Source organism: Acomys minous, assembly GCF_964271855.1.
Source record: "Acomys minous genome assembly, chromosome: 8".
Classification (NCBI taxonomy): Eukaryota; Metazoa; Chordata; class Mammalia; order Rodentia; family Muridae; genus Acomys; species Acomys minous.
In genome coordinates, this window is record NC_140489.1 from 88,877,703 (window position 1) to 88,990,447 (window position 112,745).

The window sequence follows — 112,745 nt, forward strand, 5'->3', positions numbered from 1 at the left end:
TGCACTCCCCTAAGGCACCCCTTTAGAAGATACTGGGTCCTGGGACTCAGGTCATCAGGTTTGATGGCAAACTTTTTTACTGCTCAGCTATCTCATGACTCCACTTTTTTTTTTCCAGAGAGAATATCTATCTATCTATCTATCTATCTATCTATCTATCTATCTATCTGGGAACCAAAATGAACATTGGGTTTGGCTAGTAAGAGCTCATTCATTAGTCACATTGAAATCCTATGCAACTTTTTTTTTCCATGTTATTTTTTCTCTCCTAGGGATGAAACCCAGGGCCGTGCACCTGCTAGACAAGCAGTCCACCTGAGTTACATCCCTCATTGCAACTTCCGCAGCTTTAAATCTCTTCTGTGGTTGGGGAGAGATGGGTGTTTCCTGGGTAACCAGGGGCAAGTTGGCGCCCACGCGGACTGTAGAAGAGTCTCTCCTCCCTGCAGGTGTGAGTGTGTATTTGTGTGTTGGAAAACATCTGTGAACCTGTTGCGCTGCTTTCCGTGGGTCAGCCCGGTCCCCCAGCACTGACCTCGGAAACACCCTGGAGACTCGGCGGCGAGCCGCAGTGGAGTGGGAACGGGAAGCCGAGGCTGCAGCTTTAGGACCCCCTGGGATTCCCTTCCAGTCTCTGAGATGGCTCTATTAGTGCCCGGCTTTTCCGTCTGTGAATGGAGATTGGATCAGGCTCCCAGCTACCCTGGACTCCAGGCTGAGCCCACATGCGGAAGGGACCCGGGACTCCAGTGTCAAAATGTCCCCTCTGTACCCTGCCTGCATAGTGTCTGCCCAGAGCTTGCTCTGCCAGTCTCGGGTCCCCAGCAGCGCCACACCAACACGAACACCAAGGGAAGGCGGGCAGCCTGTATGCAAATATCCAAGGGGCCCAAGGCTGCCCCTCCCGCTGGGATAAAGGGCGGGGCGGGGCTCGCACAGGACCTTAGAAGCCGCTGCCTCCCTGGAGCCTACCGTGCGCTCCGGCGGAGCCTCCCGCCCGGTGTCCTCGCGTGTCGTCCACAGCCCAGACAGCCTCCCGCCATTCCTGGTAAGGACTCGTGGCAGAGCGGCGACACGAGGCCAGGGGTTGGGAGCGAGCTGCCGAGGTAGCGACCAGAGAGGGGCGACATGCGTATCCTTAGTCGGGTCCCTACTTCCTTGGGTCCTCGCTGCCCGAGTGTGCACTTTCTCAATGGGAACGTAGGAAGACGGCGCCCACAACGCACTCCCCTCTGGCTTGGCAGGTGGCATCTCCCCAGAACCTGCGCACTGGCCAGTTTGTCCCCAGGCGATATTCAGTCAGGTCGGAAAGAACTAACTGCTTTTGGTTTGCAAGGTTAGCAGGGACAGACAGGGTCTCAGATCTGTGTGAAATGGTAAGATGGGAGAAGAGAGAAAAGAACACTGTAGGGGCTCACACCATTCCACAGTGATTCTCCAATTTTCTGCAGATGTCCCAGGACAGGATGCATTCGGGGAGGTGACAGGCGGCACAGAGAATCCACCAAGGGGGAAGGTGTGGGTGTGCACACATTTGAATGAGCAGAACAAATCGAGGTCCTTACACCCCCATGCAAACGTTACAACTGCTGGTTGTGCCGGCCAAGCAAGCTACCTGGCCCCACCGAGAGCCATCTCCCTCACCAGAAAAGAAGACTCTAGTATCCCTGTGAAAAGCTCCTTTGAAGTTTGTTTCTAAAGCTAATTCCAGTCTAAAGATTGGCCAGCTGAGATCTGGAGCTTTACCTGATGTTACGCTGCGAAAAAATACCTTGTACCCACCCTTCCTGGATCCCACAAAATACAGCATGCAAAGATGAAAAATATTCTCCCATGCCTAGCTTACTGTCTGCCCATCTTAGAGGGGCTGTGCATTGGAGCTCCAGGTGCACAAGGAAGCAGTGTGGATCCAGTCAGAGCCGCCAAGGGAGGGTGGGCTGTGAGGCTTCCCTGTGACCTGGAATTGGTGGTGGGGTACAGACATATTGCTTAGGGGCAAATGGGTGTCCTTAAAGCTGTTGACCATGGTTACAAGGTCAAAGAAGGCAGGCATGACAGCAGAAAGAGTGACAGGGCCCACAGAGGATTAATTCTGAGGTGAGGAAAGGTGAAGCAGACACCAGACACATCTCTGCTCCTGTTTCTGTTTGTGTGCATTTGTCTTGGTGCCTGCCAGTAACTGGACAACCAGAAGACTTACAAACATGTCTGAGTTTTGGCTTATTTCGGCCCCTGGCGACAAGGAAAATTTACAAGCTCTGGAGAGGATGAACAATGTAACCTCAAAGTCTAACCTGTCCCACAACACCAAGTTCACTATCCCTGACTTCAAGGTAAGGTCCCCTTGAGAGGAGGGAGGGAGGTTATGGATTGGAGGGCAGGACTTTCTGAGCAGGAGGGGGCTTCTCAGAAGCTAGGGGAAAGGACTTAGGCAGATGTAGGAACGGTGAGGATAAATGAGTCTGAGCTAGGCGATGGGCAGGAGTGTCATAGTCCCAGATTAATTGTGGCCCTTCTGGACCTGAAGTCACAGGTAAGCATGAGCAGGGCTGGCCATGGTGGACAGGGTGTAGATGGAAAGTGGAAAGGCACAGTGTACACTTTGACCCTCCCAAGAGTGGTCCCCAGAGTCTCCCTGTTTAGTCTGCTGCATCTAAACAGCCCCACTTCTTAGCTGAATGTGTGGCTTAGGAGCTTTGATGGTTTTCTTGACCAAAGGCAGTCCAGAGAGTCTGGGGTTTTTCTGATTCTGTTGGGGGACCGGAAGAGGGGGACATTTCAAGGTCTGAGAGAGTTCTTGTAGTAGACAGAGAAGTTAAGAGGAAATAAATGTTAAAGATGAGCAAGATAGAAGCCATCTTTTTAAAAAGTTACTTTATTATTTTGTTTTTATGAGTGCTTTGTTTGCATGTATGTTTGTGCATATGTGTGCCTGGTGCCTATGGAGAACAGAAGTGGTCATCAAAGACTTTGGAACTGGAGGTACAGTTATGAGTTGCCATGTGGGTGCTGGGAGTGGGACCTGGGTCCTCTGGAAGAGCAGCCTGCTCTCTTAACTACTGAGCCATCTCTCCAGTCCCCAGAGACAAGTCTCTTTAAAAAAGATTAGGCCAAGTTAGCCATGATGGCTCACATCCACAGACCCTGCACTCTGGAGGCAGACTAGAAGGTTGCTATAAATTCTAGGCCAGCCTGTTCTACAAAAGTAGTTCTGGGGCTAAAGTCTGAGGCCCTGTCTCAGAGAGATGGGCTGAGGGGAGAGGAAGGGAGGAGTGTTGGGCTATAGTCAGTTGAGGACCTGAATTCAAGCATAAGCACCCAGGTGGAAAGCTGGGTGTGCCCCACCTGCAATCCTTCTCTGAGGAGGCAGATTCCTCCTGTCTCTTTGAAAAGACCCTTCAGTAGGTCGACACTGCATTCAGTTTTATACTAAGAAATAGACCCTAAATAACCCTAGAGGACCTCTTTAATTTGAATTGAGATCAGGCCACCAACATTATAGAGATACATCAGCTTATTCTGGTGCCATCTGTCTCAGAAAATGCAATTTAAAAAACAGGGGGCTGAGAAGATGTTTTATGTAGTGAAGTGCTCTATGTACAACTGTGAGGAACCAAGTTTGGATCCCTAGCATCCATATTAGCTTCACCAGTGTGCACTTATAATTCCAGCCCTGAGCAAGCAGAGACAGGGGTCCATGATCAGCTAGTCTACGTGAACTGGTGAGCTCCATGCTTCAGTATTAAAATAATAACAAAAAACAAGAAAGAAAGAAGTTGAAGAAGATACCCTATGTTGACCTCTGACCTGTGCATGTATAAAATATCTGCACACATGTGCATGTACACTCACTGACATGTACGTGCCACACATAGATGATAATAATAAAATTAAAAAGAGAAGTCCTCAAATCCATGTTTTTCCACTTTTTAGTCTGGCTGTTGGCTAAAAAACGGCCCACTCAGTGTGAAGTGAGAGTCCCCTGTACAGTTGTTGAAAGGATACTTACACTCCTTGGCCAGAAAGCACATAAACTTAACTCCTTTATGGTCTTTTCTAGGTGGGGACTTTGGATTCCCTTGTTGGTCTCTCTGATGAGTTGGGGAAACTTGATACCTTTGCTGAAAGGTAAACTATTTCTTATTTACTACATACAAGTAAGAATTTGACATTGTTGTCAGAGGACACAGTGTTCTTGCTTTGGTCAGATGAAAGTATGACTTGTCTAAACCTGGTCTGGGAAGCCAGAAGAAAGAAGCAGTGGGCTCACCTGGGCATGTTGTGGCAATAGTGCTGGGCCCTTTTGGTCCCTTATTGCTTTTTTTTTCATTTTCTTTTCTTGTTTCTTTCTTTCTTTCTTTCTTTCTTTCTTTCTTTCTTTCTTTCTTTCTAGAGACAGCTTCTTTTCTTTCCACCTTTTCTCCCTCCTTCTTTCCTTCCTCTTCTTCCCTCCTTTTGTTCTGAGTCACAGTAATGCTGTAGTCAGCAGGATTTCTTCTGCTGGAACCTCGAGCAACCAGAACCTAGAACCTCAGCAGGAGCCTGAGCCGTGGGTTCTGGTTGCTCCAGGTTCCAGCACAGTAATTTGCCCAGGTTGGCCTTGAACTAATTGTAGCAGCCCTGGCTGCCTTTAAGCTTCTTCAGCACGTGAAGGCCTAGCCAAGGCACCATGTCTGCCTTCAGTCTGTTTTTTAGTAATGTGTACACATAAGAAAAAAAATCAAAACAAAAATAAGACAACAGAGTGAAAAGTAAGTTTTCTTTGAACCTGTTTGCCTCTTCCCTCTTCATCTCCTTATTTCCTCTCTTTTGAAGCTTTGTTATCTTAACTTACTAGGTGAGGCTTCCAGACGCAGCCTATGAACGTACAAGACAATATGTATCCAGTCTTTCTGGGTATAGCGACACATGCCTGACAGCCAGCACTCAGGAGTCTGAGGTCAGAGGATTACTTGAGTTCATGAGTTCAAAACCAGCTGTCCCAACATAGCAATATTTCTTTTCTTTGTTCCTCTGTTTTTCTTTAGTTCTTTCTTCTTTTCATTCTTTCATTTTGTTGTTGTTGTTTTTATTTTTGAGACAAGATTTTTCTGTGTAACATCCCTGATCGTCCTGGAACTTGCTTTGTAGGCCAAGTTGGCCTTGAACTCACAGATATTGGCCTGCCTGTATCTAGTGATTAAAGGCTCAACATAGCAAGATTTCAATAACAACATAAGCTAGCTGTGATGGCACTCACCTATAATCTCAACACATGGGAGGCAGAGGCAAGAGGGTCCAGAGCTCTAGGCCATCCTCCTTTGCCTTGCAAGGTCAGCCTGGGCTACTTGAGACCATCGCAAGGAACTATACAAATAAAGCTGCATAGCCTAAGAATAACTTTATGTAAATGATAGCACATATTGTGTATTCTGATTTTGCTCTTTTGTCTAAAAATATACCTCAGTGAAAGCTTCATGTTAGCGCACGGCTGCCTGTTTGTTTGTTTGATTGTTTGTGGGTGTGTTCCCTTGGGCAGGCGGACTCTGATTTGCTGTCTCTGGCCATTGCCAACAGCGCACTGACGCCTGTCTCCTTGGGTATGTAAAGTGGTAACAATGTAGGTGTGGGTTCAAAGAGCCTGTGCACATGCAGCTATGTTACAGTTATGCCCCTGCTGCCCCAAGAGAAACTCTTGATCGTATTCATACTTCACACCAAAATGTGTGAAGAGCGTGGCCTAAGAATTGGGTTTCAAAGCTGGGCGTGGTGGCGCACGCCTTTAATCCCAGCACTCGGGAGGCAGAGGCAGGCGGATCTCTGAGTTCGAGGCCAGCCTGGTCTACAAAGTGAGTCCAGGACATCCAGGGCTGCTACACAGAGAAACCCTGTTTTGAAAAACAAAAACAAAAACAAACAAATGAAAAAGAATTGGGTTTTCTCCCAGGCAGAAGGGTCTCTGTGAGTTTGAGGCTCTCCTGGTCTACCGAGTGAGTGAGTTCCAGCACAGCCTGGGCTACACAGGCAAACCCTGTCTTGAAAAACAAAAAAAGGAAGAGTAAGAATAAGAAGAATTGGGTTTCCTGACTCTTGGTGCTCAGTCTATTTGCTCTGTGTGGGAGGTCGGCTTAATCTAGGTGGAGGCAACCCTCACTGCTGCAATTTGCGAAGCCACGAGAAAAAAATGAACCACGAGATAACAACAGTGGCCGCTGCTCTGCTCTCGTGGGTGGGTGAAGGGAGAGATGTGATGCCAGTCATGAGCTTTTGAAAGAATGTCACCCAGGAGAAAGGAGTCGAGTCTCCTTGTGGCAACTTCCTTTTGAGGCTGCCCTGCAGCACACATAGGCCTGTCTGGCCTTGGATAACTCACATCTAGCTGGGAGGCTAGGTTTTTAATCAGTCAAATAAGGCGACTGACACAGAGGCAAAGATCCCAAGAACAGCCCCTGCTTTCAGTTTTCTCTCTGGGCAGGCTGCAGTGTGAGGTTGCGCTGCCACGTACAGCTGTGTTAGGAGGCCTGGGCTGTTCTGCGACTGGCTGCAGAAATGATAGCTCTGTACAAGTTCGAATCCTTTTTCTAGACCATGACGCTGCTCCTCTGCACACACCTTCTCCTTCCTTACTCGCCGAAGCCCAGACAGTGCTGAAAACTCTACTGCAGGACGCTTCTGACTTCCTGGTTATTTGTGTGTTTGCATACTACGTCCCCATGATAGGCATTGGGATTCCGCTGTGTGCATTTTGATCGTGCCAGTCTCCCCTGATGCCAATGCAGCATGCACGTCAGAAAAACCGAGAAATACACGTGCAGGCAGGTTGAGGACTGTCACTGGGAAACGCAGATGCCATAAAACTATTTTTAAAAGCAGAGACTAGGCTTGGTAAGAGTGGAAGCGTGTTCGTACCATGTGTTGTTTCCCGTTTCCTCTTATGCATGTATTCCCAGGCACTTTCCTGCAGGGGAGTGAGGACAGTTGTATGCCGTGAGCACCCCCCAAATACAGTCTCATTCAAGGCAGGTGTCTTGCCTTAGGAATCTGCACTGGAGCTTAGGGTGAAAAGAAAGGACTCTAGTCACAGATCCTTCAGGCCTTTGGAATGGCCTCTCCATTCTTTGAATAGTACTCTGGTGTTACTAGATAAATAAATGCTTGCTGGGCCTGTAAGTTGTACAGCAGGAACCTGTCAGTGCTGCCTCTGCCCAGGGGAACAGAGAAGGGACAGTTTTCAAGGTGTATTGTTTCCATATCCTTTTATTATTTATTTACTTGGGCACAAGAGTGTTTTTCCATGTAGCTGCAAGGCTTATGTTTATGAGAGCACTCGGTCTTTAGAAAATTTTATTTCTTCATGATGCCCGTGTCAGTTTACTCTGAAACCATTTAATTTTTTTAAAAAAGAAATCCAGTGATTTTGCCTTTAAAAGGCCTCCCTCCTCTTCTAAGCAGTTGAGTCCTTCACAGAACTGTAGTCTGTTCTGTGGTGCCAGTGGATACATGCATTGCACAGCTGTACCTCCTGGTGGATACATGCATTGCACAGCTGTACCTCCTGGTGGATACATGCATTGCACAGCTGTACCTCCTGGTGGATACATGCATTGCACAGCTGTACCTCCTGGTGGATACATGCATTGCACAGCTGTACCTCCTGGTGGATACATGCATTGCACAACTGTACCTCCTGGTGGATACATGCATTGCACAGCTGTACCTCCTGGTGGATACATGCATTGCACAGCTGTACCTCGTGGGCTCCTCTGATACTATTGACTGGCACTTGCCCTTGGGTATTTGTCACCTGTCATGTGGAATAACTGGTGGTTTTTCCTTTCCTGTGTGGTTCCATGAAGTTGTCTGAGTTGCTGGATGAAAGGTTACATACGTGAGGGTGGATGTCTCCACAGCAGTGCCAGAGTTCTCTTGAGGACATCGCAGCAATGCACGATGGACTCCGAAAGAGGTCTCTAGGCTTCCTTTCTCTGGTTGTGTGACCTGTGACCTCTAAATTTTTAAAGTTTTGCATATAGCCTTGTTCCCTTCTTCCTTTTTCCAAAAAAGCATATGGAATTATTTGCTTGGTTTAGAAGGTTGTTTTTATTATTATATTTATTTGTTGTGTGTGTACACATAGGTCAAAGGACAACTTATGGGAGCCATTTTTTTTTTTTTACCACTATGTGGGCCCCAGGGATAGGACTTAGTTCATCTGGTTTAACTACTGACCCATCACACAAGCCTTTGTTTGTTTTTCATGTCAGGGTTTCTCTGTATAACCTTGGCTGTCCTGAACTCCCTCTGTAGACCAGGCTGGCCTCCAACTCAGAGTGATCCGCCTGCCTCTCCCTCCCTGAGTGCTGAGATCAATCTCTTGTGCCACCATACCCAGTCTATTTTGTTGTTTTTAAATGCCAAAAGCAATCATTTTTTCTTCTGTATATTATATGCTTTCAATGTTAATGTGTTGTGTTTTGTTTTTGTTTTCAGTTTGGGTTCTTGATTTTTCTACTTTTGTTTTTTCAGGACAGGATTTTTCTGTGTAGCCTTGGCTGTCCTGGAACTTGCTCTTTAGACCAGGCTGGCCTTCCTCTGCCTCCTGAGTGCTGGGATTAAAGGTGTGTGCCTGGCAGCTGTCTTACTTTTAATTCAGGTATTCTGCAGTTTTTAATTCTTATATGTTTGGAAGGTTGATTTTTTAAAAATGTTAATTCTGATTTTTAAAAATTTTTTAAAGTTTATTTACCTTGATTTTATGTGCATTGGTGTTTTGCCTGCATATATGTCTATGTAAGAGTGTCAGATCTTGTGGTTACAGACAGTTGTGAGCTGCCATGTGGGTACTGAAATTTGAACCCAGGTCCTCTGGAAGAGCAGTCAGTGCCCTAAACTGCTGAGCCATCTCTCCAGCCCCCTTTTTAAAACTGTCTAAATTCTACTGCTCTGTTGATAAAGAATGAATCAGTAACTATTTCTACCTTTGAGATTTTGAAATTTTCTTTGTAACTTCTGACCTATTGCTGATTCTTAAAGAATTATTTTATTAGTGTGTGTGTGTGTGTGTGTGTGTGTTACACACGTGCATGCAATGCCTGTGAATGCCAGATTCCTAGGAGCTGAAGTTATAAGCAGTTCACCTGACGAGGGTTCTGAGAAACAAACTTGAGCCTTCTGTAAGAAAAGTAAGTCCTCTTAACTTCTGAGCCATCTCTCCAAGCCCCATTTTTGTTTTATGACTCAGGGCCTCCCTATGTAGCCTAGGCTGGCTTTGAGCTCTCCTAACCTCACTGCCTTAGCCTTTCTGAATGCTAGGATTATATAGGTTTATACCACAAAGCATATCCCTTCTTTCTTTCTTTCTTTCTTTCTTTCTTTCTTTCTTTCTTCCTTCCTTCCTTCCTTCCTTTCTTTTTTTATGCTGATAAAATACACATTTCATTCTATTATAATTAACATATTAAATAAGTTAACCGTCTTTGTTCTTTTAGGCATTGCTTTCATCATTAATGTAACTCTATGTTTTTAATTATCCTAAAATTATACCCCCAGATTTCAATTATAGGTTCTCCTTGGGTTTGATTCCCAGTAAAACACACACACACACACACACACACACACACACACACACACACATACAGAATTGCAGAGTATTTTAAGCTGTTTGTACACATTGCTAAACTGTTCCTGTAGGGTGGCAAGAGGCCCTTTCCTCATCCCCACCAGCTAAGTGCCCTTGAGAGACTGCCCATTTACCTGGCAGAAGGAGGAGGCTGTGTGATTATTTTTGTGCTAAATTCTTGGATTCCCAGCCAGACTAAACATCTTCAAGTGCCTATTAGCCACCTGTAGTTCCTCTTTGGTGCTTTACCTGGTCCCTGTGTTTGTTTATCCAGCCCCTGGCCACCTCCCCAGGGTGCCCTTCACTTTGTGTGTTCTGGAGCCCAGCTCTAGGGGAACAGAACCTGCACCAGGACACAGCAGCCATGCTGCTTGGTGTTCAGAAGGTAAATACCTGTGCACTGACTCTTTCCCCTCATGATATGAGGGGTTGCCAAACTCTTCTCCAAAGACCCTTGTTGGCTCTGTTTCTTAACAATTCAACTTTATTATACAACCCAACTAGCTTACACAAGAGGGAAAAAAGAGTGAACCTTTTGGTATCTGTTTTATGGGACGAGTCCCTAGGTGCCTCTGGCATGTGTGCTGGTCTGGCCTGTTCACTGATCCTCTTTCCGATCATGTGTTTAAGCCCGGTTTGAACCTGTTGTTTTTCTCTTCTGTCCGTTTGTCTGTCTGTCACGTGTAAGGGGCGGTCTCCCTCTCCCATTGAGGGTCCATTAGAAACACAATAGTCCAGGTGGATTCCCCAGGTCTGATTCCTGAATTTCAGGCCCAGGAGGGCTCCACCCAGGTTAATCTCAGGGAATATCCATGGTGTGTCCAAGGGCAAAGCCCTCCAAGATTGCTTTCACCCGTGACAAAGCTTACAGTCCTTCCCACAGGCCCTGGGACCTCAGAGCTTTTCACGACAATCCTCTGAGTGTTGAGTTCAGACCTAGCAGCTTTCCTTACCTGTGTCTCCTCTGGAGGCAAGCAAACAATGGCTAAGGGTCCTTTGGCCTTCTGTGGTTTTTATTTTTTGAGGCAGGGTTTCTGTAGCCCAAGTTGGCATCAAAATCATTATGTAGCCAAAGATGACCTTAAACTCCTGATCCTCCTGCCTCCACCTCCTCAGATCTTACTCTGCTGGGCCATGGTGTTCAAGTTCTAGAATGCCAGCTTACCAAAAAGAAATCAGTTTTGCACAGCAAAGGTCTTTTTGTTGAGTGGCCTATAGTATAGGGGAGGGGGTTGGAGTCTCTTAAAGATTTATTTATTTTTTGTGGAATTGAACTTACGGCTTCATGCTTAGAAGGCAAACACTGAAGTCTGTCCCCAGACTTTTTACTTCTTTATTTCTTTTTTGGTTTTTGAGACAGGGTTTCTCTACATAGCCCTGGCTGGCCTGGAACTTACTCTGTAGACCTGGCTAGCCTCAAACTCAAAAAGATTCATCCACCTGCCTTTGCCTCCCAAGGGCTGGAATTAAAGGTATGCATCACCATGGCCTGGCCCTTTTAAAAAATTTCTTAAACAAGAGCCAGGCTTGGTGGCGCACGCCTTTAATCCCAGCCCTTGGGAGGCAGAGGCAGGTGGATCACTGTGAGTTTGAGGCCAGCCTGGTCTACAAAGTGAGTCCAGGACAGCCAAGGCTAGACAGAGAGACCCTGTCTTGAAAACCAAAAAAAAAAAAAAAAAAAAAAAAAAAAAAAAATTTCTTAAACAAAATCTCACAAAGTTGAGACTGCCAGACTGCCCTTCAACTCACTGTACCATCCAGGCAGGCCTTGGATTTTTCCATACCCATTCCCCCTTTCCCCGAGCCTCTTGAAGAGTCAGGATTGAGGCATGCCCCTCCAGAGCCAGCTCCCTGAAACTTCCTATGTCTTGAGAAGTTCCAGTGTCTGTAGAAGTCCGCTGGCATTAAAACAAGGTGTGTCCAGGCCCAGAGCTGCTGGGAGCATAGACCCTCGAGAAGCTTCCTCCGACCTTTACTTTTATAGTAAGGAAGTCTCTGCCCCCTGTTCCTCGAGACTGTGCTATAGAGCACATGCCATTGTCCCTGGCCAGAGGTGGAAGCTTCTAGGCTCACTGCTTAGGCCAGGCATTTCCCATCTGGCACATGGGGGACAGTGGGACTCAGGGCAAGTCTGGGGCTTTTGGTTGTCCTTGGGAACACTTCAGCGCCTGTCGCAGATGGAGGAGACCTGCCTCTGATAGAGACACAGAGTTTAGGACAGCTGTGTGATTTGAGGGGTCAGTCTTCCTGGCTCTCTGCCTCACTTCTTCAGCCCTCAGGCTTTGTCTTGTTTGGGAAAGGGTCAGGTGATGCTCTGCAGAGTCCCTTTGGAGGGCCAAGGAAGGCTCCCAAGGTGAAGCTTGTTCTTGGTGCTTCCAACCCTGAGACATTCCCTGTGCCCAGCCCTATAACTTGTTTTCTCTCCTCCAGGCATCTGGGCAGTTTCAGACCAACTCTATTGTGCTTTCCTAAAATTCTCCAGTGAGTCAGGGAAGAGAGGGAAGTCCCTGTCCCTGTCCCTGTCCCTGTCCCTGACCCTGTTCTTCTCCCTCTTCCCCTCCCACCCCTTCTCTCTGACTCTCTCTGTGTCTTTCTGTCTCTCGGTGTGTGTGTATGTATGTATGTTTGTATGTATCTGTGCATGTATGTATGTGAGTGAGAAGGACAAAGCACATCCTCAGGTGTTGTTCCTCAGGGGCCAGAATACATATTATTTTCTTTTGAGATGGGCCTCTTACTAGGACCTGCGTCTCACCAATAGCTTAGGCTGGCTGGCCAAGAAGTCTCAGGGACCCATCCTGTCTGCCTCTGCCTCCCCAGCACTGACTACAAACATGCACTATCACACTAGTTTATTTTATGTTTAACATGGATTCTGGGGATCGCTAAGGCAAGCACTTGACCGACCGAGCCATGGCCGTAGCCCCAAAGCCTGGCTTTTGCAATACTGATTTCCCCTCAGGAGCTTGGAACCTTGTATCTGCCATCCTGAGAGAGGGTGTAGACTAACACTTCCTACCAGAAGGCTGGAAGATTGGGCTGTGGGGCCCCAGATGATGACGGCTCAGACATGGGACCCTGCTGTGCAATATGCAGGGAGAGCCCCCTGTGTCTTGAGGCCACCTAGAAAGAATCTGCTCTGTGCTTGAGCCCTGGGGGCTGTGATTCCAGGATTAAGGAGTGTTCCCTTCCAAATTCTTCCAGCCGCTGTCCTCCTACCACAGACAGGGCCTGCCTGGGAGGCCGCAGGGTCCCTGTACAGCAGGAATTTCCTGGCTTGTGGTTACAGAAACCAGAGATCTGAAATCTCTCCCACCTGTTGTTTATCTGCACTCCTGGGAAGGGGAGCTGCAGTTCTGTGCTTGGACCCTGGGGGAGCTACTTTGGTGCCAAGTTCTAGTTTTTACATCCTTTTTTCTTTTTCTTTCTTTCTTTCTTTTTTTTTTTTAAAGGTTTCCAACTCATTAGTAGAATTCTCATTCAGTAATTTAAAAAAATTCTGTTACAAATAAGTAGATGTGTAAGATACAGTGTAAATGAGATTATTAATAATAAACCAGGGTCAACATTTCTTTAATCCCAGCACTGGGAGGCAGAGGCAGGCGGATCTCTGAGTTCAAGGCCAGCCTGGTCTACAGAGTGAGTTCAAGGACAGCTAGGGCTACACAGAGAAATCCTGTCTCAAAAAACAAAACAAAACAAATAAAATAAGCCAGAGTCTGGAGAAATGGCTCAATGACTAAGAGTACTTGCTGCTCTTCCGGAGGACTTGAGTTCAGTTCCCAGCACCCACGCAGGGCAGCTTACAACCATGGCTGCCTGCAGTTTCAGCCTCAGGGATTCCCACCTCCTCTTTTGGGTTTTTGGGTACTTACAGGTGCACCCCCACGCAGACACACACACTTGAGTAAAGATAAAATAAACATTGACATAAAATTGTAAGCTGGGTGGTGGCGCGCGCCTTTAATCCCAGCACTCGGGAGGCAGAGGCGGGCGGATCTCTGTGAGTTCGAGGCCAGCCTGGTCTACACAGTGAGTCCAGGACAGCTAGGACTGTTTGATCCTCCCATTCTAATCTCCCTTCCGTAAATATATATTCATTTCCCCTTTCACATGTGTCATTTTGGGTCTGTGTTACCTACCTCAGGACGATTCTTTCTGTAGCTGTGTCCATTTATCTACAAATTTCATTATTTTTTAAACACTTGAGAGTAGTATTTCATTGTGTAAGTGTACCGCATTTTCTACCCATTCATTCATTTATAGACTTCTAGTTTGTTTCCAATTTCTGTCTGTTATAGATAAAGCAGAGATGAACATGGTTGACCAAGTGTCTTCAGAAACAAAACAAAACACCAAGATGTAGAGTGATTAAGGAAGATACCCAATGCTGGTCTACATATGGTTAGATTTGAACTATGTTCTGCATCTTAGACACCATCTATGTATTTCCTTGTTTATCAATAGAGACTTTCAGCTCCATTCATGCATTCTTTCTCCCAGCTTATTACAATGTTCTCTCCTATTTTGTCCTATGGTTATAACCTTTTAACAAATAAATACATAATGTTTTAAAAAAAAGGAAGATACTCAAACTTGACCTTTGTTCTTGAACATATATGCCCAGATGTTCACATGTGCCTGTGACATTTCTACATGCACTTGCGCACACATACACACACACACACACACACACATACACGCTATATACAGCGAAATGTATACACCTTCAGTAAACAGATTGGTAAGTTTTGACAAATATGTATATTCATATGACCAAGTGAGATCATCACATATTTTTGCAATGAATTTTCATTAAAAATATGATCTGGGCCAAGCATGATGGTACACACCTGTAATCCCAGCACTCAGAAGGCAGGGCAGAGGCAGGCACATTTTTGTGAGTTTGAGGCCAGCCTGGTCTACAAAGTGAGTCCAGGACAGTCAAGACTGCATAGAGAAACCCTGTCTCAAAAAACAAAAACAAGAACAAACAAACAAACAAAAAGATCTGTATATCTTCCCATGTAGGCTAACACTCATTACATTTTAATAAAATTAATGACACTTTAACAGTGTGTACGTGTGCATGTGTGTGAGTAGATGACACAGTTCATGTGTGGAGGTCAGAGAACAAGTTGAGGGTGTCATTTCCCTCCACCATGTGGGTCTCACAGGGATTAAACTCAAGTCTTTAAGCTTAGTGGATGGTGATTTTGGTCACTGAGCCATGTCTCCCCCCACTCTTTAATATTTATGTTGGTTAGATATTTTAGAAAAATGTGCCAGAGTTTTGCCATCAGAATCAGTTTCCAAAACATGGAAACTCATACAAATATATGAAGGAAGCAACAGAGGAAAACAAAAGAGAGGCGGATTTGAACTTGTGATTCACAGAAGGCAGCAGCCGTTTGTAGTAGTCAGCAGACCTGAGGAGGGATGTGCAGCCTCCCTGGTGAACCCAGATATACAAGTCGGGGTGACAGTGAGATGTAGCTCTCAGGTTGGCAGAGACTAAAAAGACTCATAAGGCTGGTGTTGGTGAGGGTTTAGGAAAACAAGCAGGCTTCTGCATTGCTGGGGTAGTGCACAGTCGGTGGACACTGTTGGTACCACCCCAGTCTAAAGCCCAGAACACAGCTAGGTTCGTGGCCAGGGCTCTCTGCAGTGAGGCTGGTAACTGCTATTCAAAGAGGTGCCAGCACACTGTGGGCTTTAAACACAGGGCAGGTTACAGTGTCTGCAGAGCAGCATGACCTAGTGGCCAAGAGCCTTGTCTTTGAAGCCCACTCGCAGACACTGGTGGTGGAGCAGATTGGTTCGCTTTCCTCATCTAAGAGGTGGGATAATACTCAGCTTCCCAGAATCATTGTGAGGCTAATCCGATAATCACAGGAAGATTGACACCTGCAGATTCCTACAGTGCTTGGTGTATTTGGAGGAGACCTTGGCCTTACTTGCCATTATAAATAGCCATCCATTTTATTCCAGTAGTTTCTCTCTTCTAGAACCCCATCACACACACGCACACACACACACACACACACACACACACACACACACACACACACACACACCTGTACAAGAGACTAAAGCATGTGGATCATTCGCAACATCAATTCAAATGGGAAGCAACTTAGCATGATGGAGTGCTTTGTGGCTGGGCTGCGTGATGGGATGCTACACTGTATGCAGTTGAGGAAGCTGCTCGCTTCTGACACAAAAGGGATATACACACGTGGTGTAAAGGGAGAAAGGGAAATTTGAAAATGGCATGAGACTCCTAAGTTCCTTTCGGTGAGGAAAAAAAAATGTTCTAGCTCGGTGACATGGTAATTCTCTGGTGACTGCAGCTACTGATCACAGCAAGTTGCTTTTGTTCTGTGGAACAAGTGAAATTTTTAGCCATTGAGCTTCATCGGAGCATGCTATTCTGAGACGTTCTGGAAGCCAAGTACGTGCCAAGGGGCCACATTTGCTGTAGTGAGACGCTTTAAAAGGGGCTCAGATGGAGAACAGTAGAAAACCACAGAAGGTTGAGGTGCTGTGATGTGCTGCTTTTTGTTTACTCATTCAACAGACGTTGCTGAGTGACTGCTGAGCCAGGTGATGTGGTAGAGGCCAGAGTCTCACCACCTTCATGTAAATACATAATTATTGGATGCGCTGCAGTGGCCACAGTAATAGGACCAACTTGCAGGGTGTTACTATGGCTATTTGAAAAAAAGAAAAGGAACTTTTTTGTTTGTTTGTCTTTTTGTTTTTTGAGACAGGGTTTCTCTGTGTAGCCCCTCACTTTGTAGACCAGGCTGGCCTTGAACTCACAGAAATCTGTCTGCTTCTGCTGCCCTGAGTGCTGGGATTAAAGGCATGTACCACAGAGCATGGCAAGAAAAGGAACTTTCAATAGCACTGAGACTGAAGTTCTGTAGCAACAGGGACTTTGCTTAGTCTGCAGCACCTACATAGTGTTTGGTGCACAGTAGATGCTTACTGAATTAGTGTCCCAGCAGATGACAGGAGGCACACTCATTTTAGGGTGACAAAGAGGCCCAGAGTTGTGTGAGACTGTAGCAGACTCTTAAGGAACAGTGAAGAGATCTGGGCTGAGACACAACCCTGAGGCTGCAGGAGCTGAGAGCTCTGCCAGAGGGAACCAGACTGGACATTTGGTCTCCCTTTGATCTGCTGAACCCACCTGGGAGCCAGAGGTCAGAGAAGCCAGAGCAGTCAGCCAGGTGCCCAGAGGGTGTCTCTAGGTTTCTCATGGCAATGCCTGGGGACAGCATCCTTTACTCCACAAAGAACCACCCCAGTCTAAGGCCCAAAGCACAGCTAGGTTCATGACCAGGGCTCTCTGCAGTGAGGCTGGTAAGTGCAGGAAGACTGTGGGCTTTAAACCCAGGGCAGGCCACAGTGTCTGCAGTGCAGTGTGACCTAGTGGCCAAGAATTTTGTCTTTGAAGTCCCCTCACATATGCTTGACAGGAGCAGATTGCTTTAGTTTCCTCATCTAAGAAGTGGGATAATACTCGGCTTCCCAGAATCCTCGTGAAGCTAAACTGATGATCACAGGAAAATTGACACCTATAGGCTCCTACAGATTAGAGTCCGTGTCAAGAGGAGCCCTAAACACACTTGACCCAAGTAGGAGGCAAACTCTGGAAGAATGCATAACTGGTGTGTTTCCTGTGCTTGGAGGACAATAATTATTCTAGAAAAAAAATTGTATACTTTTTTTTTTGAGGCAAGTTCTCATGTTGTAGCCCTGTCAGGCCTGGCACTTGTTGTGTAGGCTAGACAGGCCTTGAACTGAAAATCCACATGCCTCTGCCTCCCAAATGCTGAGATTAAAGGCACACACCATCATATCTGACCTTACTTATTTTTGAGACAGGGTCTTATGTATCTCAGGCTGGCCTCAAACTTGCTAAGTAGCCAGGGATGACTTTGAACTTCTGATCCTCCTGCTTTGCTTCTTGGCGTTGTACACTCTCCGTGGTGCTGGGGATGGGACAAGAGCTTTGTAGCAGCTGGGCAAGTATTTGAGCTGTATTTCCAGCCCGGTTCACTTGTTTGTTTGTATATATATTTACAAACACTACTGGGGATAAAACCTAGGGCCTCACATGCCAAGCAAGTGCTATGTTTGCTTATTTGAAACAGCTCCACACCTGTGTCTTTCATTTTCTGGCTATCGGCCCTGATCACACTGATGGTCAAGAAAACACACTTGCTTCTTTCCCTTTCTTGCTCTCAACAACAGGGTCTTTCTAGGTGTTCCTCTGCCTCAGTTTCTATGGCAGGCCGAAGGTTCTATGCTATGAGTGGTCAGTGAGTCTTGTGCCTGCAATAATGCAGGGCTTGGAGATGGGACATAGCTCAATTGGTAGAGAGTTTGTATAGCATACACAAGGCCCTGAGTTCGAGTCCCAGCAGGACAAAAACTGGGCATAAGGATACATGACTGCATACCCACACTGGGGAGGCAAAGACAAGACGATCCAAATATCCTTAGCTTCACAGTGAGTTTGGGGGCATCCTGGGGGGTACAGGAGACCTTATGTCAGTTGGAGGGCAGGTAGGAGAGAGAAAGGGACAGGGAGAAAGACTGTCCCATCCTCCATCTGTGATCTGATGGATGACTTGAGTTATTTTGATATGTTTACTGGAGGCCCAAATTTTGGCTTTCTATAAAGTTAATACCAGATTATAATAGAAAAGTATCAAGTAGAAATATTTGCCCATAGCACAGCCAGCGAGTGTCTTACTGTCTAAGTTTCTGTCTTGTTTTTTTCCACCTAACATTATAATACGCTCCTTGTTCCACGGTATTTGGAATTCTCTGTAAACCTTATTTTCAGCGGCTGCCTAATAATCCCTCAACTGGATAGACCATCCCTCAGACAATTCTCTATTGTTGAACCTCCAAGTTGCTTCCAATTTCTTATTGTCAGCAACTGTGCTGCAAAGAACATCTTTTTATTCAGAACGCTTTTTTTTTCCTGTTTCCTCAAGATGGTTTCCTAGAAGTGGAAGGACTGGTTCAGAGATTCTTAATGTTTTAAGTCTCTCCTTACAGATTGCTACATTGTTGCCCCCAGCGTCTGTGAGGGCTCCTCTCTCTGGCAGTAGGATGGGCAGAGTGGTCCTGCAGGCAGCTCCTCACCCTCACTGGCTCTTTCTTCTCTTCCTAAAGCCTCATAAAGAGGATGGCGCAGAGTGTGGTGGAGGTCATGGAAGACTCCAAGGGCAAGGTACAGGAGAACCTCCTGGCTAATGGAGGTAGGTCTACAAAGGTTTCTGCTTTCTCGGGAGCTGTTTCCTCCCCACGGCCACAATGGGGACTCTGCTTATCCAGTTCTGTTAATCCTTACTCTCCCATTTATGGAAAACCTCACACACCTCCTCCACCCACGTGCCATTTTTTCCAAAGAGGTATGGGAAATGGCCGCATGCACTGGGCACTGCCTCTGAACAGAGACAGCAGGGCTGCATCGAAAGCACTTCATGCTGAGGGGTCCCATTCCAAAATTCTGCTGATTGACACATGTTCAGATACCACCCAACGTTGCTTTGGCTGTCGAATGTGCGCGTGCCATCTGAGCTGTGTTTTAAATGTGTAGCAATAACTCAGAGACTTTGAAGTCCAGACATGGAGGCGCACACATGTAATCCTACTACAGGGAAGTGGAGGCAGGAAGACCGGGTGGTCAAGGTTATCCTGAGATACTTAGTGAGTCCGAGACCAGCCTGGGCTATGAAAGACTCTGTCTCAAAATATGTATAGAAGCAAAACACACGCATAAAAGCTGGACAATTTGAAAACTCTAGAATTAAATATTTCCATATCTGTAGAGAAAACTAACCTTGACTGTCTACATATTGAAAATGAGCGCATATGTATTTACAAAATATCATTTGGGATAAGTAGCACACACACACACACACACACACACACACACACACACACATACACACGCACGCACGCACCCTGGGTACATCAAAAGGCTTTTAAATTTACTGGCTTAAATTGGCAAATGGAAATATTCACTCTTCCCCATTCTGAGCCTGAATTTGCATGTCTTTGTGTTCTAATAACCCCATCTTATGTTTCAGGTCTGAAGGAAAAGATGAAATGTTTAAAGAGTAGGTTGTGTGTGTCTTGTTTGTTGTGCACATGCTCGGTGTGCCCCTGCATGTCCCTGGGAGGGTAGGACTTCCGGCTGGTTGTTGGGGAACAGTGATCAGGCCTCAACAGTTTCTCAAGCAACAGCTTTAGAGCTTGGTCATCATACTCAGATGATACAGTTCGCAGTTGTTCCATTTCTGTCTCCTTCTCCCTCTTGTCCTCCTCCGCCTCCCCTGAGCAACCTGCGTGTTACCTGGAAATTGGATTGCATCAGCTCTGTGGGTGTCAGCATCCTTTTGCATGTTATGTGCCTGGTCTTAAAGCCTGTCTCTGGTGTCCCACCTGCTCTGTAAGGATGTCAGCTTAGGTGGCAGGCCTTGCTTCATGTCACCTCAGTGAGGTTTGTGTGCGCCATGAATCCCCTAGAATAGGCCACTCCTGGTGTAGGAGAGGGAACTGCTGGCTTTGCATTTTCTCTCATCTGCTGTAAGAAGCAGAATGAAAGAGCAAGTGGTAGTATTTCATTTTACTTTCTGAGACAGTGTCATGTGGCCAAGGCTGGCCTCAAGCCCACATGTAGCTCAGGGTGGTCTTTGTGATACTCCTGGGATGTCAGGTGTGCACCACCCTGCCAGGTTGATGGTTCATGCGGTGCTGGAGATGAAACCCCAGGCTTTGTGCATGCCAGGCTATGCAGAGCAACATCCCCAGCCCAAGCAAGTCGTTTTAGAGTGAATAAAAACTCCTAAGAATAAAAGACTCTACCAAGTTCCAACTGATCTTGTTCCCTAGCAGATGACTTGAAGGGACTGACAGGTAGGGGAGTTTCTTTTCTGCATTAAGATTTGAAAGGTCAGGCTGGAGAGATTGCTTAGTGGTTAAGAGCACTGACTGCTTTTCCAGAGGACCTGAGTTCAATTCCCAGCAACCACATGGTGGCTCACAACTGTTTGTAACTCCAAGATCTGACACTGTCACACAGACACACATATAGGCAAAACACCAATGTGTATAAAATAAAAATAAATTAAAAAAAAAAGATTTGAAAGGTCTTCAGGATGAAGGAAGAATTGGGATTTAAGTATACACTCAAATGCTGATCAAATGCCCATGCATTCCAGGGCTGGGACTGGGCTCATCACCGGTGTTTGCCTAGCAAAGCGCCAGACCCTGAGTTCCGCCCCAACTAACACCGCACCAAACGAAACAAACCACAGAAAGCAAACAACCCATATACTTAGCTTTCACCTCAAAGTTGATGCCACTTAACTATTGGCATTGTTCTGTGTGGGATCCACCCCGGCTGGGGCACATAGTTTCTAAGAGACAGCAAACTAAGAGACAGAGGAAACTTGGCCTTCGTTGCTTGGTTAGCATGTGTCGTTATCTCCAGGCTTCTGAGGGCTAGTCCCAGTCACTTCCAAGGCTATTTCTCAGCATGGTCTGTGTACCAGCTCTGCCAAAGGCCCACCAGCACAGTGAGGCAGTGCCTATAGTAGCAGCCAAACCCTAACCATACACCTGAGCTTGAACGCCTGCCACAAAGTCCAGCTAGGGTCAAGAGACCTTTTAAACGTAATTCAACTCAGACTCTCCCAGGAGCCTTTTCTTCTACAGGGCACTCTCAGATTGGGATAGAATTTCCTAGAGTTCTTTGTTGTTCTGCACATGGGATTTTAATCCTGTCTCCTGTGGGAGAGATTTAGGGCATTATATCATGAAAGCCTAAAGTGGTCAGACCTGCTCAGGCCATGCACTATCCAAGCTTGGCTGGTCGACTCTCTGGGCCTTGCTATTCTCACTTGTAAATGGACTTGACAGCAGTCACATTCTAGGTCTGTAGCTTTTGCTTTGTTTGGCTTTGCCACCAGCTGCGTGTGGAGCATGGCTAAGACCTGGACCCAAGTGAATCAGGCGGAGCAGACACGCATGTGTCTGGCTTGGGCTGTGGAAGACCTGTCCGGCTAGCCAGGCACTGGGCTGCCGCCCATGCAGTCACAGTCCTGTATGCTGGCAAGGCCTTGGCTCGGTTTTTCGGATGAAGTCATTGTTGCTCAAGAGGCAGCTGCCTGTGGGGAGTGTGTTGAAAGGTCATGAGTGCTGGGGTGGCAGAGGCCACTCTGGAACAATATTCCTGCCCGTGGGATAGACAGGGAAGGACTTTCAGGTTGTGATCTGGAGGAAAGGTTAGTATCCAAAGTTAGCACTGAAGTGGGAGGCATGGGAGAGGACCGAGGAAGAAGAGGGTACAGCCCCAGCCCAGGGGCCCACTGGGTGCCCCTGAGGGCTTATAGGCTAGGGGGAGAGAGATCTAGCGTGCCTTGTACCCTGCAGTGGAAGGTGTCCTCCTAAGAGTGAAAGCCAAGGAGGCCTTGGGCGTGGTGGCAAGGCATAAAGAGCAGAGCTTGCTTTGAACTGTCTCTGCCAATCAGCCTCCCGAGTGTAAATCACCATGGCCGTCTTGGCTATGATGAGCATGGCTGTCCGTATCTTGAGCATTCTATGGACTGTGTGGTTCTGTAGGGTCCTGTGATGGGCTCTGAAGACATGGAGGGAGGGGGTCAATTAGAGTAGATCCAACCTTAGCATGGACTGGTCAGAGTAGCTGAGAGAAGGGGTGAGGTGTTGGGCACTACTTGGCCTGGGTAGGAGGGCTCCAGAATGCTGGAGGTGACAGGGAGGGTAGGGAGGTAGTGCCCCTGAAGACACCTCACTGTGACATCTGTCCTGGATGCTGGTCCCTCGCCTTCAGGAAAGGCTTGAAATCACTAGTGAGGAGTTCTTTCACTTGCCCAGTGCTCTCCCACAGTTAGCATTGCTGGCTCTAGGGAGGTCTTACGTGACATTGTTTAGTTTTTGGGTCACAGCAAGGACAAAACTTGTCCTAATGCCAAACTCTATATTAATATCTGTCAGTCGAGTTGGACCACCATCCCCAAATCTCACACACTTGGGAGGCTTTCACAGCACAGTCTCACTCTATGGCCTAGAACTCACAGTGAAGTTCAGCCTAGGCTCAAATTCAAAGCGAGCCTCCTGCCTTAACCTTCTGAGAGTTGAGGTTATGGTTGTGCCCCACCACACCTGGCTAGGGCATTCACACCACACCTGGCCAGGGGATTCACACCACACCTGGCCAGGGGATTCACCACCACACCTGGCCAGGGGATTCACCACCACACCTGGCCATGGGATTGACCACCACACCTGGCCAGGGGATTCACCACCACACCTGGCCAAGGGATTCACCACCACACCTGGCCAGGGGATTCACCACCACACCTGGCCAAGGGATTCACCACCACACTTGGCCAGGGGATTCACACCACACCCGGCCAGGGGATTCAGGCTCTAATGAGGACTCTGCTTGGCTATGGGCAGCCATGGGCAGCCACTGTCCATGTTCTCGGTTGCATGTGGGGAAACAGCGAGCATGACAGAGCTCTCTGTTGTCCCTTTTTTTCGCCTTTTCTTTTTTAAATAATTTATTTATTTTCATGTTATGTGCATTGGTGTTTTGATTGCATGTGTGTCTATATGAAGGTGTCAGGTCCCCTGGAAGAGGAGTTACAGACAGTTGTGAGCTGCCATATGGGTGCTGGGAATTGAACCCAGGTCTTCTGGAAGAACAGTAAGTGCTCTTAACTGCTGAGCCATCTCTCCAGCCCTCTGATGTCCTCTTTTTAAGACCACGAATCCCATCAGGTGCTCCACCCCCGCCCCAGCACCTTAGAGATTCTCTTGTCACAGGTCAAAATGTTCTGTAAATTCTAACATCAGTGTGCTGGCTGTACGGTTATAATGTGGCCACACATAGGTTCTCTCCACAGCCTCTGCCAAGTCTAACCACCCTAGAAAACAAATCAAGAGTGTGGATTTTGTGAAGGGCCTGGCAGAAGAGAGAACCTCCTTCCTCCTGCACGTAGCTGGACCCTTAGTTGGATATGATGGAAAGAGGGACCAAGGACCTTCCTTCATGATGGGCAGGGTTCTAGGTGCTCTGTTTCATTTCTTCCTTCTGCAATGGAGCTTACATAACTTACTCTGTGATGGAGTTTGCTCATGAGACAATGACATCCCTTACTAGGGCTGAAGAGTAAATCAGATGAGATGATTCATGTATCCCAGCCCAAGGTAAGCCGCAAGTCCACATCTCCTTTCGGCTGGCACCATCATCACTGTTGTTTTAAGGCATTCCTGCTGTTAAGTCCTAGGGACACTTCCCTCTTGAATCTCCTTTGGTTTCCATCTTCTTCTTGGGGATTTGTACATCTACTCATCAAAGCTGGGCTTGCCCCAAACTGAATTCACCCTCTCTGCCCCATCCCTTCCATTGCTCCATGGTTCCCAGGCTAATGACTGTCCCTCCCTCTACATAGCCACCCAGCTTAGGAATCTGGGTGTCGCTTTACTTCATGTCCGGTGTGTCACTGGCCCTACATCCTGCTGAGTGAGCGGGTCTGTTCCTTCCTTTCGACTCTCAGAGCTTCTCTTGGCCCTCTCAGCTTTCTCCTCTCCCACGTCCCAGCTGGCTTCTGTCCACTCCCAACATGGAGTCTCCCACGGTGAATTCCTGTCCTACTTCTCCATGACAGTTCCAGGCATGAAGTTACAGATGCGACCTCACACCTGGCCTGCCTGCCTGCCTGCCTCCTGCTTACCTCCCTGCTCCAGGAGTTTCATCTACACTCCCTTCCCTAACACTCCCCTCCCATGTGATAACCAGTCCTTCGGATCCTTCATATTCTCAAAACCACATAGAGCAGCCTCTGTCTGTCAGCTTCTTCAGGGTGCCTGTCCAAGTGTAGCCGTGGTGGCTTCCCTAGGAACCTGAGGAAATCCCCTCATTACTGCTTACCTAACTATCCCCAGCACACTTATCCCTGGCACTTGAGGGTGGGAGGAAGGGTGTCTGCCCTGGATTCCCAACAGCAGGGAGCAGACTATGGGGAAAGATGACTGCTTACAGGATGATGACAGGTTTGTTCCGTGTGCATAAGGACAAGCATCCACAGGGGAGGGCTGGCATGTACAGATCCTGTGGTGGGAAATTCCACCTAGGAAAGGGTGATGTGGCACACCTGTCATTCCAGTTACTTGAGAGACTGGGGCAGGAGGACAGCTTGAACCCAGGAGTTCAAGGCCAGCCTGGCCCACACAAAGAGATCACCACATCAAAGAACTAAATAAATAAAGGGAAATAAAGGAACAAAGAAGGAAGGAAAACAGGAAGGGGGCAGAAGTAACATGCCGCCCTAGCACTCTCTGGATGGGTAGAGTATAAGAGTAATTAATCCCTTAGGCCAAATATGGTGGCACATGCCTTTAATCTCACCATTTGGAAGGCAGAGGCAGGTGGATCTCTGTGAGTCCGAGTGCAGCCTGGTCTACATAGTGAGTCCCAGACTAGCTAGTCCTATATAGCAAGACCCTGTCTCAAAATCAACCAAGCATGCCCTTAAGACGTGAGTGGTCTGACCACTTTCTCAGGTAGGAACACTGACTCATTTTCTTTCTTGCTTGGGGTCTGGGGCTTAAACCAGTGTCCTAGTTTCATTTATGATAATAAAAATATTGACAAAAGCACCCTTAAGAGAGAAAGGGTTTATTGTCTTGACAATTAAAGGTCACAGTGCATTGCTGAAGGAAAGTCCAGGCATATGCACAGTCAAGAGCAGAGAGAAAAGCATTCATGCATATTGCTTATGTTCAATTCCCTCTCCATGCTTATGCAGTGCAGGAGCCTATCCAAGGGAATGGTACTGCCCACAGTGGACTGGGTCTTCCCACATCAATTACTTAACCAAGATGATCTCCTACAGACATGCCCACAGGCCAGGCTGATCCAGACAGTCCCCCACGGAAGCTCTTCCCAGGTGATTCTAGATGGTTGTCAGTTAACAGTTAAAATTAAGTATCACAGCTGAGCATGGTGGCTCAGTGGGAAGCAGAGACAAGCAAATGTCTGTGTTCAAGTCCAGCCTGGTCCACATAGTGGATTCCAGGCCAGCTAGAGGTACACAGTGAGAGTCTGTCTCAACACACACAAAACAAAACAAAACATCCCTAAATATCTCAATCAACCAGGCTCCTTGGACAAAAATATGTCAGTTCAATTGAGCCACCAACAGTTCCTCCCATTCCTCCACTGCACAGCTGGCTAGGGTAGGCAGGAACATCCTTCTTTGCAGTGGAATTTATTGAGGAAAATGCAACAGGCATGCACTAAATCATGCCCTTGGCTCCAGGTGGGAAAGCCAGTCACAAGCAGGTTCCAGTGTGTGGCTGAGCTGTGGGAGGTCTTCTTTAAAGTGGATGGTGTGGGTTAACATTGCCTTGCTCTTGTTGGGGCTCAAGAAGCAGGGAGACTATCCCACAAGCAGGTGGCACCTGTGACAGGCCATGGCTGTGTGGTTTGGGGGGCTGGTTTGATGCTTTCTGGTGTGCCTTTGGGGTGCCTCAAAACAGAGTGGTGACCTAGCTGGGGAGGGTAGGCCAAGCAACCATGGACGGTGGAGAAATTACTGATGGAAGCTGCAGAGGCGGGACTTGGGGGTCATAGTTCACCTGCTACATTGCTTTGGAGTGTTTTGATGGCAAGCTGATGCCTCCCAAGGGCTCTGAACTGTTCCTTCGTGAAGCGCCTGTTCTTCAGAGCCTGTTCTTCAACTTCTCCCTAACTGCTTTGGTGTGAGCAGCAAGCTCAGTTTGTCTCAGCTTGGCATGGTTCTAGATTCAAGTCTTAGTCTTGGAGGCAGGTGGGCTGTGTTCACTGCTGTCTTTGTTCTTCCAGTTGACTTGACATCCTTTGTGACGCACTTCGAGTGGGACATGGCCAAATATCCTGCCAAGCAGCCACTGGTGAATGTGGTGGACACACTGGCCAAGGTGAGGAGAGTCTGCTTGGAGACAGCCGACCATCTGAGATGATATGTGTGGAGCTGGGATTCTGACAAGGTGCAAGGCAAAGGCTTGGGATGTTAGCCCCTTGAGTTACCCTGGGCAGGTCTCTTGTTACCACGCTCCTTCTGCTGCAGCCTTCTTAGTAGCTGGAATTACAGGCCTTGGGCACCAGGCCCGGCTCCCTCGGGGAAAGTGCACCACCTTAGAACACAGTTTGGCTGAGTAGCCCCACCTCTTGGTCACATTGTGCCAACTCATCCCCTAAGTGTCTTGTGACAACAACAAATCAATCCCATGACAGGGGGCTGTCTGCCAAGCCATGGTTTCCAGCTTGTTCACGCTGTGTACAAGCCCCATAGCAGAGGGGTCTGCAGGGACATTGTGGGCATCCCATAGCTAAGGTGGCGTCTATGTGCCTTCACCATGGGTGAGAGCTGACTGCCCTGCAACCCTCCCTTCCTACAGAAGCCCTTTCAAGTCATGTCTCTGGCTGGCCCCATGGCCGGGGAGATCCCAGCTCTACTCTGAACAGAGCTGCCCTGTTCTCTGAGTGAATAGCCGAGCTTCCCTGAGGGCAGTCAATAGGCAGGGCAGGGCAGTAAGGGGGGCTTTGAATCCTTCACTCCTTCGAGTCTCTTGGGAATCTGGGTGTGGCTGCTTGGGCTTATATCCCCTTCCGAATCAATCAGGCAGGGGTTTTCAAAGGTGCTTCTAGCAGGGGCAGCCCAGAGCTTTGTGCCAAGTGTGGCTTCCAGGAGAGCCCCACTGAGGCAAAGGACACAGATTTTTGTGAGGGTGGGCATGCCAACTTGGGATTTTGAGTCCCAGGGACACTAGGCCTGGCTTCCGGGAGTCAGAGAGTAGGTGTCATGGAGGAGAACTGGCTCCCCTCTGGACCGGGGTTCCAGAATGCACAGCTGTTGAAGGATCAGACTGGGAAGGGATATGGGTCAGAGATCACATCCCACATGTTGTACTGTGTGCATGGCTCTGCTCTCCTGCACGGGGAACGAGCTAGGTAAGACAGAGGCTGTGGGAGATTAGTTCTTCAGTCCACGTTGCCCCAGGAGCAGGGGTCTCACCCCCAGCCTCTCCTTGTTCTCCTGAGGTGGCGGTTTAGGGCTTTGTTCGGTTTGTATAGCACATTGTCCTGTAGTCACATGGTGTGGCCACCCCATAAGTGTGGCGTGTGGTGTGATCCAAGTGTGCAGTGTAGCTGTGCAGCCTGTGTAGCCTAGTGTGCATCTGCAGTAGGATGTCCCAGTGAAGAAAGCCCCACAAGGTATGTGGATCTCTGTGGAGCATTCTTACAATGAGCTGGAAATCTATAATTGCTTCAAAGGAAAATGTTTTTAAAATGTAAGGAAAACATAAATCTTATCGGCATAATCAATGTAAAGTCAGGGACACTGAAGATCTGCTACTGTTTCACCGCCTGTTCTCTTTTCCTCTGTAACGGTGAGCAGTGCCTGAGGTTCAGAGAGGACCCTCCTCTTTGGATATCTATTCTGAGTATTGAAACTCAGAACTTCCGCAGTGTTGTGGGCTCCATCTCATGACTCTCAACATCTCCTCAGTCAGAACTGCGCCCTGCCCAATAGCGTAGACACATACTGTTGGGCACCAACACTGCCAAACTGACACAAGGGGATGCCCAGATGGCTTGTGTGTTAAGGCTTCAGCAGCGTTTCTCAAACTTTCTAACGCAGCAACACTTTAATATAACTCCTCATGTTTTGGCGACCCGCTCCCCACAGCCATAAAGTTATCTTCATTGCTACTTTATAACTGTAATTGTGCTGCTGTTATGAATTGTGATGTAAATGTCTGATGTATGCGATGTCTGACATGCAACCCCTGTGAGAGGGTCATTCAGCCCCCAAAGGGGTTGTGACCCCCTAGGTTGAGAATCACTGTGCTACATACTCTGTTCTGAAGTACCCGCCACTGCCAAGTGCACCCACACACTATGAAATATCCACACCCAACTGTTTGCAGTTTTGCCTACTGGGTGTTGTTCACTGCCTTGTGGTGTCTTTGCAGGGCCAGCTCTGCTGTGAGCCCTAGGAGGGCAGAACAGAGTGCAGCCTGTGGGAGGGGCTCCCTGTGGCTCTGAATCACTCGCTGCCTTCCAGCCTCAGAGCTTATTTACCTCCTAGGACTGACTGCTCTATGCTGTGGCCAACTGTTCTTGGGGCTCTTTTAAAGACCCATTCCTCTCCTGTTAGGTAGCTGGGGAACCTGAGGCAGGGAACAGAGGCGCACAGGTTTTGTGCCCCTGCAGGTAGGAGGAGGCCTGGGTCAGGCCTGGAGAGGTGGATGCCTGGGACGATGAAGGTGGAAAGTTACCATGGAAATCAGGATAGGTCTTTGGCTGCCCTCCAGCAGAACCAAGGAAAGTGGACACGGGGCCTGGCAGTTCAGCATTGCTTGCTGGAAAGGAGCCCCACGCTAGTGTATGGCACTGGGCATGCTGTGTGGCTGGTACCTCAGCACCTGCAAAGTGAGGCTTTGTCCCCATTCAGCTTCCCATGTGGAGACTGACTGTGAGGGCTGGGTGCTGGCCGGGTTGGGAGAGTCAGGAAGGAGGCAGATAGGACCAGCCTGGTGAGCAGGCAGGTTGCTTTTTTTTTTTCTTTTCTTTTTTGTTTTTCTTTCTTTGTTTCTTTCTTTATCCTGAGACAGGATTTCATGTAGCCTAGGCCTCAAATTAGCTCTGTAGCTAGGAATGGTTGTGAGCTGATCTTCCTGCCTCCCAAGTGTTGGAATTACAGGAATGAGCTCATCTTGTGGCTGGCTTGATCACTGTTGTTAAGTGTCCCAAGGATGCTTTGTGAGATTTTGAAGGGTTTCACTAACTCCTCAAGGTCACTAGAAGCATTTCTCCTGCCTCTCCCTCCCAGCAACTGGCACAAATCGAGACGGACCTGAAGTCCCGCACAGCCGCCTACAGTGTTCTGAAGGCCAACCTGGAGAACTTGGAAAAGAAATGCACGTGCGTACTGTGCCCACTGCCCTCTCTGTGTGTGTATCTGAGGGTCGGGGGCGTGGGGAGAATCCCGTTGCCTGTGGCTCTCCAACCAGAGGGACAGATGGAGCTTATGCACTAGGAACCTGGAGCGGATGAACAGAGCCCAACCAGGTAGGGAGGCTGCCCCTACCTGTGAATGCAGAGGAGCATGAGGTTTCTGCAGCTGGTACCTTCCTTCTTTCCCCACTCCTTACTCAGTTTATGTTGCTCTGGGGGGCCTGCCCAGGCCTTTCACTGAACCTCCTCCTCAAGGAGGCAGACAGAGCCCAGACCTCTTCAAGGGGCAGATAGGATCCTGGGCAGCAGCCCAGGGTGGACAGCTACAGGGACTCAGGTCACAGGACCTGTCTGCTGGCCTTAGGGTGAGAATGGTAGTGGAATCAGGAGAAAAGCAAGCTCAGGGCCACCATGGCAGGGACTATCTTGGGGCTGCGAGGAGCGGGGGGTGGGGGGGCAGTGGTGAGCGCCCTGGGAGAAGCCATGTAAGCTCCTATGTGAGAGGGACGGATGAGCAGGACAAGTTAGCATGAGGAGCTCAGTTTTTGTCTCCAGATCCTGAGTCTGAGTCCAGGAAAGCAGAGGGACCCAGAAGCTCAGAGCCAGATGTTCTCCCTCTGTTTGGTACCTCCAATTAAGCTTCTCTCCTAAGGGGTTCCCTAGGCCAGATTTGGTAGTTGCAAAAGAAAACGAAAACAAAAGTTGACCATTTCAGTTTAAAAATTTTAAATGAAAAATGCTCCAAAATATGGAAGTTTAAAAAAAGATGTATTTATTATGTACAGTGTTCTGCCTGTATGTATACCTGCAGGCCAGAGGAGGTCACCAGATCTCGCTCTGTGTCTCTCTCTCTGTTTCTCTGTCTGTCTGTCTGTCTGTCTGTCTGTCTGTCTCTCTCTCTCTCTGTCTGTCTCTCATTTCCAAGATAGGGTTTCTCTGTGTAGCCCTGGCTGTTCTGGACTTGCTTGGTAGACCAGGTTGGCCTCGAACTCACAGAGCTCCACTTGCCTCTTCCTCCCGAGTGCTGGGATTAAAGGCGTGTGCCACCATGCCCGGCATCAGCAGATCTCTTAATAGATGGTTATGAACTACCATGTGGTTGCTGGGAATTGAGCTCAGAGCATCTGGAAGAGCAACCAGTGCTCTTAACCTCTGAGCCATCTCTCCAGGCCCTCAGAAAAGTTTTAAGCATCAGCATGATCCCTTAAATGGAAAGTCCCATACCTGACATCATGGCTTCAGCCACAGCCACACCACAAAGCAAATAAATAAAAAGTGTACTTAGAGAATTGTGAAGCCAGGCATGGTGGCGCACACCTTTAATCCCAGCACCACTAAGGAGGCAAAGGCAGGCAGATCTCTGTTAGTTCAAGGCCAGCCTGGTCTACAAAGCCCAAGACAGCCAGGCCATTACACAGAGAAACTCTGTCAAAAAGGGAGAAAAAAAAAAAAAAAAGAAAGAAAGAAAGAAAAAGAGGGGTGGGGGTGGGGATACTGGGCCAACCTCTTCTTCTATATAGTCTCTGATTTCTCCTCACCAAACATGTCGGCTGCCTTCTGTTTATTCGTTTACATTTTAAACCACCCACAATGTTCTCAGGCCTTCTAGATATAAAGCAAAATGAAACAGTTTTTACTCTTGAAAAGTCACAGTTACTCATTCAGCAAACCTGTGGGTTTGTTGTTTTGGCCTGGGCGTACTATAAACTAGAGATAAGTCTCCTGGCAGGCTAGTGTGCATGCTGTGGTGACAGAGCAGCCCTGCCCAGCGTGCCTCTGAGGGGATCCATTAGCATGGTCCATGACCACATGGTGGTCTTACGGGCAAGGGAGGAGAAGCACTTGTGGGATGGGGTCTCTCACCTGCTATTGAGGCTTTGCCTTTGGCTCTGTGCCTAGCACTGTGGCCCCATGCTCTCTGGGTTCTCTGGCTAGGACTCTGCAGTCTGGAGATCCACCCTGTCTTGGTATCCACATCTGCCCATGTGGCTGTATAGTGATAATGCCATGTTCTTCATCCCAGCCAGGGCTAGTAGCATAGACAAAGCTATTTCAGGTGAGTGTCCCCAGCTGCTGGACCAAACAGTGTAAAGTGACACGGAGTTAGCTCTATCTAGGCCTATCTGTGCCTTGCAACTTGGAGACCTGGCTGCTGTCTTGATACTTGAATAACTTCAGCTGCCTGCCACCTGAGGACTCCTCCCAGCACGGGGGTTGGTTTTTGGGGGAAGTGCAGGTCACTGAGGTGTTGGATTCAGCAGCCCCTTGAGTGACAGGTGATAGCTGCAGAGGCTTTGCCAGCCACCCTTCCCCCTCACCCTGTCCCCAGGGAAGAGGCAATAGCTCTGAAAGACTGGGCTCCAAGACTGCCCCAAGCCTGCTCCATATCTTGCTGTTTGTCTCGACACAATAGGACATGTGGGTGGGTGATCCTCTCTCTGCTGGTCTTACCCGTTGTCCCTCTGCCTTCCAGGGGGAACCTCTTCACGCGGACACTGAGCGATATTGTCAGCAAGGAAGACTTTGTCCTTGATTCTGAATACCTAATAACCCTACTGGTCATCGTCCCCAAGTATGTGGATAGGAAGGTGGTGGGGCAGTGGGGTGCCCTGCTCAGGAGAGAGTGAGGTGGGCCTCTGGTGTCCTGCTTGCCCCAGATCAGCAGACATTCCTGCATAGGACCTATGGAGGGCCAGTGTCTCCATGGACACAGAAGCAGGGAGATGGCAGCAGTGACAGAATGTTTATTCAGCATCTCTGTTTTTTTTTATTTTTTTTAATTTTCTTTGTGTGTGTGTGTGTGTGTTTTTTAACATTTATTTATTTATTATTATGTATACAGTGCTCTGCCTGCATGTACACCTGCAGGCTAGACGAGGGCATCAGATCACGGATGGTTGTGAGCCACCATGTGGTTGCTGGGAATTGAACTCAGGACCTCTAGAAGAGCAGTCGGTGTTCTTAACCTCTGAGCCATCTCTCCAGCCCCCAGCATCTCTGTTATGCTCACAAAAAGCTTGCAAGCTCTCCTTTGACCTGAGGCTAGGAAGGCCTTTCGCCTGGTCACCTGGGCCATGATCAGAAAATTACTAGTGAGCCTCAAACACACTGATACCTGAGGACCTTCTGGGAAGTCCTGGGACCCTTGCATGCCGACTGGGCTCAGCACGGCACTGGGCTATAGCAAGACTTTTGGGGATGCTGGGGACACTTCCTGGTTCTATCTCTTGACTTTCAGTCTTCAGGAGACAGTGCACTCAACAGTTCTGTGTCCTCACAGGTCAAGCTATGCACAATGGCAGAAGACATATGAGTCCCTATCAGACATGGTGGTCCCTCGGTCAACCAAGTAAGTGAGACCTCAGCTTAGTCTATGTCCCCAGAGGGGAATGTGCACCAGACATGTGCCAAGGGCAGAGCTTCTCACAGCCTCATACCTGAGTCCCTGTGGCCTAGAATTCCTTCTTGGCACCTTGGGGTATTCCTGTTTTCCACTGTGTTTCAAAGCTCCAGTTCCCTGCCCTTCCTCTGGGAAGGTTGTTCTGGCTGCATTCAGCAGAGCCCCGCTCCCCCACCCCTGTGTTCTCTGTGTGCTCTACTTAACATCCATTCTGCTTCACCTAAGAGGGTGGGTGCAGAGGTTGTTCCACAAATGTCTGGATAGAGTCCAGGGGCTGGCAACAGAGTCCGAGCAGGGAGGACAGTCTCAGTGTGTGGCCAGTTGGGATCAGAACAGGAACATCAAATGGGCACTGCAAAAATGATGGGTAGGACTGGCTTGAACCTGTGTCTGCTATGAAAACTAGCAACTTACCACACACACAAGAGCTCACTTTGAGAATGAGCAATACATTAGCTGTGTGCAGGTGTCTTAGTCACTGTTCTATTGCTGTGAAGAGGCACCATGACTAGGATAACTCTTATAAAAGAAAGCACATAACTGGGGCCTTGCTTATGGTTTCAGAGGCTTAGCCCATTTTCATCATGGCAGGGAATGTGGTGATACACACAATGCTGGGGCTACATGTAGCTCAGAGGTACATCCTGATCCATAGGCAGGCAAACAGGCAGGTACACACACACACACACACACACACACACACACACACAGAGAGAGAGAGAGAGAGAGAGAGAGAGAGAGAGAGAGAGAGAGAGACAGACAGACAGACAGACAGACAGACAGACAGACAGTCAGAGACAGAGACAGAGACAGAGACAGAGAGAGGACACCTGCATACTTGGGCCTGATAAAAGATTTTGAAACTCCAAAGCCCACCCCCAGTGACACACGTTTTTCAACAGGTCACATCTACTCCAACAAGGCCATACCTCCTAACCCTTTTCAAATAGTGCCACTCCCTGGTGACTGAACATTCAAATAATATAAGCCTATGGGGGCCATTCTTATTAGGACAGCGGGTACACACAGAACTATGCCATTTATCTAGAATTAAAAAAAAATGGGACAGGAATGTCTCAGTAGAGTGATGGGGACCATGGAAATGAGAAAAACCACCCACCTGTAGGGTCATCAAGATGAGTTATTTGGGCAGAACCTAGGGTCCTCTTAACTGCGTGGACCTTATCTGTGATTCCAAGTCCTGCACCTTTATGTAATCCATAAAGGACATTTTAGAATGAGCCACAAGAAATACGAGCTCCACTATCTGCCCTACCACACTGCACCCAGAGCTGCTCACCCCACCCCACCCCACCTCATCCCACCTGCCCCATCTCATTTCATCCAACCCGACTCCACCAACCCAATCCCACTCTCTTTACCTCCTCACCTCATATCACCCTGTCCATCCCACTCATCCTACCCATTTATCCCACTCTCCTCGCACCCCACTCTACCCGAGCCCACCCCACCCCATCCCACCCCACCTACTATCCCACCCCATCCCATCCCACCCCACCCCACCCCACCCCATCCCACCCCACCCCATCCCACCCCACCCCACCCCACCCCATCCCACCCCACCTACTATCCCACCCCATCCCATCCCACCCCACCCCATCCCACCCCACCCCATCCCACCCCACCCCATCCCACCCCACCTACTATCCCACCCCACCCCATCCCACCCCACCCCATCCCACCCCACCCCACCCCACCCCACCCCACCCCATCCCACCTCACCTACTATCCCACCCCATCCCATCCCACCCCACCCCATCCCACCCCACCCCACCCCATCCCACCCCATCCCACCCCACCCCACCCCATTCCACCCCATCCCACCCCACCCCATCCCACCCCACCCCATCCCACCCCACCCCATCCCACCCCACCCCATCCCACCCCATCCCACCCCACCCCACCCCATCCCACCCCATTCCACCCCATCCCACCCCACCCCATCCCACCCCACCCCACCCCACCCCATCCCACCCCATCCCACCCCACCCCATCCCACCCCACCCCATCCCACCCCATCCCACCCCACCCCATCCCACCCCATCCCACCCCACCCCACCCCACCCCATCCCACCCCACCCCATCCCACCCCATCCCACCCCATCCCACCCCACCCCACCCCACCCCATCCCAACCCACCCCATCCCACCCCACCCCACCCCATCCCACCCCATCCCACCCCACCCCATCCCACCCCATCCCACCCCATCCCACCCCACCCCATCCCACCCCATCCCACCCCACCCCACCCCACCCCATCCCACCCCACCCCATCCCACCCCATCCCACCCCATCCCACCCCACCCCACCCCACCCCATCCCAACCCACCCCATCCCACCCCACCCCACCCCATCCCACCCCATCCCACCCCACCCCACCCCATCCCACCCCATTCCACCCCACCCCACCCCACCCCATCCCACCCCATCCCACCCCACCCCACCCCACCCCATCCCACCCCACCCCACCCCACCCCACCCCATCCCACCCCACCCCACCCCATCCCACCCCATCCCACCCCACCCCACCCCACCCCATCCCACCCCACCCCACCCCACCCCACCCCATCCCACCCCACCCCATCCCACCCCACCCCATCCCACCCCATCCCACCCCATTCCACCCCATCCCACCCCACCCCATCCCACCCCATCCCACCCCACCCCACCCCACCCCATCCCACCCCACCCCACCCCACCCCACCCCATCCCACCCCACCCCACCCCATCCCACCCCATCCCACCCCACCCCACCCCACCCCATCCCACCCCACCCCACCCCACCCCACCCCATCCCACCCCACCCCATCCCACCCCATCCCACCCCATTCCACCCCATCCCACCCCACCCCATCCCACCCCATCCCACCCCACCCCACCCCACCCCATCCCACCCCACCCCATCCCACCCCATCCCACCCCACCCCACCCCATTCCACCCCATCCCACCCCACCCCATCCCACCCCATCCCACCCCATCCCACCCCACCCCATCCCACCCCACCCCATCCCATCCCACCCCACCCCATCCCACCCCACCCCATCCCACCCCATCCCACCCCATCCCACCCCACCCCACCTACTATCCCACCCCACCCCACCCCACCCCATCCCATCCCACTCCCCCATTCTGGCTTCCCCAGTAGCCCTAACCTCATCCCTCCCTAGCTCCCTCCCTCTCTTAACCCCCTCATCCCTGAGGTCTTGGCCTTGAGGGGCATTGCCACTAACTCCCAGGAGATAGCCACCAGGAGCTAAATTTTGGGTTTGCAAGGAACAGGTTGGCCACAACCTAAGGTCTTGGGGGAGGCAGATCTTGAAGAGAAGGTACATCTTTTGTGGGCAGGTAGCACCAGGCAGGAGCTGCCTGGTAAGGAGGGGTGTCTTCTGTTCTTGAGGCTTTTCTCTGGAGCCTCCTCAGCAGCGGTCAGCTTGGCAGGGTGCTGGGTCACAGAGCAGAGACATCAGCCCCTTCATGATTAAGAGAGTACTTGAGCCTGCACCAACAGTTCTGGAAAGGTTTGAAGCCTAGGGGCAGTTCCTATAAGTGTGGGCTCTGGGACACAGGAGAGGTATCCTGCCAACCAGGCATGTCTAGGCCCCCAAGACTTCTTGCTTAGACCGCTGTCCCCAGGTTACTGAGGACGATGACCCAGAAGCCTGTGCTACATGCTAGCCACGGCATGTCCAGTTAGGGCTTCGTGATATCGGTAGTGGAGTGGCTCTTGTGGAATGGCTTCTGCTACTTGCTTCACTGGCATCCACATAGCCAGCAGCAGTGTTTGGAGCCCTGTGGGGAGCTGGATCACTCAGCCATTTGAGGAACCAAACAGACATTGTGGTCTCTGCCACACCCAACCAGAGGGTGGGTGGTGGGGGCTGGATTTAGGAAGTTATCAGGGCACCCTTGGTTCCCAGCCCCTGGTGACCACCAAGGACCTGAGCCCAGGCCACCAGGCCCAGGGAACCTGACTCTGCCAGTGGGTTGAAGAGGAGCTTCAGCTCACAGCCTGGGGTGGAGTGACCCGAGATCATCCAGCTCAAAGCACGTCTCCCCATTAGATTGATCACCGAGGACAATGAAGGTGGCCTCTTCACAGTGACTCTCTTCCGCAAAGTGATCGAAGATTTCAAAGTCAAAGCCAAAGAAAACAAGTAAGGGTGTGGGCTCTGGCTTCCCCGGGTTTGCTGGAGCTCCTGGGGAGTACCTGCCTTGCCAAGATTATCTCAGTGACAGCTGTAGTTGCTTTTTTAAAGGTTCACTGTCCGGGAATTTTACTATGATGAAAAAGAAATTAAAAGAGAGAGGGAAGAGATGAACCGGCTGCAGTCTGATAAGAAACAACAGTATGTGAGTACCGGGGTGCGGGAGGGGTTTTCTAGACAGCTCAGATGCATCCCACAATGTTCTTCAGGCCAGAGTCCACTCCTCAGTCTCACTGTCCCCATGTCCTGGGCTCACGCTGAGCACACGTGGGCTCAAATGGCATATGTACTGAGCCTCACTTGCTGATGCAGCTTGCAACCTCCTGGACCACTGTCCTGGAAGGGCTTGTCCACTCCACAGTAGTTGACATGCTGACGTGCACCCTGGCCAGGGGCTCACCCGAGGCTTTGAGCAGGTCAACCGGAGCAGAGGGCACCAGGATGAAGCATCTATCTGCAGAGTGGATAGTGCCGCTGCTGCCTCAGAGACTACACAGCCACCTGTCCCTTACCACTCCTGACTATAGATTTCAGACCATCACCAGCGCCCTGTGCTCTCAGCAGACGGGGTGCTTATCTGAGCTGCTCTGGCCACAGACACTTAGAAACTTTGTGGAGATCAGCCTCCACCACCAGAGCAAAACTGAGAGCTCAGTGTGGAACTGAGAATCTGTAGTTCTGAAAACATCATCCCAGTGCTCTGCCAAAGGGTGTTCCAGACTCTGCTGTCCCGTGCTGGCTCAGCCCCACACTCTCAAGGCACTTGTCTGGATGGATGTTTTCTGGTTCCTTTTCTCCCCCCCCCCCCCCCCCTTCAGAGGGAGGTTTCATCAGAGCACCTTCTAGTGTCACTTGAGTGATAGGTGGGAGAAGTAAGTGGAGTGTCCTTGAGTCCTCAGGAAAGCCTGTGTGTGCCCACAGCTCTAAGTATGTGCCTAAGGAGAGGCAGGGCTGCTGGGCAGGCACAGAGCTTCACAGTCAGCCCCAATATTTGCCCCAGGCCTCCTCCCACATCGGGCAGACAGCCTGTGCATATCCAAGCTGACCTTGCTCTGAGAGGCTTTTCTCATCCACCCTTTTGGGAAAAAGCACAAGCCACCGAGTCCCCCAAAATAGTTCTCGGAGCGCCACCTGCCTGCTGTTTCCTCCTTAGAAGGAACCCCCATCTGATGGTGGTTCATGGCCTTGGGGTTTTTATGTTGCTGTTGTTTTTGTTTGTTTTTGAGAGAGGATCTCCTGTGTCACGGGTTGGCCTCTAACTTGATACGCAACTGAGGGTGACTTTGAACTTCAGATTTTCTTGCTTCTACCCACAGAGTGCTGAGATTAGAGGTGTGTGTGCCTGTGCTCAGTGCATGTTCTGGGGACAGAACTGAAGGTGTTGTACATGGTAGTCTAGCACTCTGCTAAGCGAGTGACACCTTCACCTTCAGCCCCATGTTGGAGAGTTTTAACCCTTCTCCCTGGAGTATAGAAACATAGATGCACACGCACTCATGTGTGACAAGTGTGTGCACTGAGCCATCACCCACAGTGCCTAGATCCAAAATCAACTGGGGCCTACCCAAGGCTCCTGAAGATGAAAGGCCTGGCTGGAGGCCTGGGCCCTGAGCCTTTGAGGGTGCTCAGTTCCTTGGAGCAATGGCATAGACATGGCACACTCTGGCAGGAGTGGCTGTCACCAACAAGAACAGAAACCAGTGGTGCTCTTGCCTGAGCTCAGCTTCCTGGGACCCTGTCCATCACAACTGCCTAGCCTGGCCCTTAATGGAGCTTTTCTTGGACTGTTGCTCTTCCAACTGAGTCCCTGCAGTATCTCTGGATGAGGCCAGATCATGAAAGCCCTTCCTATAGGTGAAGTAGGACATTTGGCACCTACCCTGTGTATTAGAGTGACACAAGCAAGCCTGCCACCTGCTCCTTGGGGCTCAGATTGACAACTGGTGGTATCCTAACATGGCATAGCCCAACTGCCCCAGAGAATCTTCTAGTCTCCATGTGTATGTGAGATCAGAGCTCCTGGAAGACACTCAGAAGCTGTGTGGGTGAGAGGCTCAGTGAGGACCTCAATCAATCCACCCCAGCACCCTGAGAATCTCTCCTGTTTGGTCTGGGAGTGGATACAGCCAAGTGTCCCATATCCTTTCAGTACCAGCCCATGGGGGCTAGGGGCTGGGTTGCTTTGGGAACACAGGGTTGAGTTACCCTGTGTTTTTACCCTTTTGCAGACAGGGGGATAAAGGATAAAATGGCCTGGCAGTATGCCTGTGTAGTGTCCTGCATGTGATTTGCCAAAGTGTTCTATGAATGGCAAGGAGGAAGCTATTCCTAAGTGTCAGGGCCCAGATAGATGAGCTCTCTAGGTCAGGATAGTTCAGTCATACTTCCGGGAGCTGTCTTGGCTGCTGCTGGGGTCCTGACCTGGTCAGGCATGTAGGTTTGGTTCTGTCCCTAGTGTCTGAAACCACAGGCCCTGGACCCCTGCCACACCCTTCCATGAACCCAGATTCTAGAGCTCACTTGTACATGCTCTCCAGGCCATGAGAATTCTTTGTGATCCTGATGCATATTTGCTGAAAGATTAATAAATAATTTCTGTACCTTTAGCAAACTTCCTGTGTTGCTCTTAAAAAGGGATCAGCCACCTACCGGGACCACAAGGTTAAGGTAACCCCGCTAGGTAACCCTGCTAGGCCCGCTGCGGGGCAGACCGACAGAGACAGAGAGAGTGAGGGCGAGGGTGAGGTAAGCATCCCAGGGAACCCTGGGGGGTCCCTGGCTCAATTCTCTCCCCAGCGGAGGCTCCTCTAAGGATCAAATCTTTGCATTTGCTGTTGTTTCCTCTGGCTTGTGAGGGCTGGAATTGGAGCCCAGAATCCCGTTGTCCTAACCTTCATGGGCTTTCTGGAGCTGACTCTCCAGGCAGGGAATGGGGCTTGTTGGCTGGAGGAATGCCTGTGCCCTGGCTGAAGGTGGCTGGAGCTGGTGACTGGTGATGGGCAGGGCTCTGGCTGGAGGGTGGGTGGTTTGGTCACTCAGCTTACCTCCCTGACAGCTCTGGCTGGGCCACCTCTAGCTTTACTCAGCAGCTAGAAGTGTCAGATTGGAGCTGCCCCAAAGCACATCAGGCTCCGCAGCAGCAGCTATGGCCTACATGGGGCTGTAAGAGCCCTGGCGTGGGTGTCTGGATGGACTGGACTCTTCGGGCAGTGCCTTCCTATGAGGTGGGCTTCTTGGCTGTTCAGTGTCAGACAAGAGCCTTCAGATGCCAGTGACAGTCTTGGGATCAAGAGCTGTCTAGCTTCCCACCCACCCCTGGTCTGAGGTGGCTGCTCGCATGTGCTGGTGGCTGTCCTCAGAACTTCCCCAGTGCCAGGCGCCTGCATGCAGAGGTCCTGAGCCTCCCAGGCTCTTCCAACCATCTATGCTTCTGCTGGCTCCGTCCTTTCTTCTGGTCTCAGGGCTTGCTCTGTATACAGTGAGCCTTTTCTTGACTTTTATCAGGCAAGTGTCCAGAGGCTAATGTAATTCTCCTGTCTCTGCAGGGACCTCTGCTTCGATGGCTCAAAGTGAACTTCAGCGAGGCCTTTATTGCCTGGATTCACATAAAGGCCCTGAGAGTATTTGTGGAGTCTGTGCTCAGGTGCGTGGTGGGAATGCTGGGATGGCTAGCATTGAGTGACAGGCCCTGGAGGGAAAGCTCGGGTGCTCTGTCCCCACCTCTCTCCTTACCCTCCTGCCCTTTGCTCTCTGTGGCTGTGTCTTAGCAATTGTCTCCATTCTGTCAAAGGAATCGCAGCTGGCCATCTGTTCTCTAGGACTCACTCATTTCCTGCCACACCTGTGTGGTCTGCCTGCCCCACTCACCTGTGTACCCAATACAGCGCCCCTGTGTTATTGCAGGGCCCCAGTGGTTCCTGGGAGACATCCTCAGACTGTCTTATTTCTCTACTCCCCAAGGGCAGTCCTCAAGGTAGCTCCCCCACTAACATAGGAAAGCTACACCTACAAAAATTATTGTCTCATTTTCTATCATTTTAAAATGAAAGTAACCACAGATAAGCACAAATGTGAATCCAAGTCACCTGTCAGGGATGGGGTGTAGCTCAGTGATTGATAGAGCACTGGCCTTACGCGCAGGAAGCCCAGAGTTCAGTCCCCAGTATCACAGAGCAAACCATAGCACGTGTGGTTTTTCGAGACAAGGTTTCTGTGTGTTATCTTGGCTGACTTGGTACACCAGGCTGGCCTCGAACTCACAGTGACCCGCCTGCCTCTGCCTCCTGAGTGCTGGGATTAAAGGCGTGCGCCACCACCGCCCGGCTAGAATATGTGATTTTAAAAGCAAACACATCCTGGTGTGTGCTTATTTATTTATGTTTTTTTTCTTTTTTCTTTTTTAATGGTTCTGTTCCCCCCACCCCACCACCCAGCCCAAGCATCTAATGTTCAGATATGTGTCATTCTCAATGTTTTCATAGGAAGAGAATCAAACAGCAAGTGTTTTTCAGAGGAGAGCAGTGGGTGTGCAGATTTGGCTCTCAAGGGGCAGTGAACCAGCTCATTCATGTTAAATCTCAACGATAGTGGGATGGGGCAGTAGTGGGAAGCCTGCACCCAGAAGTAGCAAGACACCATCCAGTGGCTGACCTCACCACAGAGGAGGCAGCTTCTTTTACTAAGTCTGGGGGGTGTTCTGGGGTGTCACCTTGACGACCAGCCATGGGAGAATGGCTGCAGGCCAGCCCTGCAGGATGATGTTCATCTAAACTGTCACAGGAGGGTTAGCAGGTTGGATGTCATCAATAAAAAAGCCAAGAAATCTGTAGGACTTAGGAGGATAAGGTGGCCCTGAAGCCAAATGTGGTGGCTTATGTCTGTAATCAGCCAAGGCAGGAAGATCACTTAAGAGTTTCTGGCCAGCTTGGGCTAGGTGAGCAAACACCTGCCTCCCAGTTGATTAACTGGGCCATCAGCTCACCTGCAGTATGGCTCTTGCCTTGGGGAAGGACAGGCAGTAAGTACAAGGGGCCTCTCTGGCCAACAAAAGCAGAGGCACCTGAGGCCTCTGCAGACATAACAGGTAAGGCACCACCATATTCCAGGGATACTTTGGCCACAGAGAAGGCTGGGAAGGTTAGGGAGCCAGGAGGTGATTCACAGTCACGTTGGTGGCATCCACGGATCCCGCCTGACTGGTCTCCACAGCAGACTCTAGTTAGGAAATTCAGGTGTTAGGTGAGAGGACACCTGAGGACACTCACCTGGGGCCCAGAGTAGCACAGACACACGGGCCAGGCAGACATCACACCTGGGCTCACTGACACACTTTAAGGCTGTTCTGGAACAATGGGCATTCCAGGCACAGTGATTCTTGAGGAAATGACTGGGCAGACTTAAAATCTTTTCTACACATCCAAAAGATTGAGCAAGAGCAACATGCCTTGACAGGACTTTTGGGGTTGTCCTTTAGTGTACAGTTGAATGGGGACCTGTAAAGTTCAGATCCGTTGGTGGCAGGGGGCCATGAGCTCTTGTCATAAGCTGTTACCTTCAGAAATGGTCAGCACAGTTCAGAGACCTTACCTGGCCCTATAGTTTTGTTTTCCTAAGTTGTGTCAGTTATAGCCATTCATTCTTTTTTTTTTTTTTCTCTCCCCGAGACAGGGTTTCTCTGTGTAGTCTTGGCTATTCTGGAACTCACTCTGTTAGACCAGGCTGGCCTCGAACTCAGAGATCCACCGGCCTCTGCCTCCCTGGGTGCTGGGATTAAAGGTGTGTGCCATAGCACCTGGCTCATTCATTGTTTTTAGTTTATTTCTGTGTGTGCATGTGTGTGTGTGATGTGCACAGAGGTGCCCACAGAGGCCAGAAGGCTGTAGGATTCCCTGGAGCTGGAGTTCTAGGCAGCTGTGAGCCATGTGACAAGGGTCCTGGGAACTGAGCTGGAGCCCTCTGGAAGAGCAAGTGCTCTTAACCACTGAGCCATCTCCATCCCAAAATCACTTGTTTGAGTTGCTCCTATACTTTGGCCAGGCCCTCATGGCTGTTTATACTGGCCTGCCTTGTCTGAGCAGGTACGGACTTCCAGTGAACTTCCAGGCTGTGCTCCTGCAGCCCCATAAAAAGTCAGCCACCAAGCGCCTGAGAGAGGTGCTTAATTCTGTCTTCCGGCACCTGGATGAAGTTGCTGCAGCAAGCATACTGGATGTAGGTATCGGGGGGATTCACGATGCATAGTGTCTTGTCTTTACACGCAGGAGGGTGGGGGGACATTGTCTTTTCCTGTAGACAGGGTTTCTGTGTAGCCTTGGCTGTCCTGGATCCCTTAAAAAACAAGACCCATCTTTGCTGTTGCTCCGCAGGCATCTGTGGAGATCCCTGGACTGCAGCTCAGCAACCAGGACTATTTCCCCTACGTGTACTTCCACATCGACCTCAGCCTTCTTGACTAGGTGGCCAGCCTGTTTCACTGCAGCCTCAGACCTTGCTCTAAGCCAGACAGCCAAGTCTTGCAGGATTCTGACTCAGAAGATACTCCCAGATGTTAGTTAGAATGTATTTATTTTTTTAAGTTACAATAAAGTGCTCAGTCCTCTGAGTCTTTTCTTGTGTCCTAATGTTAACTTCAGACTTTTTCCCAAGCATTCTCCATAAAGTGAAATGCCTATAACTTGGTGACCCACCAGGCTCATGTCTTTGTGGGGTTTTTAACATAGAAAACTTGGTATAGTCGAAGGCAGACTCTGGGGCCTAGAATGAGGTTCTCACTTCGTACCAAGTTTTCCACACGTTCCTGCCAAAAAGTCTGGTTTTCCATTTAAAAACATTTCTACAGGGAGGCTATGATGTGGGTCAATAGTTCATAGGGCTAATTTTCAGGCTACACATCAGACTCTGGTTTTATGATGTGTTACTAATTTCATACATTTATCAGCATTGTCCAAAATATCATTTTATTCTTTAATGGAAAAAGCCATTAATATTCAAACAAAGGAATCACATTTTAAAAACCCTATACATAAGAAACAGCCTCCAAGAACATCCAAGCAGCAGTTAGGAGGGAAAAATGTTTCAACAGCCCAGTTTTGGTCAAAATATGCCACAGAATACAATCCAATTCACTGCTACAATTCATAGAATTCTTCAGTGTTTTCTTGAGACGCTGAGGTTCACTGTTGCAATGTTTCCAGTGGCTGGCAAGTGCTGCTCACAAGGCCAGTGGCAGACAGCTGACAGGAAAAAAACCTCACTACTGGAAAACTGCTCGCTTCCAAGGGAAGAAATTTGAAGGCTGGACTGCGGCCCTCACAACTCATCCTTTTCCAGGTCGTCGAGCTCCACATCACTGAGGTCAATGTCATCCTCCACAGGAAGCTGGGACAGGAAGTGATAGTTAGAGCCTCAGATGACCAAAGGTTTCAAAAGAAATGCAAATTCTAGAGGGATTCTAGATTACAGCCTGGCTTTTGGACCAGCTATAACTCTGGTGGAAAACCAGAGACCTTGGACAAAATGAGGTCTCACAGATGTAACCTAGGCTGGCCTCCCAGTCCTCCCACCTGACTGCAGACAGGTACCACACCTGGGCTTCTGTTTGAGTTTTTGAAAAAGAGCTTCAGAGCTTCATTCTTTAGCTCAGTCTAGTGTGGTCTCAAACTCATGGCAATCCTGCTGCCTCAGCCTTTTCAGTAGCACTTTATGGAATTACAGACACGAAACCAAGATCACCTGACCTTTAAATTGTAATTTAAAAAACTACTTATGTGTATGAGTGTTTTGTCTGCTTGTATGTCTGTTTACTATGAGCATGCAATGCCCAGGGAGGCCAGAAGAGGGCCCAGGTCTGAAGTTACACATGATTGTAAGCCATCTTGAGCCACCCCTCCAGCTCTAAATTGTGATTTTAGCAGAACATTCTTTCTCTAAAACTGAAAGTGAGGTGCATGCTGGTAGGACAGCAGGAGCACTGCCCTTGAAGGGGCTTGGTTTCCAGGTATGCACAAGCTGGGAGAGCCCTCCAGTGCCACTCACCTCACCATCCCTACCATCCCAGGGCTCCCTGGCAGTGATGGTAGGAAAGGAACCACCCCCAACGGGTGCTGTGGAGCCACGCCCAAAAGACAGTTCCCTTGGGAAAAAAACACCAAACACACATTTAGATATGAGTAATAAATAAACAGGAACGAATAAACTGTCAAGATGAAATGCATCTATAAGGAACAGAGGAATGCTAGCTACTACACAGACACAGAGAGGTGGAGGCACCACCCCTTGCTGTAGTATGCCTCCTGAAGAGCCTCAAGCCTTGAAACACCAGTCAGGAGTGAGACTTATTAGACCACTCATTAAAGCCAGGCACTACTAAGTTCAAAAGCAAAAACAAAGTGTTTTAAAATAAGATAGGGATATATTATCCAAACAAAGGTGTCCATGCCTTGTCTGCTAAGCCCATGAGCCTGAAAGCACTAGTGAGGTAAACCATTCCTCACTGGGGCTGACACAATGTTGATACATAATGCAGCTTAGCAGTGAGACCTGAACATCTATCCAAGAAAAATACTTATAGCTGGGCTACTGGAAAACCAAACCACAAAAAAGTATAGGATGGCAGCAAGAGAGGAAGCCATGAATTGACGTGACATCAACTGTCCTGGACAAAAACAAAACAACTTCAAGTGAGATGATTCTGTATTCAGAAACTCCTGATCATCAGAGTCCTCAAGTATGACTCAGTATGACTGAAGGGAGAAACTCATTTTGTCTTCTAATGGTACCGTGGCTGTTTTTGATACAGGGTCTCAGAAAGCTCAGACAGGTCTTGAATTCCTGGTCCTCTGGCCTCTACTAACTGCTGGATTACAGGCACCACCATTTCCATTCGTGTTTTAAAAACTGTCTTGTGGGGTATTTTTGTTGGTGGTGGTGTTTTGAGACTGTTATAACCCAAGCTGATCCTGCTGCCTTCGCCTCCCGCATGTCCAGACAACAGGCACACACCACTGGGATAGGTGAAAAGCTGTCTCTTACAATGGGCTTGGTTTTATACTATTAATTTTTTGTGGATTAAAATTTTTTTTTTATTTTTAATTGCTGGGTGGTGGCGGCAGCAGCGTACACCTTTAACCCCACACTTGGGAGGCAGAGGCAGGCAGATCTCTGAGTTTGAAGCCAGACTCATCTACAGAGCAAGTCCCAGGACAGCCAGAGCCACATGGAGAGACCGTGTCCCAAAAAACCAATCATTACTTTGTGTTCCATTTATTACCATGCTTGAGGAAAATGTACACTCTCACTTCTTATTTACTGATGTTAAGAGAACGTACAGGAACGGTCTTAATGCCACCTCCCTTCAGTGTAGCCCCTGCTCCAGGCACACTTATAAGACAGTGTGTCTCTGCACAGTGCCAGTCCTACACTTTTTTACCAAGCAGGAAGCTCAGAGCCCTCACGTATCCTTTGTGTCAGGTATCTTTCCCATGGTGGCTGAGAAATGAACAAGGAAGAAAGCAGGGACAGGGAAACTCAATCTCCTTAAGTCAATGCCTTATATTTGCCCAAGAAGTGATAAAGTGAATTTTATGAAGAGGTGAACAGAAGGGCAGAATGGAGAGCTCTGCAAACTAGTTTTTGATGTAAGAACCCATCATGTTTGCCAACAGCAGGAGGACCTTAGGTAGGCACTCTCATTTTCACATACAAATACCAAGTCCAGGCTAAGGGTGGGAATGGACAAGGCACAGCTGCTTCACGCATGTGTAAGACCTCATGAGAATCAGTACAAGGCAGGATAACGTGCAAGATGACAGGGAAGGAAGGGAAAGCAGGAGACAGCCTCACCATGCACATGGAGTCACTGCCACAGAGAGAGTAACAATTATAAACAGCTCATTACTCTAATGTTTTACTTACTGTCTGGCTTACATATAACAATATAAAAATCTAAAGCAACAAAGCCCAACAGAAAAAACAATAAGCAACTAAGAAAAAAAATTACCTGAGAAACTCATTAATGCCTTGTTCACTGAAAGACCCTTTGAGAAGAGCAAATTTCATCTTGCGCGCATTGATGGCTGCCATGGCAGGGTACCCAAACCCTCCGATCCCTAGTGCGTTCTCCAGTTCATACTGGGCTCCAGCTTCGGTCCACAGCCACCTGGGAAAGCAGAACTTAGATTATCGTGTACACCCTGGGTCTCAGGGCTGACAAGCAACAAGGAACACAGGCACACACTACAGAACACCCACAGCAGAGCCAGGGAGGTCTGCACCCCATTCTCAGAGGTAAGACGCTAAGCTCTGGAACTCACCCCCACATTTTCTTCTTATATTTGTCAGCCAGTTTCAGAAGAACTTCCAAGTAAGAGTTTCTGCCTGCAGCTCCTGATTTAAAGATAAAATATTTTGAAGGTGAAATAAAATCAGTTCACTTAGGAAACGCTTTAAGCAGTGACAGTGATGAGAAGCGGCATGTGCTCACCAGTGTCCAGGATGTGGGGCAGCACGGCCACCACACACAGCTGGTGCTCCTCACAGGTCTTCTTGGCGATGTCTTCGTTGATTATCTGCACACAAGACAAGAGCAGTTGGAAAGATGTGAGGCTCCTAGGACAGATCTGTCATCTAGAACCCCCTAGAACAAAGTGCCACCTAAGCAGTCTCTGAAACTGAAATGCCTGGCACAGCCTGGCCTCCCACAGTGTACAAACTGGCCACACATCTGTGCACTGGAAATAGTTCTTACAGGCACAAACACCAGAGCAGAGCCTCTGCCACGCCAGGTGCTCCAGCTGCCCAAGTGTGACTGAACCCACTCTATAAGCTTAGGTGAGCTTTTGCAGAGAGGTATGCAGAGAGTTATGAAAAGCAGTAAGTAAAAAGGAAAGGAGTCAGTCACTGGAGGCACATGCCAATAATCTCAGCCCTTATGGGGCAAAAGCAGAAGACTGTTGTGAATTCAAGGCTAGCCTGGGCTACACAGTCAAACTGTCTAAAAAGCAAAGAGTCAGGGCTAGAGAGATGGCTCAGAAGTTAAGAGCACCATCTGCCCTTTCAAAGGTCCTAAGTTCAATTCCCAGCACCTGCATGGTGGCTCACAAACATCTATACTGAGATCTGGTGCCCTCATCTGGCACACAGGTGTACATGCAGGCAGAACACGGTATAAATAATAAATCATAAATCTTTAAAAAATAAAATAAAATAGAATAAAAGCAAGGAGTCCATTTGAACCAAGGATTCACTGCTACAGTAACTCCATCAGCTGACCGGAAGCTTCCTCTCCACCAGAAGAAGTACTTTACCTCAAGCAGCTCTGGAGGTGGGGCATTGTCAGAGAACAAATCAAGGGCCCTTGACACTATGTCAGATTTTGTCCGTCCACCATCATAGTCCACAGGAGACTCGCCTTTCTGAAATATCTTGATTGTAGGGAATCCTCTTATCTATCAAAGTGCAAGCAGAATATTTAAAATGAAAACTTGAATTCAAACAAACAAACAAACCCCCACAATCTTTATGGTTTCTAAAACCACTTCACTATCACAAATGAATACTCCAGGCCAGCATGGTGGCATATCTGTTAATTCCAGTTATTTGGGAGGCTGAAGGCCCACAAGTTGGAGGCCACCGTGGGCAACTTAATGAAACACTATCTCAAAATAAATCCGTAAGCACAGGGAACATAGCTCAGTGGTAGAGCACTTGTTTAGCATGCCAGCCATGGCTTACATCACCAGAACAGGGGGGCAATTCCCAGCTGGAAGCACAGTCCGAAGTTCATTAATTGTGGAGTTCGGTTAAACCTTGTTCAGGCCCTCGGTATTTAATAATACAATGTGTGTACTCCAGAGCAAGAGGATCAACTTTCAAAAGCCAGATGAGTAGACCTGTAAAACCTAGGGCATCCAAAGCCAAGTGGACTGATAGTGAACTAATGCACAAGTCCTGAGTTCCATACTGGACAGTGAGGACACTATCTCTTCTTCTACAGATGGGTAAACATGCCCCTGCCTACTGTGAAGGGAGTCAAGTATTTGTTAAGTACTTCTCAAAGTAAATGAGCTGTAAACACACTCACCCCATATCGGGTGGCCAGACCCTGATTCATGGTGGCGTCCACGGCTGCCAGTTTCACTTTTCCTTTCGTTTGCTCCTTTACCTCTGTGGCTGCAGCAGCCCATTCTGGCTCCAGGCTATAGAAACAGTGAACGCACAGCACAGGTCCTTACACTAATCCGTTTTATGTCACATCGCAAACATATCTCGGTAGCCTTTGCTTCTATCACTACCCCAAATCTGGACACTAGCCAACTCCCCTGTTGTATCTGCAAACAGTACTACACAAGCTGGGTGACTCCACTGGAAGCGCATGACTGACTACACTACTTGGTAGAAGGCACTTACTTTTTGCAGTGTCCACACCATGGGGCATAAAACTCAACCATCCAAACATCGTCACTGTCAAGGACATTCTTATCAAAGGTGTCATCCGTCAGCTCTATCACGTCCTTCTTACTTGAACTATCACCTCTGCCCTGTCACAGCAACATGACAATAGTGAGCACCACTCCTACTGCAAGCACAAATTGATCATTTTCAAGGTGATCAAGTTTTCGATTTGTTTATTAGCAAATAAATGAAAAGCATTATTGAATGGTTGATTTGGAAGCATTTCTTAATATAACTTGTGCCTGGTAACAGTCTTTCTTGTAAACAATTCCTGTTACATTTGTACTACATATGATTTGCACCTGCTGTTTTTATGAAGAGCTCAAGTACCCTACAGCAAGGCTGAGTGCAGACCCTGACAGCACTCTGCGAATACAGCTGCTTCTCACTCTCATGTCTGAAGTCCAGATCATTTGCGACAGCTCACACTAACTAGCATTTCTCCTTCCCCAGCTGTGCACATGACAGGCAAGGACTCTGCCATGAGCCTACACCCTTTGACCTGAAATTTTTTCAGCCAAACCAACAGTTTAGTCTGTTGTGCTGCTGTCACCTGGCTAACCACCTTGGCAGAGACAAGGCAACAGGGTCACCGTGGATAGCGCTAAGACTATCAAAAACTAGCTTTACTAGCCTCTTGACAGGGTGGAGAGCCATCTTATAAAGAGCTTCAATGCCGGGTGTGGTGGTGCATGCCTTTAATCCCAGCACTCGGGAGGCAGAGGCAGGCGGATCGCTGTGAGTTCGAGACCAGCCTGGTCTACAAAGTGAGTCCAGGACAGGCAAGGCTACACAGAGAAACCCTGTCTTGAAAAACCAAAATAAATAAATAAATAAAGAAAGAAAGAAAGAAAGAGCTTCAGCACTTCATTTCTAAGGCTGCCTGGGCATCACAGTCAAGCTTCACATTTTATACAAAAGTATGAAAACAGCACTCCTAGGACAGAAGCTTCTGTCTCTTCCTCTGCCCTGCTTCTCCTGCTGAACTTCCCATGAGCAGACTCACTGCTCCAGGTACAGGCCAAGTGCTCATGTAAGGCCATCTGGGAAGTGAGTCCATGACACTCCTCTTGGAACTGTGAGGGTCATGGGACGCCAGAGCCTGATGCCTTGGTTGGCACAGAGTTCCTTCACTCTCTGTAGTTCAGTTCTCCATTCCAGCCTAGGGCCCAAGACACCTGCCTGGGAACCTCACTCTCAGACTGTGGCAAGATGATCTAGGATTGACTAGGTGTGCCCTGTAACTGTTAAGGATGGCAATGAACAGGCTGGGTGGCTCACCCAATCCCTAACCCCCCGCCAATCAGTTGAACCACTCTTATTTATATTTTAATAGAAAGTTTACCAATTTATAGTACCAGGGGGCTATGGACAGGGATGGTATACTCCTGTAATCCCAGATCTTGGGAGGTAAAGGTAGAAGGATTAGAAGTTTCAGGTCATCCTTGGCTACAGAGAGAATCCAAGGCTAGCCTAGGTCACATGATAACCTCTGTAAGGAACACATACACATTCAGGTAGAAAGCCAGACACACTAAAATTGGCATCATATAGCCTTACCTGTTTTCCAGAACTGTATCCACCACTTCGCCCACTAAGGCGATCCTTCACGAGCTGACGCAAAGCACTGAGGGCAGCATCTACAATGGCTTCCCCAGTTCTGCCACCTGCAGGACAGCAAAGAATAGTCAGGTGAAGGCAAGCAACCTCTCAGGCTGGCCTTCTACACAAGTGCCCGCCCCCCTGACACCCACGTTTGAAGATCTATCAGAGGCAGCTGGTGGTATTGGGCTCTCACATACACTCACTGCGGCACTTTCTAGTTCCTTAGTTTACTATTACTAATGTGAATGAGATCTTTCTGTTCACTGTCTTGAAACCAACATCTTCTAATAAGAAAACGCCATATTTACTGAACATCCAAGATTGACACAGAAGAAGCTTAATATCTCGTCAGGAAAACAGGGAGTAGGGGAAATCCCCAAATCTGGGAGGTGAGGGGAGAGACAACAATCCTTTTTCTAAGACATGGAGAGTAGACAGAAATGCGTGGAAAGAGTACAAGTAATGAGAAAACATTCAAGGCCCCCCCCCCCTTTTTTTTGCTTCCAGTTCAGCTGTTAAGATCAACTCAATCCTAAGTAACAACCTCATTAAACTCAGTGAGCAGCCTGGGCTGCAGGAGACCCTAGCTCAACAACAAAACAAACCTCCACCAGACAACAGTAGAGAAGTGTGAGAGTCTACCCAAAACTACACACCCCAGGGCTACTAACCGGCCCAGAAGAGCAGGGAAAACACATGTCTTGTTCAAGGCCAAGTTCAAATAGACTCTCCAACATCACATTGGAAGGGAAACACTACAGGAGCCACCCTCACTGTGGTTCCCACTGTCTATGGTTTACTTAGCCACAGTCCAAGAATATGGTTTGTCTTAACTCTTGAAAGTGAGAGCACAGCCACCAACTGTTACTGTTCTATTTTACTACTGGTTACTGCTGTTAATCTCTGACTGCCTAATTTATGAAAAGTCTACACAGACTTTTTATGGTCAGGCATCTACCTGGAGTCTTAGACCAAGTGTACAGAGGGAGCACTCAGTAAGTACTCAGGTAACTGGATGGCCAGACTCAATAGGAAAGCAGCCCTCCACTTAACTGCAGACAGCTCTACGTCCGAGCCAGTGTCCCTGCCCCTCCCTTTGTGCAGAAAACACCAAAGCAGAACTCATCTAGGGAAAGAGGGTGCACCTGATCTTTCTACAGTGGACCATATGCATGCAAGTACTATTCAGCTTTGAAGCCACGCTGCCTTCTGCTGCCACTCAGTTCTGCTGTTCTGGTACAAAAGCAGCCTTGCTCGTCCGTAAAGCCACAGGGCTGGCTATATCCCAAATACCTTAGTTAGGCCAGGTTGAGATGGCTCAGGAGATAACGGTGCTTAGCACCAAGTCAGAAAATAAGACATCCTGAATTCAATTTCTGAGATCCACATGGTGGAAGGTGAAAACTCCTGAAAGTGGTCCTAAATTTGCCTCACAATGTAAAAATTATGCACAACACTTTCATGAGGACTATGATCTGTCCCAACACAACAATTCTGATTAAGTATCATTCATGTTTTGCCAGACCCTAGTCTTACAGTATGGGGAGGAAAATAGATCTTTATTAAATATTAAACTGCTATAATGAAAAAGGCATGGAGATAAAAAGGTGTCAGTCTCCAACTACCCTAAATAATTCAAATGCGTACGCACAGGCACAGGCACAGGCACAGGCACAGGCACACACACTCCTTATCTACAAGTTAGTGCTGTATGCCATTATAGAAAGCATGGTTAAGACACTGCAGAAGGCAGGCTAACTCAGTACATAAAGTACTGCTTATAGGGGAAGGAAATAGGAAGAGTCCTTACCCTGATAGTCTTCTGGTTTGTTTTTGTTAGCTCCAAATATCTTGATGGTAGGAAATCCCTGGACACCATACTGACCTCCCAGGGACTGATGCTTATCTGCATCTACTGCACCAACTTTGACAACATCCTGAGGAAATACAGATGATTACCTCCTTCCCCTACCACTACAGCCCCACCAGACTCAAGCACACACAGTAAAGGAATGAGTGAAGCTATAAGGACCACCGAGGAGTTTAGGCCTTGAAAACCAGGAGAAACTGAAGTGGTACATGGGTGAAGGGCAAGTCCAGACAGGAAGGAGAGCGTGGAGGAGGACTGGACACAGAAGGCTCATAACCAGCATCGCTAAGATAACTATATAATTTATGTTGGAAACAGACCAAATAAAAGCAGACAACAGAAGAGGTAAAATCTGTCCCATACCCTTCCCCAACATCGTATCTCACAACACCACCAGCACTCAGGACTTCACTACGCAAATTAACTTCCCAGGGTAAACCAAACCCATCTGCACATTTAAACACACACAGGTGAATGAGAAATTTCAGAGACTCACTTTCAATGCAGTTGCTGCCTTCTTCCATTCTGGCGTTAACCTCTGGCAATGACCACACCTTCCAAAACAGAAACAAGGCAAAAATAAGATGACAGTTAAACCCTTGGAACCTTCAGCTTTTTTTGTTTGTTTGTTTTTGTTTTTCGAGACAGGGTTTCTCTGTGTAGCCTTGGCTGTCCTAGACTTGCTTTGTAGACCCGGTTGGCCTCGAACTCACAGTGATCCACCTGCCTCTGCCTCCCGAGTGCTGGGATTAAAGGCGTGCGCCACCACGCCCGGCTCAGCTTTTAATATTTTAAGACCACTAGTGGTCTACCCAGCAGGATGCCCTGGGGCTGGGAGCTTGCAGGAAGCCAAGGACCACAGGCCCAGTGACTGTACTTAGGACACTGGCTTTTCATCATCCTAATAAAAACTTCAGTAAACCATAATCATTAAATAAACTCCATCACTTGCTCACTACCAGGAACAGGCCTGTTAGACACAAAGGAAAAGCCTTTGTATTACAGGCACTAATACTATAAAACAACATTTATAAAGAACCCACTGTAGGGCTGGAGAGATGGCTCAGTGGTAAGAACAGTTTGCTCTTCCAGAGGTCTGGAGTTTAATTCCCAGCAACCACATGGTGGCTCACAAGCATCTATAATATGATCTGATGCCCACTTCTGGCATGCAGGCATACATGCAGATAGAACACTCATATACATTAACAAACGAACAAACAAATAAACAAAAACAAATCCACTGTAAGTCAGGCAGGGCAGAGCACACCTGCCATGCCAGTATTTGAGTAGCAGAAGCAGGAAGACCACTTTAAGGCCAGCCTGGTCTACAGAACGAGTTTCAGTACAGCTAAGACAGCATGGTGAGATCCTCTCTCAAATTGCCAAATCCCAAACAAAACCTGCTGTGAAATATAACAAAGCATACTATATATAAACAAGACAGAAACTTATTTCTATTAATCAATAAGGTCAAGAGTAACTGAACTATTCATTTTCACTGCTGTATAAAGGCCACTGTATGCAGACAGTGTAGTTTACCTACAGGCAATATAGTACATAGTTTAAAAAGGTACACATTTTAAAAAGATTATCTTCTACCCGGGTCTCTAAAGACCCAATCTTCACAGTCACTAAGGATGTCATTGGATTTGTGTAAAGCTGAGGACAGGCCCTAGCTATCTATAAGTGATAAAATAGAGATTACAAATGACTTGACTCAAATGCTGGCCTGCCTGTGGCCACTGCTCCATCATGTTGCCACAGATACCACATGATTAATACTCTAGAGGGACCTGAAAGTCCCAATATTTTAATCAAGGTTATTTTGGGGCAATGCCTTTAATTGGTTCATTGACATACTTATATATATGCTTTGTTACTTAGGCAAGACACAATCCTGAAGTCAAATTTTCACAAGGCTTAGGTTTCAGTTTATCTAAGGACTCAAACTGTTTAAATACATACCACAGCACCACATAAAAATGAATCTACTTTGTTACGCTGTGATAGAAATTTAAGAGTTCTTTTTAGTATAAATGTAACATCCCACAGTTGATGAGATTACAACATAATGGCTGCCATGAATAAACACCACAGCTATTCTCACGGTCATTACAGCTGCTGCAAACACTCTAACATCCTTATGCATACAACAACTTTAGAGTTACAAAGTTGTTAAACTTGCAGGTGCCTCTTGATATTACTCTGGAAAAGTGCAAGTTGAGTATCCATAATCCTGAAATTTTAAATCCAGGGGTGGGGATGTAGCCAGTGCCCAGTGTAAGCAAAACCCTGGTTCAACTCCTGGCACTGTGAAAGTAAAAACAAGCAAACCATTCAAGCATGAAGCCTTTGAGCACTATGTGACAGCTAGTTCTGGGTTTTTGAATTTTAGATTAGAGTTGTTCAACACGTAAAATTTGTGTGAATATTTCAAAATCTGAAAAACGTCAAACACCTCTGACCCCAAGCCTTCTGGATAGGAGATACTCAATTTGTACTTTAAGATGCATGCTCTGCCCCTCCACTCTTTTATTCTTTTTTGAGTCTCATGTGGTCCAGAGGTTGATGTTGAATTTCTGATCCCCTTGCCTAAATCTCCCAATTGTTTTAATTCTTCTTTTAAAGAAAAGGTTTTGCTACGTAGCCCGGAACTACTCAATCCTCCTGCCTCAGCTTCTGGAGAGCTAGTGCTAATGGCACATGCCATAACACCCAACTCTATACACTCTACTCAACATCTACTGCGTTTATTCCATGAAGGAATCTGAGGTTGTCCCTGGGCTGTTAGAATCCAAGCATAAAAAGGCTAAAAGTGACTGTTCTAATTAGGCATTCCTTACTCAGAACACTATGCATAAAACTGCGAGCAGAAATTGTTACCTACCACATCCAGAACTTGCCTTCAAAATCACACCATCTGGTAAAGTTTCACAGGGAAAACTGTTTTCTTGCGCTGCAGCTCCCAGAAACAAAGCAACTACCCATGACACAAGTGATAAGCAGCAGCAGCATGTGCAAAACCATCTCACAGAGCCATTTAATAACTCAACAAACTGTACAAGTACTATTTGCCTGTACTAATGCAGATGGGCTAACCACAGAAACCAACAACTGGACTGAAAAATCTAAGTACCTTTATAAGATACTCAAAGCATTAAAAAGAGCCAGACTTGCAATGTGTTGGCATGAAGGCTGAACACCGCATCTCCACTTGCTACATTCACCCTTAAATAATCTGCTGAGAAGCAACGCTAAGTTTCTAGAACTATTTCAGATTCCTCCAAAGAACCTTCACCGGTCACATCCTAAACGGCTTCAGAATTCAATGTGATCCCAGCTATTTGGGAGGCTGAGGCAAAGGAACAAGTTCAAGGCTTTCCTAAGATTTGGAAGTGAGTTGAAGGCCAGCCAGGGCAACCCAATAAAATCCAGCATTAAAATTAACAAAATTCGTGTTATACGTTTACTGTGGTGGTTCAAATGAGAACCACCCTCCCCGACCCCCGCAAGTTTCAGGCATTTTAATACTCAGTCCCCAGTAGGTGGCACTGTTTGGACAGGCTTAGGCGACACAGCCTGGCTTGAGGACGTGTATCACTGGGGCATGCTTTGAGAGTTTAGACTCCTCCCATTTCTAGTTGCAGCTGCTCCAGCACCATGCCTTTTGTCTGCTTCCTCTACTCCACCACTACGGCCTCTAACCCTCTGGAACTCTAAGCCCACATAGACTCTTTCTTCTAAAAATTGCTTGGTCATGGTGTTTTACCACAGTAAAAGTAACTAAGAATATCCCTTCCCAAAGCTTAAAAGTTGCTGTTCACTTTTGAGAGTCCATCCTGATTGTCAGCTCATTTTCAGAGGCATAAGTTTGTAGAGCTAGCTTGTCTCACAGGTCTTACAGTCTGCTTGACAGCCACAATCCTGTACACATGTTACTTAATTTCCACTTATGTATCCCTGCTTTCTTTTTCATCAAATGCTTCAACTAAAAAGAATGCAACACTGCATTCTGTGTATGTATGAAAGCCCCAGGTCTCCTTCCACCATGTGGGTCACAAGGATTGATCTCAGGCCACCAAGCATGGCAGCAAGCACCTTTACCCACTCGGGACCTCTTGCCAGAACACCCCACAGCTGACTCAGTCTCCATGGCTCAAGAGACCTGACATGCGCAGTCCATCTTCCAGGCTCTGCTTCTATGACTGTTTGGATCTAGTGGTCCAGCTTTGTAACCTCAGTTCTCAGGAGCCCCAGGCAAGAGCATATAAATTCTAAGCTAGTCTGGACCCAAATGGTAGAGTTCCAGACCAACCCAGACCACATAGGACACCTACACTCACCCACATACTCACACACATTTAAAAATTGTCAGGCCTGGTATGCTCACCTTTAATCCCAGCACTCGGGAGACAGAGGCAGGCAGGTCTCAGCAAGTTCAAGACCAGCCTGGTCTACATAAAGTTCCAGGTCAGCCAGAGCTAGTGACCCTGTCTCAAATAAAACAAAATAAATCTTTAAAAAGCACAACTGTTTATAATACGTACCATGGAGCATAAAATTCTACAAGCCACAGACTATTACTCTGAATAACTTCTCTGTTGAAATTTGACGGTGTTAACTCAATAACATCATCACTAGAGGAATACAGACCGCTGACTGCCAGAAAGAAGGTACAGCTCACCAGACCTGGACAAATGACAAAAACACAGCAGTGACAACACATTCCACAGCATGAGGACCTTCCCCAACCCAAAGCCCTTACAGAAGAGGATGGCCAGGGTCTGCCCCCTGCTCTTGTGTTGTAGTGCTGACCGTGAAGGGCATGGATCTCTCAAAACATTGGAAGCTGTTGCTTCCAATTCCAAGTAAGACCACTTCTTCATAGCTAGCTAGAGTCTAGGAATCATCCTTATTTTCTAAGTAAGCAAACACAGGAAGAAAAGGCTCACATTGAGTCAATGCAAATATATGAAGTGGCTGAGTAGCTAACTCCCGTTTACAAGTTGTTAATTCTGCATGCCTTGGCATGAATAAACAGATACATTATTTAAGAACACTGCATCTGATGGGATCCATGTTGTTGTTTTTAAAGATGTTTAAGTGGGGGAAATAGTTCAGTGAATAAGAACACTTCCTTTGCACGCATGAGGATCCATGTAAAGAGCTGAGCATGGCTTTACATGCCCTGTAACACCACTGCGGAGAAGGGGAGGGGCAGAGGTAGGGCATCTGGAAAGCTTGCTGGCCAGCCACGAATAAGGTGGTGTAGGAAGACACTCAACAGGTCCCTTTGGCCTCTGCAGGTGCAGGCACAGGGGCACACACCTCTACACTCAAGAGAATGTGCCACATATGCCCACATCACACACAAGTACAAAGACATAACAGAAGGGAACTACTGAGGAGGAATGAGACCAGAGGAAGTGGGAACTAGAAAAGGCAATGAATGGCCTGTGTGCACGTGCTGTGACCACGGTCAAAGTACATTACGTACATGTATGAAAATGTCACAAAGAAACCCACTCTTCTGTATAGTTAATATATGCTAATATAAATGTCTAAGAAGTACATTGCATTTGAATTATAGATATGGCCAGTATTGTGGAGAATGTATGAAATAAACATGGTCTTTACTAAGAGTGATGCCACATAACAAGTGTGGAGTGAACAACAGCTAACATACGACCGGGAGGCAGAGCAGGGAAGCTGAAGCTGCTACCGCATTTAATGACCAAGTCATCTCTGAGCACCTGGGCTACTACTGTGACAGTGAAAATAACCAAGAGCTGGTGGGCAGAGGATGGGAGGAGCTGAGGGAGTAAGTCTAGAGAACACAGACAACTATTTCGGTGAGTTTCATTATGAAGAACTGGGAAGAGCAGGAGGCGTGCGGGCTGGAGGGGTGCTTCTCCCTAGAGATGGGAGTGAGCTATGCGGGTATGTGTGCGCAGTGGGAGAGGCTAAGGACACTGAAGATCTGAACAGAAGGCCCTAAGTCAGGACGGGAATCCAGAGTCAATGACGGGAGCCCTGGAGGTCCTCCATCTATTTCACAAAGATGCCAGTTCAGCCAGTGGGGCTGTGACCTCAAACCCACACCCACTACGGAAGCCATCAGCCACATGCAGTTACTACAAATTGAGGTTCCCCAAGGGTAAAAAAAAGCATACTGGTTCCAAAGAGTTGGAGAAAAATGTAAACAAATTTTATTAATATTTTTTTCATACTGGTCCTCATGTGTTAAAAATCACGACAGGTTAAGTACAGATAAGTGTGGCTTAATGACAGGATGTAAGCTGAGAAACATCCGTGTAGACTATCTCACCACTGCAACAAAGCCACAAATAGAGACGGTAGCACATCATTAGGGGATATACCCAATGGGGGTGTAATCATAAATATAGTCATTAACGTAAAATCAATTCAAAGCATCGCTACCTGTTCTGCTTTGTCTTTTTATTTGTAGCTCCTAGAACGAACAGTTAGAGTCATATGATACTTAGATTTTGCATTTTATCTGTTGGATGGGGTTGCTCAGTAAAGGGAATAACAGAGCTTGCCTCCAGAATGCTGGGATTAAAGACATGTGCTACCATGCCCAGTGAGCTCTATCACTTTATAAGAAGTTTATCATGTTTATGAAACTTTTTAATTCATACTTGCTGAATACACTGAGTCTTGTAAAAATTTCAAAGCTGGAAAAAAAAAAAATCAAAAGTTACAGACACTTTCTACAAAAAGTCATTATGGACTATTACCTCCAAGACAACACTAGAACCTTATTGCAATCTACTTCTGACTGACGGTCATCCTAACTTTTAAGGTGTTTAGGTCTTAGACCCTCGATAGGATTTTTTATTGGGTAGCTATCTATTAAGGGAAGTCTTAACACAATGTCTAGGAAAACAAATCACCCATGGAAGAGGTGCCATGGAGTGACCACCTATCCCTGTGCGTGTTTGCAGAAAACATGCATGCTCCCCTGCTGCCCCGAAGGCCAAAGAGAAGCAGTGCCAGCCAATTCTGCCTCAGTCTACCTGTCTCAGCCTACCCACCGATGGCTCCAAGATGATCCAAACAGGGTTAGGAACACACTGCCCCTTGCACCTGCTCTCCAAGCCAACAACACCCCCAGCTCCCAGGCGGGGTTTTTGCACCCATCAATACTGTAGGTCAATGCTGACCCATCAAGTTCTGCTTCTAAAATTCACAAGGCCACTCTAGCCCGTGATGATGCGCCCCACGGAGAAACAGAGCCCCGCCCCTCACTCCCACCCGGGGTCCACGATCTATGCGTGCAGATGGTTTTGCCATCTGTAGCTTCCTATTCAATCTCTGTAGCAGTTAAGGGTGTTATAAATTCACACCAGTAACATTTCTGCCTGGCACCCGCCAGCAGCAGGGTGTCCAAAAAAGGCTGACTACCTGATTAAAATAATGAGTTAATTGACAGAATCACTCTTGGGAAAACTAGAGATTAAATCTTTCCCTCTCATCTGCCCTCTACCCAGTAAGTAGTAGTTTTCTTTCTTCTTCTTTTTTCTTCCTTACTCTCTTTAAACATGTACTAACGCTCATAGGGTGAACACGGTTGAAAGGAAAAAAACAAAAAACAAACAAACAAACAAAAAAACAAAGCAAAACACTGGCAGAGAGGTGAGAAAATATGTTCCCGGTCTCAGGTCTCAGTTAGTAAATAGAGGGGTAGGGAGTGCGGGGATCCACCTTCCTCCCCTACTTTCCAGTCAGGATCTAGGCTGCGTTAACTAATGTCAGAGACTGTAAGGCCATGTATAAGGCCACACCAAATTCACCCACTGAGTCGCTAAACATCATTCCTGGGCACCAGGGTGGACGTTCAATAGCACTGAAGTGCTCAGGAGCTGTGAGGCCTCCCTCGGAGGGCACTGTCCACTCCTGAAGCACCTTCGGGACCGGCCTCTGCTACCTGCCTCTAAAAGCGAAGACTGAGCTGGACTGGGGATGGACCGCACTCGAGGGGAGCCGAGACTGAGAGTTCCCGACTGCCCCGGGCCTCCTGCAGAAGGCCCCGCCTGGGCTCTCCCGCCTTGCTCGCCGCGAAGTCCCCAGACTAGCCTGGCACCCCACTCCTCCACTCCAGACTGTTCCGCGGCCCGGGGACCTCAGGTTGCCTCAGCCCAGCTTCCCACCGCAGGACCACGCTTACCGAGCCCCAGGCGAGCCATGCCGAGCACCCGCATTCCGTCCGCGCCGCCGCCGCCTCGGCTCTGCCGCGCCCACGTCCCGCCCTCGGTTTCTAGCGGGCGGTGCGCCGGCGCGCGGGGCGGGCCGGAAGGGCTCGCCGCGCCGTGGCCGTCGGTCATTGGTCACTGTGGACGTCGCTCACGTGTATGGCCAATGGAAAGCGGCCGGGTAGAGGTTACCGGTTTGGGTTGGTTTTTTTTTTTCCCCGTGGGGGCGGGGAAGAGCGGTGGAGCGGACCTGAGCGGGGCGGGGATGGGCGGGGATAGGCGGGGAATGAAGGGGCAGGACCGGAGAAAGTGTGGCCTTAGCCCTGCGAGTCCCCCTGGTTACCCCAATTTTTACTGGGCTGATTGAAGAACCCAGGCCTGAGATCTTTATTTTTCTCAGTCCCTCATATTCTTACCTCTTTGCCTTTCCTATGGCCCCTTCCAGTCCTCACTCCTTGGGAGAATAGCGCCTGGTTCGCAGTGTTTTCGCTACCTTATTAAATGACTTGTATATTCCTTTGTACGCGGAGTCAGTATTCAATGAAAACCATTTGCCAAACTTATTTTGTATATAGCATCACTCCACACTTCATTTTGTTAAATTGACTGCAAAGCCCTGTTCGTTCATGTTACCCTGAGACCTTCAGAGTTTTAACTGCAGGGTTCATGTTCTTGGCTTTGGGGGTGAGGATATTGCTTCGCAATATTTACAAAGGTGTTTTAAGGCTAACAGAGTAAGACACACTTAAAAAATAATGCCTGGGGATGCCTCTCTGTTGGTACAGTGCTTGCCTAGCACGCATGAAGCCCTAATTTGGATCCCAGGAACACAGCATGGTGAATGTGCCGGCTAGTTTTATGGCAACTTGACTTAAGCTAGAGTTATCTGAAAGGAAGGAATCTCAACTGAGGGAAAAAAAATGTCTAAGATCCAGCAGTAGGGCGTTTTCTCTTTCTTCCTTTTTTTTCCTTTTCTTTTCTTTTTTCTTCTTTTTCTCCCCTGAGACAGGGTTTCTTTGTGTACTCTTGGCTGTCTTGGACTTACTTTGTAGACCAGACTGGCCTTAAACGCACCGTGATCTGCCTGCCTTTGCCTCCCGAGTGCTGGGATTAAAGGCCTACGCCACCACGCCGGGTTCTTTCTTTCTTTGTGTAGACCAGGCTGGCCCTGAACTCACTCATGTCCTGGAATTTTCTCAATTAGTGATTGATGGGGGAGGGCCCAGCCCATTGTGGGTGGGGCCACCCCTGAGCAGGTGGTCCTGAGTGCTACAAGAAAGCAGGCTGAGCAAGCCACGAGGATCAAGGCAGTAAGCAGCATCCTTCCATGGCCTCCACATCAGTCCTTGCTTCCAGATTTGTGCCTTGAGTTCCTGACCTGACTTCCTTGAGTAATGAACATGGAAGCCTAAGGCAAATACCCTTTCCTCCCCAAGTTGCTTTGCAAGGATAACTCTAAGACCCTGATACACTTGTAATCCCAGCACTAACGAAAAGGAAGCAGGAGAATCAGGAGTTCAAGGCTAACTTTGACTAAATAGTGAGTTTATGGCCAGCCTGCACTACATGAAATCCTGTCTAAATTTTTTTTCTGTTTTTTTCAAGACAAGCTTTCTCTATGTAGCCTTGGCTGTCCTGGACTCACAGAGATCCAGCTGCTTCTGCCTCCCACAGTGCTGGGATTACAGATGCGAACCACGGTGCCTGGCTCTGTCTAAACCTTTATAATGATAATAAAAAAATCTTAGTATTAGTAATAAAACCCACTAGATTTCCCTCTGACTCCTCCTCAGATGTTTGGAGAGGCTGTGAACACTCTTGTTGTTCTGGGGTTTTGTTGTTGTTTGTAGCTTCTTTGTAGTACTGAGTACCCAAAACAAAGCTCCCCCTGGCCCCTGGCCAGAGCTTTCATGGGCAAAGGGCTTCAGGAGAGGTGGTAGCCGGTTGGGGTGGGGGTGGGGGTAGCCATAGAAGTGCCTTTGGAGAAATTGACAGGCAAACCAGACTCCAAGGAACACCCAATCCTCAGAAGCCATGAGTTTGACTCTTCTAAGCCACAGGCAAGCTTTTCCGGCTGCAGCAGGGACACTGCTCCTTCTGGGACAGGAAGTTCTCTGGGACCTTAGGTAGGCCCATATTCGCAGGAAGACACTTGGAGAATGCACCAGTGACCACAGAGCTATGCGTGGAGCCAGAGCAGAGGAGTGAGGTCTCTGGAGAGACACAGTCGGGCCAGTGTGTCCCCCTGGAAGGCCCTGAAGTGAAATAAATGCTGCTTGTTTTTCCCAGGTCTGCCTCAGCTTGCCATGTTTCCCCCTGAAATATGTGAGGAACTGAATTACAGAGAGATCCTTTTCCTTGAGGTCCAATGAGTGAAATTAATTTTCCTTCCAGATGTAGGAATTTAATTCTGACCATCTGCAGGAGTCCCCTCATTTCTCATGCTTTAACGCTGCCGCCGCCGCCACCTTCCCCTCCTCATATGGACACCCACCTTCATGGCTTCCACACGGCACACAAAGGGGTGTGTATTCTGAAGCTGGTAGCTGACCCTACCTGTTCAGGCCTGCTGTGTGAACACCAGAGTACTACTCAAAGGCAGTCCTGTTAGTGGTAAGACTTCTGGTGTGTTTCGTGACCCATGAGATCCCTCATACACTGTAGCTCAGAGTGGACTGTGGAACTCCCATGAAGCATACTGCACACCGAGACAGGGTGGCAGATGTGTCCTGGGATAAGTATCACCCACTTCCTTTCATTAAAAGCAAAGCATATATTAACGGTCTGTGCTGGCTAGCCTTTGTCAACTAGACACAGAGTCACCTGGAAAGAAGGAACTGCAACTGAGAAAGTGCCTCCATCAGTGTGGCTAGTGGGTATGTCTGTGTAGGCACTTATTATTATTATTATTATTATTATTATTATTATTATTATTATTATTGCTAGTACTTGGAGGAGGGCTCACACTTCCTTGTGCAGGTGCTCCTAGGTTGTATAAGAAAGGTAACAGGACATGAGCTAGGAAGCAAGCCAGGAGGCAGAGTCCCTCTGTGGTCTCTGTTTCGGGTCCTGCTTCCAGGTCTTGGTGGGGGACTGCACCCTGTAACCCACATTAACCTTTTCCTCTTCAAGATGCTTTTGGTCAGTGTTTTATCATAACAACAAAACCAACCAATAAACAAACAAACAAACAAAAATAAGCCAAAACTAAAGCACAGCCTAACTGTGCCGGGTACTGTTGGAGGCACAGTCACTGGCCAGAGAGCACACAGCCTACACAGAGGCCAAGGAGACAAAGGCACATTATATGACTGCGCTCCTTGGGTTCTGATTCACTGAAGACCCTGGTACCATAGAACCCAGAATTAATCTCTTTTTTGTTTACATCCTAGCTGTGGTAAAGCATACATATAATCTGCTGCTTTGGGTTTTTTTTCACAGTGCTGAGGGTCAGACCAAGGCCTCACACATGCTAGCAAGCGCTCTACCCTGGAGCTGCACCCTAGGCCCCACTCACAGTGTGGGCAGTCATCCTCAGTAGCCATGTCCAGATTTTTCATTGTTTCTAATCAAAATTCTGCCTCCGACAACTTCACATTCCTCCTTCCCCCTCATCCCTGGTCATTACACTTTTCATTTCTAAAATTTGCTTAATGTATAAGCTGGATCGATGCTGTCCTTTAATAGTCTAGCCTATTTACTACATATAATGTGGCACACGCAAGCTGCCATACATGTTTTCAGACTCTCTCCATATTTCAGCGTGTGTTAGAATTTCCTTCCTTCTAAGGCTGAATGATTTGCCATTGCAGAGATGGGCCATGTTTTCTTTACCCATTCCTCTGTTTGATAGACATTGGGGGGCTTTTCATCCTTCAGTGTTAATACTGCTGTAACTACTGAAGGTCAAGTATCCTCAGTTCTTTAGAATATAACCGCGAGTGCAATTGCTCTCTCCTGTGGTCATTCTGTGATTTATATCAGAGACATTGTTACAATGTTTTTCATTGATATTCCAGCCAGCAGTGTATAATTTGTATCCTGCACGGTTATATCAATGTGAGCAAGTCAGGTGTGTGGCCTCTAAGCACACTGAGAGCCAGTGTGTGTCTGGGCTGTGGGTGTCCTTCTCTACTGCTATGACATCAGCCGTGCTTTGTTGCTATGACATCAGCCATGCTCTGCTGCTGTGACATCAGCAGTGATCTGCTGCTATGACATCAGCAGTGCTCTGATGGGGATACTCCATCCCCAGGCCCCATGAAGCCCTGCGGAGCAGAGTGGAAGCTGGAATCTGAGAGACACACTGCATGGGAGAGAAACAGCCTGTCGTTGGAATAAGCCACCAAAGTTCATCTCTGTACTCACGGCAGCAAACTCCAGTCCATCCTGACTATTGCTGCATCTGAGCTCTGAGGATCTGAAATACCAAATGCATCTTCTTCCCATTCTTGTTTTCTTAAATATAGAGGATATTATCATTTCTTCCCACTAGAATTGATTATTTACTTGGCACAGATTTCCTGAGTGCCTATTGTGCACCACAACTGTGCCTCGTAAGATGTGCGTGGCCTTATGGATCTCAAAAATAACACAAATGGAGCTGGATGTGGTGGCACACACCTTTAATCCCAGCACACGGGAACCAGAGGCAGGCGATCCCTGTGAGTTCGAGGCCAGCTTGGTCTACAAAGTGAGTCTAAGACATGCAGGATGATTACACAGAGAAACCCTGTCTCGAAAAACCAAAACCAAGCAACCAACCAAACTAACTAACAAAACCCAAATAAGACAAATGGAGTGTAGCTTAGTTGGTGGAGGGCGTTCTTCAAATGCTAGGAGGTCCTGGATTTGATTTCCAGCACCATATAAATAGGTATGAAACACTTGAAAGCCATTTTCTAAAATATTCATTTATTGATATTGGTTGATAATGATATTGGTTATAGTACTGTTAGTTGCCTGGGTCTGTTGGAGTCAGAGACATAATCCTTTGTAAACACCGTTAAAGATTTCTGTAAGCGTCTTATTCCTTCCTCATGTGATGCCTTCTGTACTGCTCAATAAAGACAGAGAGGGAATGCATTCATGCCTACACTCCACTTACTTTCTCTACTTATAAACTGTTCAGGATTCCCTGTATAGGGAATGACGCCACCCAAAGTGGCATATTTTCCTACCTCAAAGAACACAAGATAATTCCATCAGACATGTCCACAGACCACCACAGACAATACTTCACTAAGCCTCTCTTCCCAGGTGATTTTAGACTGTGTCAGTTTGGTAGTTTTCCCGTCCCAGAGGGAGACATGAAGGAATTCGTGGGCAAAGGGCTTCTTTTGTACCTGCAGTCAAAGGTTCTTTTATATTTCAACTTTCAGATTCAAAGACTTTGTTTAAGAAGATCATTCTAGATTATAGCCAAGTGTCAGCAGAAACTTTTGATTTCTTTTGTGTTACCATTAGCAGGGAGACCCATAGCTATTGGGGAACAGCCAATGTGTCTCATTCTGTGACCCAGCCACTTCTGTCATAATGTAATGCAAGCCCTTTTCTCTGATAGTCGCTTATCAGTGGCTCCAGGCTGGGTATTTGCATGTGTTTTCCTACATTGTGTGTGGTTGTGAGATGTTGCCAGAGCTGGGGCTCTTAAGCTGGAATGCAGTCTGTCATGCATGATGCATCTCCTTGCCAATGGCCTGTGAATGGGCAGGAAGATGGTGTGTCTGGGCCTTTCGCCACTGTTCTGTGCCAGACTGCTGATGGGTTAGGGAAGCCACCCAAGTGCCCATCAACAGAAAACACACAGAGCGTGAGCCTTTGACCTGCTGAGCTTGCTGACCAATCGTGATAGGTTGAATGAGAATGGCTCCTTATAGGCTCATATATTTGAATACTTGGTCATCAGGAAGTGGCACTATTTGAGGGGATTAGGAGGTGTGGCCATTTTGGAGGAAGTGTGTCACAAGGGGTGCACTTGGAGGGTTCGAAAGCCCAAGCCAGGTCCGGTGTCATTCTCCCTTCCTGCAGCCTGTGGATCCAGATGTGGAACTCTCAGCTCCCTCTCCAGCACCCTGTCTGCCTGCGTGCCGCCATGCTTCCCACCATGACAATAATGATCTAAACCTCTGAAATGTAAGCCAACCCATGGTGTCTTTAGAACACTGACTAGGACATCAAGCTAGGGTCTTACACCATGAAGAATCCTTGAAGGGGAGCGAGTGAGGCAGTGGGACAGACCTTACCTCAAACTTCTACTCTTTTCCTGTGTCCAGAGCCTCCATTTATTTCGGCCATACAGAAAGCACAGGGCTCATGGGCCTTGGATTTCTTGTTTCTCCTGAGATGTTGTGGACTCTGAAGCCAATGGGAAGAGTGGCTCCTGTGGTGAATGGGGAAGCAGGAGACGGGTGAGGCAGCCTTCCTCTCCTAGGGGCCTGATAGAAAAAGAGCTCAGCTAGGTCCTGATGTTAGACCACCTGGTCCCAGTGCTGACTTTGTCCCTCATCAGCAGTGTCCCCGTGGACTCCAGACCTTCTAGGCCTCAGTTTCCACAGATGCCAGACACGTGTTGTGATAATTATACCCTATCTCGGAGGCTGTTAAAAAGCTTGGCATGGTTCATGGACCACACTTCTTTGTAGTACCCTCTGGACCAATAGCAGAGTCTGAGCCAGAAGAAAAAACACCTCTGTAATACTCGAGTTTTGTTAAAGTTGTGTGGGTGTGTGTATATATGTCACTATGCACCCGTGCCCACAGGAGCACAGACTGTCATGTGTCTTCCTCTATTGTGCTCCATATTATTTCCTTGAGATAACAGCTCTTACTAACGGGGTCCATGGTTTCTCCAGCTATGCTGGCTGGCCAGAAAGTGTGTCCTCCTGTCTCTGACCACTTCCCTTCCTCATCACTGGGGCCACAAGGACACCAGCCATACTCAGCTTTTTACCAGAGCACTGGGGAGCGGGTGCTCACGGTTTTACAGCAAATGCTCTTACCTAGTGGCCATTCCCCCAGCCTTTGCTTTTTATGAATAAAGATTTTGTTTCTAATGGAATTTTTGCACTGGCTTCCCTCCTTCCCTTCCTCCTTCCCTCTTTCCCATCCTCCTTCCTTTTCTTTCATCCTTTCAGTATTTTGAGACAGCGTCTTGCTAAGAAGACTAAAGTAGCCTCAAAACTGGTGCTTCAACAGCCTCACCCTCTCTAGTGCTAGGATTACAAGTGTGAGCCACCAGGTCTGACTTGGTTTTGTTGGTTTGTTTGTTATTAAGTTGCATTTATGTATTTTTTTAAAAAAGAACTCTCTCTTTTTATGGTGTGTGTGTGTGTGTGTGTGTGTGTGTGTGTGTGTGTGTGTATACTAATATTGTCAGTTGACAGGATCTGAAATCACCATGGAGACCTGGTGACATGGAGACACATGGAGTCACGTGAGGGGGCAGGGGGGATGATCCACCCTGGATGTAGGCAGCACCACTCCCTAGGCTTGAGATAATCTCCAGAAATCTAGCTGAGCATCTGCATCCATCCTCACTGCTCCCGACTGCAGATGCAGTACAACCCGTTGCTGTACACTCCTGCTGCTATGCCTTCTGTGCCCATGGACTGTGCGCTCAAACTGTGAGCCAAAAGGAACCCTCCTATACCCAGTTGCTTTTGTAACAGCACCAAGTAAAATAACCATCGCATCCTCTTCTGGAGGACACCAAGGACAGTGGTTCTACAGAGCCTCCCAGCCAGTCCCCCTTGGCCATGCAGTGGGCACCATTCAGTTCCCTGAGCTCACGCACACTCCGGCTTTCTCCGCCCTGGCCTGGATCTTTGCCCAAACCCACAAGAACAAGGATGTTGACTTTGGGCTTTTCAAACAAAAGATCCTGCTCTATCAGGATCTGCTCTTGTCAGAGACACAGGCACATTACAAATCATTTTCTTCCCTATCCACAGATCTGAAGTGTTAGTGGATTGTTTCTCCTTCCTGTGCATACAAACCCTGCTTCAGTGGCCAGAGTGCTTGTCTAGCATGCAGAAAGGCCTGGGTTGGACCTCCAAAGCCACGTATGGTGACACATGCCTGTAATCTTAGCATTCAGGTGGCGAGAAGAGGACCAGTAATCCACGGTCAACCTTGGCTACATAGCATGCTGGAGGCCAGCCTGGCTACACGAGATCTTGTCAAAACAAAACAAAACACAAAAGCCGAGCCAGGTGAACCGGTGCACACCCTTAATTCCAGCACTTAGTAGGTAGAGGCAGAGGCCAGCCTGGCCTATATATCCAGTTCTTCCTGGACAGCCAGGACTACATAGGTAGACATTGTCTCAAAAAACAAAATAACAAAGAAACAAAAGCAATAAGGGCTACCATGACTTCTCAATGTGGAAAAGCATTTCCTGAAAGGCTGGTGACCCGAGTTCAGTTCCTGGGGCTTTCAGGAAGGAAGGAAGGAAGGAAGGAAGGAAGGAGAGAACCAATTCCTGAAAGTTAGCTTCAGGCCTCCACAGGCATGCTGTGACACACACACACATACACATGCCACATACACATACACATACACACAGATACATACACATATATACAAACACACACAGACACGCATGTAATTAAAAAGAACATCTAAACAGCAACAAGGAAACCCAAATCACAACAAACCTTGAAATCCTGCATCTGGCGTCGGCGTTTTTGGCCTTGGTAGTACAACAGCTCCCTTCTCCTCCGTTTCTGTCTCTTTCCATTTCTACCTTCCCCAGAGATCTGGAAAATGAGAGAAGCCCTGTTCTGCCCTTGCTCTATTTTTTTTTTTTTAAAAAAAACATAGTAATAAATAAAACCATGCCACAGAGTGGTAAAGGTTATGACTGCTTTATTTTGTGGTCTGGGGATTAAACCTGGGGCCTTATACATTTGGGGCAAGAACTGTGACTGAGCTCCACCCAGCTCTATGATAGGTGCTATGCTTATTTTTTTAATAATTTATTTACTTTTAAAAATTGTATTTGCACTGATGTTTTGCCTGCACATATTTCTCTGTGAGAGTGTCAGATCTTGGAGTTACAGACAGTTGTAAACTGCCATGTAGGTGCTGGGAGTTGAACCCGGGTCCTCTGGAAGAACAGTCAGGGCTCTTAACCGCCGAGTCATCTCTCCAGCCCGGTGCTGTGTTTATTTTAAGAAAGGGATGGTTTTTGTCTGGATGTCTAGACAGTTGCAGAATGCAAACCAGGAGACCCGCGACCAGGTACCAGTGCAAAGGAGCCTAGCCATTTGGCATCCTTTCCACTTCACCAGTTTGTCATTGTGTCTTCATGATGCCTCTCATTTGGAACAGACCAACCCTGGAGCCTTTTGAGGATGAGAAACCTGACTAAATGGGCCTTCTGGTCACTTGGAAGGGCATACACTTTCTGTGCCTTGGTGGCTTCACTCTGGGAAGGCTGCCAGCCTCAGCCAAGGGTCCTTGTGGTGGTTTGACTAGGTTTGACCCCTATAGGTTCATGTGTTTGAATGCTTGGCCATAGGGAGTGACACTATTAGGAGGTGTGGCCTGATTGGAGGAAGTGCATCGCTTTGTAGGCAGGCTTTAAGAGTTGTCTTGGAAGAAACAAAACAAAACAAAACAAACAAACAAACAGAACACAGGCAAATCTCTGTGAGTTCGAGGCCAGCCTGGTCTACAAAGTGAGTCCAGGACAGCTAGGGCTACACAGAGAAACCTTGTCTTGAAAAAGCAAAACCAAACCAAACCAAACCAAAACAGAGTTGCCTTGGTCGTGGTGTCTCTTGGCAGCAATAAAACCCTAACTAAGTCAGTCCTTCTGGGGTCTTGTAGGAAGCCCTCCCTCTCTGTTGCCCAAGTCACACTGCCTGGGCCCTCCTTATCCTTGCTTGACTCTCACTAATCTTTGAAGTCTAAGCCCAGATGTTAATCTGCTACCCCTTCTAGCAAGCGTCCCTGCTCCATCCCATCCTCCTCCACCTTCCCAATGACTTCTTACACTTAGTCTAGAAAGGTCCTGTGTCTACCTCCTGCTGTGCTCAATACATTATGTGAAGACAATAGCCCCCTAGTAGAGGTCGGCCTTGTGGAGATGTGATGCACCTGGCATCTAATAGAGAAACGAATGGATGGCTGAAGAATAAACGGACAAATGATAGACATCTGCGCTCCTTTTTACTTGTTTTGGCTGGATTATTTGTGCCAGTGAACTTACAAGACAGCGACTATTGAGTTCCCACCCAAGGGACAAAGCTTCTCTGTTGACTTCCCTTAGGGGGTGGGGGATCGGGGGTGGGGGCTGAGGGGTGGGGTTGTACTTATTGCACTAGTGGTGCAATAATCATGAAGACCACCAGGTGGCGCCAAGTGTCCTTTGCTGGAAAGTTTGATTCCATCTCTGCAGAGCCCTGGGAGCATCGTCCAGAAGAGAAGCAGTTGACTTTCCTTTCCTTTAAAAAGATTCTACCTACCTACCTACCTACCTACCTACCTACCTACCTACCTACCTACCTACCTACCTATCTATCTGTATATGTGTGTGTGGGTACACATGGGCCAGAGAACATGTATGGAGCTTGAAGCACAACTTTTGGAATTTTGGGAATTGATTCTCGTCAACCATGTGGGCCTTGGGGCGTGAGCTCAGGTCAGCAAGCACCTTTATGCACGGAGCCATCTCTGTGCCTCACCCTTTTCTTCTAAATGCAGGCGCACGTGTATTTGTGTGTGTAGATGTGAACTCCGGAGACCAACCTCCAGCAGCCTGCTCTATGTCCTTTTGAGGCAAGCCTCCTGTGGGCCTGGAGCTCACCAGTTAGTTAATGCTGGCTGTCAAGCGAGCCCCCGTGAGCCACCTGTCCAGGTTTCCCCAGAGCTGGGCACAACTGCGTGTAACACCATGGCCTACATTTTTGTGTGGGCTCTGGGGAGGAAACCCAGGCCCTCTTGCTTGCAAAGCAAGTGTTGTCCTGATTGAACCATCTCATCAATGATTTCCCAAATGATTTTTTTCTAGCTTGTTTTCTGGAGCTTTCCCTAAAACCCCAAGTCCCAAATCCAGCCTGTGGAAGCACAGTGGTTTTGCTAAGAGTCATCTTGGTTTACCGAGGAGGAGAAACTAACTTGGGTGACCTCAGGGAGAGACGCTGTTGCCCTTCTTGCTCTTACAAGGCTCTAGCCATCCCTACTGTAGCCGATACCTGAGCGAGCATGCCTGCGCACCTGGCCACATACACACAGTTGTCCCGAATAGGCTAGAAGGATGCCTCTACCGTGTGTCTCCTTGACTGGAGGGTTGTGCAAGGGCAGATGGAAAAAATTTGGTCTCCTCTGGCTATGGAGCCACTCACAGCTTTTAATAATGGAGCATATTTTACCGTCCCTACATAGCCTCGTTCTTCCTTCCGTCCATCAGAGAGGGCTTTCTTCCCACACAGGCACCTTCTCCGGGAGATTTGGGTATGGGGGGGGGGTGTTTCTGTTCAAACCCAAGAACGATCTACAATAGCCCTACTTCTGGTTTTGAACGAGTGAGTTTATTAAGTATATAAAAAGCCCACGCTAAATGAATAACTAGCAGGTGGCAGATAGACAGACAGCGATTATAGTAAAATCGAGTGCTGAAAAAAAACATCTGGCAGAAATGGACTGGGAAGCTGCTGAAGCCGATTCCTTGGTGGAAGTAGTGACAGGGAGCGACCACCAGGGGGCACTTACGCTCGCGCCATTACTCATACCATTCGGCTTGTGGAAATCCAGCTGTCTGGCTATGATTTGTGCACATTTCTCTTTGTGTTCCAGGATTCAATAAAATGTTTACGTCATAGAAATAGATGCTGTGGTAAAGATTTCAAATCTTCTACGCTACACAGAGTGGCCCCAACTTCAGGGTCCTGGCTTGGCTGAATCCCATTGTTAGCATCTTCCTGGGTAGAGGAAGGGTCTGGAAGCTGAGTCTAGGGGAGATCAGGCGTTCCATGAGGAGGAGAGGGTGGCTGGAAAGGTCAGGTTGTGCCTCGAGACAGGAATAGAGAAAGGAGCTAGGAGGAGAAACTGAGAGCCATCTTGGAGACCCAGGAAATACAAGGTTAATCTGAGCCCCTTTAGCTACAAAAACCCAGAGACACAAGAGTCGGAATCCTGGGGGCTCCCAGAACATCAGCTCTCTGGATCACTTCTCATATAGGACTATGGGGGTGAGGAGAGGGCATATGACAGGAGGGAGAGGGCAGGGGAGGTTTCAGGGTATGGAAAGAAGCCAGGAGTCCTCACTCTCCTGGGGCAGAGCAACCTTAAACATCCCCCTCACACTCTTGGGGCAAGGTTGGATGCAGGTCCTTGGCTGTATGTTGGGGACGGCTGAGGCTCCTGCCCTATGCACGCAGCCCGTGGCCAGGCCAGCCTCATAGAGGGCCAAACATCAACCTGGCTGTCCAGCCCTCTGGTCCAGAGCTGGGTCTCAGAAGCAGTTTTCTCCTTCCACACCCTCTCCCCCTGCTTATCTCAGCCACTTCTCCCTGGAATGAAGCCAGACTCATCTTTCGCTGTTGCTGCTGCTGCTGCTGCTGCTGGTGGTGGTGGTGGTGTGTGTGTGTGTGTGAGAGAGCTTGCCCCATGCACACTGGGACTTCTAGTCGGTCACTGCAGGAACTTCAAGGGCCCCCAGAGGCCTTTCCCTTCTAATTCTGCCAGGTAGAGAGAACAAGATCACCACCATCTCAGCTATGTCTGAGTCTCTTCTAAAAATTTCTAGCATGCCAGAAGCACCCACACCCACGAGTGTTGACACAGTCCTTTCACATGAGTGGCTGGATCAGAGCTCAGGAGGGCAGACTGAACACTCAGGCCCGTGTGTACCCCTAGGCAGAGTGCCTGGCACACAACATAGTCCAGGAGGCATATGAAATCAATGGTTCCGGGGATCAAGGCTGGAAAGGTTAGGTGATATACCTAAGGCTCGATGCCACTCAGTGTCTGAAAGTGGAACTCTGGCTGCCAGGACCTTGTGAGCACGTCTGGGTCTCCATACTTGTAGAAACACCTGCTCTCTCAAGTCCTCCCGAGGGCTTCCTTCTATTTCATTATCCTTTGCTGCTGCTGTTGCAGGGAAACAGATTCTAAAATAAATTCCTCCCTCCTCTTCCACCTCCGCAAACTTCTGAAAGAGAATTAAACTGGGCATTAGGATTTTTCTACCCACTGTCACAAAATCCCAACAGCTTATAGAGAGAACACAACACAGATCTGGGAAGGAAGGTTTCTGGTGAAATCATTGTTTTGGCAGCCTCAGGCAGCAAGATTTCAAAGCAAGGTAACTACTTCCTCTGGTTCTTTTAGAGCTCCACTCGTGCGCTGTGATTTAAAAGGTAAAAGTCTGTCGTGCTGGATCAAGTGCTTTATGTGGGCCAGGGACACCACCCTCAACACTGTGCTTCAGAGAGAAAAATACTCGTAGTGGACAGAGACTATTCTGGAACCTTCTAGATCTGTGTACCCCCCACCTCCTCTGAGAGGCTTCCATTCCTTCCCTGGGGCTAGGTCCTCCACTGTGCACCCCCCTCCCCCAATAGACCACTGGTAGCATCGGCCCTATGGCCTCATTTCTTATTCTTTCAGACTGGGGCTCTGGGAGGCTGAGTCTTTCTCAGTTCCCAAATGCTGGCCATGGATCCAGGGCATCTCTACAAATACTTGCTCACTTGATGGAGGACAATGCTCCCAAGACCTAAGGTGATCTTTTTAAAACATGCACATGGGAGATGGGCTTTTTTCCTGCCTTACTTTGAACATAACCTGCACAGAGGACTCTAGAAAAGATAAGGGAGTTAAATTGACACTGCTTGGTTACAGCGTGAATGTGGCCCGCGGGAGGGCAGCAAGGAGCATCGCCAATTCTAACATGCTTGTGTCTGTCCTGCTGCGCCACACGGGTCTTCCTTGGCTAGCCTCCCGGCCCCGGTGGAGAGTGGTTAGCGTTATGAGGCTTGGATGGAGAGTTCCCTCAGCATTGGGCTTACAGAAAGCGGGTGGGAAGAGTCAGTTCCGCCGGTCAGGTGAACTCTATAGCCTGCATTCAAGACCAGGGTGCCTTGAATTCTGTCACTCAATATCAAGAAGCCCCTGGCAGCGTTTGTAACCATCCTGTGCCTAGACCTCTGTCCTATGAGGACGGAGTCATTTATCAGGTTTGCTAGTGCCTCAGCATCATCCCGCTAGCAGCTGAGCCAGGAGACAAACTGGGTCTCCCTACTAGGCACCAGGAACAGCAGCAGCCCATCTCTGCTCCAAGACTCTCTTCACTGCCCTCTCCTGACAAAACCTAGCATTGCACCAGCCGTCAAAGGACTATTCACTGGGCCGAACTCCAGCATCCTACCGCAGGTGAAGAAGAAGGGTGGGGTTCGAAGCTGAGAGTCAGTAAGTAGGGGTGGCAACAAGAAAGGTGAGGCGCACATGTAAGAGGGCAAGAGCTGTGCCTTTCTCATAGATACACACACTCAAAAATATGCTAAGCTGAACTGCGTACTACTTAGTCCCACTATGTGTCTCCTGGCCGTCTGTTTCCCTGTGCGATCGCTGTTATCCATGCCACTGGGCAAGTGAAGAGAGGCACAGAGATGTTAAGTAGTGTGCTTAAAGTCATGTCATCCTAAGTAGCTTCTCTCTGCCTTGAAGACTTTATCTATTGCAGCCTGCTGTCACTGTCGTGGAGGATAACCAGGCCTGGTACTTTGTCTTGAGAACTTAGCCAGCACTTGGTCCTTTTTGATGGCACGGCCCCCTCTGCTGCCCTTGTGGGTCCTAACTACTGGGGACACTGACTTCTCACCCTCAGGCTCAAGGGATTCAATAGCTGAGCAAGCTTCCAGGGGCTCCAGTGGCTGCTCCCTAAGTCCCAGCACTCCTACCCCCCAGTGCTAGAGCCTCCAGCCTGCCACAGATGTGAGAGCTCAGGCTTGGGCACACAGGGCATGGGCAAGCTGGGAGCCACAGCTCACCTCTAGGTGGGTCCAATTCAGCTCTCATGATTAGTAACAAAGGTGTTCACCTCTTAATAATGGAGGGGTGCCTCCTCAGAAGGGAGTTGGAGGCACCACGGTATCCTGTCCCAGAAGACACAATCCCTTTGGCTCCTCGTCAGCAGCTTGGAAAAGGCCTGAAAGGTCCAGGGATGGTCTTGCCCCAGGATCCTGAGTTCAGTGGGGCTGGTTCTACCAGTGAGACCTTTAAGAGGCCTCCCAGCTCTCCAGCCCTCACTGTGTTTGCTAATATCCATGGCACCTGTTGGGGGGCTGGGTTTCATGAGCTATTTAATCACAATTGTTCTTTGGTACAGACATGGCTGGCCCTGGATTTCAACATGAGGAAGCCTAATAATCACTAAGCAGTCAGGCATAGCTGTGTGTACCTGGGGGATGTGAGGGCCTGAGGCAGGAGGATTGTTGCAGCCCAGCCTGGGCAACAGTGAGACTTTTAAAAATTAAAATAAAGCAAAACACCAAAGATTGAAAAAAGACAATCTTCCATCTCTGCCCCCCCTTTCTCTCTCTCTTCTCTCCTCTCCTCTCCTCTCTCTCCTCTTTCTCTTCTCTCACCTCTCTCTTCTCTTTCTCTGTCTCTCTCTCTGTTTCTGTCTCTCTCTCCTTTCCCTCCTCTCTCTTCTCTCTCTCTCTCTCTCTCTCTCTCTCTCTCTCTCTCTCTCTCTCATTTCCTTTGATGCTGTCTCCTCACCACCACCCCTTTCTCTGCTCCACCATCACAGAGGTCTCACCTGGCGTTTGCTGGTGTTCATTTGCTTTACATTAGCCCTGCCTTGCCCCAAAGCATTTGAGATAACCCTGAGAGAAGAAAGAGAAAATCAGACAGATGCAAAAGTCAGGGAGAAGAAAGAAACACACCCAAGTCAGACGAGGATGCCTGCAGGAAGGGTGAGATGGGACAGGCAGTGACCGAGTCAGGATGGGGCTACCTGACAGGGAACACAGCCAGGATCCTGGTAAGTCCTGTTGTTACTTCTCACTAAGTAAAGCAGACCAGCTGTTCTTGTGTGCACGCACATTCATAGACCAAAACAATAACAACTACAGCAATAGCTATATAAAACTAGAGGGTTGTGGTGTGACGACATGTATTGATTGTCAATTTGACAGGATCTAGAATCACATAGAAACAAGTGCCCATAAGGGATTTTTCCAGATTCGGTTAATCAAGATGGGACAACCCATCCTAACTGTAGCTGATAACACTGTATGGTTTTGGGGTCCTAGGCTACATGAGAGAAAGCAAGCTGAGCCTCAGCATTCATCTTTCTCTGGTTCCGAGAGAGCAGCAGGTGCCGTGGGACCAGCCGCCCCTCGCTCCTGTTGCTGTGACTTCCCGGCTCCGGTGGACTGTACCTTCCAACTATGAGCCAAAATAAACCTGTCTTCCTTAAGTTACTTACGTCAGGGTGTTTTTATCACAGTGATAGAACAGCAACTGATAGAAGCAGATAGGACAGTTCAAGGAGATTAAGGAGCTGCCTTGGTTTGCAAGGAGAGTAAGTGGCAGATGCAGGATCTAAAGTCCAGTGCCAGGACCTCCAGGCTAGCCCTAACTCAGTGCATCGTTGCATTTTTCCATTTCAAGAAAGGCACAGTCGTGGCTTGAACAGCAGGAGAGGAAATGGGTGTGTGACACCTCTGTGGGGTGCTAGGGCTGTGTGGGGCCTTCTGAGCAGAGTAGGTATAGGTATTAGGGTCATGCTTGTGTTCTGAAGGGCTTGTGGCAGGCTGTTTCCTGTGCTGGGGCTGAGTGGGTGTTCCTGGCATTCCTAGAGGAGGGTACAGAGTGAGCAAAGGCCGAAGGGTCAAAAATAGACCATGTGCAGGCGAGCTCCTAGGTTACCGTGCCTGGGGTTGTTGGAGGGGGGGGGCGGGGCCTGGATAGGGTGATTCTGAGAGTGGGCAGGACACGCTCCGTCCATGGTGAGGTGGGTGGATTTCATCCCCAGGGTCACTAGAGAGTGGAAATAGAATTCACTGTCCTCACCAGGATACTTTTGAAGGTAAAAAGGTGCTAAAAATAATTACCAGGTATTAATTGATCTGGCAGCTATATAAACTGTGACTCTCCTGAGACATCCTGATGTAGAGTCCCTGGAGAGTGACAGCAGGGGATTTGCTGCTTATATCTGCAAGACAGTGGAACGTACATTACCTCTATGCATGTTTATTTCTCTCTCTCCATCTCTCTTTTGTGTATGGGCACAAGCCACATGCAGCACATGCATGGAGATCAAAGTCAGTTTATTCCTTCTCCCATATGCTGGGGACTGAACTCAGGCTGTAAGATGTGGAGTGAAGTGTCTTTCTCCCCCTCCCCCCTTTTTTTCTTAACCAGCCCTGTGCTGGATAGATTTACGTCAACTTGACACCAGCCAAAGTCATCTGAGGATGGAACTTTCATTAAGAAGATGTCTCCATAAAACTGGCCTATGGGAAGGCCTGTAAGGCATTTTCTTAATTAGTGATTGATGGAGAGGGTCCAGCCCACTGTGGGTGGTGCCATCCCTAGGCTGGTGGTCCTGGGTCCTATAAGGAAGCAAGTTGAGCAGGCCATGAGGAAGAAGCCTGAAAGCAGCATCCCTCTGTGACCTCTACGTCAGCTCCTGCCTCCAGGTTCCTGCCCCGTTTGAACTCCTGATCTAACTTCCTTCGGTGATGGAGGACAGTGTGGAAATGTAAGCCAAGTAGACTCTTTCCTTTTGGTCTTGGCCTTTTATCCCAGAGATGGAAGCTGTCTAAGTCAAGTTGGTACCAGAAGAGAGGGGTACTGCTGTGACAGACCTGACCATGTCGTTGTGGGGAGGATTGTGGAAGGACTTTGAAATTTTGTGCAAGAAAACTAAAGCTTGGCGAGCTTTTCTGGAGGAGCTTGGAAGATGCAGATGCTGGAGGACTGGCTTGAAAAGTTTCAGAGGGGAGTTTAAAAACTCTATGGGGCCATTTACTATTTTGAATTAAGATACTGTGGTTCTGGTTGGCTGGGGCTGAAGAATCAGCTGTGATTAACTAAAGCGAACCCTTTGCTTAGCTAGGATACTTGATGCCTGTCAGCTGCAGCTGAGAAATCAGCTTGATTAAGAAGAGTCCAGTGTGGATGAGGCGAAGCCTTCTGGGGGAGCGCTTCCTCAGAGTCAGCTCACAGAAGCTGTGTGGAGGTAGCCAAGGTGGTGCCTTGCGCTGGCAGCTGCATTTGGTAGTATAAGGTAGCACTGGTTTTGAAGGCGTGAAGGTGCCATGGACAGCAGGTGATGCTTGGCACTGAGAGGCCAGGAGATGCTGTTGATGGAAGTGCAGCCTAGTCGCAGCAGAAGAGGCCAGCGTTTTGAAGATATCTGTATCACGGGGCTGACCGCTAAGAACAGCAGCAGCTGTGGAGTGGAGTTTGCCAGAACCTAGAAGGCCAGCTGTGTGTGCTGCAGAGGGTGGAGCCGGAGAAGGGACCCTTGGAGGAACACAGAAGATGGTGAGTGAATCCCAGACACTGCGCACTGGGTTAGTTACACTGTTGGAGATTGGGTTTGCTTTGCTTTAATTGTGATGGTACTTCCCCTCTTGAAGTAAGAAAGGAAGGGAAAATTATTATTATTATTATTATTATTATTATTATTATTATTATTATTATTATTATTTTAGAAGAGCTCACAGTTGAGAGATTTTGCATTTTAACAGATCTTGGATTTTAAAAAAGACTGTCTATTTTAAAGGGACTGAATGTTAAAAAAAAGTGTTTGAGTTTGTAAAGACTGCGATCTTTAAAGTTGTCATCATTTTTAATATGATATCTTGGGAGATGAGTGAGAAAAGAAAGGCCGTGGCTTAACAGTGATGTGTTTGTGTGTCAAGTTGACAAGGGATCAATTGTGCTAAGTGGGTTTATGTCAACTTGACACAAGCTAAAGTCATCAGAGAGGAGGGAACTTCAATTGAGAAAATGCCATAAGATTGGGCTGTAGACAAGCCTGTAGGGCATTTTCTTAATTAGTGATTGATGGGGGAGAGTCCAGCCCATTGTGGGTGGGGCCATCCCTGGACTGGTTGTCCTGGGTTCCATAAGAAAGCAGGTTGAGCAAGCCATGGCAAGCAAGCCAGTAAGCAGCATCCCTCCGTGGCCTCTGCATCGGCTCCTGTCTCCAGGTTCCTGCTTTGTTTGAGTCCCTGTCCTGACTTACTTCAGTGATGAATGGTGGTGTAGAAGTGTAAGCCTTTCCTCCTAGTTTGTTTTTTGGTCACGGTGTTTCATCTCAGCAATAGAAACCCTAACTAAGACAGACTCTTCAAATGCATGTTTGTTTGTTTTTAAGACAGGGTTTCTCTATGTAGCTTGGCTGTCTTGAACTCACTTTGTAGACCAGGCTGGCCTTGAACTGACAGAGATCAGCCTGCCTCTGCCTCCCAGAGTGCTGGTATTATAGGCCTTTGCTACCTTGCCCAGATCAAATGCATTTTTTCTTTCTTCTTTTTTCTTTTTCCTTTCTCCCCCCCCCCCCCCCCCCCGTTTCTCTGTCTGGCTTTGGCTGTGCTAGACTCACTTTGTAGACCAAGCTGGCCTCAAATTCACAGCGATCATCCTGCCTCCTCCTCCCTGAGTGCTGGGATCACAGGTGTGCACCACGATGCTCAGCTCAAATGCATTTTTATTTGGAAAGATAGTATGTGCTCCACACAGAGTACTGAGTTGGTACAAAAGCACACAGAGGCCAGCCAGGTCCCCTTTCTCCTGATGGAGGAAGCCAAGGTCCCCTTCTTAGAAGCAATCACTAGTCTTGGATCAAAATTGATGATACCCTGAACACAAAAGCTCAAATATATCTGATGTGTCTTTCCCGTTCTCTGTACCTTGCCTTTTATTTGTGGGTCCCACAAGTCATCTTTACTGATAAATTCTAGAGCTGCTTCAATCTTTTTTTTCTTTTTGTTTTTTGTTTTTGTTTTTTGTTTTTTTTTTTTTGAGACAGGGTCTCTCTGTGTAGCCTTGGCTGTCCTAGAATCACTTTATAGACCAGGCCGACCTTGAACTCAAAGTGATCTGCTTGCTTCTGCCTCCTAAGTGCTGGGATTAAAGGCGTGTGCCACCACTGCCTGGCAATATTGCCAATTTGCTTTGACAGTGAGGGAGTTCATTCTGTTCACGTTGCCCTGTTTGAGGGGTATCCGGCTGGTGGCGAAGAAGCCAATAGAGATTATGGGGACTTGGGCCAAGTGTTGAGTGATACTTCAGGAGTGAGTGGTGTTTGGGAGAGTGAAGCAGGAGGTGGGTAGGGTTGAGGGGGTGACGAGGTGCCACCCGGGAGGTAAACCAGGAGGAGACATCCAAACATCGGAGTGTATGGATCTGGCAGTGTGGAGCAGCTGCGGGCTGGAGACACAAGCTAGTGAAACCCTGTAGAGGTGTAGGTGTGTGTGTGTGTGTGTGTGTGTGTGTGTGTGTGTGTGTGTACGCGCACGCGCAGCCTTGAGCACTGTGGAGTAACCTAGGACAGTTAGTTAGGAAGGGGGCAGGGCTAGGACCAGGCTGGGACAAGCCAGGCGCCTTGGAATGTGTGGCATAAGGAAGCCTCATATTCATATGCTGCCCCGGCATTTAGTCTTAGGCCTCATATGTGCTTGAGTGAGGCTTTTCCTTGATGATGCTGGATCTGCTTTACCTCACCCCATGCCAGCTTCAGTGGTGGTGGGTGCTGGGGTTCAGCCCTAAATGTGGGAAACAGGCTGAGAGGAGTATCTCAGAGAGAAGAAAGAACTAGGTAAAGGAGTCCCTGGGAGGGTGAGCCTGTGATCAGGGTAAGCCAAGAACTTTCTAGTTGGACTAGTGACCATTAGTTGGCCCCTGGGGGTGGGGGAGGCTCTGGTGTAATAAAACCACCGGCACTCAGATGGTCGAGGAGTTGCTGAAACAATAATAGAAAGTCGGGGTGTTTGCTCATATGCTGTCTCCTAGCAGCAGTGTGTTCACAACAGGGTAACTGTTCTAGACGTGGCACCAAATTATAAAGGAACACTGTGTTCTAGAATGCCTGTGTGAGTCGGCTGGCCAGCTCTTTCTTACTCAGGAGATTAAGTGAAATTACCCTCTCTCCTCTTACATTTCCAGGTAGCCAGCGGCAGGCACACATTGTGGTTATAGATTTTAAGGGCTTTGCTGTAGTCCCCTCCCATTATCAAAGCCAAGGCAGGTGGACAGGCTGAGACAAAATGAGCCTAGCGGAGGAGCCTTTCATACGGTGTCACCTGCTGTTCCTCTGAATCCTAGAGGGGTTCCTCTGGAGAATGTTGACAATACATGCCTTTCTCTTCTTCTGGAGTCCTCCCCACCTGTGGTAGACTTAACTCAAGTTTATTTTCTGATGTACAAAACCCCAGAGGGGCTCTACTTTGACCTCTTTCTCCCGTGCTGTTCTGTTTCCCAAGCCTCTCAGCACACCTCACTTCCTGGTCTCTTGGGTGTCACAGAGAGTACTTGGCATACACCAGTGCACCAGTTCAGTCCCATGGGATCGCTCAGGCCCCTTTGGCCCATGCCCAGGTGCTGTCACTGGGACTCAAGGCCTCTAGGCTGGTGGTTCTCAACCTGTGGTGTGTAATCCCATAGAGGTCCCATATGAGAGATTTACATTACGATCCATAACAGTAGCAAATTATAGTTATGAAGTAGCAACGAAATAATTTTATGGTTGGGGGGGTGGTCACCACAACACGAGGAATTGTATTAAAGGGACGCAGCATTACTAAGGGTGAGAACTGTTGTTTAGGCAGTACTGGCTGACCCCTGAATGTCAGGGTGTCCTCATAGCTAGCTCCTTGGTTCCACCCAAAGTAGTTCCCATGTTTCTTCTGTCTGCAGGCTGTCCCGACGTCTTCTCCCCTTCTGCTCTCCTTGTTGGACACCCCCACTTTTCTCTAGGATGGTTTCTACCTAGTCCCCATAGCACTAAGCCCTCAGAGTAGTCCTTGAATCCTGAACACGTCCGCATCTCTGTCTGCTTGTCTAGGTGGGCGGTCCAGTCGCCGCATAGCCAGGCAAACTGCTGGAACCCTAGGTCTTCACTAGCTCCCAGGCAGAGGGCACTCTCTAGTGCAAGGGCTAGATTGCCAGTGTGTATGTGTTAGTGTGTGTGTGATGGTTGTCGGGGAGAGGCTGGGCTGGGTGCCTATTGTTGGTGGTCCTGCTCCAATGGAAAGGTATCCTGAGATACAGGGGCCTAGGAACCGCACGGCACTGAGAGGAAGCCTCCTCAGCAGAGGCGTTGCAGCCCTCAGAGAGGATATCCCTGGCTGAGCTAGAGTGCTACAGTGTAACAGCTCCGCTTTGGCGCTCGCTTGCTTGAGGCTGCAGCTCCCAGGGAGGGTATCCCCAGCTGAGCTCAAGCGCTCAGGAACCTCAGCCCAGCTCCGCCACTTCGCTTCTTCTTTTTTCTTTTTGGCTTTTTCTGATGAGTCATACCAGGCAGCAAATCTCTTAAAAGAGATTTATTCGACGGACAAATCCAGGGCTGCCCCGAATACTGGGAGGGGACAGCAGGGACTTCAACAAAGGGTGGGGCTTTTATAGGATTTCTTAGTGGGTGGAGCTTTTCAGGGATTTCCAGAGTGGTGATTGGTGGGATTTCAAGTCCTGGAGCTTGGCGAGCTCAGGGATTGGTGACTTTTCCTGTTCAGGGATTGGTGTTGTTGTTGTGTGTGTGTGTGTGTGTGTGTGTGTGTGTGTGTGTGTGTGTGTGTGAAGCTCAGGGATTGGTGGCTTTTTTCCCACTCCCTTTCCCCTGCATCAGACCCATGGGTTAGAATGGGAAGACTTTCCTGGCTGCAGGCAGCTTTGGCTGAGGCACCATCACTGTAGAACTGCTCAGACACACTGGAGAGAAGATGTCACCTCAGTGGAAAGCTCCTGCGAGGCATCCTGTGGGCAGCAGGCCGAGGTGGGAAAGAAGGTACAGGCACCACGGAGAGCTCCCATGGTGGCATCTCAAGATGGTAGCAGGCTTAAGGAGGCATCACTGCCCTGACAGGTGCCACCATTTTCACACCTCCTGTGGCAGCACCTCAGTGGCAGCACAGGCTGCTGGTGGTGGGGGTCGGGGAAGCAGGGCCCTGACTGCTGGAGCTCCTCAGGCAGGGGCGGGGCCACTTTCCTTCCTTGAGGGTTTATAAACTTTAGAAAGTATACAAAGTTTACTAAGGGAGTCCACTGCAGGGAAAACTTTCCCTGCTGCTTGAGTTGGGGTAAATAGTCAACACCTACAACCGGCATACACATAGTAGGTGTTCAAAAAAGTAAAATAGAGACAGAAATGTTCAATCCATTTTAATATGAAACTGTCTCTAAAAATAATTTTCTTTGTTGCCATAGGAAGATAGGATGTGAATATTTCGTCTCATGAAATAGGAAATTGAACTGCAATTGTTCTGAAAGAAAATGGAACCATATTTCACTCTCTTGGGCGTAAGGGACCACTGAAGTCTGCTGTAAAAGAACAGGGATTATTTTGGGGAGGCACTCAGCTGGTGTGGAAGGATGAAGCGGGTTGAGGGACAGGCCCAGTTATTAGATGGGGTAGCAAGAGAGCTGAGGGGAGGCAAGCTGAGGAAGTTAGTCAAGGAAGGAGGGGCAGAGCTGGAACCAGACACGTCACCTACCAGGGATAGTGTGTTCCAGGCACACACCACCAACTGGTGCCCCTAAGTCTGGGTGCCCATCCTGGGAGGCAACAGCACTGACCCAAGAGCGCTACCTCATTATGGCCGAAGATTTTCAGCGTTTGATGGCATATTTACAGGAGCTGTTGGCCAAGGGCAACTCCGTCTGATTAGCCAAGGGCACCTGCATGATGTCTTATGATGAGTGGTGCTGGAGTATGCACATGAATGCATGCTAAAGTAAACAAGCTTGACCCGTCTGTTCTGGGGCAGTAACCTCTGATGTGCACACTCACTCACATACTCACAGTGCACACAAACATAGTGCAATACAAAGCATACACACTGCACACAAATACTGCATACACACTGAACACACAGAGCACACACACATTGCACACAAATACTGCACACACTGCATATACACTGCACATACACACATAGCACACACATTCACTGCACACATACAGCATACATACACACACTGCATACAAATACCGCATGCACACACACACATACACGCACACACACACACACACACACACACACGGCTCAATACTGACCCTCAGTGCATTCTTCCTTTCTCTCTATATAAGCTGGAAGACCAAGACTCACGAAGTCTCTTGGCACCAAGGTCATACACTCTCCCTGGGGTATGAACTCAAGACTTTGTGTTTAAATGAATGGTGAAGGTCCACAGTTGAGGGGACTTCATGGCAGCATTGGGGAAGACTCTGGGACTTTGGGCTTGGGACTGTCCTCTATGGTATAAATGACTGAGATTGAGGGAAACCTCGGATGAGGAAGCTGCACTTAGGTGATGGTCTGGTGTTCTGTTTTGTTTTGTTTGAGACAGGGTCCCACTATGTAGCATAGGCTGCCCTGAAACTATGTAATGTAGCCCAGGCTGATCTGGAGCTCTGTCCTACTGCCTCGGCCTCCTGGGCAGCTGGGATTGCAGGTGTGCACCGCTAGGCCCAACTAAGCTGTTCTGTTTAAATCAAGTCCTGTGAAGACATGTGAGACAATGATGTTCAATACAAGATAGCAGCCAGGCTCTGTGGGAGTCCACTCTGAAACATCATTGGAAAGCAAGTCTCCTGCTGCTGGCCTCTTCCTTGAACAGGAACCCCTGCACACAGGTGGCTAGTGGCTCAAGACACTAGGCAAGTGTTTCTTAGTATCTATTTCTGTGTGAGAGCCTTCTGGGAAACCCAGCTACTGGACAAGTTCTACAAACAGCTCAGGGAACGTGTCTGCTGGGCTTCTTTCCTCCCACTGATCCAGCGGCTTGTTCCCTTTTGGTCCTCATAGGGGAACACAGTTAGATGTAACCATGGTAACCAAAGGGCAATTAATGCCAATCAGGGCTGCTAATCACTGGGTTAGAATTTTCTTGCAGGAAGTTTTGTTGTTTTGGGTTTTTGTTTTGTTTTTGTTTTGGTGTGTGTGTGTGTGTGTGTGTGTGTGTGTGTGTGTGTGTGTGTGTGTGTGTGAACTTGATTAGAAGTGGATCTCAGGGCCCTGTGGAGGCAGAAGTCACCCTGTGGGGGAAGGGGTTTGTATCATCCTGGGACTACAATGGCTGATGGCAGGGCTCGGGGAGAAAGGGTCTGGTGAGAAGCTTGGGCTCAGCTCCTGGCCTGGCTGCACCCCCTATGTGATCTTGAATAAGTCCTGTCCCTCCTGGTTCTTCACAGTCCCCACACAGAAGTAGTTGAGGCTGTAGGGCTGCCCTGAAAGCTAATGAAGGCAGTCCTGTTCTGCTTGATGGTTCTGTCTGTGAGGGACCAGGTAAGATCACAACAGAGCTGGAAACTTCCCACCACTTAGTATTCTTCTTTTTAAAATTATTTCATTTAATTACTCAATTATTTTGAGACAGGGCATTGTGCAGCCCTGGCTGGCTTGGAATTCTCTATATAGACCAGACTGGCCTCAGCTAATAGAGATCTGCCTTCTTTTGCCTCCTCAGGGTTAGGATTAAAGCATGGGCCACCATGCCTGACTGACCAATTGAACAATACCCCCTCCCCCACCTCTTTCCCTCTCTCTTTTAAGACAAGGTCTTGAAAAGAGACTATGTAGCTCTGGCTGTCCTAGAACTCTCTATGTAGACCAGGCTGGCCTCAAACTCACAGAGATCTTTTTTGCCTCTGCCTCCCAAATGTTGGGATTAAAGGCACACAACACTACTCCCAGCCTGGCTGATATTTCTGTATTTTATAAAATTAAGACAGCATTCTGCATAGCTCAGGCTGGCCTCAAGCCTCCTAAGTAACTTTGAACTTTATTGGAAGAACCCTGCTGTTTGAGGTTGCAGTCCTCCTGGTCTGGATAGCCATTCTGAGCTCGGCATTAGGTGCAGGACTCCCTCTCCCCTCTGGGCCTCAGGCTCTCCAACTGACTCCATCTGGAGAGTGTCTTTAGACATAGATGCCCCTAACCACACTTGATATATGGCCCTTAACACAGCTCCCTGCCAGCTCTACCCTCCCTGCACCTATAGGATAGTTAGGTACAGTGCTTCCATCCATATGATAGGAGCATGCTGCCAAATGCAAAACAAGCATCCTAAAAGTGCCTGGTTCCAACCAATTATATGAATGCCTATCCTGGAAGCCCCCCACCCACTCCCCCAAGGGGTATGTATATAGCCTTTGTTCTCCCTGATTAACGTTGAGCTAGCTCCTGAAGTGGTTCCTGGAGTGTTCAGTTTCCATTGTGCTTATGGCCTGCCAGGCCCTGTGGCTTGTCTTCTGTTCCTCTTGTCTCTGTGAGGTGGTGGCCAACGGTCCCCAGGGAAGAGGAGAACCACAGAACTGATCTTCTGCATCTACCTCCCCAGCACTGGGGATACAGGTGTGCAGTACTATACTTGGTTTGCACGGTGCTGGGGATCAACTCCCCGGCCTCACTATATGCTAGGCAAGTGTGCTACCAACTAAACGCCATCTGCACTCTCACCTAGTGCTCTTACTGTGCCCCTTTCCATGTGTAGAAATCAGTGCACACAGACACCTGTGCTGTAGTTGCCTGCGCATCCAGTACACTGCCACCCTGTACAGCCTCTAGCCTCGGAGTGATGGGTGCAATGCTGTCTGTGTAGCTTAGTGGAAGTATTCTCTTACAAGCAACGGGACACATTTCTCCCTGAGAGCTATAATTTACATTTATACAATGTATCCAAATGAGGTTATTTTTTAGGTAGGGTTCTTACTCTAGACCAGGCTGGCTTTGAACTCACAGAATGCAACCTGCTTTGCCTCCTCAGTGCCAGCGTGTGCTACCTACCATACACAGTGCAAATGAGGTTTTTAAAATGAGTTTATGCTTGTTAGAACAGAAAGGAAGCTGAGTCTGGTGGTGTACTCCTTTAATCTCAGCACCAGGTGGTAAAAGATGGTGGATCTCTGTGAGTTCAAGGCCAGCTACGGCTATATTGTCAGATCCTGTCTCAAACGAACGTACTTTGTGGGAGGATTTATTGAAGTCTATTGCAACAGAAGTCAAGTCCATCAGGGGAGAGAAACTGAGCTTAACTCCTAATACTATGTGTGTGTGTGTGTGTGTGTGTGTGTGTGTGTGTACACACGTGTACGCTTATGTGTGTCCTGGAGATTTTCTTCCTGTCAGGGTTCAAAGTGACTCAAGAGAGAAGATTAAGGAGAACCACCTATCTCTGAGCCTTCTGCCAAAGCGAAGGCAGAGATGAGCAGCCTCCACCCTGCATTAATTACTTCGTGGGTTCGAGCGATGAGTGAAGGCTTTTTGCAAAAGTGGCTATTAAGTGTATGTCTAAGCTTTAGTGAGTGTCTAAGCAGAATCAAATGGTTGCGCCCCCAGCTGGTGTGTAGAGAGCTGGGGAATCGATTGTTGATATGGAAGACTCCCCACATTTGGTGTCAGAAGTGTTTTGTGTAGCACAACACATTGTGTTTCTTTATTCGTCTTCTGATGGACCCAGGTTCTTTCTATGTTTAGTTGCTGTGAATAGTGTTGATGTGAACATAGTTGTCTGAAGAGCTGTTTCATTCCTGGCTTCCGTTTCTTCTGTTTGCCTGTTCACTCAGGGGATTGCTGGATCACATGGTCAATTTTTGTCTCTGCTTGCTCTTCAAGACAGGGTTTCTATGTAGCCTTAGCTGTCCTGGAACTCACTCCGTAGACCAGGCTAGCCTCAAACTCAGAGATCCTCCTGCCCTTCCCTCCCGAGGCTGGGATTAGAGGTGTCCATCACCACTGTCCAGTGGCAATTTTATATTAAACTTTTTTTTCAGGATTTGAATGGTTATTTTCCATAGTGGTTGTATCAATATAGTCCTGCCAGCAAAGGAAAAAGGTTTCTACTTTCCCCACATTCTCATCAACACTTGCAGTTTTAATTTAATTTAATTTAAGAATAACAGCCAACTGACTGGGTGTGTCGTGACACCCTTTTTGTCTTTTCATTTTTTAAAATTAGTACACGTGTAGGTCTGAATCATGTCTGTGCGCCACAGGTGTGCCTAGTGCCTTCAAAGGCTAGAAGAGGATGTCAGATTCTTTGGAACTGGAGTCACCAGGTGGGTGCTGAGAGGCAAACGCAGGTCCTATGCAAGAGCAGCCCATGGTCTTAACCACTGAGCCATCTACCCAGCCCTCTAGTTGTGGCTTTGGTTTACTTTTCCCTAATGGCAGCTGATGGTGAGCATCTTTTCATGTGTTTACTGGCCACTGTTCTGCACCTGCTTTGGAGAAATGTCAGTTCAAGTTCTTAGCCCTTTGTTTATGTATTTAAATCAGAAATAATTTTGTTAATTTTAAATATACCTTTTGATTTAGTTTTAATTATTATTGTGTCTGTTTGTATGGTGTGGGAGTGTGGCCCTGTGTGTTGGAGGCCAGAGGGCAAGTTCATGGGGCTGGTTCTCTCCTTTTCCTGTTAGTGGGTTCTGGGAATTGAATTCTGGCCATCAGGCTTGTACTACAAGCACTTTACATGAGCGCTTTCTTGATGCCCTCTGCCCTCCATGCTTAAAAACAAAGCAACAAAACAAACATGGACTGGTGAGATGGCTCAGTGAGGCAGAGCAGAGCACACCTGATGAGTTGGGTTTCATCCTTGGAGCCTGTGATGAAAGGAAAGAACCGAATCCCGAAGCTTGTCCTTTGACACCCAAATGTACACCTGGGAATGTGTACACACCACACACGTGCGTGCTTATGCATGCATGCATGGCACACAATACATGCACACACATTTGTGCATATGTATTCCTAAATATAACTGTTCAGCCCATATAATGTAAATTGGATGTATTTTTTTTTCAGTACTGACTGCTTGACATCAACCTGCTTTCGGTTTTGAGATAGTCTCATACTGCAACCGCAGGTTGGACTTCTAGTCACCATCCCCCTGCATCAGACTCCTAAGGCTGGGCTTACAAGTGGATGATCCCACACTGGGCTTCATCTTCTTGGCTATATTTGATATTACTCTCCTTTAAACACGTTGTCCTCCTGTTCCAACACATCTGCTTCATCAGTGAGTAATGTCCACGAGGCTCTCTTGGCTTTAGTACTATCTTCTTTGGTACTCTGGGTGCTTTGACCTGTGAGCTCGGATCTCTGTAAGGATATCAGTTACTCTCTGTGCAGACAGGGCAGGTTGGTAGGAAGAGCGAGGCCTTTGCTGGTCTGACAGAGAGAGAGAGAGAGAGAGAGAGAGAGAGAGAGAGAGAGATGGATGGAGGCAGGTCAGCCCAGGTAGAGAGTGTTGACATAAGGTTATTATATAATTCAAATGCTGATTTCTATATCCCTCCCCCCATATCCGGTTGCAAGCCTTGTTCTCAGAATTTCCTGTCCATGGGTTGTATAATCTTTGCCCCTCAATTGTCGCCCATTATGTCAATAAAGCTGCTTACAGGGGAGAAAATAGGGCTGAACTTCCAGCCAGTGAAGGGAGGGGGAGTTAGAAGAGGAGGTAGGGGATTCAGCAAGGGACTCAGCCAAGGGTGAGGTCCAAGAAAGATCAGGAGGAAGGAGCTGGAGCTGAGGAAAGCTACAAGGTACAAGCATCGATGGCATGTTGGCTGGGAGTAAGACAAAATAGCATAGATGGTTAAGAATAGACATAAACTGCTCAAGATTGTGTTGTGAAGTTTATTTTTTAAGCAAATATAAAGCCAGGAGTGGTGGTGCACACCTTTAATCCCAGCACTCAGGAGGCAGGGGCAGGCGGATCTCTGAGTTTGAGGACAGCCTGGGTCTACATAACGAGTCCAGGACAGCCAGGGCTACACAGAGAAACTGTCTTGAAAAACCAAAATAAAATAAACAAATATGAAAGAATCTCAATTATTTGTGTGATAACTGGGTTAAGGAATGAACTAAAAGAAACAAACAGCTTTATAAAAATAACTTCCGAGCTGGGCGTGGTGGCCCACACCTTTAATCCTAGCACTCGGGAGGCAGAGGTAGGCGGATCGCTGTGAGTTCGAGGCCAGCCTGGTCTACAAAGTGAGTCTGGGACGGCCAAGGCTACACAGAGAGACCCTGTCTCGAAAAACCAAAAAAAATAAATAAATAAAAATAAAAAATAAAAATAAAAATAAAAATAACTTCCAAAAAAAAAAAAAAAAAGCCGGGCGTGGTGGCGCACGCCTTTAATCCCAGCACTCGGGAGGCAGAGGCAGGCGGATCGATGTGAGTTTGAGGCCAGCCTGGTCTACAGAGCGAGTCCAGGACAGCCAAGGCTGCACAGAGAAACTCTGTCTCAAAAAAAAAACAAAAACAAAAACAAAAAAAAAAAAAAAAAAAAAAAGAAAAAACTTCCACAAGAATGTCTGGGCTCAGTGGGGCTTTCCAGTGTGTCACCTTCTGGTGCCGTCCATGCTTTGATAAAGGCTGTACCTCTGACCCCTCAGAGAAGAGACCTGGGACAGCCATCTCTTCAGAAGCATCAGCTGTGTGAGCACACCTGGGAGTACCTGTGTGTGTGTGTGTGTGTGTGTGTGTGTGTGTGTGTGGTTGTCTTCACCTGTTTTTGTCAGATCCCAGAAGGGCTATGGCCTTATCACTTCAAGTTCTAGAAGCAGCTGCCTTCCAGGAAAGGCAGACAATGACAGGACAAAGGACAAAGAAACAAGAGCCAGAATTGAAGTAAGAGGCTCTCCCCTGCGGTGGAGAGGTGGCTCAGGGGTTAGAAGCACTCATTGCTCTTCTAGAGGACCCAGGTTTGGTTCCCAGCACCCACACAATGGCTACCAAATGTCTATAACTACAATTCCATAGGATCTAATGCTCTCTTCCGGCCTCTATGGCAAATACATGCACATGGTGCTTAGACATAACTACAGGCAAAACACATACACACACATAAAAGAAAAGAAAATAAGTCTTAAAAAAAAAAAGAAAAGAAAAGAACCACTGCTCCTCTGCCCTCTCTCTGCTGTTTCTCACTGGTTATCCTTTAGGCTGCAGCATCCTAGGGTACCCCCCCAACCCCAGAGTCGAAACCACAGCCAGCATCGGCAGCCACACAGCTCGGTGCTACTCTTCAGCTGTTTACATAGCTTTATTTTCCAAACTCTCCAGCACAGACTTAATGCTTCTCCAAGATTTCCAGAAAGATCCATGACTATTCAGTGGAAAGTTCCAATGGGTTGCATTTGAATCTCTGCTCTCAGAAATCTTACTTCTATGTCTATCAGCTGCCCCTGTTGTGGCTAATTGGGGTTTCTGTATGTGAAAGACCCAATCAGTTTTGATTTTCCACATGTTGTGTGTGTGTGTGTGTGTGTGTGTGTGTGTGTGTACATACATGCTTGAGTATATGCATGTGTACTGCATGTGTGTATGTACATACATGCTTGAGTATATGCATGTGTACTGCATGTGCGTGTGTGCACACACCCAGAGGTCCTCAGGATATCATAGTTTCTCCCTGGCCTGGGCTCACTAGTTAAGTTAGGCTGTTCGGCAAGCAAACCTCAGGGATCTTCCTGCCTCTGCCTTCCCAGGGTTGGGGTTACAAGTGTATGCTACCACACCGGTTTTTCTTTCTTTCTTTTTTTTTCAATGTGGGTTCTGAGGGTTAAACTTAAGCCCTTAGGCTTGTGTAGCGAGTACTTTGTGAACCAAGCCACACTCCTAGTCCCATCCTTCTGGTCAGGCCTTTTGTCTGAGACTCTGTCCAGCGTTGGGAGTGAAGTTCTCCGCTATGCTAATGTCCCAGCTTTGTCTTCTAAGCTGCCTGAGACCTGGCTTCTGACGCCACCTGAGCCAGCCTTCTGCTCTACTTTTGCTATTAGTTCTTGTTCTAGGGTTCCCACCCCCCACCCCCCCACCCCCCCGCCTGTCTCCTGTTGCTTTAACGGGAGGCTGCACCAGGTGGAGCCTGCCTGCATCCCTCCATGTGCCTTCCCTTAGGCCTCACACTGCTACTTGGGGATGGCCCAGGACAGGGTTTTCATATTGTAGCTTCCTGTGTTTTGTTTAGTCAAAGCCTCATTTCCGGTTACCTTTTCCTGCGCTTGACCCTAAGATCCAGCTACTCTTAATGGGCATTGCAGCTTCAATCAAGAAGGGAACTTGCTAATTGTGGGACTGAGTGAGACACAATGCTGATCCAATGTAGGAGCAGTTGTGCCAGCTTAATTATTCATGCTCCTTGAGACTATTTTTAAAAGTATAGTCTGTAGGCAGTGAGTAATTATACACTGGTAGATGTTTCAAGCCTTTAAAAATGTCTTATTTTCTAATTCTAGGTATCTGGTTAGGGTAATGGGCATTTTTATTCATATGCAATGAAAAAACCAAGTATTTGCAAAAAAATTAAATATGGTATTGGAGTCATAGCTGTTCCAGCTTGTAATTACCGGCTATGATAGCACCAGCAGTATCCCTCCTGCTACAGTCTGAGTCACTGCAGCCGCCCTGACCCTGGGGTAGAGCCGGGAGTGGCAGAGGGCGGTGAGGATTTGTGCCTAAAGAGCTTGGTTCATGGCTTGGCTGTGCCCATTACCCATAAGCCTTGCCAACCAAGGCTTGCGACTTTCTGGTGCCTAAATAAACCTCCCTCTCCCCTCCCTCCCCTCCTTCCCCTCCTTTCCCTCCTTTCTCTCCCTCCCCTCCCTCCCCTCCTTCCCCTCCCTCTCCCCTCCTTTCCCTCCTTTTCCTTTTGAGGTAGGAGAGAGGCATCAAGAATAACTTACAGAAAAAACAAAACAAAACAAAACAAAAAACTAGTGTCAGAGGAGGGCTGGGAACCCTTCCGACCACAGCCTCCATGTGCTCAAACAGCATGAGTAACGTTTTGTCTGCAAAGGCTGGTGTGGTTGGAATGACCTACAAGAACAAAGATTCATGGCCCAGCTCTGTGAGCCTCAGACCTTTCCCAGCCCTCTGGGTCCACTTCTACTGTTGTGAGTGCTTTTCTCTTTAAAAAAATTGTGTGTGTGTGTGTGTGTGTGTGTGCGTGTGCGTGTGCGTGTGCGTGTGTGTGCGCGCCTGATGTGGGTCTGGGAATCAAATTCTGGTCCTCTGGAAGATCAATAAGTTTTCTTAACCACCAAGCCATGTTTTCAACCTCACCTTTTTTTTTTTTTTTTTTTTTTCAGATGACATCTTGCTGGATGTGGTGGCGCACACCTTTTATTCTAGCACTCCAGGAAGCAGAGGCAGGTGGATCTCTGTGAGTTTGAGGCCAGCCTGGTCTACAAAGTGAGTCTAGGACAGCCAAGGCTACACAGAGAATCCCTGTCTTAAAAACACAAAACCAACCCCCCCCCCAAAATAAATGTGGTCTCACTCAAAGATGAGGCCCGGCCCAGGATGGTTTCCAATTTGTGGCATCTTCTTGTCCTTAGCCCCTCAAGTGCTGGGATTCTATTTTGTGGTAGGATTGTCAAAATAATGTGTGTTACTATTGTTTGCTTGATTTTTTTTTTTTTCTTGATTGAAGGGGATCAAGATCAAGATCAGGAAAGTCATTGTGTTAACTATAAAGCCATCAATAACTTGGGATACCCTTCCTCACCTAGCTTATCCCATAATATAAAACACAGAATAATCTTTCAAAATTTAAGCAGGGATGTTTCTAATATACAGATTACCCCAATGGAGATAGATTGGTGAGACAGGACCATGGAGAAACTCAGCTTCTGCAGCAGCCCCTAAAAAGGGAGACTGTGAGGCTCACTCAGCAGGAATGACCTGCCTGCTTGTGACTGGGCTTTACATGGGAAACATCTATGTGGCTCTAGTGAAAGGAAAGAGGGCAGAGAAGCTGAGGACTGCGTGTCCAGGAGGCCTCGTCTGAGGGACAGCACTCTGGCTAAGAGACAGAGGAGGGGAGCCAGTAGAGCTGGGCTGGGTAACGGTCTGCAGCAGCACTGCCTCTTCTCCATCCTAGGCTCTGGGCGCTCTCAGCCTGCCTCATAACCTGTCTGCAGACTGTCCCTTGTAGGACGAAAGGGGCTTGCAGTACAGCATTAAGATGCAGCATCCTGAGTGGGTGTGTGCAAGATGACTCACTGGATAGAGACAAATAATAGAGCTGCCGTTTGTGCAACTCTCCCGCCACATCCTTTCTTTGGGACTGGGTCTTCCCCAAGCTGATCTCAAGCTCTCAAACCTTGTCAGCCTCAGTGCTGGAGTCATGGTTGTGTGCTGTTGCACCTGACTGTGGCTGTCTGTCTCATGGGTCTGTTGTAAAGGCAAGTAAGAGGTTATACCCTACCCCTTCAAAATGGGAAGAAATGAATTACTTTTAAAGGAATGATAATTCAAACTAAGATTTCTCTTCCTTTTCTCCACTTATACAGATGCACGCATGCACGCACACATAGACAGAGATAGAGACAGAGACAGAGGAGGGGAGCGAATATAGACACACACACACACACATAAATAAAAATAAATATTCAAGGGGAAGCAATGGAGGAAATGAAGGGGAGAAGTAAAGAGGGAGGGAGGAAGAGAAAAGGAGGAAGGAAAGATTCCTTCCTTGGAATCAGAGTGCATAGGGCACCCACTGAGATGTCCGGGTTCTTGTGTCCCAGAGTAAAACACTAGGCTAAGGACACATGGATAACAATGGAAATGAAAATTACCAAGAAAGAGGAATTCTGTGCCCACAGCTGCGCAGTCCCCCACGAATATGGATACTTTCATTTCCTTTCTTTTAAGCACATTTATTATACAAGCTACAGAGAGTGACTTCTGTGCCCTTCTGGACTTTGCTCTTCCGCACACAGAATTGCAGCTTTGTACACTCTGGCATATAGCCCTACCATGCTGGCCAGGGCTTGATACAATGCGAGCCAGAAGCTGGCCCTCCTGGAACCGATCCCCCGGAATAGTACTGCCTTTGGCATTCTTACCCTATTATCTTCTGGCCCACAGGTTGCTGTGAGTTCTTGATGTTGTGGCAGTGGTGTCTTCAAAGCCCACACCCTTACCAGCCCTACCCTATGAACATCTATGAATGTCACTTTCATCTACTTGACACAAATGGCGGTTCCAGTGCTGAATTTGGAAAGGAACATTGCTATTGGGCGGGGGGGGGGGGGGGGGAGGCCTTGGGCAGACCCGGCCAAGTTTTGTAACTGTTTTCCTACTTGAGGATCTACAGCAGCAGTTCTTAACCTGTGAGTTGTGACCCCTTTGGGGTTGCATATCCTGCACATCATATGTTTACATTACGATTCAAAATAGCAAAATTATAGTTGTGGAAGTAGCAACGATGTCGTTTCGTGGTTGAGGGTCACTGATGACACGAGGAGCTGTATTGAAGGATCACAGCAGGAGGAACGTCGAGAACACTGAGCATCCAGCACCTGTTTCTACATGTGTTTGTGTCATTATATCAGGAGCATCCTAAGGAAGGAAGCAGAAAGCAGGCTCTCTGGGAGGCTATTGTGGGCTTTCTCACAGTGACCATGGGATTGAAGAGTTGTGCTCTTCTATAGCCCATCTGGACCCTTTGGCCAGGAGCAAGTTTAGTCAGGCGAGTGCCCTGCTAGGAGACACCTTAGCTCATAAATGAGTCATCAGACACCACGCTTTATTGAGGAGACAAGGATAGAATACAGAAGGCTGGCGTACCATGCTTCCATCTTACCCATGGTTGCCAAGGCAACCAGAGCCTACTGTTTCTTAGTAACCACGCCTCCCAAAATAGCCTCCATTGGTGCCAGCCAGTGAGCAGCACCCCTTGCACAGTCATTTTCACATGTTTTGAGGGGAAGGTGGGGGGCGCTTTACATCTCTTAAGGTTATACAATATGGACAATAATACCCTTCCTCACCTGAGTTTGAGCACAGCTGGGTGAAGGATGACAGAGTCTCTGCCTCACAGATGAGAAGAACATTGGCTCTGGGGGAGAGAAAAGGGGCTTTCTCAGGCGATTGGCAGGCCTCAGAACTGAGGACAAAACAAAACAAAAAAGCAACTCCCCTTAAAACCCCCCCCCCCAAAAAAACCCCACCAGACCCTCTGAGATCACTGGCCAGAAGGCTGTGCTCTCCCTACTCTGCCTGTCTTTTCTATCACAGGAGGAAGTGCTGAGTCTAGTCAGTCCTGTGGCCAGAGTGGGCTGTGGTCAGTGGATGCCATCTCATTCTCTGAGGTTTTTCCAGGTGTGGAAGGAGTGATGCTCCCTAGGACCTTCCCCAGGCCAGAGGTGAAGGTGGACTAGCTATAATGATAAATCCATTCCTTGGGCTAGTTCGTATGTGACTGGCCCCAGCCAAAGGACGTGGCAGGCGATTTTCAGGGACACTGGTGTTTCTCTTAAAAAGGCACCACCAGGAACAACTTCCTTCCCTGGCTGGGGTTCCTTTGTGAGTGATGTCACCTATTTGGTGGTCACGAGGAGGAACACTGCTGGTCATGATAAGTGGAGGTGGAGATGGCTTTGAAGTCAGGTTTCCTTCCTCTAGAAGCATCATGTTGGGTCCCTGGCACTCCACCTGTGACCTCCTACAGGACACCAGAGTTCTGTTCAGTTGTGTCCTTCACTTCCATTGGGCACGAGCCCTTTGGCATTGGCCATATGTCTCTCACACTCTGGCCCCTCCCCCCAGGTCTAGTCTTTTCATAGAAGATGACATAGAAAGGTCACTGAGAGTTGGGTTGTTTCTTCAGCCCCTTAGCAGTCTCTGGTGGAAGGTCTCCATGCCCCATCATGAGGGACTCAATGACTTTTGTTGGGAGGTTCCTGCTTTGTAGAAGTCTGACAGCATCCATCATGGCCCATCTTCTGGCCTTGTTTTGGGAGCTCTTCCATATGAAAGCCCTTTGAGTGTTGATTCCAGCGATGAGGTTTTGTTACTGTGAAGGAAGTACTTGCCTCATACAGGACTCTTGCTTCTCTCACTCTGACACCCATAAGTGTGCTAAGTAAGCTTTGGGACTAAGAGGAAAATGCAGGGAAGCAGCTGTGATGTGCCTGCTAGCTCTCTGAACCCTGAGCCCAACAGTGTGGTACGTGAGACAGAGGGACCCATAAGTGGCAGAAAACCACATGCTAGGGGGTTCCAGAACTCTGCTGTTGTCGGGGAGGAATGGCCAGTGAGCGGGGCAAGTGCTGATGGATGTTGTGAGACTGAAAGAGGCAGGTAGCAGGCAGGCAGAAACATCACCAAGTGGTACCAAGAGGCATTTGGGTGAGAACTGTAGGAAGGAAAGAGTGAGTCTGGACCTTAAGTGCCTGGGCATTAGGGGAGGATTCAGACTCCCGCTTGGCTTAGAGTGATGGAGAAGATGTTGCGTTCATTTGGGACGGTAGGAAGTCAGGAGCTCCGAGGAATTAAGTGGTTCAAGGGAGGTCTCAGGGCTTGGAGTGTGCTGGTGGGTGGTACATCTCTGTGCTTCCAGCGCTTGGGAGGCGGCAGCAGGAGGATCAAGTGTTCAAGGGCAACACTGGTTATGAAGCAAGTCTGAGGCCAGCCTAGGCTATAAGAAAATTTGAGTCCAAACCAAACAAAACCCAACCCAACCCAGACAGTGGGAGTCAAGATGTGATCACCTAACATCCATTGGAGGGCCAGCCAAAGGCTAGAAACCATATTTACTAGTTTTTTTCTTACAGCTCCCTAAATGTCTCCTAGGGATACCCAGCTTCTTACAGCCCCCCCCACCCCCTTCACAACTCTCCGCGAGGAAGAAAAGACCTGGCTGAGGGGAAGCAGAGAAGTTGGGAGCATCCTGTGTGACCACCCAGCCAAAGCCCGGCTTATTCTTCTCAGAACACTTCCTGCAGCTGACTTCATAAGTGTTTGAAACTCACAAATACAGCTCCTCCCTGCAGTTGCTTGTTTTTCTAGCTGTTCTTAAATTTCTTTGCCCGATTCCCAAGCACACATCAGAGTTAATGAAGCAATTCTATTATTAAACCACTTAGAAAGTTAGAAGACAATGTACTGGGGTTTGAATGGGATAATTAGATATTGGGGAAGAAACATTTGTAAGTGGGTCCCATGTAAAAATCTCAATGCCATCCCTCAGCACCGCGCTCCCCCAAACGCGAGACTCCTCAGATCTCAGGAAGAGGCTGCTTGGGCATTTTGGGGAGCAACGAGGGTGTTTCTGTTTCTATCAGACTGCCTTCAGAAACATCCCAGAGTGCAGATCTGCAACTCCATGGATGTGCTCACAACCACGTAGAAGGTTAAAAGCATTTTTCCATGTTAAGAAGTGGGTAGTGCTGCTGAGGGCTGGGAGGACCTGGCTTGAACTGACACCTGACAAGGGGTGGGGGGCTGGGAAGCATCAGATAAGTATAGCAATGCTACAAAAGAGGCTGAGGCTTTGGGATATGGTGAAGCCACAGAAGGGATGGGTTGGGGGATTCAGTGGGGTACCATCTGGAGGGACCCCTGCAGGCCTTGCTCCCTGACTCGGCCCACAGGTTTCCTGCTGGTCAGCAGGCACAGAGTGAACTTGCCCTGGGCACTGGCTCATGTTTGCATGGCTCAGCAGATTGCTGGGCTCCTCTCAGGCGTTTGCCAGTTTCAGATGGCCTGAAATGACAGGTGCAAATTGCTTCCTTCAAAGGACACAAATTGCTCACAGTTCCGGGGTGAATGTGATGGGAGGCCAGATCCCAGATTTTCCCAGATGACGTGCCAAGCCGGACATATGTCGATGCAGATAGATGAAGTTTCTGGCAGGGAACACAGGAGCCACTTGGAAAGAGCACAAGGTTTGGAACCAGGAGGAAGAGAATTCAGATCTTTGCTGGGTAACTGACTAGCTATATGACCTTGGGCACATTCCTTGATATCTGGGAGACATTTTGTCCTTGTTAGCTAGTTTTTAGTCACCGTGACCAAGATGCCGGACAGAAACAGCTAAAAGGAAAAGATATTAATTTCCTCATTTCGCTCAGAGAATTTAGGCTATCGTGGTAGCGACAGCATGGTGGAGTAGGGCAGTTCACATCCTGGTGGAAAGGGTGTGGAGTATGAATGACCAGGCCATGGGATGGCGTCTCCCACATTCGATGTGTGTAGTTCCCACTCAGCTAATCTTGTCTAGAAACAGAAATACCCAGAGGTGTACCTCACCAATCTCCTGGGTGACTCTAAATCCAGAGGTGTGCCTCACCCATGTCCTAGGTGACTAAAGCTAGTCAAGTGGACAGTGAAAGTTAACCACTATGGTCCCCCTCTGCACAGCAGCGCTAGGTACCATAAGTCTTAGTTTCTTTTCCTATACTGTGCCAGGATGCTGACAAAGGCATCAAGGGAGGAAAGGTTTGTTTCAGCTCATGGTTCCCGGTTACAGTTCATCCTGCTAGGGAGGCCACAGAGGCAGGAACTTGAGGAAGCAGGTTTACACCAATCCGTAATGAGAAACAGGGGGCAGTGTGAATGCAACTAGTGCTTTTCTGTACTTCCACAGCCCTGGTCCTACCCATAATTAAGAGGAGCATGTTCCCACAACAACCAAAGTATCAAGACAACCCTCCCAGGACTGCTATGAGCCCATCTTCCTCTGTCAGGCTGACAATGAAAACTGATTACCGCATTACACCTTCTTCTCAAGCCCGTGTTGAGACAACACGTGACAAGGGTCGAGGAAGCACTTTGTAAATGATGAGGCATGCTGTAACTCTCCTGGGACTCTTCATGTGCTCTGAGGAGATTAGGATGGGACTGTTAGGAAGCTCTGTAGTCAGGTCACATGCTAGTGGTGGCAGAGTGGTTCCACGGCCCCACCCCCTGGCAACTGTGCCTTCCCACTCACGGGTTCCGCCTAGAGAGTTAGCACAACTTAGTGGAGTTGCCGTAAAGCGTAGCAAGTCTCAAGGGGACGTTGGCCAAGTCATCACTGAGGCTCATGGCCACCAGGAGCCCCCAGGTGAATGGGGACAGCAGAAACTCTTTTTTTCCCTCTTTATTTCTCTCCTCTTGCTTCCTCTCTTACACTTTTCTTCTTATTTTTTATGTTATTTCTGTTTCTGGCTGTTGTTCAAATAGCTCTAATTATTTAGTTGTCATTTTGCATTTAATTGTTTGCCCATAAATGGATTCATTTATTTAACAAAATTTATTCAAATGTACATGTTTATACTGTGCAAGGGTGCTTACTGTTGGACGGATATGGGAATTGGAGGCAGGGATGGAGGTCACAGCCTGCTGTTGAACAACAAGTCAGGTGATGCTCCCCCCCTCCCCCTCCCCCCACCCCCACCCCCACCCCCACCCCCCAGCTTCTTGAGTGTGAGAAAAGGTAAGATGAACCTCTGACTCAGTGTGATGGTGTTGGCCACAGTGGGTCACTGCACATTATCTGGGAAGATGTGAGGGACTCCTTACAGAGAAGACATGACAGTAGCCTTTGGGGACAGGCAGACTCATCAGACTGGGAGGAATGTCTTTAAGAGTTTCTCACAGCTCCCAGGAGCACTAGTGCCCCATTAATTTTTTATGAGGCAGTTAAACCAATGGGCCCCAGTTCCCAGTTCCTTTGTAAACTCTATGATGTCTGTGGGAGATATTAAAGCTTTTTTCTCTCTCTAAAAGACTGAGCAATGGGGAAAGGAGTTCCCCCTTTGGTGGAGAGCTTGTTCATGCAACATGGAGCTGTTTGGTGTTTGGAATTTTTGTGCTAGCCTAGGCTGTTATAATAAAATGGGAGGCTTAAATAGATATTTACCTTCTTATAATTCCAGGGTGCCAATGTGTCTGAATTCTGATGAAGACTCTGACTTCTAGATGCTGCCTTCTTAACATATGCTCACATTACGGACAGAGAGAACTACAGTCTGTCTGTCTGTCTGTCTGTCTGTCTGTCTGTCTCTCTCTCTCTCTCTGTCCATCTTATTTATTTATTAGTTGTTTGGTTGGTTGGCTTTTGGGTCAGGGTTTCTCTGTGTAACCTTGGCTGTCCTGACCTTGTTTTGTAGCTAATGAAGTACCAGGCACTGCACCTAGTGACCTACAGGGGGCAGCACTATCCCCTCTGCTGCTGAACAGCTTCCGGTTTGTGCTTGTCCGTGACAGGCTGAAAGTGGCACAGTCTCAGGTCCCGCATTTGCCCCTTCTTCTTGGGACTCAGTATTGATAAGGCCACGGCATAGTGCTCTGTGTCTCTAGTGAGGGTGAGTGTCCCTAGCTTTGCTGCTCATTAAGACCGACAACGATATCCTATGTGGAGATACTGATTTTCTTTTGGGTTTTGGTACTCAGCCCAGGTTCTTGTACTAACTAACCCCAGCCACAGAGGAGGAAGATGTGGGTCAACAATGATTCACTGAATCCTGCTGAGTGAGAGGCATTGGGGATACAACAGAGGATTAGAAAGGCATAGTGCCTCCATTAGCACAAAGACTTTATGTGTATGAATGCTTGCCTGCATATATGAACGTGTACCTCATGCTCTCATGGTACCCATGGAGGCCAGAAGTGGGCATCAGATTACATGGGACTGGAATTATAGATGGCTGTGAGCAGCAATGTGGGTGCTGGGGACTGAACCCAAGTCCTCTGCAAGGGCAATACTTGTTCTTTGCCCCCAAGAATCTCTCTCCAGCCCCACACTCCTATTTTTTTTTAAAGGCACTTTGAATTAGGGAAGAAAGAACACATTAAGAGATAATTATGAAGAATAATTTTGAATTTGAAATTGAATAATTTTGAATAATTATGAAGAAAAAAAGGATTTTTAAATAAGACAAACACTGCATGAAGAATCAGAAATCATTACACGTGGTGGGAACCGAGCCATGGCTGGAGCGTTTCCCAGATTCACAGACCAGGGACAGCCTATTTTCCAGCCTCTCTATTTTGCTCTTGATCTAGGAAAAGCCTTACTTCAGGAAACCAAAGGCTGTGGGTTCTGCCTTCGGCTTTCCCTAAGGCAGCCTTAGAAGCTGTGGTCTTGGATGGATCTAGTTAAGTTTCTGCCTTTGGGTTTTGGGATTGCTGTCTGATTGAAGGTTCTGAAGGAGCCAGCTGTGCCCAGCATCCTATTTGGGCTTTTGTGCTTGACTTCATTTTTGTTCATCTCCAAAAACCTGGGCAGGAACCTTGATTGCCATTTATAGGACAGTATATGTTCAGCCACACAAACTGACAGGCACCTCATTTGGTCCCCAGAGACCCTAGCCTCTGGACCCATGGGAATGAGAAAGGGAGCTTTCCCTAGGACACTGGGCTGACATCTGACTAGGGCCCCTGCAGCTCTGCTGTTGCACAGAAGTATCCATCCCTGGGCCCTGCTGGTGCCTGCCAGTCCATCCCTCTGGGAGAGGTGCCCCAGCTTGGGGGTGCAGGAATTCTTGCCTAAGTCCCTGGCATCTCATCAAATGCCAGCTCAACTTCTAGCTATGCGTCTCTCAGAGCATCTCCTGTTTTGGTGTCCTCGAGGCAGCCTGTCCAGGTCTCCATGAGTCACAGGGCCACATCCTAAGCTTCAGCTCAGATCCCAGCATTCCATTTATAACAAACATGCTGTCAGGAATTAAGGAGCGTCCTTTGTTGATACATCTTGCATCGTGGCTGAAGGTGCTCTGCAGTGGGGGTGGGGAAAAATCATCTGCTGGGGACCTGCTAGGTGGCAAGGCCAAGTGACTGGCCCTCTTGACACTGTTAAAAGTTTGACAGTCTACATGTGCCTGTATTTACATACAAGTGTGTGTGTGTGTGTGTGTGTGTGTGTGTGTGTGTGTGAGAGAGAGAGAGAGAGAGAGAGAGAGAGAGAGAGAGAGAGACCATATCCACCAGCCATACAAAGAATAGTACAGTAATCGCACAGCCAAAAACATGGCCATGTATTATCAAGTATTGTGTACATGTTATTGAATGCACTGTGGGTTCCTAGAACATGAAGCACAGTAGGTCTGCTTGCACCAAACACAAGAAGAATGTGTTGTTTTACAGTGACACAGTGGCTGTGATGTCACCAGGAGGCAGGGCATTGTCAGCACCCTGTGATCTGATGGGATCATGGCACTGTATTTGACTTGTTCTTGGCTGCCTGACTGTAGTCAGTTTCACCTCTGACACTGTACTTTTGGCTTCCTATTTGCCTCAAGTTGTTCCTATTTAATTACTCCTGTATGTCTTTCATTTACACTCAGTGAATATTTTCCAATCTGGCAGTTTAATTACTTGCCCTTATATTAATAATATTTTAACATATTTGTTGACGATTTCATATATATATATATGAAATATATATACATATATATATATATGCACATGTATAATATATCTTGATCACATCCACCCTAATTCCCCCTTTCTGTTCTTTTGGACCTCCCCCAAAATGTGCCTCCCACCTCCATGCTCTCTGTTTTATTTTTATAACCCATTAAATGTAACTAGTGCTACCGACATAAGCATGTGCAACCAGCCAGTGGCCATGCTCCTGGAGAAAAATGACCTGCCTTCTCCCCGAGCAAGCATCAGCTGCCAATGACTCTTCAGCTATGGTTTGAGCCTCGTGCGGTCCTCCTCCATCTGTGCTGCAATTATTGTCTGGCTTTGTCTTATACAGGCAGGTAACTACAGCTACTGTGAGTCCACGCATGCTACAACCACGCCACGTCCAGAAGTCAGCATTTCACGCTCTCCTCCCCATCTTACGTTCTTTTCACCACTTCTGAGGGGTGATAGAGATTGCCTGTGGGGGGCTGAGAACTCATAGTCAGCGTTAACTGCTGCCCACTTCCTGCTTAGAAGCTTCTATAACGAAGGTGAGAGCAGCGCTGAGTTTGGACTTTCTCCAACATATTGTTTTGAAGTCATTTCCTTAGCAGGTGTGTGTGTGTGTGTGTGTGTGTGTGTGTGTGTGTGTGTGTGTATGTGTGTATGAGAGAGAGAGAGAGAGAGAGACAGGGGGAGAGAAAGAGGGAGAGAGGGGGGAGAGAGAGACAGAGACAGAGAGAGGGAGAGACAGAAGGAGAGAGAGAGAGGGAGGGAGAGAAAGAGAGAGACAGAGAGACAGAGACAGAGAGACAGAGACAAAGAGAGACAGACAGAGAGAGACAGAGGGAGACACACAGAGAGACAGAGGGAGACACAGAGAGAGGGGGGGAAACACAGAGAGAGAGAGGGAGAGACGGAGGGAGAGAGAGACAAAGGGAGAGAGAGACAGAGGGAGGGAGAGAGAGAGAGAGAGACAGAGACAAAGAGACAGAGACAGAGGGAGGGAGAGGGAGGGAGAGACGGAGGGAGGGAGAGACGGAGGGAGAGAGAGACGGAGGGAGAGAGAGACGGAGGGAGAGAGAGACAGAGAGAGACAGAGACAAAGAGAGGGAGAGAGACAGAGGGAGGGAGAGAGACAGAGACAGAGAGAGAGACAGAGACAGAGAGAGGGAGAGAGACAGAGGGAGGGAGAGACAGAGGGAGGGAGAGACGGAGAGAGAGACGGAGGGAGAGACGGAGGGAGAGACAGGGAGAGACGGAGGGAGAAAGACGGAGGGAGGGAGAGAGAGAGTGTGTCGATCAGAGTCTTCTTTAGATTAGACTTACACTAACTTAACTCAGGTGACAGATTTAGGAATTTCCTTTTATAAGATTCTCCTTCTCATCTTTTTGTAGTATATTACTGTTTAACACATCACACCTACACGTGTTGCAAACCCAATAATATGTTGTTATATTATTATGTTATATAATTTAATGTCTTTTAAAGAATCTTGAAGAAGAAAGGAGAGCAAGTATATTATATTATATTATATTCCACATTTCCTACTTGTGGTTCTTTTAATTTGTTCCTGTTAACTATGTGGCCACATGGAAATAATTTCCTAGCTTAGCATAGCTTTGTTGTCACTATCTCCCTTGTACTGTTATATTAATGAGCACAGTCCACTTCTGTGTTATAGCTATAAAAATGCAATGCTGGTGCAGACAGGTTTTCTTTTCATTTAAAAACAGTGAGTAGAACAAAAGGGGAAACACACCTTAATACTGTCTTTCACGCTGCCCTGAGTATCTACGCCCATGTGCTTAGCTTCTCCCGCAGATTTGAACTCCCTTCTTGGGTTCTTTGCTTTTCGTCTGAAGGCCTTGCCTTGGTCTTCCTTATAAACCGGGCCTGTTGAGCACACACTCTGTCTATGTGGTGCTGTTTTTGACTTTCTCTTTGGAGGATAGCTTTGCTGATGGAAGGTAGGTGTGTGTGTGTGTGTGTGTGTGTGTGTGTGTGTGTGTGTGTGTGTGTGTGTGTGTGTTGGAGAGGGCAGTTGTTTAATCTGAGTGCTTTCAGTATTGTCCCATTGTGCCCTAATCTCCACTACATCTGATAAGTCACCCTGAGGTCCCCTGCTGAGGCTCCCTCCATTCTGATGCTGATTTTAAGGCTGCTTTCTCTTCTAGAGCCTGGAGCAGCCTGTGCTGCTTTGCATGTGTGTGGATCTTTTATGTGTCCTACAGTTCACTGAGATTCTTGGATATGTCAGTGTTTCTTATCAAGTCTGGGGACTCTAGGGATGTTATTACTTTAACATGCTTCTAACATCTCCCTCCCTCCCTCCCTCCCTCCCTCCCTCCCTTCCTCCCTCTCTCTCTCTCTCTCTCTCTCTCTCTCTCTCTCTCTCTGTCTCTCTCTCTCTGTCTCCCTCTCCGTGTGTGTGTGTGTGTGTGTGTGTGTGTGTGTGTGTGTGTGTGTGTGTGTGTGTTTGAAAGTCAAAGGACAACTTGGAGTCAGTTCTCTCTCTCCACCATGTGGGTCTCAGATGGAACTCAGGTTGGCAGGATTGAGGACCAGGTGCCTTTATCCACTGAGCCATCATGCAAGCCTGGCATAATTAATTTCATTATTTCTCTCCTTTTCCTCTCTTCGGTAAGTCCTTTATATGTTGGCTGGTGTAGTTAGTGGTAACCCACTTTTCAGGGGGAGACAATCCATACTACATTTTCTCTCCCCGAGTTGCATAATCTCTATTACATATTTTCAAGGTGATTTTTTTTTTTTGAAATGGTGTCTCGTTCATTATAGCCCAGGCTGACATCAAATTCTCTGTTCTCCTGCCACAGCTGCCTGAGTGCTGGGATAAACATTCTTTTTTAAAAACTAATTTTCACTAATGTCACAGAGTAGCACGTTCTCCATGCTCCTTGCATGGTCACACTCAGAATAGCATTTTCTTTTATAAATTCTTGTTGGGCTTTAATTGTCTCTGAATCCCTCAGCTGCAGAGCTTGGGGATGTTACTGCTTATGCCAATAGCTTAAGTATTCTAGATATAGAAGTGATATGAGTCATATACGTGCATATATATAGTGTACATAGATATATGTGCAAGTAACTTTTCAATAACTTTTAGTTTAAGGCATCACATAAATTTCCAGCAAATATGAAGACCTTGGACTTGCATGACACTGAAAAAATATTTTATTTATTTTCTGTGCTCGTGTGTGGGCGTGTACATGTCACAGTGTGGTGTGTGTGTGTGTGTGTGTGTGTGTGTGTAGGTCAGAGAACGACTTTTGGAAGCTGGTTCTTTCCTTCCATCACGTGAGTCATGGGATTGAACTTAGGTTATCAGGCTCGATGGCAGGTGCTCTTACCCATTGCACCATCTCTTACCAGCCCTTGCTTGATATCCCCCCTGCCCCTCCATGAGACATCCTGTTGACCTAAAGATGCGCTACCAGGGATAGTCCAGATAGACTCTGGGCCTTGGGATGGTCCATGTAGACATTAGTCCATTATTTAGGTCAACCCAGGCCACCAGCCCAGTGCTTTGACCCTCCTTTGGATAAATGTTGGTAGCACCTGCTTAGCTTTCTTTCAGCATACCAGACAGGGGACGAGAATGAATAAATCAGCCACGACACAAGGCTGGAAGTGCTACATGTCCCCCAGGAAGCGCAGCCCTGCTGATCTGGCCTCAGAAGCACAGGAAGCCTCTTTCTCTTATGCAAGGCTCGGGGTTACCTGAAGAAGCCCGTGTCTCGGCCAAGCCTTAAAGATTTTGTGAGTCTAACTGTCCCTTGGTTTGTAGAATCTGTTTGAAGAGTCACTTAATGTAGTGTCTCTCCCTTCCTTGGAAGAGCAAACTTTTACACACACACCTCTGTCCCTTGGTGAGCTCTGTCCACCTAGTTGCTGCTGCAGGTCAGGTGGGTGAGAGGGTTGGCCTTGGCTGTTTCCAGCCTCTGCTGCATGGACAGTGGCACACCCTTCCTCCTCAGTAAGGCCTCAGAGAGGCCTCACCGGTTCTCGCCTGCTTCCAGCTCTCTGTCTTGCTTCTTAGGCAACAGGTCATTTCTTTCAGAACAGGAAGCTGTAGATTTGTATGATTCTTTGATTAATATCAGTAGTGATTTTAATTGTCAATGTGACATAATTTAGACTCATCTGAGAATAAAGTCTCAGCAAAGGACTGTTTAGAGCATGTTGGCTTGTGAGCACGTATGTGGGAGATTTGTCTTGATTGCTAGTGTCAGTTGATATAATAAGACCCAGCCCACTGTAGGCGACACTATTCCCTAGGCAGGGGATCTTGGACTGTGTATATGTGGAGCAGAGGCTAAGCATGAATAAACAGGCACACATTCATCTGCTCTCTGCTCTATGGCTATAACTAGCAGTTTCAATTTTCTGCCTTGACCTACCTGAGATGATGGATTGTAATGTGAAACTTTAAGCCCTTCTTTATCTCTCAGTTTGATTTTTTTTTTTAATAATCTCCTGCCCCCCCCCCCATGTGTGTGTGTGTGAGTGTAGGTACCTATGGAGGCCAGAGGTGTCATGTACCTCTGGAGCTTGAGTTAAAAGTGGTTGTGAACCACCAGACCTGGGTGCTGGAAAATTCAGGTCCTCTGCAAGGGCAGTATTTGCTCTTAACCACTGAACCATCTCTTCAGCCCCAACCATTCCCCTCTCTTAAAGATTTGTTTTATGTGTATGAGTGTTTTGCCTGTATGTATGTATTAGCACCACACGTATGTGTTGCCTAAAGACATCAGAAGAGATCACTGGACCCAGTGGAACTAAGTTACAGTTAGTTGTGAGTGCCCATGTGGATGCTGGTAATTGCCCCATATTTTCTGGACCACAAGATGCCATAAGATGCACTTTTTCCCCAAAAGTGGGGGGAAATTAGGGTGTACCTTATGGTCTGATTGTTCTCCATTGGGCATCAACAAAGAAGTCATTAACCAATGTCTTTAGGATATTTTTTCTTGTTTTACTGCTCTAAAAACTGGGTGCGTCTTATGGTCTGAAAAATACAGTAAGTACTCTATAAGAGCAGCAAAGGCTCTTTTTAATATTATATTTTATTTATTTATTTTGTTTTTTGAGAGCAGCAAGGGTTCTTAACCACTGAGACATCTCCTATTTAGTCCCCCAATCTTTTCTCTTTAGAAGTTGTTTTTGTCAGGGATCTTTATTGTTTTGTTTCGTTTTTTGTAAGTCACAGGAAAAGAAAGAAAGCCAGGGAAATGTCTGCCCCCTTCACTTGCATGTAAATGCAACTAAATGCTCTCTGTGATAGCAAGAATCCTGCTTTGTACCCTCAGTTCTTATTCAGGCAGCATGGATGCTCAGGAAGTGTTCACTGAATGAATAATGAGAGATTTGGAATAAAACATCTTTGGAGGGACCATAACTCATTCAGAATAAGACCCAACCCAACTGGGCCTCCTCTGAGTTCTGTGGGTGGCACCATTGCCTAGGCAGGGGATCTTGGAAGGGAGGAAGGAAGGAAGGAAGGATGGAAGGAAAGGAGGAAGGAAGGAAGGAAGGAAAATAGGAAGGAAGGAAGAAGTTACAAGAGGGATCATCAGTGCGTTGCCTTGGTGAATTATTGGAATTGATCCTGAACTTGGGAGAAGATGTAAGGGAGTAGAAACTTGAACATGTTACCTAGAGAGTTTACTGGCTCTTTTATGTTCTGACTTTAACCTCTTCTTGATCAATAGTTGAAAGTTAGCAGCATGTAGAAGTCTTTGAAAAAGGATGAGTTTAAAACTCATGTTTATGTGTGCCACATGTGTGGTGCTCAAGATGTTCAGGAGAAGGTTCTGGGTTCTCTGCAGCTGGAGCTGTAGGTATTTGTGAGCTGTCTGCTGTGGGTTGCTCTGCCTTCCTGGTTTTTATTCTCATCTCATTTCTCTTCCAATAGAGCCCTGTGAAGTCTCCAGGTACAGTTGAAGCCCAGTTAAAGGGATTTTTCCCTGACATCCTGTGCGACCCATATGGTCACGTGACTTAAGAGTTGCCAGTGGGATGAGCCAGTGAACCAGCCTGTCAAGGCTGTAAAGTAGTAGTGGATTAACATAGATGTCCTCTGAGAGGCTCCACCCAGCAGGGGATCTAGTCAGATGCTGAGAGTAGTATGGAATAACGGTTGTGGGGGTTGGGGGGGCGTGGCGGGAGGAGATGGAAAGACCCAGAGAGTTCAGGAGCCCCACAAGGAGACCATCAAGGTCCAGCAGAACTGTTGCTCCTACCAAGGACAATGGATGCAGTTAGCCTAGACCCGCTGTTCAGATGTAGCTGACGAACAGCTCATTCTCCACGGTTGTGGGGAGAGCGGGGACTGCCTTTGACATGAACTCTGGTGCCCTCGATTTGATCACTTCCCTCTTGGTGGGGAGGCCCAGCGGCACACAGAGGAAGGGGAAGCAGGCTATCTGGATGAGACCTGGTAGGCTGTGGTCATATCTGTGCGAGGAGAGCTCCTTCTGTCAGTGGTCTAGGGGAGGGGCATAGGTCAGAAGAGGGAGGGGGAATGGGAAGATACAATCGAGGGGATAACAGTTGGGATGTAATCTGAATAAATTATAATGAATTAAAATTACAATTATTTTTTAAAAAGTAGTGGGTTCTCTGAATGACTTTGTAGAATAGACTCACTTCAGAACTGCTTACATAAGAGAAAAACAAACTTCCACTGTGCTTGGAAACATTCCTGTTCTAGCCATTTAGCCTGTATTTAACTGTAAGGGTTTTGTGTGTGTGTGTGTGTGGGGGGTAGGTTCTCTTAAGACAGGGTCTCTAACCAAGGCTCACCTCTCACAGACCTTCCCACTTCAGTCCCCCAAGTGCTGAGATTACAGGTGTCTGCCACCACACTTGGCTCTACAGGGACTTTCTGGGGTTTTTCGTTTTTGTTTTTGTTTTTGCTTTTTCAAGACAGGGTTTCCCTGTGTACCCTTGGCTGTCCTGGGCTCAATTTGTAGACAAGGCTGGCCTCGAACTCCCAGAGATCCACCTGCCTCTGCCTCCCTGAGTGCTGGGATTACAGGCCTGCGCCACCGCTCCTGGCTGAGTTTTCTGCTTTTTATTTAGGTCTTAGCCCCTCCACAGAGCCCATGGTGAAGCTGCTGTGTGTCTGGTCACAGAGAGCATTGTTTTCATGGGTGGCTTCCAGCAGTACAGACGGGTTTGGGAACTTAAGCAGTTACAGTAATCCAAGGTTCTTCCTCCTTTGTAACAAGCAGTCCAGAATGGTCAGTGCAGCTTTTTGACCCACTGGACTCCCAGGCACTTCCCAGTACAGTCTGGTTCTAAACCATCCGATTTGCTTTAACACATGACAAGGCCGCTTGAAATAGAAATAGGAAATGTTCTCCGTTCTCCTAATAGCCCGTGTGGGAATGCTTGAACAGCGCCTGTGTGTGTACCTCCCAGGACTCAGCAGCTTCCGTTCCTTGGCTTGCAGGCTATGAGCGATGATGCTCCATGGAATGGTGCAGGGGCCAGGCCTGTCAGAGTGGGGGCTGTAGCAGAGCGGTGCTCTGGAGCCATCAGGGAGGGCCTGACCACACACCCTGCTGCATGCTGGGCCTCAGGGGGACCCACTGACTGATCAAGATGGGAATCAACCACAGGGTAGGTGGCCACAGAGGAAGTCTCAGTGGATGGAAGGTGCAGTCTCCACAGAATGCTGCTTCCTTCTCCACTCCATAGGGGAAGGTCTTTCTTCCTGCCCAGGTTTGGGGGCTTCTCCCTTCCTTCCTTGTTGTCCTGGGCTCCAGGGACCCTGCCTGGCTGATGGAAGCAGTTATGCCACGGATGAGGCTGGATTTGTGTTCTGGGCATGTGGCTTCTGAGGGCTCCATTCACCTCATGGAGGTCATACCCTGGTTCTGTCACATCTGAACCCACACCCCCTCTCTACTCCCAGTGCCAAGGCATACACAGATTTATTTCCAGGCCTTTTAAAGTTTCTA

At 48.1% G+C, this 112,745-nt stretch overlaps 2 protein-coding genes and 1 long non-coding RNA gene across 9 annotated transcripts; 1 reads left to right on the plus strand and 2 right to left on the minus strand.

Annotated features, from left to right (window-relative positions):
* Positions 1-906: 906 nt before the first annotated feature.
* ATP6V1C2 (ATPase H+ transporting V1 subunit C2) lies at positions 907-43,888 on the plus strand. 7 transcript variants are annotated; one of them, XM_084792738.1, is made up of 15 exons: positions 907-1,048; positions 2,177-2,333; positions 4,061-4,128; positions 18,797-18,882; positions 19,717-19,746; positions 26,523-26,617; positions 29,536-29,627; positions 32,134-32,232; positions 32,941-33,009; positions 37,144-37,236; positions 37,339-37,432; positions 39,895-40,032; positions 40,833-40,930; positions 43,365-43,497; positions 43,653-43,888. In XM_084792738.1, the coding sequence occupies exons 2-15, from the start codon at positions 2,205-2,207 to the stop codon at positions 43,740-43,742; spliced, it is 1,314 nt and encodes a 437-aa protein (XP_084648864.1). In that variant the 5' UTR covers positions 907-1,048; positions 2,177-2,204; the 3' UTR covers positions 43,743-43,888. The 7 variants fall into 7 exon arrangements, with proteins under 7 accessions (XP_084648864.1, XP_084648866.1, XP_084648867.1 ...); XM_084792740.1 differs by lacking the exon at positions 43,365-43,497; XM_084792741.1 differs by lacking the exon at positions 39,895-40,032.
* Positions 43,889-44,226: 338 nt separating this feature from the next.
* On the minus strand, positions 44,227-61,526 carry PDIA6 (protein disulfide isomerase family A member 6). Its single transcript, XM_084792737.1, has 13 exons — positions 61,407-61,526; positions 57,763-57,904; positions 53,709-53,766; positions 53,153-53,279; positions 51,298-51,404; positions 49,693-49,823; positions 49,367-49,481; positions 48,591-48,731; positions 47,768-47,852; positions 47,598-47,670; positions 47,285-47,443; positions 45,322-45,418; positions 44,227-44,664 (listed from the first exon to the last, which is right to left on the minus strand). Exons 1-13 carry the CDS (start codon positions 61,438-61,440, stop codon positions 44,596-44,598), a joined length of 1,338 nt encoding a protein of 445 aa, XP_084648863.1. The 5' UTR covers positions 61,441-61,526; the 3' UTR covers positions 44,227-44,595.
* A 34,830-nt stretch (positions 61,527-96,356) lies between these two features.
* Positions 96,357-98,581, minus strand: LOC311602903. The gene is made up of 3 exons (XR_014780893.1): positions 97,633-98,581; positions 97,409-97,476; positions 96,357-96,977 (listed from the first exon to the last, which is right to left on the minus strand). It is a non-coding gene; the product is annotated as an uncharacterized lncRNA (long non-coding RNA).
* Between the last annotated feature and the right edge of the window lie 14,164 nt (positions 98,582-112,745).

Coding starts and splice junctions, on each gene's coding strand:
- ATP6V1C2 (XM_084792738.1), top strand. CDS start 2,205: ATGTCTGAGTTTTGGCTTATTTCGGCCCCTGGCGACAAGGAAAATTTA. Junction 2,334..4,060: donor TCACTATCCCTGACTTCAAG/GTAAGGTCCCCT, acceptor GGTCTTTTCTAG/GTGGGGACTTTGGATTCCCT. Junction 33,010..37,143: donor GTGGTCCCTCGGTCAACCAA/GTAAGTGAGACC, acceptor TCTCCCCATTAG/ATTGATCACCGAGGACAATG.
- PDIA6 (XM_084792737.1), bottom strand. CDS start 61,440: ATGCGGGTGCTCGGCATGGCTCGCCTGGGGCTCG. Junction 51,405..53,152: donor CAAACCAGAAGACTATCAGG/GTAAGGACTCTT, acceptor GCTGTCCTGCAG/GTGGCAGAACTGGGGAAGCC. Junction 47,671..47,767: donor GCCCCACATCCTGGACACTG/GTGAGCACATGC, acceptor TCTTTAAATCAG/GAGCTGCAGGCAGAAACTCT.